Source organism: Balaenoptera ricei, chromosome 11 (genome assembly GCF_028023285.1).
Source record: "Balaenoptera ricei isolate mBalRic1 chromosome 11, mBalRic1.hap2, whole genome shotgun sequence".
In the NCBI taxonomy this organism is placed as follows: domain Eukaryota; kingdom Metazoa; phylum Chordata; class Mammalia; order Artiodactyla; family Balaenopteridae; genus Balaenoptera; species Balaenoptera ricei.
In genome coordinates, this window is record NC_082649.1 from 8,214,355 (window position 1) to 8,332,473 (window position 118,119).

Genomic DNA, 118,119 nt, shown 5'->3' on the forward strand with positions numbered 1-118,119 from the left:
ACTATGGAGAACAGTATGGAGTTACCTTAAAAAACTAAAAATAGAGTTACCATATGATCCAGCAATTCCACTTCTGAGCATATATGAAGAAAAGATAAAAACTTTAATTTGAAAAGATCCATGCACTCAAATGTTCATACCAGCACTATTAATAATAGCCAAGACATGGAAGCAACCTACATGTCCATCAACAGAGGAATGGATAAAGAAGATGTGGTACATATATACAATGGAATATTACTCGGCCATAAAAAAGAATAAAATATTCCCATTTGCAGCAACAGGGATGGACCTAGAGATTATCATACTAAGTGAAGTAAGTCAGACAGAAAAGACAAATATCATGTGATATTGCTTATATGTGGAATCTAAAATATGACACAGATGAACTTATTTACAAAACAGAAATAGACTCACGGACATAGAAAACAAATTTATGGTTACCAAAGGGCAAGGAGGGGAGGGATAAATTAGGAATTTGGGATTAACAGATATACACTACCATATGTAAAATAGATAAACAACAAGGGCCTACTGTATAACACAGGGAACTGTATTCAGTATCTTGGAATAACCTATAATGGAAAAGAATCTGAAAAAGAATATATATATATACACACATATATGTATAACTGAATCACACCTGAAACTAACACAACATTGTAAATCAACTATGCTTCAGTAAAAAAAAAATAGTATCCCTCTCATGAGGAATAGTCGATATGAGTTTTAAATGATTTATTGTATATAAAGGGCATAGAACAGTGCCTGGCACATTTACAAATATTCCATATCATTCAATACATTCATAGCTTGGGCATCAGGAGAAAAATACAATATGCATTATTTTAATATTTAATCATTCTCTGGATTACTATATCCCACTTTTTTTCTGTCAGATTTGTCCTCAGCATTACTGAGGTATCACTGAGATACAATAAACTGCCCATACATGTACAAGTGAAAAATTTTGACACATTAATATATCTGTAAAGCCATCAGTACAATCAAAATACTGAACACATCCATTAGGCCCGCAAAGTTTTCTTGTGTCTCTTTATAATTCCTCTCTTTTTTGCTTCCTGTTCCCGGGAAACTACTGATTTGCTCTGTTACCGTAGATTAGTTTGTGTTTTCTAGATATTTCTATGAATGGAATCATATAGTAAGTACTTTCTTTTTGGGGGGTGTGGCCTCTTTCACCATGACTATTCTGAGGTTCGTCCATGTTGTTGCCTGTATAGATAGTTCATTCCCTTTTATCTTGAAAAGTATTCCATTATATGGCTATATGATAACTTTTTAATCCATTCCTCTGTTTATGAACATTTGTATTATTTTGTTATTTATTATTTTACTATTATTATGTTTTGCTGTTGCAGATAAAGATGCCCTGAACAGCCATGCCCAAGACTATATATGAACACACGCTTTGATTTCTCTTGAGTAAACACCATTGGTCCTCATTATTCACCGATTCTATATTTGCAAATTCGTCTACTTTCTACAATGTGTAACCCCCAAATCAATACTTGTGGTCATAGGCCCACATGTGCAGAGCAGCAAAAAATCCTGAGTCGCCAGACTTGTATGTTCCCAGCTGAGGTTGAACAAGACGATGCTCTGCCTTCTTTTTTTTTTTTTAAACATCTTTATTGGAGTATAATTGCTTTACAATGGTGTGTTAGTTTCTGCTTTATAACAAAGTGAATCAGTTATACATATTGCTCTGCCTTCTTGATTCTGCTCTAAGACAGATGAGCTGAGAGTGGAGATGGGGGCGGCAGGGTGGCTCCGCGCCATCAAAGAACTCCAGCTCTGGGGCCAGTCGAGGGGGCTTGAATCCCCACTCAGGCTCCTATCAGTGGGGCGGCCTCAGCCAAGTCATCCAACATGACAGAACTTCTGTCTGGGTGGGTTTCGGTCCTAGGCAACCACGTGATTCCTAAGACCCTCACCAGCTGGGCTGGGACTCTGGCTCTAGGAGTCCTTCCTTCCTGTTATCACAGACCTCTGGTGTTATACTGGCCTTGCTCTTGTGGATTACGTATTGGAGGTAGTGGTTACCAGGGGCTGGGTGGGGAGGGGATATGGGAGTTGTCGTTCAATGGGTAGAGAATTTTCGTTATGCAAGATGAGAAAGTTCTGGAGTTCTGCTGACAATATGCATATAGTTAACACTACTGTACTGCACACTTCAAGGTGGTTACGACGGCAACGTTTATGTTATATGCTTGTATGCCACAATAAAATTTTTTAAAAAATGCTTTAACAAGTCTTCAGTGCCAGTGCTTAGGGGTAGAATATGAATTTTCCAGGTTTCAGATCTCGGTATCAGACACCAGAAGGGGATTCTGTGTTAAATTTTCCTGGGTCAGCATGTGCCCCTGATTAAAAACTACTCTTCCATTCAGCTAATTTGACAGAAATGCAAGAATGTGTCAAATATGGAAGGACAGGAGTAGGGGGCTTGGGGGGGAAGAGGGGTGAAAATATCAGCAATGGCCTTCATAGTGGGGACAATGGGTAAGTGCTTGGAAATACGCTGATGTATTGGGTTAACTCTTGTTTTTACGAGAGATAATCTACTTACAGTAGATAACTAAGGATTTAGAGGACAGTCATAAATACAAATGTTATTAGAATTAGATGCCCTTAACAAGAGTTTTGAATAAACCTGTCAGTTTTGGTCGCAAAGTTTCCAAAATTGTCTTTGTTTGGCTTTGGATGTATTTACCTACTCCTGCTAAGACTAGCCCGAATACTGTATAAAAAAATATATAAAATAAAATTCAAAACTTAAAAAAAAAAAAAAAAGACTAGCCAGAATAAGTGTTATCACACTGGACTTCAAAGTGCAAATATGTTATCAGCCTCTTTTAAAAGCACAAATATTATCTTTAGCTTAGGTTTCTAAGGGTAGAAACTGAACTGAAGACCAATCTCATGAAGTTAAGATAACCTTGTGTAATCTGTCCTTCAGTTGAATAGGCATACAGAAGCACTTGTAAAATGTTGTTTCCTGAAATCTTTATCGAAAGGAAGGAAACATTTTTGGAAGCAGCGCGTTGCGCTGGATCAGCCCTGACCAGCTGCCCCTCCTGGCTGTGGGGCTCAAGGCTGTCTGACGTACAGCAAATTGCTTTCCTTCTCTGAATGGCATCCTGCTTTCCTCTGTAAAATGACAGCAGGTGACGAGATGACCTCTAAGCTTCTTCCCAGTTCTGTCACTGGACAGTTCTCTTATGTGACCATTTAACTTTCCTGGGAAAAAAAAAAAGTGAGAATTAAAAATTTGATACTCAAATTACATGAGAAGAATTAAAATGAAAAGATTTGATTTTGATGTGAGTGTGCCTAGGACATTGGGGAAATTTTTATTTTTAGGACTGATATCTAATTCTGCAAATGAATAATAGAAGTGATGGCATACAACCCCTGGTGCATCCTACTGCCTTCATATGCTCTACAGGCTGCTCAGCTGTCCCTGCTGGAACATTCCAAAGAATCCCCAAGAGTACTCCGTGCTCCGGACCTTGCTTGCTTTTCTTCCATCTAATCTAACCTGTCTCTTGTCCCATTTTTTCAGAACCTTCGTTAAATGTCATTGTTTCCAATGACTTTTTTTTTCTGTCTGCGCCACGCAGCATGCGGGATCTTAGTTCTCCCAACCAGGGATCGAACCACCCGTGTCGCCGGCATTGGGAGCGTGGAGTCATAACCACTGGCCTGCCAGGGAAGTCCCCCAATGACGTAATGAGATGTGTAGAAGTTGTTGCTATGGCGTTTTTCTGGAATAACTCACCAAAACAATTTGCTTGCTTATGAGACATCTTAAATGTCCTCATGGAAACCGCGGCTGGCTGGTTGGGTTGGGACCTTGACGTCTGGGAAGTTCTTTGGGGTCGCTCAAATGCCATGTTGAGCCCTCCTCCTTATGTTTTCAAAGACATGTTCTTCCCTCCGAGTTGCTCCCAGTCTATTGGGGGAATAAAATGCTCTATTGGCACAAAAATTCTCCCTTCCTGCCATGCACAAGATTTTCCACCTTGGCAAGCTATGCTTGCTGTACAGGGCCAGTGTGTGGCAGCACCACGTTTTGCCAGAGTTTGAGAAACAGTGGAGTCAGGCAAAGCAGCGCGCTCTGAATTTCCAGTTCACTAGAGGTGCAGGTGAGCCTCTAAAAGTGACCGTCTGCAGCTCAGTAGTTAGCAGTTTTAGTAGTCAGCAGCTTTCTATGTGCCAAAGTCTGAGCAAATTGCATTCCACTTATTAACCCATATTCATCCGCCAAACAACCTTACTGGTATTTTCTTTATTTGACAGATGACAAAACTGAAACAGAAAAGTAAAGCCCCTTGCCCAAGCTCATACCACTAGGAGCCAGCAAAACCAAGATCTAAACCCACCCAAGTCTCTCTCTCTTTTTTTTTTATAACTTTTTTTAAGCGAGCATTATACATTTTTATTGTTTTTTTTATTTTTTATTTTTTTGAATTTTACTTTATTTATTTTTTATACAGCAGGTTCTTATTAGTCATCCATTTTATACACATCAGTGTATACATGTCAATCCCAATCGCCATCCCCACCCCCCTGCCGCTTTTCCCCCTTGGTGTCCATACATTTGTTCTCTACATCTGTGCCTCTATTTCTGCCCTGCAAACCGGTCCACCTGTACCATTTTTCTAGGTTCCACATATATGCGTTAATATACGATATTTGTTTTCCTCTTTCTGACTTACTTTACTCTGTATGACAGTCTCTAGATCCATCCAGGTCTCTACAAATGACCCAATTTCATTCCATTTTACGGCTGAGTAATATTCCATTGTATATATGTACCACATCTTCTTTATCTATTCGTCTGTCAATGGGCATTCAGGTTGCTTCCATGACCTGCCTATTGTAAATAGTGCTGCAATGAACATTGGGGTGCATGTGTCTTTTTGAATTATGGTTTTCTCTGGGTATATGCCTAGTAGTGGGATTGCTGGGTCATATGGTAATTCTATTTTTAGTTTTTTGAGGAACCTCCAAACTGTTCTCCATGGTGGCTGTATCAATTTACATTTCCACCAATAGTGCAAGAGGGTTCCCTTTTCTCCACACCCTCTCCAGCATTTATTGTTTCTAGATTTCCAAGTCTCTCTTTAAAGCCCATGCTCTGCTACCAAATAGGATGTCATTCTAGCATTCGTGAGGAAATCTAGAAAATACAGGAAAAAGTGGTAAAGTTGTACCAAGTCCACAGTAGTCATCTTGGTGTGGTGAAAATATACTGGTTAGCAGAGACATCAGTAATTATAGGGGAGGGATCAAGAAATCTTTTCTCTCAAGAGCCAAAGAGTAAATATTCTAGTCTTGGGTGGCCAGATGGTTTCTGTTACAACTGGTCAGCTCTGCTGTTGCCATGGGAAAGCAGCTATGGACAATCTGTAAACCAATGGCTATGTTCCAATGGCATTGTATTTATGGACACTGAAATTTGAATTTCATGTATCATGAAATATTCTTTTTCTTCAAATTTCCTTTCAGCCATTCAAAAATGTACAACAATTCTTAGCTCACAGGCTGTACAGAAACATGTGGCAGGTGGATTGGCCCTCACCCATGATGCCCATTGTAGTTTTGTCCACCCCTGGTATAGAGGGAAGAAAAATGACTAAACTTAATTTAATGATGACCACCTAACATGAGCAAGGTGCCTAAAACCCAGTGATGAGTAGAGAGAAATCGCTCTCCATAAGCTAGTGGTGGGGCAAACAGACAAGCAAAGAGAGGGGCACCAAGTCCTAGTAGAACAGGTGGAAGGGCTCCTAACCCAGACTTGGGAGGGCAGGGAAAGGGTGCCACACGGGGGGCCTGATCGACGGGAGGAACTCGTCAAGAAAAAGGGGGGAGCAAATATTCCAGGTACAATATTCTCGACCCTATTAAGGTTGAGGCCTCATGCTACCATGAACTCATTATTGACCCTCAGGCAAGTCAGTGCATGTGTGGGCTTCAATCTCCTCTTGTGCAAAGTGGGTATAACGTCCATGCTCACCTCCCAGGTTGTCAGTGAGAAAATGGAGCCAAAAGGGTGATAGAACATCAGTGACAGTTCATTTTCAAGATGCTCCATTTGTGACTTGAGCGAGCTGGTCTGAAAAAACTGCAAGATGCCTTCCAATCCCGCATCTCTGAATTCTTGATTTTTATCTTTAGGTAAAGAGAAACCCTGCTCTTCAGCAATTCTGGGAGCTGTCAACATTAATATCAGTCACTGCTGGTGGTGACCTGCCTCACAACAACTGATATGGTCCCAAGTTGAAGAAATATACCGTCCCTTGTGGTCAAACATTATGTCGGTGATGGTGATGGTGATGGTGTCCCTCTCTGGGGTAAAAGGGCTGTAAGACGGACACACGTTCTACCCTCCCCCCCGCCCTGGGGGAACACCCTGAGTCGGCAGCCGTGACAGATTTGTTAGGGTCTTAACTTGAGATTGACCTGGACCAAGGTACCTAACACTGCTCAGCTCTTGCTCCGTTGGCCCCAGTGGCTCATGTTCTCAGATCCATTCAATCCCTTCATCGTTAGAGAAGAACTTCAGCTTGTGGTTGATCCACTGTCCCTTAAGTGAGTGGCAGTATTTCTCTTCTTGCTCAAAATAAGAAGTGGGAGTAGATTCCCCAGCAGTCGGGGGATGGACCTGCAGACTGACTTCAACAATGATATGAAGTGACAAACACAGAAGAGATGGTAGGAAACATGAAGCTGAAGGTACTCAAGTTTGTTGTAGGTCTTATAGCCATTTCTATAACTCTTTTGTTTCTCTATACCAACAATTTAGTCCTGCCAAAATACCTGCCAGTGGGGAAAATCTCAAACTCTTCAGTGCTTGCAGAAGTCTGTGACATGATTATAACAGGAAAGAAAATCTTGGATGGAAATATACCAATGACACCACTGACACCACTGAGAAACATAACTTGCCAACAGTACTTGACCCAGAATCACTACATAATGAAACCTCTGTCCAAAGATGAAGCTGAGTTCCCTTTGGCATATGTCATGGTCATCCACAAAGACTTTGATACATTTGAGAGGCTTTTCAGGGCTATTTACATGCCTCAAAATGTCTACTGTGTTCATGTGGATGAGAAAGCCACCTCTGCTTTCAAGGATTCGGTAGGAAGGCTGCTGAGCTGCTTCGCAAATGCCTTTCTGGCTTCCAAGAGGGAGTCTGTGGTCTACGCAGGACTTTCCAGGCTCCAGGCTGACCTGAATTGCCTGCAAGACCTCATAGGCTCGGAGGTTCCATGGAAGTACACCATCAACACCTGCGGGCAAGATTTCCCCCTGAAAACCAACAGGGAGATCGTTCAGTATATAAAAGGATTTAAAGGGAAAAACATCACCCCAGGGGTGCTGCCTCCTCCTCATATTATCAGAAGGACCAGATATATGCACTTGGAGCAGAAATACCAATTGTTTTCCTTCATGCTGTGGACTTGGATAAGAAAAATGTCTCCTCCCCATAATCTCACCATTTACTTTGGCTCCAGCTATGTAGCCCTTACAAGAGAATTTGCTAATTTTGTTCTCCAAGACCAGAGGGCCATTGATTTACTTGGGTGGTCAAAGGACACCTACTCTCCTGATGAACATTTCTGGGTGACACTTAACAGGATTCCAGGTATGCGGAACTTGATTTCCATTCTACATAAAGTCTGGAAGCATTGTGTGTGTGTGTGTGTGTGTGTGTGTATTTTACACTTTGAAAATATCTTCAATTGCATTATATATATTCACCTATGTTTCCAGCTTTATGGACACCCTGTAGACTGTTTTGTGTGTCTGTTTCAATGGAATTCATATAACGTAAATTACAGTTCTTACATTTCAGTTCTAAGGCTCTGTCTTTGTGACTCTGAAGGACAAGCCTTTCGGAGTGGGACTCAAGGTAAACAGAACTTTGCACTTCCACATTCTGGCTTTTGTTATTCTGCTTTTATTTTTTTTTTTTAGTGTTTTTTTTAATATTTATTTATTTATTTGGTTGCGCCAGGTCTTAGCTGCGGCAGGCAGGCTCCTTAGTTGCGGCTCCAGGTCTCCTTAGTTGCGGCTCCAGGTCTCCTTAGTTGTGGCATGTGAACTCTTAGTTGCAGCATGCATGTGGGATCTAGTTCTCTGACCAGGGATTGAACCCGGGCCCCCTGCATTGGGAGCATGGAGTCTTATCAACTGCGCCACTAGGGAAGTCCCCTGTTATTCTGCTTTTAAACACCAGAGTTAACTCCATTAACTGTCTCTACCTTAAAGAGAAGGAGAGGATTCACACTAGTATGCTTCCAGGCAACTTTATCCTCCTGGGAATGGAGAGAGCGGTAGGAAGGGGCCGATTTGCTGGAAAACTACTGGAGGGAGGAGGTTGGAAGGAGATGGTTTTCTGGAAACATTACCTCAGCTTTTTAATTGAAGTATAGTTGATTTACAATGTTGTGTTAGCTTCTGGTGAATGGCAAAGTGATTCAATTATATATATTCTTTTTCAGATTCTTTTCCATTACAGTTTATTACAAGATATTAAATATAGTTCCCTGTGCTATGCAGTAGGAGCTTGTTGTTTATCTATTTTATCTATAGCAGTTGGTATCTGTTAATCTCAGACTCCTAATTTATCTGTCCCCTTCCTTTCCCCTTGGTAACCATAAGTTTTTGTCTGTGAGTCTATTTCTGTTTTGTAAATAAGTTCACTTGTATCACTTTTTAGATTCCACATATGTGATATCATATGATATTTGTCTTTCTCTGTATGACTTACTTCACTTAGTATGATAATCTCTAGATCCATCCTTTTTGCTGCAAGTGGCATTATTTCATTCTTTTCTATGGCTGAGTAGTATTCCATTGTATATATGTAACCACATGTTCTTTATCCATTTATCGGTTATTTAAAATAAATTTATTATTTATTTATTATTTATTTTTGGCTGCATCAGGTCTTCATTGCTGCTAGCGGCTTTCTCTAGTTGTGGCGAGCAGGGGCTACTCTTCATTGCAGTGCATGGGCTTCTCATTGCAGTGGCTTCTGTTGTTGTGGAGCTCGGGCTCTAGGCATGTGGGCCTCAGTAGTTGTGGCTCACGGGCTCTAGAGCACAGGCTCAGTAGTTGTGGCGAACGGGCTTAGTTGCTCCACAGCATGTGGGATCTTCCCGGACCAGGGCTCGAACCCATGTCCCCTGCATTGGCAGGCAGATTCCCAACCACTGCACCACCAGGGAAGCCCTCCATTTATGTGTTGATGGACATTTAGGTTGCTTCCATGTCTTGGTTATTGTAAATAGTGCTGCTATGAACACTGGGGTGCATGTATCTTTTCAAATCAGAGTTTTTGTCTTTTCTGGATATATGCCCAGGAGTGGGATTGTAGGATCATATGGTAACTCTATTTTTAGTTTTTTAAGGAACCTCCATACTGTTTTCCACAATGACTGTACCAATTTACATTCCCACCAACAGTGTAGGAGGGATCCCTTTTCTCCACACCCTCTCTAGCATTTATTATTTGTAGACTTTTTTTAATGATGACCATTCTGACTGGTGAGAGGTGATACCTCATTGTAGTTTTGATTTGCATTCTCTAGTAATTAGCAATGTTGAGCATCTTTCCATGTGCCTACTAGCCATCTGTATATCTTCTCTGGAGAAATGCCTATTTAGGTCTTCTGTCCATTTTTTGATTGGGTAGTTTGTTTTTTTGTTATTGAGTTGTATGAGCGGTTTGTATATTTTGGAAATTAAGCCCTTGGGACTTCCCTGGTGGTCCAGTGGTTAAGACTCCACGCTCCCAGTGCAGGGGACCTGGGTTTGATCCCTGGTCAGGGAACTAGATGCCAAATGCCACAACTAAAGATCTGGTGCCACCAAATTAATTAATTAATTATTTTTAAAAAAAGGGAAATTAAGCCCTTGTTGGTCACATCATTTGCAAATATTTTCTCCCAGTTCGTAGGTTGTCTTTTTGTTTTGTTTATGGTTTCCTTTGCTGTACAAAAGCTTATAAATTTGATTAAGAAACATTACCTCTATTTAATCCCCAGTAGCATTTTAAGATCTAGTAATTTTGTACTCATTTAGGCTACACTTATGTTTTATATTTCCAGAATCTAGCACAGTGCCTGCATAAACTAAGTGCACAAAAAATGTTTGTGAATGAATGAATGAATCATTTGACTGGGGTACATGAGATTTCTATTTCTAAAGGTTTTTCAAAGCATAGCACTTATTAGTATGTTGTTTCATTATGTGATATACTTACTGGTGATCATGAATTTTCATGTCTTGTTAAGTCATTAGTATCCATGCATATCTTAGTTACAACTTTTAATTTCTTACTAAAGGACAATGTTTCTAATTAATGGTTTGCATTATGTTCCTCAGTTCCCTTCAGTCAAAGGGAAAATGTTTCCAGAATTTAACAAAGTACTTGGCACCGTCTGGCATTTAAAATGTGCTTTATTTGATTAGTCACTCCACACAACATTCCTGTGAGAAATGAACTTCATTCGATAATATGCAAAACTGATAATGAAGCCCTGGACCAGTTAGAAAAGTGATGAGGGGGGCTTCCCTGACGGTCCAGTGGTTAAGACTCTGTGCTTCCACTGCAGGGGGCGCAGGTTGGATCCCTGGTCGGGGAACTAAGATGCCACATGCCTCGAGCCATGGCCAAAAAAAAAGAAAAATTTTGAAAGGTGATGAGGTCATTCTGCAAGTAGTTTCTATGAAAATCCATCTTCCAGAATTAAAGACTGATCTACTAAGTAAATTCAGGTTTTGCCAAACACACAGCTATTTTTGTGTCTTCCATACTTTTTCAGTCTGGGCTGTTGATGGTCATCTGTTGTAAAGAAGGTCTTTCCCCATCCAGCTGGCCAAATAGAGAGTAGGCATCGAGTTCCTCGTAGACTGTGAGCTTTGAGAAGAAATGGGGATACTGCAATCCAGCACCCGGGGATCCAAAAGAATAGGGGATCCATTTCTTGGAACTCTGTTCTGATTGAACAGCATATTGCAACCGGAAGGAGGGGGCTAGAGTCTTGCAGCACATAATTCTCTGTGATCAGAAGCTCAAGGTCTCCCCTGGCTGGGAACACTCGCTGTAGCAGTGACCATGAGTTCCTGTAACTTCAAACTCAAATCAAGGACTCTGTGGGGAGCAGAGTGGAGGAAGGAAAGAGCAGAAGTCTAGAAAGGTGAAGAGCTCAGTTGGCACTGGGATTGGACCCTTGTTTTACCTTCTCCTCGTGACACCCAACCTCCCAAATCCAGCCAAAACTCAAACCTGAGGCCTTTCTGAGCAGAAACATGTTAGACTGTGAAAACCTCTGAGGTTCTTGGGTTCAGCCTCCTCCTGTTAGCCTTTGGCATTGAAAGCCGAGGGTTGTCAGGTATCCTTTCAAGGGCAAGTGCAGCTGGAAAGGGCTTTGGAGGCACAGAGTCTACTTAACGCTGAAGTACTCTTCATCTGTCAGCTCTCTGCCTCAGCTTTGTGTTGCCCCAATGATATCTAGTTGACTGTTTTGAAAAGAACCAGTTTTTTTTTGCACTTTCCTACCATTCTATTTGCAGTGATTTTATGTTAAAGGATTGCAACCCTCCTCATTTCCTCTCTTCACTCTTTTCTTCCCAATGGCTTTCCCTCAAGGTATGAAATTAGCTCTGATGTCTCTGGCAAGCCCCCAGCTGGGTGCTTTCTGTATATTACTTCTGGAAACCTCCAGCTGCACCAGGAGGTCGATGTTGGAAAAAACTCAGGCTCAGAGGTGTGGGTGACGTGGCTGGGAGGAAGCCCCCATTGGGGACCCCGAGTAAGAACAGGGGTTGTTTTCTCAAATTCACCCCAGAGGAAGCTGTGAGGTGTGAAATCAAATCACTGCTTCAAGGGCTCCCGGCTGTCAAGAGTGGCTTTGGCCCAACTGGAGACCTTCTGACACACAATCCAGGCTCTCTCTCACCACCCTCCTGGGCTATTTTAAGTCCTGTTGCTTCCAGCTATTTCCTGTGGCTAAAAACAAAAACAAACAAACAAACAAAAAACAGTGATGATGAGAAAACAGGGTACAGAATTTAACATAGTAAGTACATAAATAAAAAGAGAAAGAAGATGGAGGGAGAAGAGAGCCTGGGCAGAGAGAAAGAGCTGGAGGCGTCCAAAAAGACAAAATGTCACGTGCACTTAAAACCAATTTAACCCAAGCTGCTCTTTCTCTGTGACCTCCGTGGACGCTGAGAAAGTTTCCATTTGGTTTCCCTGGTTTTTCACTTGGGCACAGAGGTGATGTCATGATGAAATGAATACTTGAAAAGTGCTTTGGGTACCACGTGGCCCCAAGAATAAGACAAGCGTGATGCACAGTGTACCCACATCGGTAGAAATGGAACCCTTTTCTTCTGCTCCCTTTCTACAGTCAGTTGCTGAGATTAAACTCTAAGCGCAGTTTTCTTAGTGGAATAAAAATTAGTTTATGTCCTGGAGTGAGAATGTATAAGAGTGTACGTTATATAGAAATAAGCAAGCATAGGTTGAATTCTGGGACATCAATGAGCACCTCACCACTTACAGAGCGGCCAAGCCACAAGTCTGTGTTGGTTGCCAACTTCTTCAGGATTCTATCCTACCCGATCACTGCCTCCAACTTAGAATTTGGGGTATTAATTTTGACCTAATGTTCAAGCTGGGATAAAGGAGCATGCTTTAGAATTTGGGGTATTAATTTTGATCTAATGTTCAAGCTGGGGTAAAGGAGCACGTCTTTTTTTGTTTGGTCACTCGTTACCATCCCCTTCTACTATTTTGCACAAATGGCAAGAGCGTTGTACCCAGAATTTAGAAGAATGATGAGTGGTATATTGCAAAAGGTCCTCAGGAAAGTCAGGAGGGTCCGGAGAACCAGTGTTTCTCACATGACCACCGGGAGAGTAAACATCAGACAGCACTGGGGTGATGCACAAAAAAAGATTGATACTAATTCCTGTAAAAAAATGGCTAGTATTGCCAAAATCAAAAGACCCTTGAAGCATTTCAGGTGAGGTGCAATTAAGGACCCCACTGCAGCAAAGTGCCGACTTGCAAACGTTCTTTACCCTGTAACTTTAAACTCAGGGAGCTGTAAATTCAGGGCAGAACAGGCAAATTATTAGAGGTGCTTTTATGCATGAAATCTCTGGAGGGATGGAATTGTGTCAAGAATGAGGAGATAGCTGAAATCAACAAAGGAAGAGTTGATGTAATCATCTGAATATATTAGGAGAAAAAGTTGTAAAAATTATTCAACTAGTTTAGAAAGCATAATTAGGCATTGATGCCGCCATTTATTTATTTTATAATTTATTTTTTCAAAGTATTTATTTATTTGTTTGTTTGCACTAGGTCTTAGTTGCAGCAGGCGGGCTCCTTAGTTGCAGCATGCGAACTCTTAGTTGTGGCATGCATGTGGGATCTGGTTCCGTGACCAGGGATTGAACCCAGGCCCCCTGCATTGGGAGCGTGGAGTCTTAACCACTGCGCCACCAGGGAAGTCCTGAGGCCTCCATTTATTCATCCCTATAGCTGATTTCGTTTCATGTGGGCAGTGGCTGCCTAGAGAGATATTACAAATAAAACAAAAATTAACAAAATTTTAGTCATCATTTTAGAAAAGATTGCTCTCGTATGACTACTGTATTGAAGAAATGATTTGTTCCAAAGAATTCTAGGTAGACACATGAAAGATAGTTATGTAAATAGATATTTGAGTTGTTTGAATTCATTTTGGGTCCTACAGACCAGTCTGTATTCACTTGAATCATATTGTATGTTGAATCTGATTCCTAAAACAAGTGAAGTCTGACCCCTTGGCTCTGGAAAGCTTCCCTAAGTCCTTTCTAATCATCACTTCCTATGCTCCTGAAGATCATGAAACAGAGCTGGCAACCATCTCGTTAATGCATTAGCTTTCAGGTGGGGTGGGAAAACAACAACAACAAATAATAACTCCAGTCTTGTGTTCTAAGGTAATGGTTGTGAAGACGATGTCCAGTGAAAACTGAGTAGCACGATGGAAAATGTTATGCTCTGACAGGAAGTGCAAAACGCAGGATGCAAACTTGCATCTCCCACGTTCTTGGTAAAATCAGAATGTGTGTATCTATGGACAAGAGGGAAATAAGAGCACAGGACATGAAAGCACTGTGTTCACAAACTATCTGTAATATTATGTTGTCTTTATAATTAAGCTGTGTTGGAAAAACTAGGTACTTTGAACGTCCGCACATCCACAGATACAAATAGAGATCACAGATGACAAAATATAAATCACAAGTGTAGGAATCTCACAGTAAGGTGATCAGGGAAACAGGGAATGCAAAATACAGCACTTGATCGATAAGTATTTGATTGCCTAGTATGTGCAGACAGTGATGGGAGCCAGAAACAGATGAGCCACCTGTGAGCCCAGCGCTGACAGCCCCTCCACGTGTGTGTACAGTGTGCTTTCACCCCCGTGCAGCTGATTACCAAATAAAACAAAACTGTCCAGAGTTATCCTAGATGTATACTACTTGGCATGGGCTCACAGAGGGAGGAGTAGGGAACACTAAGAAGATTTCAAAGGAGAGATGGTAACTGTGTCATTTCCTTGAAGTGAGTGTTGGGGGGAGGGGCTTTTGTTTATTCTTCTCTCCCAGCCCTGATCTCACGGGCTGCAGGTTGAGATGGCTTGAAGAGAGCGCGGAAACCTAACCACTAGATCACGAGGGCCAGCAGGCTTGAAACAGGACCTCAGTCCTTGTCTTCTCTGAAGAAAGAATTCAGCACAGAGACAAAAGGTAGTGAAGCAGGTAAAGCGTTTATTAGAAGAAAAGTATGTGCAGAAAAACATGCAGGCAGGCTCAGAGGGAGAGTCACGCTTTGGGGGTGGCAGGAATTACTCATATGGGGGCAGTTTTATGGGTTCCCTCTGGCCAATCATCTTGCTTTGTCTTGCTTCGTGCCCAGACTGGGTCTGACTCAGGGCCCTGCCAATGTGCCTGCACATCTTTTAGCCAAGATGGATTCCAGCACGAGGGTCTCTGGGAGGTTGGCAGGACATATTACGGGCTAGCGCCCCCTCCCGTTTTTTGTTTTTGTTTTTTGTTTTTTTGGCTGCACCACACAGCATGTGGGATCTTAGTTCCCCAACCTGGGATCGAACCCGTGCCCCCTGCAGTGGGAGCGTGGAGCCCTAACCACTGGACTGCCAGGGAAGTCCCACCCCCTTCCTTTTTTGACCCCCGAGAAAACTTTCTGCACATGTGTAGTCAGGGAGGTCTCCTTGACCTCAAGAGTGAAGAATGTGGTTGTCTTATCTTTCTACTCAAGCAGAGCGTAGCTCCTCTCTGCTACTGCCTGTTTTTTTTTTTTTGGCTGTATTGGGTCTTTGTTGCTGTGCGCAGGCTTTCTCTAGTTGTGGCGAGCAGAGGCTACTCTTCATTGTGGTGTATGTGCTTCTCATTGCGGTGGCTTCTCTTGTTGTGGAGCACAGGCTCTAGGCGCATGGGCTTCAGTAGTTGTGGCATGTGGGCTCAGTAGTTGTGGCTCGCAGGCACTAAAGCTCAGGCTCAGTAGCCGTGGCATGTGGGATCTTCCTGGACCAGGGCTCGAACCCGTGTCCCCTGCATTGGCAGGCGGATTCTCAACCACTGCGCCACCAGGGAAGCCCCTCTGCTCCTGCCTTTATTTTACCCTGAAGCACCAGCATCTCAGCCTGGGGCCCAGCTATCTTCTATCTCCGCCTCATTCATTGCTGGGCAGGCCATGAACCCTTGATGCGCTTTCTCACTGTATTCTCACAACTGACCTATGAAGGTGATAAAATTATTCTCATGTTTTAAAGATAGGGAAACGGAATGGTTTATATATATGAATCTAAGAGTTTGGAATGGTTTATATATATGAATCTAAGAGCCTCTCTCCTTAAGTTCTAAAACATCCCAAACTGAGATGATTCTTCTCTCCTGCCTCTCCAGGCTTCAGGCTGGTCTCCCTGCATCCTACCTGGGCTAGGGTGAAATAAACTTGACATTCGCTAACTTCAGCTTTAGCAATTTGGGGGTTACAATGGGCTTTCAGTTTTGGGGGGGGGTGGGTATTTTTTTTTTTCATTAGCCTTTATTCATCATAGTGTAGCAAGTTAGGTGGGGAGGTTCGCTTGCTAATGTGCCTTTTTAAGGACCTTACCTCGTAGCAGAGAAAATTAAGTGCTGGAAAGAATGGCTCAACAGCTAGTCATATGCCGTGCTTTAATAGCATAACCAGCCAATATGGAGAGGGGGGCGTGTGTGGAAAAAGGCAGGGTTAAGTGATTAATTTTTAAGCACTAAATATTTATTGACAGAATATCTCTCCAGGCAGTGTTCACATGCTTAGAACCCACGCTTTTAACTTGGCAGTGCTGTTTAAGCAAACAAACTCAGTCAGTTGAACACAATGATTAACAGGAAGCTGGAGCTGACACAGTTGCCAACCTTTTGGCCAGGAGAGGAGGCTGGGGTTAAAGTCTTAGAGCAATGGCTTTCAGAATAGTCAGTTCACCCCTTGGCGATTTTCCTGTAGGGAAACGTGGACACATTGGAGTCAAAACCTCCCTGAGGCAACTTGTTTTTATGTAGAAAACAGGTTGCAGGAAGGGGGCGTGGGGACTGAGCAAAGCAAATCCCAAAGAGTTACTTCAGAAACGTGAGGAGGAAAGGTGGAAATGCAGTGCGGTGGCAAACGAGGAGAAAAGGAAGACAGAAGAAAAGGACAAGCGTGCTCAACTGGAAGGTTACAGAACAGCCGATCAGAACTGCACCTACCAAAAGGATGGTTATGGATTCTGGTGAAAATGTAAGTTAACTCTACCTATGCTCTGATCAGATCCCAGGAGACATTTTACTCATTTCCTGGTTTTGAATGATGGGCTCTTGGAAGCAGTGTCTTTTTTGTGTGTCTCTGGTCACTGCTCTGATTTTTGTGTTTGTTTACAATAATGAGTTATGGGAGAATAAAAATTTCCTGGGAGCATCTCTGTCCAATGCTTCGCTATTAGCAGAAGTCTGTCGTCAGATTTTTAAGGGGAAGGTTTTTTACCCAACAGAGAATGCATTGAAAACTACCCTCAGTGAACCTACCTGTTACGAGTACATAGCTCAAAGTCACTACATAACAGAAGCACTCTCTGAAGAAGAGGCCGGCTTCCCTTTGGCTTACATGATGGCCATCCACAAAGATTTTGGCACTTTTGAGAGACTCTTCAGGGCAATTTACATGCCCCAAAATGTCTACTGTGTTCACGTGGATAAAAAGGCAACAGATACATTTAAAGATGCAGTGAAGCAATTACTGAGCTGCTTCCCAAATGCTTTTCTGGCTTCCAAGATGGAGCCCGTGGTCTACGGTGGGATTTCCAGGCTCCAGGCTGACCTGAACTGCATCAAAGATCTTGCAGGCTCTGAGGTTCCGTGGAAATATGCCATCAACACCTGTGGGCAAGATTTCCCCCTGAAAACCAACAGGGAGATAGTTCAGTATCTGAAAGGATTTAAAAGGAAAAACATCACCCCAGGGGTGCTGCCTCCCGATCATGCTATTGGAAGGACTAAATATGTCCACCAAGAACTATTGAGCAAAAAAAATTCCTACATGATTAAAACCGCGAAACTGAAAACTCCGCCTCCTCACAACATGACCATTTACTTTGGCACTGCCTACGTGGCCCTCACGAGGGAATTCGCTAATTTTGTCCTCCAAGACCAGCAGGTACTTGACTTTCTGTCCTGGTCCAAGGACACCTACAGTCCTGATGAACATTTCTGGGTCACACTCAATAGGATTCCTGGTATGTATGTCTCTTAACTTTTGTTTTTATGAATAAACATTGCGTGGCCAATACTGAATGAACCACTGAAAAATAGTAAAAAAAATTAACATTTTTAAAGATCTTTACAGTTTCAACTATTCATTAAAAAAATCTTTACAGCAGCTCTGCTCACAGAGCTGAGCTCATCTCCATTTTACAGATGAAGAAACTGAGGCATAGTGATTAAGGCAGAGGCAGAGACCGACTATCTGACTTGACTTTGCTGACATACCAAGCTACCTTTCTGAGCCCATAGACCCACTTCGAATATGTGCTGTAGTCTTGAGACATGGCAAGGAACTGAGGAACACTGACTGGCAAATGAAAGATTAAACACAATTCTCCTTTAAATGTGATGGTATTTAAAATCAGGCATAAATATGATAAATTAAATTTGAGCGGCAATTTGAACACTTAAATAATACCTTTGCCCCTATTGAAGCTCCAGTAGCTAAATTCAGATCATTTCAAAATGAGAGCAAGATACAACTTTAACAATTTTCATTTGCAAGTTCTTTCCTGGAACTGAGTCCGAAATTTAGAGCATCTTAAAGATTCCTAGACCAGTGCCTTTATTTTATAGACAATGAAACCAGTGTGGTTATATGATGTGCTCAAATTACCCTGCTAGTAAGCAAACATGCCAACTATAAACCAGGTTGCCTAAGCCTAATGTTCCTTTAAGGTGATTTTCAATTCGGTCTCAGTTGTTCCTAAACTAACTCCACATTTCCTTGGTCCAAGTTCCAAATGACTCGAATAATCTCCAGTTGTTTACAGTGAACTAATTCAGTTCTGCTAGTTCAATTTGAAATAAAAATTCAGATTCACAGTTCAAAGGAAAACTAACTTGAATCAACATGAGCATCAAGGTCATGGTTTCTTGAGATTAGTGGTTCAACCCTGGATACATATTACAGTCGCCTGGAGCTTTTAAAAATACATTTCCTGATTTCCTGGGTAGATGTGGACTTCAGTATTTGTTCAGCCTCCAGGAAATTCTCAGGAACAGCCAGGGCTGTGAACCATCGTGGATGCTTGTTTTTGATGTTTGTATACAAAGCTTCCTAGACTTAGAATGCTTTTTTTTTTTTTTAATTAATTTATTTATTTTTTTCCTTGGTAATACTTGGCAAAATTGTGAAAACAGAAAAATCCACTGGGGAAAAAGTAGTTGCAAAAGAAACAACATACAGCCAGGTTAATATCTTTAACACATAAATACATCTCACAAATAGGAAAAAGGAACACATCAGATTAACCATGACATGTAGAAATACATATGCTAAACAATCATATACAAATGCTCACCACCAATACAAATTAAAATAAATGATTACAATTCTTTACTTCTCAAATTGGTGTTAAAAAAAAAAGAAACCTAACTCCAGGATGGGCAATGAGTGTTCTGATACAGACCACTAGAAAAGTATAAACCTGCACAGTCTTTCTGAAGGACAATTTGGCACATATATATCAAACGGCTTTGAAAATGTTCCTATCCTTTTACTTAATTTTACTCCTAGGGATTTAGTCTTAAAAAATAAACAGAGATAGGGAAAAGATTAATTTAAAAGTATTTTCATAAAAAAAAAGTATTTTCATCATAGTGTCACTTATAATATCAAAAAAAGAAAAATATTCTAAAATCCTAGTAATAGAGGATTGGTGCAGGCATAAAATCAAAGGAAATACAGCTACTTAGAAGGCAGCTGTGATAGAATGCTTTTTAAATCTGTGGTTTTCCCAAAGCGGGAAGGGGTAATGTCCTAGTGATGAAAGAAATCAGGACAGGACTTCCCTGGTGGCGCAGTGGTTAAAAATCCGCCTGCCAATGTAGGAGACACGGGTTCGACCCCTGGTGCGGGAGGATCCCACATGCCGCGGAGCAACTAAGCCCGTGCGCCACAACTATTGAGCCTGCGCTCTAGAGCCCGCGAGCCACAACTACCGAAGCCCGCGTGCCTAGAGCCCGTGCTCCGCAACAAGAGAAGCCACGGCAATGAGAAGCCCACACACCACAATAAAGACCCAACACAGCCAAAAATAAATAAATAAATATAACTGTTAAAAAAGAAATCAGGACAAGGACCTACTGTATAGCACAGAGAACTATACTCAATATCTTGTGATAACCTATAATGGAAAAGAATCTGAAAAAAAGATATATATATGTGTATATATATATGAATCACTTTGCTGTACACTTGAAACTAACATTGTAAATCAACTATATTTCAATAAAAATTTTTATTTTTTATTACTTTTTTAATTAAAAAAATATAAAATGACCTCTTTTGGCAGAGATCATGGTCAAAAAAGAAATCAGGGCTCAAGAAACTGAAGTGGGGAGTCATGACCATTAAGCTGTTTATATGGGATCGTAGTACCCAGAATGAGGGAGGTAAAAGCTCCTCTTCTCACTTTTGTGTTGCTTGGACCACATATGTATTGACCATTCAGGTCTGGGCACCAACCTGTAAAGGGAGACATTGACAAAGCAGATTCCAAAGAGAGTAGCCAAGAAGGTTAAAAGGCCAGACCCCATTTTTTAAAGAAGGGACCAAGACAAACAAAAAGGATATTCAATCTGCAAAAGACTTGAAAAGGTATCACTGCCTTCACATAATTAAAACGTTTGCCCAGGAGACAGAAATTGAACCAATGCTGTAGTTTTGGAAGAAGAATCCAGGGTCAGTGGTGGGAGATATAAGAACCCACGGATCTGGGATTAGAATGGGTAGCTTCCTCAGTGGTGAACAAGCCCAAGGGATATTCGGAAGCAGAGGCTGAAGAAACCCTGTCAAGGAACTCAATTATCAAGTGTTGGACAAGATGGCCGGTGAGTCTCTTCCACTCTGAAGTTCGTGATACTAACTAATGATTCTAATCTATTTATTGAACACAAGGGTTGAGTTCTCAACATGATTTCTCTATTGGAACTAGATTTTTACACCTCTGGTAAATACCAGCAATTACAGATCAGCAAAACAATGGAAAACAAATGGACTGCTCCATGCATTTCAAAAACTTAAAAGAGTGAGCCCTTAAAACTGTTTCTGTGTTATGGGTATGGAGGACCCTTGTTAGAGGCCTGTGGCCCTTCACTGGTCCAGCCAACTCTTGCAGGACCTGAGCTGGGCCTGAGTGCAGGGCTTAGTCATGAGGAGGTAAGGGAATCAGAAACTTAGGTGGCTGTCTTGTTTAACTGTTCCTCCTGCTATGTGAAAATCTGGGTCATTTCTGTTTTGAGGGTCATTCTTTGCTGATGTATGATGTTCGTTGTTTGTTTTGGACATTTTAAGATTGCTCTAGTTGATTGCAGTGATTGGGGGCTTATCAGGATTCTCAAAGGAGTAATAGGACAGAAGAAAAAAGATCTCACGGTTGAAACGGCCTCATGGGGAACTAGAACACCACCTGAGAGAAATACAGTGTGAGCCACCTGTGTAATTTTAGATCTTTTGTGGCTACGTTAAAGAAACAAAAATTAACAGGTCAAATGCATTGAAATCATGTATTTTATTTAACCCAATACACCCCAAATATCAGTTGTGCCCGTGGCTACTGTAGTCGACAGAGCAGGCCGTCGGGTGTCCTCCATGCTCCGGGGAGAATGGGCAGCCAGCAGTGGTGCCGTCCGAGCCACACGGAGAAGTCGGCCGTGCTCATGTGTCAGCACCTTCATTCTGCTTCTTTTTCCTTATATGAAAGTCTTACCTCTGCTTCAGAGTTTTCGCTTGCTTGTGGGCCCACGGCTTCTACTTTCAATGCCTTCCCCTCGTGTCTCCAGCCAGATTCTGGGCTGTTCCGTTGATGGCAATTCCTCTGTCTCCTTCAGATATTTATTCCCAGAGAGGCTGGCTGTGGGTCGTGTCGTCACTGCACAACGAGCATCCCTTTTCTCATTCCGGGCCACTTCCTGGGCTGTGGCTGACCTCTGTGTAGACGCGCTGCCCTCCGTTGAGGCCCCAGACCATTCGGGTCAGGTGTGGCCAGGGTAGCAGTGTCAAAACGCAAAACAAAATGTGCTCTCCTAATACATAGTAAGGCCCTTCGGCTATGGCAGGTCCTCTGGAAGCCTCTTGGAAGATGAGAATTCCTGGGTGGTCCACTCAAGAGAAGGGGCCTTGAAAGATACTGCCCAACAGACTTCACCAGCTGTTGTGAAATGAGGGTTCCTGCCCTCCCCACTTCTCCTCCCTCCATCTTTCCCCCACTTTCCCCCCAACTCTCTCCTCCCCAGTTCCATTCATTAATCCCGTCTACAACAAGATGGCCACATTTTAGTTTCTCATCTGACTCAGCTGTGGCTGACTTCCAACTGGAGAAAAGATCCTTTTAGCGGCCAGACGTTCAAGTTCACTGCCTCCTACTTCCCTTATGAGTTATGCATCATGTGCCCCTCCAGGCTGCATAGCTCTGCCTGTGACAGGGGCTTTCGGTGGGCATGCTTCATTCATCATGTGGTCCGTGGATTTAAAGATTTCAAAACTGACCAATGGTTTCTGCCCCACTTGCTACAAAGGAATATTTCTGATATGATTCAGTGGGAGATTATTTCAAATTCATATTAATGAATGAATGAGAAAAGAGCCTTTCCTCCTTTCTCATTCTGAAAAAATCTCCGAAAAAAAAAAATCTGAGAGCAGGTTTTGTTGGAGATGGGAGAAAAAAGGAATGCCAAGATATCTGATGGGGAAGGAATAGAGAGAAAAGAAGAAAATTGGAGATCGTGGGCTTGGAAGACAGATTCTACTTGCTTCTCATTTTTTCCCTCCAGGAACCAGCCTATGGACCAGCCCTTCTCGTATTCTCTGTCTTGTATGTACCCATGTGCCCTTGAAAGGGGAGGCTTGTTGAGTTTCTGCTATAGAGTCCATACTGGCCGGACTCTCTGTCATTATTGGAGGCTGGCTAGTTGCTTTAGTCCCTTTTATACGTACAGATGCAGTGCTGAGGTGCCGAATGCTGGAACCTTGAGAGGAGCGAGGAAGAACAGATCTAAATAAAGCTGCTTCTGGGAACTCATAGTCGTGGCCCCAGGGATTTGGCTGGGATCTTGCTATGTCCAGAGGGAATTTATGTTTCTCAAACACATTATGCTCACAGAGCTTCCAGGATCACTGGGTGTATGGGCAGACTTGCAGGGGAAGGAAATTTGGGGGATAAGTTTTACTATTAGCTTGAACAATCTCTGTTTTTGTATCTGCTAGAAATACTGACTTTTGTCAACTGCATAGGAAAGGAAATCAGTGAGTTGGGATATCTGTGAGTTCTTTTTCAAGGAAATACCATCTCTCCTCAAAACGATTAAAAATAGAACTACCATACGATCCAGCAATCCCACTGCTGGATATTTATCCGAAGAAAACAAAAATGCTAATTCAAAAACGTGTATCAGTATATACCCCTATGTTCATTTCTGCATTATTTAGTACAGCCAAGATATGGAAACAACCTAAGTGCCCATCGACAGATGAATGGATAAAGAAGATGTGGTATACACACATGCACACGCACACACACACAGGAATATTACTCAGCCATAAAGAAGAATGAAATCTTGCCATTTGTGACAACATGGGTGGACCTAGAGTATTATGCTAAGTGAAATAAGTCAAAGAAAGAAAAAACAACAAAACAGAGTTGTAGATACAGAGAACAAACAGGTGGTTGCCAGAGGGGAGGAGGTTGGGGGGTGGAGAGAAATATGTGAGGGAGATTAAGAGGTACAAACTTCCAGTTGCAAGATAAATGAGTCACGGGTATGAAACGTACAGCATGGGGAACAGAGTCAATAACACTGTAATATCTTTGGGTGGTGACAGATGGTAACCAGACTTATTGTGGAGAGTATTTTGAAATGTGTAGAAATAGCAAATTACTGTGCTGTGGAACAGGAAGTAACATAGGTCAATTATACTTCAAAAACAAACAAACTCATAGTAAAAGAGATCAGATCTGTGGTTACATGGGGGTGGAAATTGGATGAAGGCAGTCAAAAGATACAAACTTCCATTTATAAGATAAATATGGGATGTAATGTACATCATAATTAATATCATGAACACTGCTGTATGTTCTATATGAAAGTTCTTAGAGTAAATCCTAAGCGTTCTCATCACAAGGAAAAAGTATTTTTTCTTTTTCTTTTGTATCTATGTGATGGATATTCACTAAACTTATTGTGGTCATGATTTCGTGATGTATATAAGTCGAATTATTATGCCATATGCCTTACACTTACACAGTGCTGTGTGTCAATTCTATCTCAATAAAGACTTTTAAAATATCAAATTAATATTAAAATTTCATTAATTTAATGAAAAAATTATTAATACTTCATATTCAGAAATAACATTTCTTCCTATGGTGACCTATCTTAATTTCATACTAAGGAAGCTAAAAGGAGATTGAAGATAAAAAAAAAAAAAAATAGGAATTAGGCCCAACTGAACTAAGATCACTGGTCACCAGTTGAATGCATTTCAGGTTTAAGCAACTGTAGAGTGTTTTTGACAAATGATCTAAATAAAGATCTGTTTACTCTGCAGCATCAGACAGCGGCTCCCAATTTGCTGGTGGGATTTAAAAGCAGTCCTGGCTCTGCCACCTGCAGTCTGTATAACTTTGGACAAGATGCTTAATTTCTCTGAGCCTGATTCGTCATCAAAATATCTCCTTGTCAGGGGACTTCCCTGGTGGCACAGTGGATAAGACTCTGTGCTCCCATCGCAGGGGGCCCAGGTTCGATCCCTGGTCAGGGAACTAGATCCCATATGCATGCCACAACTAAGAGTTCGCATGCCACAACTAAGGAGCCCGCCTGCTGCAACCAAGACCCAGAGCAACCAAATAAATAAATAAATAAAATTTTAAAAAATCTCCTTGTCAGACTGTGGGAAGGATTAGACACTACACAAATTGTCCCCGGTCCATTGTAGGAACTCATTAAATGTTCAAAGAGAGGGGGAGCAGATGAACTTCTTTGATGTGGATTTTTGAAGTTTTAGTGTTACAATTTTAAAATTTCTGTGTGCGATCAAAAAAGAAAAAAGAAAAAAGAGAGAAGAAGAACATTTGGTTTTGAAGGTACAGGGATAATTTTTTGCTAGAAACTGGATATGTGGCCCACAGGGGTTACCCCTCAGCTGTTGCTTTTCTTAGCAACATCACATGCGTAGAGCCTTAAGTGGCTGGTTTCTCTTTCCTCTTATTAGGAAGCAGCATTCTGTGATGAGTTGAGAGCCTCTTAACTCTGCCAGGCTTCTGTCATCCTAACAGTCTAGAAGACAAATGGTCTGCAGGCCCTTGCTCATGCTGTTCCCTTGTTCTGGAACGCTCTTTACTTCTGCTGCTCACCCTGGTTTGTTCTCCAGATCTAGCTGAGATGTCACCTGCTTCCTCAGAGAAGCGTCTCTGCTCCTTTCCCTCCCGCAGAAGCAGGACTCCCACTTTACTCCTCCTTCGCTCATAGAGCCACTTCCATCGCACCTTAACTGTGTGCATGGGTCCTGGTCGCCCTCAGCCCCGCTTCCCTGCCTCACCCCCCACCTCCTGTACCCCAAAAGTGAGAACGTGAACTGGATGATTGCCACCAGGACCTAGACTTCTGGCTTGGCCACAAGCTGAATTGGCCAAAGCAGACTGTTGAATGAGGAGCCAATGAATGGGAGAGAAAAGAGTGCGATTCTGCTTCTATCCTTTTTTAAAAAATTTTTTAAATTAATTAATTAATTAATTAATTTTTGGCTGCACTGGGTCTTCGTTGCTGTGCGCGGGCTTTCTCTAGTTGCAGCGAGTGGGGGCTACTCTTCGTTGCGGTGCGCAGGCTTCTCATTGCAGTGGCTTCCCTTGTTGTGGAGCACGGGCTCTAGGCGCGCGGGCTTCAGTAGCTGTGGCATGTGGGCTCAGTAGTTGTGGCTCGCGGGCTCTAGAGCGCAGGCTCAGTAGTTGCGGTGCACGGGCCTAGTTGCTCCGCGGCATGTGGGATCTTCCCAGAGCAGGGCTCGAACCCGTGTGCCCTGCATTGGCAGGCGGATTCTTAACCACTGCGCCACCAGGGAAGCCCTCTGCTTCTCTTAAACACGATATTTTCTCCAGATGAAGGAAATTCTCCTGCAGTTTTGCAGAAAGTTTATTTTGTTATTTTCCGTTCTAATTCAGCTTCTAAGCAGTCCCCGGGGGCAGGAATCCTGCCCCCTACTTCCTTTTCCAAAGGGCAGGCATCCTTACCACCTATGTTAAATCCATCAGAAAACTTTGGGAGTGTGGGTGGGTCTGCAGGAGTTAGGGGCCATCTGATCGCTGAGGTCAGCATACATCACCCTCTTCATGCATTTGGGGGATTGAAGCTGTCTTTGTTCAGGGCTAGAAAAGTAAAATCAACAATTAAGGGAATTTGCCAGTCACTTTGACCCTGAGAAGCTCTGATTTAAAATATTCAGAAAATGTAAAGTGCTTTATTTTGCTACCACTTGAATTCCATGTATTATTGCTAAACAGACCGCTTGGCCTTTCAGCCAGTTTTCCCCCTAGGCCTCTCTTTGCCTAGAGAAATCCGATTATGTTTGAGGGCCCAGCTGAACTGTACTGAGCTCTGTGAAATCTCTGACCTCGCACCATCCTCAGGCAGAGTTTGCCCTCTGTGCTCTTTTTTCCTCCCTGGTAGCCCTTATTTTCTTCTGAGGGTTTATTGCTGTTTCAGTATCTCTGGAGACCCGACAGAGTGCAGAGTCGTGGAGAGACAGAGTGAGATTTCTATCTTTGTGAGCCTCAAGTCACACACAGTGCTGGGCGTCAGACTGAATTTGATTCCCCTATGTTGCTACTATAAAATAAGCGTGGTGTTGAGACAGTTTAAAAGAATGACAGAGCCCTTGAGGACACGACAGAAACTGGTTAGAACCAACTAAGCCCAAGATGGTGGAAGATTCGGCTTCCAGTGGACCTTGAGCCTCATTGTAATGCATCAGCTAAATGACACACCCACAGGCGCCATGACAGTTGCAAGACCAACTGTAAAAGGCCGAAAAATGGGTGGTGACCCAATGCCTGGAAATATCTGCCCCTTCCCCAAAATAGTTGGAATAATCCTCCCGCTCATTAGCCTATGAAATTACCCATCCCATTAAAATTAACAACCCCTTACCCTGGGGCCTCTCGCCTTTTGAGATGGCCCACACTCTATCTATGGAGTGTGTATCTCTTTGAAAAAATCTGCTTTCACTCTACTTTGGCTCGCTCTTGAATTCCTTCCTGCACGAAGCCAAGGTCCCTCACTTGGCAGCCCGTCCCAGGGACTCGCCTGAGGCCCCGGGATGTGACCGTCCTCTCACGTCCCATTTTTTTTTCCTGCTTTCATGCAAACCCAAATGTCTTCTACTGCTCAAATCACTGAGAGCTGACAATCAATCCAGGTCTAGTCACTACAAAAGGAGGCAGGTACATCACCATCACATGAGTTCTTTTCAATCTCAGGCACTGGACAGACTTCCTTTTTTCCTCTACGTTTACAGCTTTATTGAGGTATAATTTACACCCCACAGAATTGAGGTATGTAATTCAGGTATATAATTCACATACCGTAAAACACCTGTTTCAAGTACACAAGTCAATGATTTTTAGTATATTTACAGGTTCACTGCCATGACCCCAATTTAATTTAGAATACTTTTATCACCTGCAAAAGAAACCTCACACCCATTTTCAACCCTCTGTTTCCTGTCTTTATAGATTTGCCTTTTCTGGACATTTCATATAAATCAAGCCATATATATGTTTTTTCATGTCTAGCTCCTTCCACTTAATGTAATGATTTTGAGGTTCATCCAGGTTGTAGCATGAATCAGTACTTCACTTCTTTGTACAGATGACTACCATTCTGTTATGTGGGTAGATCACATTTTGTTTATCCGTTCATCTGTTGTCAAACTTTTGGGTTGTTTCTACTCCTTGGCCATTATGAATAATGCTGCTGTCAACATTCCTGGGCAAGTCCTTGTATAGACACATGTTTTCATTTCTCCTGGGTAGATTCTAAAAGTAAAATTGCTGGTCCAGGGACTTCCCTGTTGGTCCAGTGGTTAAGACTCTGTGCTTCCACTGCAGGGGGCATGGGCTCGATCCCTGGTCAAGGAACTAAGATCCCACATGCTTGCCAAAAAATTTAAAAAAATTGTTGGTCCATATGGTAACTCTATGTTTAACATTTTGAGGAACTGCCAAGCTGGTTTCCAAAGCAGGTGCACCATTTTGCATTCCCACTAGCAGTGTATGAGAGTTCCAATTTCTTCACATCCTTGCCAACACTCATTATTGCCTGTCTTTTTATTTTACCCATTCTAGTGGGTGTGCCGTGATATCTCCTGTGGTTCGGTTTGCATTTCCCTAATGAGCAATGATGTGGAACATCTTTTCATGTGCTTCTTGGCCTTTGGTCTATCTTCTTGGAAGAAGACTAAGGGCCTTTTGGACATTGTTTCTTTGAACCTTGGTATTGTTCCAATCTCTGTTTTGTAGATGAGGAAGCTGAGGTATGGAGAGTTTGTGTTACCTTCCCAAAGACGCCCAACTCATAAGTGCCAAAGACACTTGAATTTGTTTTGAAGACTGGACAGATTAAAAGATGAAATTGTTCAACATTGAATTAAGGACAAACTGCATGGCTAAAAAGTTAATTCAGGTTTCCTCATCCTGAATCCTTTGACTAAGCAATTAGCTAAGACACTTAAAACATAAAGCAACCCATTTAATCAAGATAATGTCCTAATATGTAGTTACTGAAATTTGACCGTTTTCTGTGGTTTTATGCAAACCATAATTCCTCCTCCTTTGAAGAATCAAATGGCTACAATTCCCCCCGGTCTAAAAAACCTTATTTGCTCTCTCCAGCCTATGACCTTTTTCTCCCAGCTCTTTAACAGTGAGATGAAGGGTTTGTGCTGGAGTCCCAGTTACTGTTTTTGTGGCTTTTACTTTTTGTTTCTTCCATTTCACAAGATTTGCCCCTTGGCCGCGGTCTGCATTTGTATGTGTGTGCATTGGTCTGTGTTAACTATATTTGACCACCTAGAAACTTAGGAGGGGGTTGTTTAAATGCACACCACTTTGCTGCTTCAAATACTATTTCTTGTGTTACCAAGCTTGACAAATTTAGGGCAGGGTCTGACAGAGTTTCGCAAGCATTTGTTTTTATCTCTGAGGATTGATAAATGTGTCTCTCTAGTTTTCTCCTTATTAGGAATGAAGTGAACTTCAAATTCCTATAATCTTTGCAATCCTAACTGACCTCCTTCTAACCATGGTGAAAAATCATAACAATTTTTATAGAAGGTAAATCAGCCACCCTGGTAGAATTTTCCATTCGAATACTAAGCTGTGTGCAGCTGTTTTTAGCTGCTCTTTGTGACTTTACAGGGCTCAGCCCTGTAAAGTCACAAGGCTTCGGTCTTGTCAATCAGGCAAAAGCTAGGTGTGGGGAGGCTTTCTAGCTTCAAAGCCTTAAAAGGGAAGGTTAAGATAGGAGGGGAAATGAAATTAAGGACAAGGCAGGATTGGGAATAAAATTAATTGCAACAGGGCTTCCCTGGTGGCGTAGTGGTTAAGAATCCGCCTGCCAATGCAAGGGACACAGGTTCGAGCCCTGGTCCGGGAAGGTCCCACATGCCGCGGAGCAACTAAGCCCGTGAGCCACAACTACTGAGCCCGCGCAGCTAGAGCCTGTGCACCACAACTACTGAAGCCCGTGCACCTAGAGCCTGTGCTCCACAACAAGAGAAGCCACTGCAATGAGAAGCACGCGCACCACAAGGAAGAGCAGCCTCCGCTCGCCGCAACTAGAGAAAGCCTGCGCGCAGCAACGAAGACCCAACGCAGCCTAAAATAAATAAATAAATAAATAAACATTACACACACACAAATTAATTGCAACAATAGGTCACTACTGACAAGACGTGGGGCCTGAGAATAGAAATGTGGAGTTGTCCTGAAGGTCCCAGGGCCCTGCACAGCCTTATTCTGAGTGCAGCTACAAACAGCTCCATCTTTTCCCAAAGTGTACGGAGTGCTTTAGGTTTGTTCCCAAGCTGCTTCCTGTAATGGCAGCCTCTTTCCTTGTTATACTTTCTGTGCATTGCTGAGCTTCTCAGCTGTGTCTGTGCATGCTGATCTCCTGGGCGAGGCTACAAATTGGCTACGTAGTGATCCTGGCAGCATGTATGGCACACAAGGCCCACGGCAGCTGGGGACCCTTGTCCAGACACCTGTGGATGATAGAACTTTGTTCTTTTTTTTTTTTTATGGTTGCCAGACAACTTACTGTTTTCTATGTGCCCTGGTGTGAAAACTGTTGAAAAGTTGCTTCCTTAATATACCACCCTACATTAAAAACCAGATTTCAAAAACTCAGAGGGGCAAAGTTTCTATTTGGTTAGAAAAAGTGGGGAAGAGCAGACTCTGGTCATGATCTTTAGGTAGAATTGTTGTCCTGTGTTGATTCTGTAGACTGGGGCTATTTCCACATCCTAGACAGCTCCAACACTGGCACTGTTTTGTTGATGCAGGTAATATAAATTTTGTCTAAAGAAGAAATTCTACAGAACAAATGTTTTCTCAAGGAGACAGCAGAAAGACTTAATACTGATGCTTCATTTGGCTGTCATTTAATACCTCTCAGACATCCTCTGAGGGAGGTAGATATTATTATCTCCAATTTGTGGATGAGAAAACCAAGGCTATCCAAGGTAACATGCCTTAATCCAGGTTTGTATGACCCCTAATTCATGATCAGTCTAATCCATCAGGCTGCCTTTTAGGAGTTCTGTGGCTTAAGTAATGTACTTAATGAAAATACTATTCCTTGAATATCTAGGAAATGTTTGAAGAGCTTAATGAGTTTTCAACCTTTTATTTTAAACTAATTTCAAAATTACTATACTTATAATACTTATATACTTATTAGAATAGTATAAAGAGCTCTCCTATACCCTTCACTTACGCTCCCCAACCCATAACATTCCACCATATTTGCCTTATTCCTTTCTTCCTCTCTCTCTCTCTCATTTATGCTTTTCCTGAACCATTTGCAAATTACCTCTTACTATTTCAAAGAGTATTTCCTAACAACAGAGGCTCTCTTGTATAGTATCCTACCATAATACAACTATCAAGTGCTACAGCATTACTCTTTAATCCACAGGCCCTATTCCAGTATTACCAGTTGTATTAATAATGTCCTTCATAAATCTAAGACCTGAGTAAGGATCTCGAGCTACACTTAGCTGTCATATCTCTTTAGGCTCCTCCAGTTTAGAACTATTTCTCAGTCTGTCTGTGTCTTTCAAGATCTTATAAATTTGGAAGAGTGCAGGTCTGATGTGTCCTCATGATTAGATTCAAGTTCTGCCTTTGGGCAAATATATCAGAGAAGTAACGCTGTGGAAGCATGAAATGTTGATTTGTTCTGATGGTGGTGATTTCTTTAATATTTATTTTATTTATTTATTTATTTATTTATTTATTTATTTTGGCTGCGCCGGATCTTAGTTGAGGTATGTGGACTTTTTTTTTTTTTTTTTTTTAATTTATTTTTGGCTGTGTTGGGTCTTTGTTGCTGCGCGCAGGCTTTCTCTAGTTGCGGCGAGAGGGGGCTACTCTTCGTTGCGGTGCACGGGCTTCTCATTGCAGTGGCTTCTCTTGTTGTGGAGCACCGGCTTTAGGCACAAGGGCTTCAGTAGTTGTGGCTCACGGGCTCTAGAGCACAGGCTCAGTAGTTAACCACTGCGCCACCAGGGAAGTCCCCATGTGGACTTCTTAGTTGTGGCATGCATGTGGGGTCTAGTTCCCCGATCAGGGATCAAACCCGGGTCCCCTGCATTGGGAGCACAGAGTCTTACCCACTGGACCACCAAGGAAGTCCCTATAGCGGTGATGTTAACTTTGACCCTTGGTTAAAATAGTGTTTGCCAATGTCTCATCTCTAAAGTAAATTCCTAAGTATTTTGAATTGATTACTAATAACTGATATATATTTTTCAGGAGAAACTTTGAAACTATGTAGATATCCTGTTCTTCAAACGTTCACACCCCAGTTATATCATCCACTGATGGTTCTTTTTTTTTTTTAAACATCTTTATTGGAGTATAATTGCTTTACAATGGTGTGTTAGTTACTGCTTTATAACAAAGTGAATCAGTTATACAAATACATATGTTCCCATATCTCTTCCCTCTTGCATCTCCCTCCCTCCCACCCTCCCTATCCCACCCCTCTAGGTAGTCACAAAGCACACTGATGGTTCTTGCCAGACTCTATTACTCTGTGAGTTGCCAAATCCCTGCTTCTATATTGATTTGCTGGCTTTCATCTATAATGTCGAGCTTTCTCTTCTCTCCATGTGTTTGTTTGTTTATTTATATTCCCATGGACATGGATTCCCATTTTATTCAATGGGTTATAATCCATTACTAGTTTTACTTATTTTGCTATTCAGAGTGTTCCAGACTTGACCAGTGGGGACCCCTTCAAGTTGGCTTCTTCAACACACCCCCGTCATTCTTCGAGCACTTCCTTACTTTCTGGGACAAGTAGACCTTCCAAGCTAATCTTGTACTTAACCTGCCCCAGCTTTGGAGTCAGCCATTTTCTCCAAAGAACCCTCGTTCTATTTAGTAGAGATTGGTATTTAGAAACCAAGATCTGGTCACGCAAGGGTATTATGACTTCTGTGCCCTTTCAGGGGTCGGAGCTAGAATAAGATTATATATGTACGTGTATACACAATGTCTATATACACATGTGACACACACATACACACTCACACACGTGCATTCTATAACACATACTCCAGGAACTTCCCTGGCGGTCCAGAGGTTAAGACTCCACGCTTCCACTGCAGGGGCCATGGGTTCGATCCCTGGTTGGGGAACTAAGATCCTGCAAGCCCCGTGGCACAGCCAAAAATAAATAAATAAACAGTCATACCTTATTTAAAAAATTAAAAAAAATAAAACACATACTCCAACTCATTCGCACATTATCTCATACATTCACATACACATGCCTATCTATCCATCTATCTATTTATATGTTAAAAGCCATAGGGAATTCCCTGGTGGTCCAGTGGTTAGGAGTTGGCCCTTTCACTGCCATGGTCCAGGTTCAGTCCCGGGTCAGGGAACTAACATCCTGCAAACCACGTGGTGAGGCCAAAAAAAAAAAAAAATCCACAAATTCACACGATCTCCAATTCCAATCCAACAACAAAGGCTTTATTCCTTTGTTCTCTATTTCCTTCCCCAGCAGTGAGGAACCTGGCTCCCATTAACCTCAGTATATTCACTTATTTTCTCCATCCCACTCTATGTAACTAGTCTTTCCCATAGTGCTTAGCTGAAGTCCTGGCTCTGGGACATGCTGGTCCCACCTCCACCAACTGTAGCCCCTGGGAAGAGAAGGAGCTCGGAATGAATTTTTATACCCTTATAAATCTGTTTTTATTGGGAAGCAGTTCAATATATAAATATATAAATTCAGAGTTCGGCTCTAATGCTACCTGACTTCTTGAGGTTGGGTAATATGCTGGACCTTTCTAAGTCTCACTTGCTTTTCTGTAAAATGGTGATAATAATTGTGCCTACTTCACAGAGGTGTTGTGAACGTTAAAGGATAATCTACATGACAACTGGTGAATCATTCTCTGCAGAAAGAGAAGAAATAAGGATGGTTCACAAGGGCTCTGTCCCTTGAGATTATTTCCAGGTGCCTGGTTAATTATTATCAGTTCAAGGATCTGGCCTGAGAAAGCCAGTTTGGCCCAGGGCCAGTTATTCCCCTGGATCAGGTCAAAACCTGCAGAAATGTGATCACCTGAAGAGGGAGCTAGAAAGGTGGAATTTGGAAGTCAATTACAATATGAACCGAAGGAAAAGATTTGTCCAGATGGTTTTCTGAGCCATAAAGAAGCTGGAAGGAAAGGAAAAGAAATTTCATAGTGCTTCAGGCCCAGGTGCATTCTCAGCACATGCTGATGGACTGAATGTGAGAGAAAGAAAAAGAATGCTGGAGAAAGAAAGTCACGTGTCTTAGTGAAAGTGAAAACGGCTCTCCTTATTTCTCATGGTTTGACTATGAAGCAGATCTGGGTGCTGACACCTAGACGTCCCTGAACCTGCCTGAAGGGTACAGGATGGCACAGTGTAGTACTAACAGCATGAGCTCTGGAGCAAAGCTGCTCACATTTGAGTCCTGGGTTAGCCTCTGCTAGCACAGTGACCCTGGGCTGGGAGGTCACTGGGAGACCAGTGACCTTCTGAGTTGAGACTCAGAATTTCCTCATTGAGCAAGTAGGGGTGAGAGCCCCTGATGCCAGCTACCAGCTGTGTCATTCACACTTCTTGGTACCCTGTGTTAACATACATTCTGCTTGTCCGTGCAGGTGCGCCCTCCATCCTTGTCTAATCTATAATTTTTTTTTTTTTTTTTTTTGGCCGCTCCGTGCAGCTCGTGGGATCTTAGTTCCCCGACCAGGGATTGAACCCGCACCCTCAGCAGTGAAAGCGTGGAGTCCTAACAACTAGACCGCCAGGGAATTCTCAGCCTTATCTAATGTAGATTATAAGTGCCTTAATGCTGGCACTGAGTTTTGTGTTGATGAGCACAGGGGTTTTTAATTCAGTTTTGACCTCCTGTTCTGTTTCCTCTTGACTCCCTTTCTGCTGGGCACTGCCCACTGGTAGGAAGGAGAGGTCGTCGGGTCATGGCTGAGGGTGGATGGTGTCAGGAGCCAGAGTGGAAACAGCCTTGGTCTGCTTAGGGAAGAAGACGTGGGCTCTGGTATGTGGTCCTGCAGAGTATTTGATTAGAGGTGGTAACCATAAATACTAGTTATTCCAGAAAGACACCTGGGAGACTCCGCTGGAAGAATATTTCTGGGAGAAGGACTTTGACTCATTATTTATTCATTCATTCATTCATTTCTGGCGAGATTATATAACATAGAAAGTGCACATATCGTTAGGGTTCAAAATGATGCAGTTTCACAAACTAGACACACCCACGCAACCAGCATCAAGACACAGAAATAACCAGCAAACCACTTCCTACCTTGATGTCTGACAGCAGAGATACTTTTACCTGTTTTTGTCCTTTATAGAAATGGAAATATACAGCATGCACTTTTTCTGGCTGCCTTTTTTTTTGCTCAATGTTATGTTTGTGAGATTCCCTTTGTGGTTGTCGCAGGCAGTTCTACTGATGCATTCTCGTTGCTGTGCAGAGAGAAGGACGTGTGCGCGGTTGGGGAGCGGGGATGATTTTGCCCCCCAGGGAACGTTTGGTGATATCTGGAGACGTTACTGGTTGTCACAACTTGGGGAGAGGGGGCAAGGGGTGCTACTGCATCTAGTGAGTAGAGGCCAGGGTTGCTTCTAAACATCCTACGGTGCACAGGACGCCCCCCCCCCCCCCACAAGGCATATTCAGCCCAAAATGCCAGTAGTGCCAAGGTAGAGAAAGCCTGCTGTAAAACAACCGTTGGTGGGCATTTGGGTCTATTATGAACACGCCTGCAGTGAATGTTGAACTATGCGTCCTTTGACAAACGTGTACGCAAACACCTGGGGAGGGAATTGCCGGGGGAGAGGATATGTCTGTGCTCAGCCTGAGTAGATACTGCCAGTTTTCCAGAGTGGTCCCAATTCACGCTTCCACCAGGAATGCACGCATGTTCTGGTTGCTCTGTGTCTGCACCGATATACGGTCTTTTCTGACTTTTTCTCATTTTTAAAAAAAGTTTGTATCCTTCTCCTGCACCCTCCTCCGTTTCAGCTTATGGCACACTAGATACTCAAAACATCACTGTTTGTCGGTAAATAGTCCTAATCTATATTTTGTGAAAGACTGGGATTATGCACAGGTGTGCACACTGTATACAGTAAATTAGAAAATGCATTTGGGTCAGGATGACCTGCAACTAGGGTTTCTCTTATTTAAATAAAAGCAACTAGCACCTTTCTATATATCCATTTTCTGCCATTTTTCCTAAAAGTACCAATTAACTTTCCACAGGAAACCTTATTCAAGGAATCAGATTATCCACCATTTGAATTCATATTTATTAAGTATTTCCAAATTATACAGTATTGTTTATCCTGAAATATTGGTTGTTTTGTTTTGTTTAGAGTATATTGTTTAGTCCTAGGGAAATAGATCAGGTGGGGTCATTGAGGAAAAAAAAAATCATAGAATTTTGGCATCTGATCCGTTGGTTCTCAAACTTTTCGTCTCAAGACTTTGTTAGAAATGGAAATGATTAAATTCCACCTAAAACTAACTGATGTCTTGCGGCAGGGGCCCTGCAACCTGTATTTTAACGACCCCTCCATGTAATGAGATGTCCAACAGAAGTTTGCAAACTTTTGACCTAGACTATCCTTAACCTCAAGTCACAGGCACACCAGTTTGGCTTTTGGAAACAAGTGTTTTGCTGAAACAATGAGTCAGTTCTTCCAAGGTTAAGTAATTAATTTCCACAGGTAAATTCAGTGGTAAGTTTCATCCTGAAATGTTAATTGGTTGTGACTTTTGTGGGATGATTGATTGTTCATTTTCTAAGCCCCCCAATTTCAGGCTGTTCATAGTACTAATGGCTACATTTCTGCTACTAAAAGGTTGCCTCCTAGCTGCACAGGCTTTGACATTTGCCTCTGGGGATTTGTGTAGAGTGTCTTTTGCAAATATTTGCTTAGCATCCTTTAGCATGCAGGAATTGTTTCCATGACACCTTTGCTCCATCAAAATCAGATGCAGATCACTTCAGCTCACACTACCATGATATGATCTGGTACGACCGCCTCATGGACCTGCCACCTAGGCCTTGAAAATTCTGTGTGTTAAACTTCTTACCCACTCTGAGATGAGAATTTGAAATCATGCTTTGCGTCTGTGATCTAGACAGCAACTTCTCCTATTGCTAATTAGATGAACGGGATAGAAAATAAAATGATTGGGTCCCAGGAGAAGGTGGATCTTCCCCGGTGAACTCCCTTGGAGGACTCCTCAATTATGGGAGAATTGTTGTTTTAGTGAAAGATGTGCTTCGGAAATATCTTCTTCTTCCCTTTAGCGTCATAATCATCATAGATAGATAGATAGATAGATAGATAGATAGATAGATATAGACAAATAAATAAAAGGTTTCATTTACAAACCATCTAGCCACCCAGAACAGAATAACTTAACCGGTTGTCCAAAGTGGATTAGATTATCACCCTTCTTTACTTTCTTGGGAAATACTCTTAGTTCCAGGGGAAAAAAATAAATCCCTATAGGGACTTCTTTGGTGGCACAGTGGATACGACTCCGCGCTCCCAATGCAGGGCACCCAGGTTCGATCCCACATGCATGCCGCAACTAAGAGTTTGCATGCCACAACTGAGGAGCCCGCGTGCCACAACTAAGACCCAGTGCAACCAAATAAATAAATAAATATAAAAAATAATAATAATAAAATAAATCCCTATATTTTATAATTAAGGAATGAATCCCTGAGTCATTTGACCTGCTTCAGTAACAATGCAAACCACACAAAAATGACCTTCCAAAGGACAGCCATCAGTGAGACCAAGAAATGATACCATCTCACCTCATTTACCTAACCTTTTCTGCCGATATAACTTCGCCTCTCCATGCCACGCCAACAAAAACTTCATCAGACCCAGTCCTTCTGGTGCCCTTTTCACTATTTTAACATGATAAATCTAGCTTTTGCTCAAGCCTGTGTTTCCTCAGTTTCTTTCTCAGCTCCAGGATAGCAGTTAATTGAGAATGGAAAAACAAGTCCCAGAACAATTATGAAAGTATAATGAAGTTTGCATTAGTACATGCAATTAAACCAAGGAAAGATGCGTGAGGAATTATGAACAGAATTCAGTGCTGATGTGGTACATTTATAGTTAGGTCTTTGTACAGGCGTGTGCTAGGGGGAAGAGAGAAAAAAGCGCTATTTGTACCGTAAAATCACTCCTCCAGATAGCTAGAAATCGGCTTACAAGAAAAAAATCATGGGGACTTCCCTGGCGGTCCAGTGGTTAGGACTCTGCGCTTCCACTGCAGGGGCACAGGTTCAAGCCCTGGTCAGGGAACTAAGACCCCCACCTGCTGCATGGTGTGGCCAAAAAGAAAAAGGAAAAACATCATGGATGGCTCTCCTAGCCTATGCTGTTCTAACATATAAATTAAAAGTGGGCAAACATGGGTTTCAACATTCCTTCTTCCATAGCTGAAAATTGCACTTTCAAATGCCCAGATGACTCTGGACCCATTCACGAGCGTTGAACACACCGTGTGCCAGGCCCTGGTTGAGCGAGTGAGCTGTGGGAGGGAAACAGGGGGCAAAAGTCCTTACTCTCACCCTCTAAACATGCCTGGTACTTTGAGGCTGTAGTTCACTGATCGGAAGGTTTTTATCTGCTGCCACGTCAAAGAAGTTCTAGATTTACAACCCTCCCTGGGAAATTTCTCCACACTGGGCTTTCTTGTTTTTGTGTTCTTGATCACTCTTGTCATTTCTCCAACTGGAATGCCTTCTCGGTGTCTGCGTCTCACCACCGGAAGCCCTTTCTAACCACCCTGCCTCCAAGGAAACTGTTTCTCCTCTCTGAGTTCCTGTCACATTTGGTGGACATCCTCTTGCTTGGAACCGAGCCACAGTCTTTCCTGTTTTGTTGGTTATCTTTTCAGCTGTATGTATTTTGAATCCTAGTGAAGGTATGCGCTCCTACAGGATAGGGGCCATACCTCCTACTTCCTGGGTTCCATCACTGCTGCTTAGCGGTTCACCTTACAACACACTGAACTGTAGCTCATTTTAAAAAGCTGCAAGGGACCAGGGAGAACATCCTTTATAAAGAGGAAGCGAGTAGGGGCCTAAGAGCACATAATCGGCTAAAGGTAGAAAAGCGACCAGAACCCAGGCTTCCTCGTTTTTGCACCATGCCCCGTTAGTAATCGTGGGCGTTAATGACACACAAGACAAAGCACGTCTTGCATGGTTTCCTCCAGAAATTTGATTAAAAGTTGTGTTTTTTTGTGTTTTGTTTTTTTTTTTTAAATCATTAGAGCTTCTTTTTTTTTTTAAGTTTAATTTTTATTTATGTATTTATTTATTTATGGCTCTGTTGGGTCTTCGTTTCTGTGCGAGGGCTTTCTCTAGTTGCGGCGAGCGGGGGCCACTCCTCATCGCGGTGCGCGGGCCTCTCACTATCGCGGCCTCTCTTGTTGCGGAGCACAGGGTCCAGACGCGCAGGCTCAGTAACTGTGGCTCACGGGCCCAGTTGCTCCGCGGCATGTGGGATCTTCCCGGACCAGGGCTCGAACCCGTGTCCCCTGCATTAGCAGGCAGATTCTCAACCACTGCGCCACCAGGGAAGCCCCTGGTTTTTTTTAAATGTCATTTAATCTATCCGGTCAATCAATCTGGTCAGAGTTTTTGTTTGTCAGAAGAAAAGATACCCGTTGCTCTGTTCCCAATTCCAGTTAAAAGAACATTTATCCACGAGCACCTGGAACCATGGGGGATGTGGACTCCATTCCTTCATTCATTCAACACATTTAAAAATAAATAAATGACATAAATAAGGCAACATACGTATTTCTCATGACTAGTTTGAAGGAGTGGAAAAATAATAATACAAAGTAGACTTTCTACTAATTCCCAGTCCATTAATTCCTTAGTGACCTTGGGACTTTAAATCTTTTCCCTATCTTTATTTCTTTATTTAAGAAAAAACTCAAACAATGCAGTATCTGATGTCCTGTGAATATCTACAGGAGTAAAGCCTCGACTGTAAGAGCCTTCGAATGGTTTCTAGGAAATGTAGTTAACTGAGGCATAAGTAGCACATTTACCTCCTAGTTTAAGAGGCTTTACTTACGTGTAATACTACTGCTATTATTATCATTGACGTGTGCCTCATGCATTTGCCGGCTGATGTGTACTTTCCACCATGATTTATTTCGCTCTTGTTCCTCCTCCAGTTGGCACTTGTTGCCCGGGAGCCCCTTGACCTAACATCTTAGGTGGTGCTCCTTTGGCAACAAGGTAAAGTCCAAGTTTTTCAGCACAACATGCAAGGTCTTTTATGACATTTTACTTACGACCAGCTGCTGCCTGCCTCAAGGGTGTGCCTTAGCTTGGCAGGCAGCGGACTTCACGTGATTCTCCCTCAACTCATCCCCCTGTAGGTCTTCCCAGAGTCAGGCAAGTGCTACCTTGCCCCTTCCTACAGAAAGCCTAGGGGTGCTGAGGCTTGCCTTTCCCCCTTTGATTATTTCTTTATTTCACTGAGATTCCGAGTCTTCCAGTATTTCACAAAAAGAATACCCTCTTCATTTTGGAGCTGTGCTCTAGATAGCGTCATAATTGGAAAAATTCTTTTTTTTTTAAGTTGAAGTATAGTTGGTTTACAATGTTTCATGTGTACAGCAAAGTGATTCAGTTATACATAAACATATATTTATCTATTCTTTTTCAGACTCTTTTCCATTATAGGTTATTACAAGATATTGAATATAGTTCCCTGTGCTGTACAGTAGGTCCCTGTTGATTATCTATATATTAGTGTGTATAGGTTAATTCCCAAATTCCTAATTTATCCCTCCCCCCTCCTTTCCCCTTTGATAACCATAAGTTTGTTTTCTTTGTCTGTGAGTCTATTTCTGTTTTGTAAATAAGTTCATTTGTATCCTTTTTTCTTTAGATTTCACATATAAGTGATATCGTATGATATATGTCTTTGTCTGACTTACTTCACTTAGTACGATAATCTCTAGGTCCATCCACATTGCTGCAAGTGGTACTATTTCATTCTTTTTTATGGCACAGTACTATGCCAGTGTGTGTGTGTTTGTGTGTGTATACCACATCTTCCTTATCCATTCATCTGTCAATGGACATGTAGGTTGCTTCCATGTATGTCTTGGCTATTGTAAATAGTGCTACTATGAACATTGGGGTACATGTACCTTTTCAAATGAGAGGTTTTGTCTTTTCCAGATATCTGCCCAGCAGTGGGGTTACAGGATCATATGGTAACTCTATTTTTAGTTTTTTAAGAAACTTGCGTACTGTTCTCCACAGTGGCTGCACCAGTTTACATTCCCACCATCAGTGTAGGAGGTTTCCCGGAAAAATTATTAAATGATGTAAAAAACAATAAAGGCTTCTGAATGGAAGAAAAAGCAAGCTTTTAAGGTGGCCCCGGAGAGGGTAAACACGTCTAGCCTGATTAGTTGTCTAGTTCGGGAATAACTGCTTCCAAAGTGAGCCAAAGGTGCGTCAGTCTTGTCCTGGCCTGCAGTCACGGCAGGTAGGGAAGGCTGAGCGGCTCAGTCTCAGCAGCAAAACAAATGCCTGCTGTCTGTGCTGGAAAAGCAGGTCACATGGCCTATTAGGAAGGAAAGGGAACAGGTAAGGCCTTCCCCTCTTACAACAAGTGGTTTTTCAAAAAATTCTCCTGTAGACATTTTTCAATACCCAAGGACAGCCAAAAGGGCAGACAGGAAAAAGAGCCACATTTTCAACACTCAAACAGTGCTGTTTTAAATAACGGACTGAATACCAAACAAGTAGGATGAAAGTTCCTAATCTGGCTAATGTCTGTATTTCTCAATATAGTAACATTATTGATGTCAGTGCCCTAAGCCTGGAACACTAGGAATTGCAGAACTCCTAGTGAATGGGAAGACTGAAATAGCATTAGAAGCTACTCAGCTCTTTCTAAAGCTTTTGGATTCCCAAAATAGAGAAGAATTTAGAAGACTACTGTATTTCATGGCTGCTGCAGCACATCCTTCCGAATTTAAATTACAGAAAGAAAGTGACAACCGAATGGCTGTGAAAAGGATATTCTCAAAAGCTATTGTTGACAATAAAAATTTATCCAAAGGCAAAACTGATCTTCTGGTACTCTTTTTAATGGATCATCAAAAAGATGTTTTTAAGGTTTTAAGATTCCTGGAACTCTACATAAAATTGTCAGTGTTAAGCTCATGGACATTCAGAAGGGAAGAGATCCAAACAGAGACACAGGATATATTTATTGCCAGAGAATTGATCAAAGTGATTATTCTGACCATACAAGGAAGACAACCAAGGATGAGCTAATGAATTTACTAAAAAATATTGATGAGGATTCAAAACTTTCTGCCAAAGAGAAGAAAAAATTGCTAGCTCAGTTCTATAAATGTCACCCAGACATCTTTATTGAGTATTTTGGGGACTGAGTGTTCCAGTGTCTGTCTATAACTTGCGTATTTTAAGAATAAATTATGTATCCTAAAGATCCAATCACATTGTAATATTGGATGTTCTTCTAAATATGAAACTGTACTTAATAAAACTTTTTTGTATAAAAAGGACCCAGGGTCGCCCTTTCCTCCAGCCTCCGACCACCCTCCAACCTTCGGAGTCAGCCACTCATCTATCCTCGGTCACCGGGACCAGCCAACGCCATTTTTTGAGCCGAACTCCTTATTACCGATCAACTATGAGCTCCCAGATTCGTCAGAATTATTCCACCGAGGTGGAGGCCGCCGTCAACCGCCTGGTCAACATGCATCTGCGGGCCTCCTACACCTACCTCTCTCTGGGCTTCTATTTCGACCGCGACGATGTGGCTCTGGAGGGCATGGGCCACTTTTTCCGCGAATTGGCCGAAGAGAAGCACGAGAGTGCCGAACGTCTCTTGAAAATGCAAAACCAACGCGGCGGCCGCGCCCTCTTCCAGGACGTGCAGAAGCCATCTCAAGATGAGTGGGGTGAAACCCAGGACGCTATGGAAGCTGCCATTAACATGAAGAAGAACCTGAACCAGGCCCTTCTGGATCTGCATGCCCTGGGTTCTGCCTGGACAGACCCCCACCTCTGCGACTTCCTGGAGAGCCTCTTCCTAGATGAGGAGGTGAAACTCATCAAGAAGATGGGTGACCACCTGACCAACCTCCGCAGGCTGGCTGGTCCCCAGGCTGGGCGAGTATCTCTTTGAAAGGCTCACCCTCAAGCACGACTAGGAGCTTCCGGAGCCCAGTGGCCTTTGAGGAACCCCTCTGGTGTCAGGGCTTCTGCTGAAGCCCCTCTCTGCAGCCACTAGGCAGCTTTTTAACCACCCTGGAGCCCTCTCCCAAGCCTTGGACCAAATGGAAACAATAAAGCTTTTTGCAGCAAAAAAAAAAAATGGGAAAATGGTTGCAGCACCAGTGACAAGACAATTCATTCAACAGCCAATAGACATTGACAGGCCTGGATGTGCCAGGTGCTGTGCATACAAAAAAGCCCTTCCCTCTTGGAGCTTAGGTTCTGGAGCACGACGAGGGAGGGGTAGGAGGGATGGAGAGAAGGAGACAGATGCAAGGTATTGCAGAATTTGAATCTCCAGGACTTGATGATCAGTGGGTCAGGAAGAGGGAGAACTTAGAGACTGAGCCTAGGTGACAAGGAGAAGAGTAAGGCCCCTCAAGGCTGCGACAGAGGAGAAAGGGCAGGTTTGAGGGGGAAGGAAATGAGTCTGCTTTTGGATGTGATCAGTAAACAGAACAAGTAGCTATGAAGCAAAAACTCCACAAAATCAACATGACTTTACATTACATTACATTGCAATGACCCACCTCCCCAATCCCATGAAAAGTCAGACTAGGTTTCCTAGGAAATTCTCCTGCCATTAGAGGTTAAAATTGTATTGACTATTGGGACTTCCCTGGCAGTCCAGTGGTTAAAACTCTGTGCTTCCGATGCAGGGGGCACTTGTTCCATCCCTGGTCGGACAGATCCCACATGTCTTTTAGAATTTCACATCTATGCATTCAGTTTCTTCCTGGAAAACTCAAATTGGGATTGCCAACAAAGTCCCAAATTCAAGATAATCCAAAATTGAGCTTATTATCTTGACCTAAAAAGCCCAACTCCTCTACTCCCAACTTGTCAAGTCCTTTCAACTAAAACCCCAGGCATCCTCTTGGACCACTCAACCAGTCAGTAACCAAACTCTGTTGATTCTTCTTCCTTCTTTTTTTCTTGGTCTGTTATCCTTCTCCTTTCTGTGTTTCTACTGCCTCAGTTGGAGCTCTTGCTATTGCTGGTTATGAACGTTATCTTTTAATGATTTCTCCATCTCCACTCTTGCCATTCCACCTTGCAATTTCTTCACATCTGCTAAGTCAACTTGCTAAAGTCATACCTGAACATGGTATTTCCCACTTAGAGTCAGCAGCTCCCCTCTGTCAAGTAAAATTCCTGATCATGACATACCGGGATCTTCCATATCCAAGCCTCATCTCATGCCCTGTCTTTCCCAGTACGCTCATCTTCAAAACTTGCATTTTCAGTCAGTTGGCTTTTCTTATTTCCCCCCCAAATGTGGAGTGCTCTTCCTGATAGCGCCTGTGTTTCTGCTGTTTCATTTACTTATCTTTTATGTCTCAGCTCAATCAGTATCCTCTTTTGAAGACCTCACTACTCTTTGAGTCCCTTCACATCCCCAGGAGAACTGAGGAGGAGGAAGTGGTGGTGGTAATAACCAGTATATATTATATTTCAGGCTTACTATGTGATAAGCACTGTTCTAAGTGCCTTATTCATATTAAACCACACAAAAACTACCTATGAAGTAGGCACTGTTATATTTCTATCTTGTTGATGAGGAAACTGAGGCACAGAGAGATGAAGCAACCTGCCTGTGGACTCGGAAGCAATAGGCAATGACGTGTGATTTGACCTTAGAGAGTCTGGCTCTTGGATCTGTGCTCTCCGGCACCACACCTTACAGTGTGTCAATCATTTGATCAGTCTTTTCTTGGGTATCATTGTACTTTGGACATTTTTATTCTTGTACTTCAAATATTTCAGTGCACTGGGTTTTCTGTCTTATTTCCCCAACTATACCAAAGTTTCCGTGAAGGCTGGAGTAATTCTTACTCATATATGGTCCTAAACTCAGTAGGCACAGAGTGTTGGTAAGGTCAGAAAGGAGTGGAAAGAATGTTTGGTGTAGTATATGGATAAACAAATGAGTCATATATTTCTCTCAGACACTTTAAAACTGTTATTCCACCTCGTGATCACAGTAGCAGTGTTTTTGATTGAATCGTGTCTTTCGGAAAGAGATCTTCCCGCATTTTGCAGAATCTGAAACTTAAGAACAGGTGATTTATTCAGGACGCATAACCCAGGTTCCCTCACTGTATATGTTTCCTTATTAAATACAAATCAGTCTACGGAAAGACATATATGGATGTATGCAAAATTAATACATGCAAAGTTAATCTTAGTTCTATAGCCCTCTGGTGTCAGGGCTTCTGCCTGAAGCCCCTCTCTGCAGCCACTAGGCAGCTTTTTAACCACCCTGGAGCCCTCTCCCAAGCCTTGGACCAAATGGAAACAATAAAGCTTTTAGCAGCAAAAAAAAAAAAAAAAAGGGAAAATGGTTGCAGCACCAGTGACAAGACAATTCATTCAACAGCCAATAGACATTGACAGGCCTGGATGTGCCAGGCGCTGTGCATACAAAAATGCCCTTCCCTCTTGGAGCTTAGGGCCCAGGCTCCTCATCCGGCTTCCACTGAAAGAGCGCTGCCAGCTCCCCTACTTCCCCCACCAAGGCCAGGAGGAGGTTCCGAGGTTGGTGGAACTGGTCCCAGTCTCGTTCAGCAGCAAACTCGGCATGGAGGCGGCGGATGTCCTCGAGCGTTGGTTCCGAGCTGAACCGTAAATCTGAACCCCTTTGTTGTTGGCCAGTTGGAAATATTAATGTAAACAGACTCTGTTGGCCTCATTGTCATGTATCTGAACACTTTGTCAAACTGCAAATATTTAAAATATTTTAATATTCACTCTAAGCCAAAAAGTCTTTGCCAAACTAGATACAGAAATTACTCTCTGTTGTCTTGAAATAGGATAGACTATAACCTGATATTTAAAGGTATTATTTGGGAAAAAAAGAAGCTAGGGATTGAATTTTCCGTTATCATTCATTGTCTTGTCATTTACCATTATCATTCATTATCATATCATTTTCAGAGTCATTCTCTTTGCTCCATGGGAACACTAAGAATTAGATTGATCTGCTCTGTCCAGATAAGGGCTCCATTTACTTTCTTCCACTTTGCATAAAAAGCCAAAGGTGGGTTCTATGTAGAGTTTATTCGTGATGGGTCTTAGAGAATGAGGAGAATTTAGTAAGGGAGAGAGAAAAATAATGTACCAGCTGGAATAATGAAAAATGGGAGCAATAAAAGCTAGAATGAAAACCTACCGTGGTTCAGGAGGTGATGTGTCATTCAGCTGAAGTGCAGGGTGCCTTGAATCAAGGGGGCTTAGCATTGGTTTTCCTACCTCTGCTGAAAACAAGGAATAAGCATATTGTTCTATTAATTTCATTAATAGCAGGGTAGAGACTTTTCAAAAGGGAGGAGAGAAAGGGCATTAAAGGACATTTTTTCTTCATGCGGGGGTGGGTGGGTGCTCAGTCTCCAAGAGTGAGTTACTGCTACAGGATGGAGGCTCAGAGGGGTTACGTTCACTTCAAAGGGAGGTGACACGGGAAGGCATGAAGTAGTTGTATGGGTATGTTAGAAGCCATCATAAATAAAATATGTTGATCTGTATTAAAAAAAAGCTGGTCGGAAAAATAAAAGGTTGAAGATGAGAACCTTGTAAGTTAAAGAGCTTCATGCTCTTCAGCCAAAACTCTGCTGTTTACAAATAGGGGAAAACAACATTCGTTTCCTAGGTGATTTGACAGGCTTAACCGGGCAGGTATAAAGCACTTCTCTGAGTATTAGATGATGTTCTCTGGGTAGTGAAAACCTGAACGCACTCTAGGTGCCCTTATCCGAACATCACTTGTGCCAGGATTCGAGTGCTTTCCGGTGAAGTTTTAAGGTCTCATCTAAATCAGGGGATGTAGCTTGGCATTTGTTCATTGGACCCCAACATCCTGTTACCAAATCAAACTCAGGGCCTCTCGCCGGCGGGCAGTAAGGCCAATCTAATGACACCGGGTTGTGGTGAAGGAAAGTGCAGCATTTATTGTAAAGATGCCAATACAAAGAGGATGGGTGGCTCATGTTCTAAAACCCCGACGGTTTTGGGGGGAGTATTTAATGGGCAAAATTTGGGCTGAGGGCTACAGGGCTTGTGACTTTGTTCTGACCGGCTGGTGGCGAGGTAGCAGGGCGGCGCTCCAGGGATCTTGGGCTCAGCCTGAAGTTACCATCCTCCACCTGGGTGGAGGCCTTAGTTCCCGCAGAAGAACTCAAAGATATTGTTGTGTGTATCCCTTGAGGAGGAACCAGGACGCTGCCCCAAGGCTGCAGTATTGTTTCTAGGCTGTTCCTCCCTTGTTTCTGCATCCCCTCCCTTCCCTGATTAGCAACTGTTTGAATCTGCCCTTTGAAGCTCAGGGGACGTCCAGGAGCCTGAAGGAAGCCTATTTCCTACAAACAAGAAACGGGGGGCACGGAAAGAATTTGTACCAGGGAGGACCCCACAGGGTCCTGCTCCGTTTCAATCCTTACGATAAGCACCACGGTGGGAGGAGAGGGGCTGTCACGAGGTAATCTCAAAGTCACAGGACCCAGAGCCCTGCACTTTCAGATCCCCTAGGACTGGAACCCCGCTAAGCTCTTGTTTTAGAAAAGAGAGGGCCGGGGACTTCCCTGGCGGTCCAGGGCTGAAGACTCCGCACTTCCACTGCAGGGGCTTCGGGTTCAATCCGCGGTCCAGGAACTGGGATCCCGCATGCCTCGCGGCAGGGCCAAAAAAAGAAAAAGCAAAAGAGTAGGGCGGGGCTAGAAAGCATTACAAAAGAGCCCGGTGGGTGAGGTTTTTTTTTTTAATTTTCCATCTCGTCACTTCAGTCAGTTTTTCACTAAAGCGGCATGTTTGAGAACGGAGGCAACATTATACCCCGTGGAGCGTGGTCGAAGAGTCGAGGGACCAGGCTGTGGATCATTGCCATGAGCAACAAGGCGGGGCGAGTGCCGCAGCCTGTCGGATGACTAGCAGGAAACGGCACGCCTGCCAGAACGCATCATTTCAACTTTCGTTCTTACTGTATTAATGCCCTGAATGACAGTAACAAGAGGGGGGCAAAAAGCCCTCCGGAAATGAAGGAAAAGAGATCTGAGAAACTAAATCTGCAGGGGAAAAGGAGACTAAAACCAGAGTTTTAGTGAAACAGCTAGCCGTTGGGAGCTGGGAGCCAGAGGGAGGGAAAAAGGCTGGGCTTAAGCAACCTGCTACCGGGATGTAGACAAAGGCGGTTTGAAAGGCAGAGGACGAGGCGGGCTCAGTAGCTACTCTCAGCATGGGGAGTGCGCCAGCCGCTGGATTCCCGGGATGAAACCGAATGAATTCACCGTGTCTCCTTCAGTGCACGAATTACTGGAGTATGCACCAAAATAAGAACTCAGAGAAAAAAGTAAGTTTGGGAGAGGACTTAGATTTTGACGGTCTTTGAAATCTCCTCTTGGAGGCATGCCTTCATTGATGCGTTACCTCTTTATAGTTTCTGTCTCTTGTGTAATCATTTTTATCATGTTCTACGTGTTCAATTTTGGGGGCGAGCAAGGCTTCCAGAGGCTAAATAACTCGGACACTTCGATGCTGAGTCAAGTTTGCATATCCTTTATCAATGGCAAAACACCTTTCCTCTGGAGAAACAAACTCATGATCTATGAGACGTCCTCTTGCAAGGAATACTTGACTCAAAGCCACTACATCACGGCGCCGTTATCTAAAGAAGAAGCTGAATTTCCTTTGGCATATATCATGGTCATCCATCACAATTTCGACACCTTTGCAAGGCTCTTCAGAGCTATTTACATGCCTCAGAATATCTACTGTGTTCACGTGGATGAGAAAGCGACAGTTGAATTTAAAGATGCAGTGAAGCAATTACTGAGCTGCTTCCCAAATGCTTTTCTGGCTTCCAAGATGGAACCCGTGGTCTACGGTGGGATTTCCAGGCTCCAGGCTGACCTGCACTGCATCAAAGATCTTGCAGCCTTGGACGTTCCGTGGAAGTACGCCATCAACACCTGTGGGCAAGATTTCCCCCTGAAAACCAACAGGGAGATAGTTCAGTATCTGAAAGGATTTAAAGGGAAAAACATCACCCCAGGGGTGCTGCCTCCAGCTCACGCAGTTGGGCGGACTAAATATGTCCACCGAGAGCACCTGGGCAAAGAGCTTTCCTATGTGATAAGAACCACAGCATTGAAACGGCCTGCTCCCCACAATCTCACCATTTACTTTGGTTCTGCCTATGTTGCCCTGTCAAGAGAGTTTACCAACTTTGTTCTCCATGACCCACGGGCTCTTGACTTGCTCCAGTGGTCCAAAGACACCTTCAGTCCGGATGAACATTTCTGGGTGACGCTCAATAGGATTCCAGGTATGTGGGATTTCCTATTTCACGTGAAGGCAACGTGCCATCCTTGAAAGGGCTTTTCGAGAGCCAGCTCCTTTTTATTAGAAGATGAAAACTGAAATATATAGTTTTCTCCTGCATCCTTTATAAACTCTAAACATCTAAAGAATGACGTTCTTTAGAATACAGTATTCTAACCAAGCCAAATAATACCTTTTAGTGGTATTGCTTTGCAGTTCATTGTGTTCTTTTGCATTCATCATCTTATTAAATCTTTAACCACAATCGGTATTATTGTTCTCCATCCCCACTGGTGTTCTTTCTTTCCCCCAAATTTGTCAGACTTGCTGTAACCCCAGGGCCATTGCCTTGGCCACTCCCCTGCCTAGCCCCAGACCTTCACAGGCTCCCTCTTATCAGCCAGAGGTCATCAGCTCAGAGAAGCTGAGCTGACCACCCCACCTTTTTCCTTCAAAGAGTTTATTATCATCTGGAATGTCCTATCTACTTACTTGAATGGATTTGTTCTTGCCCTCCTCTGTATTAGCTCCGTGAAGTTGGGTCATTTTCTATCTTGTTAACTGCTGTATCCTCCATGCATAGAACACATAGTACATGCTCAATAAAAATGAATGGATGAATGACTGGCAAAGCATGAGACTTTACTATGGCACCACAGCTGTCTCCCTAAGACCCAGTGAGCAAAGAAATATTTAGACTCATGCATGTACTATATCACAGGTGTAAAGTTTTAAAAATACATATATTTTAACTTCAGATAAATAATGAGATTCCAGGAGAAGCTCCTTCCTTTCTCATCAAAACAGTTCTACCTGTACTAACGGACCAGATCAATTATTTTTAAAACTGTATAAAACATGATAGGATTTCTTCTGAAGGAAACAGCATGCTTTGGACCCAATGAAAAATACAAAATGGATCTCTGATGAACTCGACAGCATTATTATAGCAAGAGAAAAGCAATCATTGTTCTGGTTTTTGGGGGGTTGCCAAGTTGGAAACACTGGTAGGTGCTCTCAGGCTGCAGGGTGGGGCCTGCTGGGCGATAAACATGCCAGCATTCTCTGGAAAATACCGTGTTTGGTCTCTGAATCCCAGGGTGACTGGCCTGGTGAACAGGGCTTGCTCTCGAACTGTGCAAGCTCTCTTTCTTGACCTCCCTCTTCCTATGGCCATCTTTTCACCTTTTATCTGTTGTTTCCATCATTGGCATCTAATCGGTGAGCATTAGGTAATTAGAGGCTGATTTTCATATTTAAACATTTATTCCCTTTCTATTTTCACTATTCCCTTAGGATTTATAAAGATTTGATACTAGCCTTGTGGTTCCATAGTATCATACTAAAATGAAGGCAGTTCATAACTTCACAAAAGCCTGAATTGTCGTTTCTTAATAAAAGAAAAACATGGGTTTGCGTTAGTGTTAAATGTCTGTTTGGTTTGCAGAAGGATGGTCAGTCTTATCAATGTCAAATCAATTTAACAAAATCGAGGAAAAATAATCTCTTACCCCCCATTTTTTTTTCTTTACCCCCTTCTCCTTTCCAGCCCTGGTGAAATAGACAAGGCGGGAGAAGAGACCATTTTTGCTGTAGGTTTGTGGGGTGACTCGCTGGCTTCTACCCTCTCTCAGCGACAGTAGGACCCCATATAAATAGCCTCTTGTAATCTCCAATCTCCCCAGCTACAAACTAAGGGCCCCAGGAGGCAAGATCCTTTTTGTTCCTACATATGCCTTTCTTTGCAGAGGACACAATACCCAGAACCACATAAACACCTAGCATGCAGCTGTCGAGAATTTGTAGAAAGGCCAAAATGCTTTTATTTATAAATAAATAAATAAATAAAGTGAGACTCAATACAAAGTATATTCATAGAGGTGAGTCTAGACTCCATCAATCTTGTTGCCCCTTAGCCTTGGCAAATGCCTTTCATTACCCCTGTAGGAAATCGGAGATGAGAGCTGTGCTAAGGGAACCTCAGTGGTCTGATTCTGCAAGGGATGTTTTTCAGGATAACGTGACGTTTCCTAGGGTCTTGCCTCCTTCCTCTCTTACATTCCAGATGGCATCCTGGTTCAGGGAGCAAGCAGGAAGATATCCTGCTTGTAGGTGGGCCCTTCCTGAATTACAAGTGATTTAAAGAAAACAAGCCATCACATGCTCTAGCCCCAGTGATGGACCACCCCATCTTCAAAGGCGATGCAAAATTCAGTCACATGCTCCAGTCCCTCCAGCGGTTGGTTTTCCACTTGAGCGTTCTTTGTGATTTAGGATTTGGTGCATGAATCTGGTTCTTTATTACCAGACAACCTTTTACCATATCACGTCTTCTGTTTTCAGTGTTCATGTTTTAAGGGGAAAAGTCCTTCGGTAAATACAGCGGAAACATTTTCGCAAATGCGCAAGTTCAGATGGTGCCGTTCCTTGCCTCCCTCAAAGTTTCCTTCTGTTTTTATCCTAAACATCCTAAATTTAAGTGTTTGTGTTAGAAAGACCCTGCACAGCCATATCAGGCTCCCTGAAACACCCACAAGAGGACTGAGGCCAAGAACATGATTAGTACCCTGTTACTAGATGATATCAGACAACAAAATGCGAATAGTTTAAAATTAGTGAGACTCGGGATTTCCTTGGCGGTCCGGTGGATAGGACTCCGTGCTTCCACTGCAGGAGGTGCGGGTTTGATCCCTGATTGGGGAAGTGAGATCCCACATGCCGCGCTGCACGGCAAATAAATAAATAAAGTGAGACTCAATAGAAAGTATACTCACAGAGGTAAGACTAAATCACATATCTTCACACTGTTTTGTTTTGTTTTGTTTTCATGTTGTCTTTCTATTGAGAAAATGCCTTCTCTCTTGGTTTTCAACACTTAAGTTTTTTCCAAACTGCATTAGAATTAGAAATGGTGCCGGGCCATGTTCCTTGGGGGCCCCAGTCTCACATCCTTCTTCAGGGAAGGCCAGAAAGAGTGGTTTTCATTCCATCCTGTGTGGCTGTGTACAGATGGATTGTCTAGATTTCTCCCTTCTGGCCATGTTCTCAAAGGAAACCCTTCGGGAGCACAAATTTCTCTCACTCATCCTATAGCGCTTGAGGGTTACGGTTAGGGTCAGCATGAGGCTCTGTCATATGCACGCTGTACGAATTCTGGTGCACGCTGAGGTTTTCTAACTTCTCCAATCTTTGTAATCGCTGCTGTATGTCACCTTAAGAAAAGCTCATTTCCTCTAGGTTTTCTGGTTATTCCCATAGCATGTTCTTTGGCCTCCCTGCCCCAGGGCGGAGTGCCAGAGACCATTGAGATGTTTGGCTTTAAGTCTTGTGGAATTGTTGAGGATCTGCAGAAGGCTGTGCTGGTCTAGTTTTTTCACTGTCCGCTTCCGTGGCTCACTTGTCTTCTGGTCCCACTTTACAGTGGGTCTGTCTCTAATGAAAAGGCAAAACTGCTCCAGGCTTTGACTTCAGCTACTTTCTTCCCCTCACTGCCTAAGCGTGTTCTTTTGGAGTTTTGCTCATGCGTTTCTCTGACCTTTCTCATGCCATGAGGTTTTTGTTCCCTAAGAATGTTTTCATTTGCCTCTTCTTTTTTCCATTTTGTATACTTCTTTTTTTTTTTTTTCCGGAGCCCCTTTGTCAAATAAATTACCTCAACTTCAGAAGGGACCACATGATCACATTTCCTCGTGTTTCAATGCTAAAAATAGCTTGTTTCCTACTTTGATTTCTTTTGCTTTTTTAACTTTGTGCCTTATATGTGGACATTCTTTGGGCATGTGTTATGACTCTTTGAGTTGCATGTGACAGAAACACAACTCAAAGTTGCTTAAACAGACCCCAGAACTTACTGGGTCATAGAATTGAGGTGCCCAAGGAGGGCCTCTGAGTAAAGCTGGATCAAGGCTTGGAACGGTATATGTGGGACTCTTTGTCTCTGTGATGTGACCAACCGTCCCTGTGTGCCCAGGTCTGAGGGGGGTCTTGGGCATAGGACCTTCTACGCTAAAGCCAGGGAAGTCCCAGTTTGGTCTGAACTGGTCACTCTGTCTGTCTGTCTGTCTGTCTCTGGGTTGACTTTATTCAGTTTGGTCCTCCCCACATGGTGTCAGAGAGGCTCAGAAGTAGCTCCAGCTGCTGGCTTCTCACAGCTGGCACTCCTGAGAGAAAAGAAAGGTTTTTTTCCTCATAGTTCCAGCAACAGCTCAGGGAAGTCGTCAGATTGGTCCTGCTTGGTCCAAATCCCTATCCCTAAACAAACCAGGGGCAGGAAGAATGCTGACCAGCCTCTCTTGGGTCACTTTTTCACCCTAGAGCTAAAAGTTCAGGGCAAGCTATGGTGAAGGATGGTTCTTTTCGCCGTGATGCCTGCCAGACAAAAGCACACGCCCACTGCAAGGTGGTTCCGCGTCCTGCAGGCAGGGGGGTTTTCAGTGAGCATCTCCACCTGGATTAGAAGGAGAAGATTTAATGAGATATACAGTTTTCAGCACTTGGGCAATTATAACTTGGAGAAGACTAATTAAATTACCATTGTGGAAAAGGCATGATCTCAATAAGCATACTTCTCTTCCCTCATAAAAACATTTTATTTATTTATTTTTTTAAAATAAATTTATTTATTTTTTTAAAATAAATTTTTTTTAAATAAATTTTTTTTTTTAATTATTAGCACCTTTAATTAATTAATTATTTATTTATTTATTTTGGCTGTGTTGCCTCTTCATTGCTCTGCACGGGCTTTCTCTAGTTGCAGTGAGCAGGGGCTACTCTTCCTTGTGGTGCGCGGGCTTCTCACTGCGGTGGCTTCTCTTGTTGCGGAGCACGGGCTCTAGGCGCACAGGCTTCAGTAGTTGTGGCTCGTGGGCTCTAGAGCGCAGGCTCAGTAGTTGTAGCGCACGGTCTTAGTTGCTCCGCGGCATGTGGGATCTTCCTGGACCAGGGCTCGAACCCATGTCCCCTGCATTGTCAGGCAGACTCTTAACCACTGCACCACCAGGGAAGTCCATCATAAAAACATTTTAAATAAAATTATATTTTGTTTATATTTATAGATATAAATAATAAGTATATCAATAAATAATTTAATTATTTAATATAAATTTGATAATTTTATACAAATATATCTTTATATTTCTTTTTAATAATAATTATTATATTTGGATAGTACTTAGTTTGCAAAGGAACTTCTAACACATTATCTCCTTTAATTCTTATAAGAATTCTATTAAGGGGAGGACAGTTGTTCCCATTTTGCAGACGAGAAATTTAAGATTAAAATAAGTGGCTTGTCCAAAGACAAATATTGCATATACCTAGCAAGAAATAAGAATGAAAAGAGGGAATTCCCTGGCTGTCCAGTGGTTAGGACTCGGCACTTTCACTGCCAGGGCCCAGGTTCGATCCCTGTTCAGAGAACTGAGATCCCGCAAGCCTAGCGGCGCAGCCAAAGAAAAAAGAAAAAAAAAAAAAGAATGAAAAGAAACATCTACAGGGAAGTAGGGGGAAGCAGAGGTAAGATTTATGTGGTAAGCTTAGATTAAATTGAACCTAGTTTTATGAATTCTTCATTTGATTATTGCAATAACAGCAAGTGTTCAGAAGATGAAACTTAGCTAATTCTAAGTCTCATTAAGCTTGGGGAATGATTATATAATTGGACCCACCCAGGAATTTTCTCTCTTGTTCCTTATGTCATCTGGATACTTAGCCCATTTTCCTGAAAACGTTGGCTTTTCCGTGCGAGCGGAAGGTACAGAAAAGATCAGGAGAGTAATGTTTACTGAACATCTGCCCATGGGTCTGCATTATCTCAGTTTAATCGTCACAAGAATCCTGTTGGGTCAGTATCTAAATTCACATTTTACACGTGTGAGGATGGGATCAGAGGGGCTGAGTGACGTGTCCTGCTCCAAAAGCCGGAAGCACAGTAAAGGAGAGAGTGCGTGCAACGGGGACCTGGAATTCTACACGCTCAGAACTCAACCCATGCTCGCCTTTGTGTGCCCCTCAATCAACAGCGCCCTCTGTTAGCTTAGACCTGCCGGCCGGCTGCTCTCTCCTCAGTTCTCACCACCCCCATCCCTCCAGCCCTGGAGCTTGGTTTCCAGAGTCGAGAGAACCAGGTTGGAATCCTAGCTCCTCCATCGCCAGCCTTGTGACCCGACGACTGGAAAGCCCAGTCTTAGAGTAGCCATGCAGCATAGATGTTAAAAGCTGGACCCTGGAGCCAGACTGCCTGAATTTGAATCTCTGCTCTGCCATTTACAAGCTTTGTGACTCTGGACAAGTTACCTAAATGTGGGAGCCTCCGTTTCTCCATCTATAAAATGGGAGAAATAATGATATTTACATCAAATCTGTGAGACTTAGATGAGTTTGACCAGTGCCCAGCACATATTTTGAGTGTTAGTTTTTATTGTTTTTACTGTTATTATCATTATCATTCTCTTCATCTGTAAAATGGATATTCATTCAATAAATTTATTTTATTTTATTTTTTATTGAAATATAGTTGCTTTACAATGATTCAGATATATATATATACATATATACGTATATATATGAATATATATCTATATATATTCTTTTTCAGATTATTTACCCTTATATGTTATTACAAAATATTGAGTATAGTTCCCTGGGCTATACAGTAGGTCCTTGTTGGTTATCTACTTTATATATAGTAGTGTGTCTATGTTAATCTCAAACTCCTAATTTATCCCTCCCCCTACCCCAATAAATATTTACTGAGCACTTAGACACTGTGCTGGGTACTGAGAAATAATAGTGAATAAGTATATAATAGTGAATAAGACAAATAAGGCCCCTACTCTCATGGAGTATTCTAGAAGGAGGAGACAGGCAATAAAAAGTAGACAGATAAGATAATTAGAGATTCTAAGTGCTATGAAGGAAACAAGCAGGCTGACGCAGGAAGGGACCTACTTCTTAGTGAAAGTAGCACATGAACTGCACCTCCAAAATGAGAACAAGCCATTGGAACAAGAAGGAGGTTCCAGGCAGAGGGATGAGAGATTGCAAAGGCCCTGAGGTGAGCAAGGGCTCCATGTGTTCAGGAGCCAGAAAAGCAGCCAAGGGGGCGGGGGTGAGGGCTGGACCTGGCATGACGTGGGCGAGGCCCTCATGTGATGGTCACGGGGATGCCTTGACCTGGCAGCACCCGGTTCATAGGGTTGTGGGCAGAAGACGCAAGGGGATGTGTGCAAGGGCTCGGCTCCTGCCAGGTACAGGGTAAACGGTTAGTGAATGGGATCTGGCTGTTGGCCTCCTTTCCATGGCTGGTGCTGCCATCCCTCTCTCTCTTCCTCTCTCTCCTACAATAGCCTAATTTCTTTCTAACTACTTTCCCTGATGCCATTCTTAGCCTGCTTTAATCCATCCTCCATAGTGACAGAAAGACCTCGATAAAAATGCACGTCGGTCTCATGATCATGTCTCTCTCCTTCTTAGAAACCTCCTGTGCAGCCCCGCCACATACAGCCTCACGTCCTAGCCCCTTTGCTGGAACGGAGCTCATTGCAGCGTGGCCCCTTGACCTCTGCAGCGCCTTCTCGCCCTATGCTCTGCCCCCCCATCCCATACTGCACACCAGCTGTACCAGACAACTCGTGGGTCCCAAATGTGCCACTTTCAGCCTCCCTGCCTCGACGCATGCCAGCTCCCCTCCAGAATGCTCTAGAACGCTCTTCCTCCCTCTCCCTCCTCTGATTGGCACGGGCATTTCTTTGAAGATTCAGCTTAGAGTCATATTCTCTAAAGAGCCTTTCCTAATTCTCGCTCCTGTGGACTCCATCCCCCTGTGTCACATTGTACTACTGTTAGTCTTGCAATGCTGTGTTTGTGCTCCTAGTGGCTTCTAGACTGACCTGCAAGGGTAGCACCAGCACCTGCTAATTTCTTCTTCCTCGTTCCTAGCACAACGCCTGGCACAGGAGCAATGGAGCCCTGGCTCCTCGGTGTTATTTCACTTGCACAAACTCAACTGTATTCTCTCTCTCTCACACACACACACGTACACACATGCACACTCACAGTGTGTGTAAGTCTAAATGGCCATCCCTCTGCCGCCCTCCATTCCGCCCAATGAGTCTGGGGTCCACAGTGAGCATGAGGTGGATTCTGCATTCCCACGATGGGTCTTGGTTCCCATGCTCACGGATCTTAAAGATACAGTGTGCGTCTCATGACATAGCTCCTCAGCTCAAATTAACTTCTTCATCTGGTGCTCATAAGAAGAAACCACCATCTGGGCCAAGATGAAAAGGAAAATTGTCAGCATTGGAATTATGGAGAGAATCCGTGTCAACTTAATATTCTCAAAGGATTTCTCCAGATGAATTTTGACTGTATGCTGTCTTCCCTGTACATTTTGGCTTTGTAACCTAATCTCCCAGTAGGATGTATACTATACCTTCTCTAAATGTTTGTTGGATTTATTGATTGGATAGTAATTGGCAAAGTATGGGCACAAATTCAGATCATCCTATTTCTAATCTAGTGTTCTGCCCCCATCCTCAATGCAATGTATAGAATCGCTCTTTTTTTAAAAAAATTAATTTATTTATTTATTTTTGGCTGCGTTGGGTCTTCGTTGCTTAACATGGGCTTTCTCTAGTTGCGGTGAATGAGGGCTACTCTTCGTTGCGGTGCGCAGGCTTCTCATTGCGGTGGCTTCTCTTATTGCGGAGCACGGGCTCTAGGCGCACGGGCTTCAGTAGTTGCGGCTCGCAGGCTCTAGAGAGCAGGGTCAGCATAGTTGTGGCGTACGGGCTTAGTTGTTCCACGTATAGGATCTTCCTGAACCAGGGCTCGAACCCGTGTACCGTGCATTGGCAGGCGGATTCTTAACCACTGTGCCACTAGGGAAGTCCCTAGAATCACTCTTTTCTAAAAGTTGTTTGTACTCAGAAAAGGCAGATAGGGTAAAAGTGCCACGAAGAGATGATTGTCTGAAGCCAGCAGTCTTGGGACAATACTTTGTCACAGAACTTTGAGCAATAACTTCAACATTAGGAAAAAGCTATCATGTGTTGCCAAAAGTGTTAAAGGGCAATGCTTTTATAATCCCTCTTTGGAAACTTATATTTAAATGGATTCTGTTCTTTTCATTTCTTGGTTACCAACTACTGAATTGAGACTTGGGTAACAGCTGATTTTAGAGCCACTATTCTCAGTGAAATGCAGAACTAGCGAGAGGGAAGTTTTCAGTAAACAACCCCCGTGAGTCTTTTCCCCAATTTGCTTTTTGGCTCTTGCTGTTCTCTCTCCCTTGGTGATCTCACTGGCCTCCAGGCTCATCACCGTTCCTGTCCTGATGAATCATGACCCTGCCTCGTGCTCCCAGGCCCTCTCTGCGTTCCTCCCAGGCCTTCGGGCATCTCTTCCTGAGGGTCCCACTGGCACCTGCTCAGGTGCCCCCGCTTCCATTGCCCTACTCCCCAGAAACCCCCTTCTCCAGAGCCTCTGGGACAGGCACTGCTGTCCTCCATGTCAGCCGACGTCTCCTCTTCCAGCCCCCCACACCTAATCAGCGCATTCTGTACATTGTGTGTGTGATAGGTTTCCAGTGAGTATCACCGATCGGTTCCGTCATTACTGCTCTAACTCCAGCCCATCCTGCCAATCTCTCAAGTAGATTGTTAGACCCATCCATGTGGTCTCTCTGGCCCAAGTCGCCCTCTTCAAAACATTCTAACCCTCGACATATTTTTCTTCTAAGAATAACTTCTCAATTCCAAAAGCTTCAGTGACATTTTTCAATAGCTTATTGAATTATTCAATACACACATCTCAACGTGGCACGTTGGATGTTGGATGGTTGCATATCCCTGTTGAAAATCACATCGATATCACTGATTAATCAATTCCCACGGCTGCCTTCCCTGAAAGGAACACTCCAGAAAAACCACGCCTAGTATTCCTGCTTTTGGTACTTTTTTTCTTGTCAGTCTCCTTCCTTGGGTCATTCTCCTCTGTTTCTCCTATTTAAGTAATGGCCTGAATAGGTCTGCATCCAATGCATTGTCATTTAGGGAGTGTTCCCTGATTTTTTTTTTTTTTTTCTCTATTGTACATTTTGTAAACCTTTGTTGTAACTCCTTTTTTTTTTTGGCTGGACCGCCAGGGAAGTCCCAGTTGTAACTCTTTTATGCCATTCTATAATCTTCTTTGAACTATAATTATGAATGTGGATATCATATTACCCTGACAACTGTTATCTCTTCAGGGTCTTTTACATTTTTGGCAGCTCAACATAGGGCACATCCAGTGGGATAAGAATAAATATTTTCTGAACTGGAAATAACTGAAATAACATTTAATATGCCCCTCAGCACTGCTGCCGACTCAGCTGCAAATCACCCCCTCCACCGCCCCCTTCACCACCACTACACACACACACACACACACACACACACACACACAGCCTAGATTCCTTTACCAAATCTTAATAGGTCAGCTTCAGACAGCATCTTCCAGCATGTTCAGTTTTTCTGGGAATTTTCCTGAAGTCCTTTCTGCCCCTAGTCAACAGCAATGGCACTGTTCTCTCTCTCTCTGTTTTTCCAAAGCGTCTTGCTCATCTTGGGAATGCTTCTCAATGCCAAGTTCATCCTGGGGGCAGCACCAGCTCAAGCCAGACTGTGCTTCAATCCAAGGCCCACCATCTGTGAGCTTAACCAATGGGCACCTAACTCTGCACCAAAGAAGTAAAAATAACAGCCTAACATCAGAGGACCCTATTTTAAAGACCAGATCTGGGTTTTTACAGGGCTGCTGCTCTGATGGCAGTAACCCATCATTTGGTGAAGCAAATGGCCCTGCTAAGATTTTTAGTGATTTTTCTCTGGGTCTTGGAGTGGGCAATTTGCAGTCTTAGAAAGCTACATCCAAAGCAACAGTTATAGGGAATTTCCTGCGCTGTGCGGCCAAAAAAATAAAAAAGGAACCCACTAAGCAGCAGTTACTTTTCTAACTGACCTTTTCTCTTTTTTTTCATATTCATTACTTGTATATTCATCATTACATCATTACTGATTGCTTGACTTTATTTAGATCAAGAATGATATGAGGGCTTCCCTGGTGGCGCAGTGGTTGAGAATCTGCCTGCCAATGCAGGGGGCACAGGTTCGAGCCCTGATCTGGGAAGATCCCACATGCCGCGGAGCAACTAGGCCTGCGAGCCACAACTACTGAGCCTGCGCGTCTGGAGCTTGTGCTCCGCAACAAGAGAGGCCGCGATAGTGAGAGGCCCGCGCACCGCGATGAAGAGTAGCCCCCGCTTGCCGCAACTACAGAAAGCCCTCGCACAGAAACAAAGACCCAACACAGCCATAAATAAATAAATAAATAAATAAAGGAGTTCCTTTAAAAAAAAACAAAACAAAACAAAAAAAAAAACGGCATTATTAGGTTAAAAAAAAAAAAAAGAATGATATGAAAGCACGCTGACTGAACTTAAGGTAAAGAAAGCAAACATTCTGAGAGCCATTTTTTTACATGAACACGGATTATACCATTTAATGCAGACCCAAGGCCATGCAGTTTTTGCAGGTAGATTTTACTTCCATTCAGACTCTTTTCATGTAGATCATAAAAATACAATACAGTGTGATGAGCCCAATTCAAAAATTACATACTGCAGCCCATATTAACACTGACAGTTCCTAATAGAGGAAAAGAAAATTGAATTTTCTTTTTTTATTTTTGGCTGTGTTGGGTCATCATTGCTGCATGTGGGCTTTCTCTAGCTGCCGCGAGCAGGGGCTGCTGTTCGTTGCGGTGCGAGGGCTTCTCATTGCGGTGGCTTCTCTTGTTGCGGAGCTCGGGCTCTAGGCGCATGGGCTTCAGTAGTTGTGGCATGCGGGCTCAGTAGTTGTGGCTCGCAGGATCAGTAGCTTTGGCTCGCGGTCTCAGTAGTTGTGGCTCGCGGGCTCAGTAGCTTTGGCTTGCGAGCTCAGTAGTTGTGGCACACGGGCTCAGTAGCTGTGGCTCACGGGCTCTAGAGAGCAGATGCAGTAGTTGCGGTGCACGGGCTTAGTTGCTCCGCGGCATGTGGGATCTTCCCGGCCAGGGCTCGAACCCACGTCCCCTGCATTGGCAGGAGGATTCTTAACCACTGCGCCACCAAGGAAGTCCCAAAAATTAAATTTTCTTGACCTAACTAACCAGTTCTTAATGTGGTTTCTCAACGCCTGTCTTTCATTCTCTGATCTGAATAGTACGTGACATTCTTTCTTGACATGCTTTTGGACAAAGCCATGAGTAGAAGAAGTTTTTTCCCAAATGTGTTTACCTTTTTTGAAAATTGAGATATAATTAAGACAAAATAGTGTATCAGTTTCAGGTGTACAACACAATGAGTTAATGTTTGTATATCCTGTGGAATGGTTACCATAGCAGGTCTAGCTGACATCCATTGCCACGCACGGTTGCAATTTTCTTTGCCTTGTGATGAGAACTGTTAAGATCTACTCTCTTAACAACTTTCAAAGATACAGTAACATATTATTGACTACAGTCACCATGCTGTATGTTGCATCCCTATGACTCAGTTATTTCATAACTGGAGGTCTGTACCTTTTGACCCCCTTCCTCCATTTTGCCTAACCCACCCCTGCCTCTGGCAACCACCAATCTGTTCTCTGTACCTATGGGGAGGGGGTTGTTTTTTTAGATTCACATGTGAGTGAGATCATACCATATTTATCTTTCTCTGTCTGACTTATTTCACTTAATGCCCTTGAGGTCCATCCGTGTTGTCATAAATGGCAAGATTTCCCTCTTTTTTTATGGCTGAATGTATATGTGTGTGTGCGTGAATGTGTGTTCCCATTTCCTTCGGATAAATTCCCAGAAGTGGAATTGATGGATCATACGGTAGTTCTGCGTTTAATTTTTTGAGGAACCTCCATGCTGTTTTCCACAGTGGCTTTACCAATTTACATTCCCAGTAACAAGGCACAAGGGTTCCCTTTTCTCCACACCCTCGCTGACACTTTTTATTTCTTGTCTTTTTGATAAGAGCCATTCTAACAGGTGTGAGGTGATATCTCATTATGGTTTTAATTTGCATTTCCCTGATCATTAGTGATGTTGAACACCTTTTCATGTACCTGTAGGCTGTCTGTATGCCTTCTTTGGAAAAATGTCTATTCAGTTCCTCTGCCCATTTTTTAATTGGATTGTTTGGTTTTTTGCTATTAAGTTGTATGAGTTTTTTAATATATTTTTGATATTAACCTCTTATCAGATATATGGTTTTCAAATATTTTCTCCCATTCTTAGGCTATCTTTTCATTTTGTTGATGGTTTCCTTTGCTGTGCAGAAGGTTTTTAGTTCAATGTAATCCCACTTGTTTTTGCTTTTTTGCTTTTTTTTTAAATTTTAAAAATTTATTTATTTATTGGCTGCGTTGGGTCTTCGTTGCTGCGCACGGGCTTTCTCTAGTTGCGGCGAGCGGGGGCTACTCTTGGTTGCGGTGCACGGGCTTCTCATTGCGGTGGCTTCTCTTGTTGCGGAGCACAGGCTCTAGGTGTGTGGGCTTCAGGAGTTGTGGCTCGTGGTCACTAGAGCGCAGGCTTGGTAGTTGTGGCTCATGGGCTTAGTTGCTCTGTGGCATGTGGGATCTTCCTGGACCAGGGCTTGAACCCATGTCCCCTGCATTGGGAGGCGGATTCTCAACCACTGCACCACCAGGGAAACCCTATTTTTGTTTTTTGCTTGTGCTTGTGCTTTTGGTGTCAGATCCAAAAAGTCATCACCAAGACCAATGTCAAGGAGCTTACCCCCCTACGTTTCTTTCTAGGAGTTCTATGGTTTCAAGTCTCACGTTCGGGAATTCCCTGGCGGTCCAGTGGTTAGGACTCCACGCTTTCACTGCCGAGGGCCCGGGTTCAGTCCCTGGTCAGGGAACTAAGATCCCACAAACCGCATGGCACAGCCAGGAAAAAAAAAAAGTCTCACGTTCAAGTCTTTAATCCTTTTTGAGTTATTTTTTGTATATGGTGTAAGATAGGGGTCCAGTTTCATTCTTTTGCGTGTGGCTGTCCAGTTTTCCCAGCACCATTTATTGAAGAGACTGTCCTTTCTTTCCAAATATATTTACTTTGTATCCACTTTAATGCCATGTTTTCAGAGAATAGATGATTGGAGGTTGTACTTTCAAAGCCTTTACCCTTGAGCTCTGTACTTACTTCCATGATATTCATTCCCCCATAATCTTTCTCTTCAGCCAGATTTAAAAGATCAGAACTTAACTGTGAAAATATCGGAGGATAAAACTGCGATCTTTCCTAAGCAAGCTGAAGATACTAAGATCATCCTAAAGGAGTTAGCTTCCTGCCATGATCAGCCCCCTCTTCTAGATATTTCCTCATCAGGCACCCCCTTTCCTAGCCCCAATCCTCACATAATTTCTCCTTCATCGAAAATCTGTAATTCTGCCCTCAGTTCAAGTTGGAGCTACTTCTTTGAGCTCCTTGGGGTTCTACAGAAAAAAGGCCCTCCTGCCTAGGACTCCAAATGCCCTCCCATGTCCCTTATGAAAACTGCCCACCCCAGACCCTGAAGTCCCGGCTAGGTGTCGGGTGGTCTCCTGGAGAAGCTGAACAATTCCCCGTCTGGTTTCTCCTCCCTCGGGACCTTGGTCTGTCTAAACTAACTGCTCCCCACCCCACTTCGAAGAAAGCCTTCTTGATTTCTCTCTGGTCAGTTGTGCTATCACATTTTCAACTTTCTCCTGCACTTAATCTAAGCAAAACTCCCTAAAGCAGTTTTCCTGTAAAAATAGCCTCCTCTTTATTCTGTGCAGAATCTAGAAATATCACAACATTTAGAGCTGAAAGGAGCCTTAGGGAACATCTTTAGTTCCTAAAGTTGTACAAATATGGAAATTGAGAGTCAGAGAGCTCAAATGGCTAGTTGACTACACTGTTCCGTAAAATGAGTTAACATTTGCTCGCTTCATTGCCCATTTATTACAAATGTTAATAAAAGCATTTCCGTTCATAAGACCACATATTTTTCTATTAATTCCTTCTTTACAGAAAGAAGATGTGTCAAGTCATATGTGGTGTGGAGGGAGGGGATTTTAGATATAGCTAACACTGTAATAACAGTTATTTTCCTTTTAGGCTCTCCCTTCATTGTGTACGTTGCTACTAACACATTCTTATAACCACTGGGGAACATCTGTGTAGTTAGAATGGTTTAAGTGTATTCTTTTAGGTTCACTATAAAGTTACCCCACAAATGTACATCATTTCGTCCTCATGCCTCAGTGGTTCAGGGATATGTTTGGAAGGGTCATGTAGAGTTTTTCTGCGCTACAATTTGCAGACTTTTTATGACCTGCATGCACCTCTCACCCAGATCAATGGTTTCAGCATTTCCTCTCCTTCCATACTGATCAGTTATTGAACATCCTCTAGTTGGTATATCTTTCAGTAGTGAGGGCTTAGGACCGATGGTATCTAGGATAACCAATCCATCCTGGTTTGCCCAGGACTTTCTCAGTTTTAGCACTAAAAAAATCCCATGTCCTGGGAAATCCCTCAGTCCCAGGCAAACTGGACAGTTGGTCACCCTAAGTACTGCTCTTACACATTCCTGCTCCTCTTTCCAACGCCCAAGGCATCTCGGGACCGAGAATTAGTGCCCTAGATATTTATGTTCCACAGAACAGCACTGATCATTTACTGGAAGAAGAAGAAAAAAAAAGATAACTGAAACTACTCCGTTATGTAGGTTACAACATATTTAAGACACACTGAAGGGTAGTAATCAAAACTACACTATCAGACCTGAGACCCCTAACCAAAGCAGACCAGGACTGAGCCTACCCTATTTATAACAGTTTTCCCATCGTTTTTGAAGGGAAAGGATCAAGTTTAAGGATGTCATTTAAAGGGATGGATTGGTAAATACAAAATTTGAATCTAAAGCCACTTTAACCAGTGGGAGAATCAAATGCAAAGATTTTCTTCAGTTCAGTACAAACACAGAACATATCTTGGAGGCAAATTTTTTCCAGGTTTAATTTCTAGGAAAGCAGAAGAAACATCTGCTTTGGGGGATTTATCCCAGCACTCTGCCCTAACAAACTGTCTAAACTCAAGTAGATGACAGGTTCTATGGGAAAGAAGCTAGTATGATAGTGGATTGAATAAACTGAAAACAAGTCAAGAATTTAATTGGGCTATTAAAATTATTTGTTGGAGGAAACCACTGCCTATCTCTATTTTAAGACTTTCGTTTTCTTTGAGTATCTTCAAAATACAGATCTCTGGTAGCAGCTGAATGATAAAATATTGTCTCTTAGCAGAAACATCTCCTTGCAACTTCAACTTTCAAAATTATGGGGGTGGAGGAGTTTGGCAGTACTTGGTATGAGAAGGGTACCAGAAGAATATCCCAGATTTGGAAAGATGTGGGACATGCAAGGTCTTCTCCTTAAGAATTTGCCATCTTTTTTCTCAGAGCACACATTTGGAAACAGAAAAGTTGTATAGAAAGACAAAGAGTCACCAATTCTGTCCCTTGAGATTTAACAGAATGTAGCCAAAGGTAAAATTTGTGTGTGTTTGTTTTTTGCTTTTGTTTTTGCTTTTGCTCGGACAACTGGAATTAAGTCTGGGCAGTTAACCACAAGAGGGAAACAAATTTGCTACCCAAAGGAGGCTGCTAGGGACGTAGGAAAAAGCAGTGTGATCTTGGAAGAATGAGGTGAAGCTGGGGTGACGGTATGCGGAATAGCATAGTAAAATACAGAAGGCTTCTTAGCCAGATTTACTTTCATAGACCTTCTATGACGCTTTTAAAAAAATTGGGACACTAAGGCACAGTGATCCCAAGAAACTTTCTTAAGGTCACATAGTAAACAACAGAGCCCGATTTAAACCCTGTTCCAAAGCCTTGGTCTTCGCCAGCATGCTCTATCACAACCCTTTTGCAGGGTGCACCAGCTCGCTGGGTCTCTGAAGAACAGGTTCAAGAGACTGCAGGTGGGAATGAAGGGCAGTTCCCTTACTCTGGGGTGTAGGGAGAGGGCTGAAGGGGCTGGCGCTGCCTTGATGGCTCCCACCTGTACTTTGGGGTCTTTTAGGTGAAGAATGACCCATCAAGCACTACTGTTCTGCTTCACTGAAGGTACCTAGGAAGGTGGGTGGGTGCTTCAGTTTCTATATGAACCAAGTTTGGCAACAGAGAGAGATTCTGTAAGTTTTGTTGAGTACGCCTTCTGTGCAAGGCATTGCTCTAAGCTCTTTTTATGTACAAATCTATTTAAATCCCTTTGGAACACCATGAGATCAGTGTTCCTAATATATTTGTTTTACAGAAGAAGGGAAACCGAGGCATATAGCCCAGCGCTCTGTACTATAACCCCGCGCTCTGTACTATAACCCCAACAGGGTATGCAAAGGGGTTCATGCAGGTACAAGGATGACCAACATTACCATTTTCCCTCATTTCACATTTCTTCCTCTGGAAAGTGATTGCAAAGACTCTCTGATATTACAAAATTTAGGCCTGGAGGAACTTGATTATTATCTAGAAAAGAAATCAGCCAGTGACATACAGCCTGGGGGCTAAATCTGGCCTATTTTTGTACTGGCCACAAGCTAAGAATGATCTTACATTTTTAAATGGTTGTAAAAAAAATAAAAGAAATTATTTTATGACATGAAAATAATAAGAAATTGAGATATTGGTGTCCATGAATAAAGTTTTAGCAGGACACAACCTCATACGGTTATGGCTACTTTCAGAACTTTCAGAACACAGTCATAGAGTTGAGTGGTTGCCTCAGAAACCAAAGGGCTCTCAAGCCTGAAATATTTACTACCTGGCCCTTTACAGAAAAAGCACTGACGTCTGATATAGAAGCATGTGGTAGACATATTTGCCTAACATTTTTTTCAGAAAAAGTTTCATCAGAATTGTGAGTTTCCTAGATAATTTAAAGGCTGCCCTTTTGTGTACAAAATGGTTAATAAAAAAACCAACAACAACTATTTGAATAAACATATTTCAGAAATTCCTTTTTAAATAGACTATGCAAAATATATGTACAAGAATATATTAAGAAATTTATATTTCACTGAGCGTTCGTACTCTGCTTGTTTTCAACCCCAAAGCACTGGGTTGGCCTTCACAGTTTTCAAGCCCTTTCATTAACTTATTTGATAATTTTAAATACTAGAGGTATTGATCTATAGTAATAAAATGGTCATGGGTCTGTACAAATGCCAGTCATTCTTTAATTGAATGATCTTGCACTGTTTTTGGAGTTTTTCTTTTCTTTTTTCTTTTTTAATTGAAGTATAGTTGATTTCCAGTATTATGTTAGTTTCAGGTGTACAGCAAAGTGACTCAGTTAAATGTGTGTGTGTGTATATATATATATATATATAATTTTATTTTTAGACTATTTTTCATTATAGGTTATTACAAGGCATTGAATATAGTTCCCTGTGCTATACAGTAAATCCTTGTTGTTTATTTTATATATAGTAGTCTGTATCTGTTAATCCCATACTCCTAATTTATCTCCCCCCTTTCCCCTTTGGTAACCATAAGTTTGTTTTCTATGTCTGTGAGTCTGTTTCTGTTTTGTATATAGATTCATTTGTGGTAATTTTTAGATTCCACATGTAAGTGATATCATATTTGTCTTTGTCTGACTTACTTCACTTAGTATGCTATTCTCTTAAGTCCATTCATGTTGCTGCAAATGGCAATGTTTCATCCTTTTTTATGGCTAAGTAATATTCTATTGTGTGTGTGTATATATATATATATATATATATATACCACATCTTCTTAAGCCAATCGTCTGTTGATGGGTACTTGGGTTGTGTCCATGTCTTGGCTATTGTAAATAGTGCTGCTGTGAACATTGGGGTGCATGTATCTTTTCAAATTCAAGTTTTCATCTTTTCTGGATATATGCCCGGGAGTGGGATTGCTAGATCATTTGGTAGCTCTGTTTTTAGTTTTTAATGGAAACTTTGGGAGTTTTTCTCAAACCTACTTCACTCTTGAGCGTATCACTTATTGCTGACAAAAGGGTGCCCAATCTACCAGTTCTATATTCCTCTTCTAATTTGTGATTTCTTATCTGCTTAGATCTGAGAAAGTTTGTTAAGATTGTGTCTAAACTAAAAGTGAATAAGCTAAGCCTCAAGAGAGCTTCAAATACAGGAGCTTTGATGCTTAAACCAAAGATGATAAACTGCATCCTGGGGGCCAATGCAGTCTTCAGGGTGCATATGTGTGCATGCACGCGTGTCTTAAAAATTTGTTAATTACTTGATAACATTTAAAGAGTTTGGAAATTTTTTTAAATAAAATTCAGATTTCTCCTTCCTCTTCAAATATCTGAGGAGCTGGCAGCACTTGCCCCATGACCCCACGTTATTCAGGGCTGACTTTGAGAGGGAGGTGCTTGCTTTAGGTGGGGCAAGCACCTTAAGGCTCTTTACCACCATCTGCACCCTCCCTCAATGTCCACAGCACTGTGGCCAAGTGTTTGCTGCCGCTCGTGAACTCACTAGCCCTGTTTTTCTTGCCCTCCACCAGCTTCACCAACTTTTTTCACTTACTTTTCTCGCTTACCTGCCTGTACACATTTGAGTGTGTGAATCCAGCCTACCATGTGTGATCATTATTTTGGTTGCTGGGAGACCTTTTCTTGTTTACTTTCTGGGTCTCGCTTCTGGCCAGTGTTTGAGGTTGTCAGAAGGACATCACCAAAGCCTTCGATGGGAAGCAGGATGGTGTAACCTTGGGAGAGATGAGACGGCCCAGCAAAAAGCATTGCCTTGATTCAATAGCCAGTAATTGTGCCGAAAGAAGCAATCAGAGGTAAAGGAGAGCTATAAGGACTTGGGAACAGGTCAGGCCCAGACTGTAGCCCTGCCCTTACAGGAAGTCATTCACGTTTGCCTCTGAGAGACCAGCGGGGGTAAAGACACAGCCCAAATGAGGTTAATGAGAACGAAAGTGACTGTAAAGGAAAAAATATCCCACCGTGTTCTCCAGAAGCCCCCCTCCCCCCCCCCCCCCCCATAGCCTAGCCTTTTGTTTTAAGGTTTGAGCCAAGCTAATTATGTGTTGTTAGTGGCTGTCCTTGTTCTGTCTCCTTGATTGTGACAGTAAAGGTTATCCTGGGGGCAGAGAGAGGCAGGGAGTGATACAAAATGTCCACTTGACGACTGTTTTCAATATGTTAAGCCAACTAGAGTGAAGAGAGCAGAAATCCTGTCCTGGTTGGAAGTTAATAGCTTAGCCTGCCCAATTATTTGCTGGAAGAAACTTCCTTTTCAGTTGCCACAGATACCGGGCCAAACAAACCTACAGCTGGGCCAACCGCTAAAAAAGGCATCGCATTCTAATCTCTGGCTGTTCATCTAAATCACTGTAAATAAGGCAGAACAGACTAGAGAAGGGGTTTGGGATCCTGCTATTTTGAGCTGTTAATCACATTGTACCCCCTTCTCATTTGCAACCTGCTTTGACTAAATCATGATGAAAGATTTGTTGAGTTCGCTTTGCATTGGCATTGGATCAGAGCTCCACCTTGTAGGATCAAGGGTCGAGACAAAAGGAGGGGGCAAACCAACAGAACCTGCAATGAGAGCCCTTTGCGCCCACTTCCCTCTGCCTCTCCTCCCAAGTCCTGCTGATTCCTGCAATTTACTTCGCAGAAAAGGGTGTGGGTCTAGTAAGAACGAAGGGAACTGAAGCTATCAAAGCAGACTATTCAGTGCTTCCCTTCATGAACCCACATTTCTACGATCCCCCACCCCAGGGGGGTGAATGAAGATAATGATGGGGAAGGAAAAGAGTGAAATTTAACCTTCATTCTTTTAGAGTGGCAATAAATCAACCCATCCGAAAGCCTTAAGAATGTAAATGTTTTTCTTTTCCATTACTAAGAACAGAAATCAAAATATCAGTTCCTTAACAGGGTCAGAAATGTTGGATGTTTTTCGAAAGGGAAACAATAACAACAATAATTGCTAATGCTTATTGAACATATACGAACAGATACATAAACCCTGAACAAGAGTTATCTCACTTAATGTTCTTAACAACCACGTGATATAGGAACCACTGTTATTTCCCATCTTGCATACAAAGAACCTGATGCTTAGAGAGGTTAAGTAACTACCCTGCTCCTATAGCTGGTCAGTGACCAGCTGGGATTTGAAGCTAATTAGACTGGCTCCAGTATCTGGACCAGGGAGCTGCAGAATTAAGGCTCTGGCTTCTATCTGGCTGAATGACTTTGAAAAAATTATTTGTCTGGGTCTTAGTTTGCTCATCTGTGAAATACAGAGTTGTGTTAGGTGATCTTTAAGATCCCTGCCAACTCTTTGGGCCTATCTCCAAATCAGTATCTGTCATGTTGACCGAAAACAAATCGCACAACCTAAAAATTGAGAATTATGTTTTATTCGGTGGACATTCTGAGGACTCCAAGCCTGGGACAGCTCCGAAGAGGTCAGGGAGGAACCAGGATACACAGGAGTTTTTGCAACAAAGACCAGGGAGTTGGACGATCAAAACATTACTGTTAATTAAAGAAAACCAGGCCTCTCAAGTAAATGAATTTAGCGCTTTCCTATGTATGCGAAGATGCAAAAGTTTGGGCTCATCGAAATCATTCCTTTGATATGTACCTCAGCTCTCTGGGGCCAGTATCCTGTGCTTTCTCATCCTGAGTCTCCTCAGGGTGCACCACTGGGGGTGGCTGCAATGGCAGGCATCCTGTTTCCATCTTGAGTTCCCTCAGGGCTCACCATCAGGGGCGGCTGTCATGTGATGGCTTGATGGCTGCAACATCCTTTGTTTACTGATAGGGCAGGCAACATTTTTCATTCTCAGTCACATCCATGCTACTGTTGTCATTCATTAGTCCAGAGCTGTAGGACATGAAGGGGTGGTGTGGGACGGGAAGGGACACAGGGAGATTGCTGCGTTACACACCAATGTCTTCCTAACAGAAGCAGCTGCTTCAGTTGCTGCGTCATGCCCAGACAGGTAGGATAGTTGGGTTGACTGTGGGAGTGAGATGGGAGCAGGGCCACTCTTAGCTCCTGTGGCTGCCAGAGTCGATCTCTTAGTTGGGCCAGTAACTTTCCTCCAGAAGCATCCTTACCACGGGCATTAGTCTGCAACCCACTCCATGTTTGCTGAGCACAGGAGGCACCTGGCACAGGTGACCTAGGAGAAAGCATCTGCAATGTGACCAGACCTGCTGGGCTTCTCTTCCTGGCGCCCCTGAATTACACTGACGGATACTTCCAGGAATTTTGCGGCAGCCCTGGAAGCCTTTGTTCTTTCTTCAGAGTAAGGAAGTGGGAGAGGGGGTCGGGTAGAAAGGAGAATCTTTTGAGTTCTATGAAACGACCTCTAATCTTAAGATGTCAGGCTTTTAAAGAGACCCAGTGGCTAGTCACTCCACATATGGTAGATAATACTGTGTCAACAGCTCAAGTTATCTGAAGCTCTGTGTGAAATGGGAACCAACTCTTGCTCTCTAGGAACAATTGGTATCACCTTTCTCCCAGGGAGGCAAACTAAGGTGTGTTTATTTCGTTTATGCCTCCACACCCACCCTTTAATGTCAAAAGTCACTAGATTCCTTCTACCCTCATCCCATGCCCCCAAGAGTGTCATTCTTATTTCCCTCTACTCACAGCCTGCACAGACATATATGTGCTATGTAACATCATCAGAAATTGTCTGATTTAATTCAGGGAACACCTACCTCTCCATCAGACTTTTTTTTTTTTCCTCGCCTCTGATAATCTTCTACTTAGGCATGTTGCAAGGGCATTTTTCCTTATCTGTGTCTATATATGCCCAGACATAGGGATAACACTGAAAGGAAAAGAAGTGGCAGAGAAACAGGAAGAGAAATAAACCCCTAGGAGCAGCAGTCCAAAGGCTGTGGTTTCCAAGGACTGCTAGCAGGTAGCGGGGCTAATCAGAAAAATGAGAACCACTTAATTCGAAAAGGAAGGGGAAAGCCTGAGAGGAGAAGGGAGATCAGATCGGAATAGATTGGATGGAGGGGGTGGGGTAAAGCCAGAGAAACAGCCTGGGTGAAAGGAGCCGTCATTCCAGCCCAGAACGCAATTTACTAAGATCCACTGGCGTCTTGTATGCAAATGAGAAGGGCTTCCCGGAGGCTGGGCTGAGCCAGACGCGTTCTGCTAGCAGCCGGGATTCAGCACCGAGGACTGAAGACCAGTGCGCGTTAAGAAGTATCTCTGGCCATCACCAAGAGAGGATGGACGCCACCCAGAAGCAGAGAATAAATGAGGATTAAAGGACCCGGGAAAAGGAAGCCCTCTTGAGAAACTGTTGAAATTCAAGATTGGCAAAGGAGGTTCAATTCAACCTCTTCACACTTGTGGTTTCAGGAACCGATGGTTTCTCAATCCCTGGAGAGAGACTCCTTCCCCCGGGAAGTGAAAATAATGAGCTTTTGGAGGTATTGCTTTTTTGCTTTCACGGTGGTCAGTGTGGTTATTTTTGTGATACTTTACAATAGCCAGTTAAGCCAGCCAAAAAGTTACGGGAAGCTGAATAGTTCCAATGAAAGGGATTTTAGGATACATGCCTGTAATTACGCCTTAGAAGATAAGTCATCCTTTTTGTGGGAAAAGACACTGACATCACCTGTGGGAAGTGTCCCTTGCAAGGACTACCTGATCCAGAATCACTACATCACGAGCCCCCTGTCGAAAGAAGAAGCTGTGTTCCCTTTGGCATATGTCATGGTCGTCCATAAGGACTTCGATACTTTCGAAAGACTCTTCAGGGCTGTCTATATGCCCCACAACGTCTACTGCGTTCATGTGGATGAGAAAGCCACAACTCAGTTTAAGAAATCTGTGTGGCAGCTACTGAGTTGCTTCCAGAATGCTTTTCTTGCTTCAAAGGTAGAGCCTGTGGTCTACGCAGGAATTTCCAGGCTCCAGGCTGACCTGCACTGCATCAAAGATCTTGCAGCCTTGGACGTTCCGTGGAAGTACGCCATCAACACCTGTGGGCAAGATTTCCCCCTGAAAACCAACAGGGAGATCGTTCAGTATCTGAAAGGATTTAAAGGGAAAAACATTACCCCGGGGGTCCTGCCTCCCAATCATGCAATAAAGCGGACTAAATATGTCCACCGAGAGCACTTAGGCAGAGGTGGCTCTTTTGTGAAAAATACTAATATTTTGAAAACCTCCCCTCCACATCAGCTGACCATCTACTTTGGCACTGCCTATGTGGCCCTTACCAGAGAGTTTGTCAAGTTTGTCTTCCAAGACCAAAGGGCCATTGATCTGCTACACTGGTCCAAAGATACCTATTCTCCTGATGAACATTTCTGGGTGACACTTAATAGGATCCCAGGTAGGTACAAATTTCCATTCCCATTTTTTCTTATCCATACTCAATTGAGTTTGCTAACATTCAGCTGCTCTTTGAAATTATTTGGAAAAAAAATAAATAAATGCTTAGAAAGCTATTAGTCTGCTTGCTTTTCAGTGACAGTTTGGTGACAGCTCTACTGTCTTATAACTGTGCTATATAGAGATGGAATAAATATGCCGGGTTCCCGGAGTTCCGGCAAAACTACCTTTGAAGGTGTAGCACATGGTTCCCGACCTTTGGCTCAGTGTTTTTTCTTTAAATTGAGGTATAATTGACATACAGTAGCTCAGTCTTTGGAATGAATGTCTTTCGTAGTCCTTGATAAGCACAGCTATAACATAATGAGACTGATTTTGAATAAGCATTCTAGAATTTATGAGTTGAAATAGGTAGTGTTTCTTTCAGAGGCTGTTACACAGTATTACACTGATGCTCAAAGTTCACGGGGCTGTTTTCAGAATCTCTGACTCCTCTTCGGATGTTTCCAGATTATCCCTGTGGCTTAAACGTTTCTAGTCTTAGGCCTGAACAGGTGTCCAGGTCTCAACCGACTGGGTCCAGTAAATCTAGTCTGATATTTTATTGCCTGGAAGAATGGGTAACAATGAGTTGAAACATACGAGAGAGATTCTAGCTGGAGTTGACCCCAAGTCAGTTCTCAATTTTTTTTTTTTTTTTTTTTAATAGGGAGCATTTTCTTTTTTCTTTTTTTTTTTTTAAATTTTATTTACTTATTTTATTTATGGCTGCGTTGGGTCTTCGTTTCTGTGCGAGGGCTTTCTCTAGTTGTGGCAAGCGGGGGCCACTCTTCATCGCGGCCTCTCTTGTTGCGGAGCACAGGCTCCAGACGCGCAGGCCCAGCAATTGTGGCTCACGGGCCCAGCCGCTCCGCGGCATGTGGGATCTTCCCAGACCAGGGCTCGAACCCGTGTCCCCTGCATTGGCAGGCAGATTCTCAACCACTGTGCCACCAGGGAAGCCCCAGTTCTCAATTTTTAAGTCCCATTTTCTTATTAGAAATTTGCATTTGCAGCCTCTTGTTTTTATATACTGTGAAGTCTTTCCCGTTGTTCATGATAATTTGGGGCCAAGGTATGAGAGGCATGCAGGCAGAAAACAGCACCAAATCCCCTTTTTGATTTAGGACTGGGTTTCTTTTCAAAATTCTGTTTTCCATATGTTGTCCAGGAAGACCTGTGTGACCCATAGGGCCTCTTCCTAGTGATGTCTAATGCACCGGTATCTACTTTTGTACCAGCGCGGGTGTGGGCGTCAGCTCTGTGGGGAGGTGACCCCGTGTCTGCCATGCTTGAAATACCTCCCAGCTCTTGTCTGTAGCATCGTTATTGTTGACACATATGGGTGCTACCTTCACACCTGAAAGTAGACTCAGAGCAATTATTAGGTGGCTCAATGACTCAGCAGCCCTAAGTCTAGAATGATGGTTATAGAAACCTACTTAGAGAAGGGCAGGAAAAGGAACTGCAAGGTGGCTGGGGACAGAGGCATGCAGTTAATTTCAGACGATACTAGATTAACAGTTCACAAAAACTTGCAGGAGGGGGCGTGAATCAACATTTATCACAGTGAAGCGAGCATCCGAATTATTCACAAAAAACCATTTCACACACGTGTAAACATACTGTACGTGGCATCTGACACTGTTCTTGTAAATACAGTTTGTGCCAGGTGTGTTACGCTCTACATCATCTCTTTGAATGATGAGAAAGCCTCATTGCTATCCTCGCGGACAGAGGAGGAAAATGAGGCTTAGAGACAGTGAAGTATGCGCTTGTATCACACAGCTTGTCCAAGGCAAAGCTGGGATCTGATTCTGGATTCGTGTGGCCTGAAGTCTGAAGTGTTCTCTTGCACCAGGAAAAGGAATAGTCGTTTTTTCTTTCCTGCGTAGCTAAAGCAAATTCCATGCAGAACTCCAGAAAGGTAAAAAAAAGGTGAGGTTGGGGAAAAAGTGCAGAGGGCAATGGAAGTAAGCCCCACCTGACCACTCTAAGCTGGAAATAAGGTTAGCAGGGATATGGGTGTGTGTGTGTGTGTGTGTGTGTATTTGTGTTTTGGAATCATAGGAAGTGGTCCTGCTGGAACCAATTGCCACACCCCACCCAGGCTTCTGTGCCTGCTTCCCCCAGGCCCCATCCAAAACAGGCTTTGGTCTGGCTCTCCCTTCTCTGAGCCAGTGGAAGTGGAAAGCGTTCCTCAGGTAATGTGCTCACAGAGGCTGGCGGGCGAGGAGCAGGCAGGCTGAATTTGAACCTAATCACTGTTACGATAACAAAAGAAAATCAAGTATCTTGAGGACGTTATCTTCCTACAGAATAGAAAAGAAGTCTTCAGAAAAATAATAGAACATTCTGACATGTCTATTTTCAGCGCTCAACACATATTTATTTAGCCCTGCTAAATAAATTTAGCGTGGTACCCGGCACTATTCTGTACACTGTGGGTGGCTCTGGAAGCAGATGGCTATGACCTTATGGAATTTAAGTTTGGAGATTTGAGTGGTTGAGTATTAAGTGTAGTGACTCTTTCGTATATGGGGCTAATTTTAGTATGTTGAGCTAATTTTCCCCCGCTCGAACCCCTCAAAATGTTGTGGGTTTTTTTTTTTTTTTGGTTTTTGAATATCTGTCCCTATTTTAAAAACGTTTTTTAAAAGCTTTTTTAAAAAAAAACAGGAAATCTATTCATGAGTTTCAACATTTTAAAATTTTATACTCCATCAGCTGCTGGTTTTAATGCTTCCTTATATTCTTCCAGAGATATTTTATTAAGTTTATAGACAATAAAACTAATTAAGCATCATGTGTGGAAAACAGCATATGTACTTTTTTTTTTTTTTAAGTTCACCACAAAAATACACAAAAAGAAAAATGGTCCTTATTTTAGGCACTCTATTGTCTGTAAGTGAGAAACAAAAGACTGCAAGATGTATTCTTTGTTTAAATAGATCATAGGCAGACATTCAGGAAGCTAATTTTCATTTAAAAGCTCAACTATTTTTTTTTTAAATTTTGAAGCATTTTTAAATCTAGGTGCAAGGAATTTTATGGGACAAAGGCGCCGGGGAGCTTTGCTTCCGGAGTCAAGGGATGGTGGCAGTACAGAATTCTCAGATAGGCTGGTAGAATACCTGTCGTTCCCTTGCTTAAAGCTTTTCAGTGACTTTTCCTTATCTTGAGGCTCAAGTTGAAGGTCTTTTTTTTTTTGTGGCCGCACCCCGCAGCCTGCGGGATCTTAGTTCCCCGACCAGGGATCGAACCCCCACCGCCACCCCTACCCCGCTTTCGGCAGTGAAAGCGCAGAATCGTCACCAACCACTAGACAGCCAGGGAACTCCCAAATGCAGCATAACCTCTGTGACTCGACTTCCCCTCCTCCCCTGCCCCATCTCTCTACTCTCATTTCTTCTTCCCTGACACCTCATACTTCATGTTCCGGCACCTACTTGGTCCTGCACACTTCTGCGATTTTCACTTAAGTTTTTTCTGGTGGCTTTTTATGATGTCTTCTCTGGGCCACCCTTCCTATCTTCTCTATCTGACTAATCCCATTCATCCTTTGTAACCCACCTTGGATGTCACCTCCTTCAGAAGCCATCCCTGATAACCCACCTCCCACATGGTTGGTACTCCAGCTCTGGGTTCTCCTATACTCCCTGACACTGCTACCAGCATTGAATTATAATTACCTGCTAAGTGAAAATTTCCCCTGCCCTTCCTCCTCATTGTTTGGGTTCCTTAAGGGTGAGAAATGTGACATCCATTTTTATCTTCCCAGTCACTCCCCCGACACTGCGACCTATCACTGTGCCTGACTTGAAGATACTGGGTACAGTGCTGGATGCTTGTGGGTTGGGTCTGGGGAGGGGCTGGTTGGTGATGAGAAGATCAGAGGGTGGTGTCCCCTACCTGGGGTGGGTAGGGTGGAGGTCATTTTTGACAGAATTAGAGAAACAGTGGGTAAGTTACTGATTGAAGGTCCAATTCCATAATAGCTAGGCCAACAAATGATACCAGTAAAGATAAAGATATCCAATACCTTGTAGAATTAGCAAAGAGTTCCAGTTGGAATGTTAAGAGGGCAGAATCCTTCCTTAGAAAATCTGGTTCCCAGGTAGCCAACCTGGAAACAGGTTGGCCCATCATGCCGTCAATTCTGATGGCCAGAGAAAGCAGTGGTACCCTATGTGGACGCCTCCAGTTAGTTTCTGTCTTACCTGCACCTGGTTTGAGATTCTCCCACAACTTGGCACTTACCCAACCCTGCTGTTTGTCCCATTCCTGGCCTACTCTCGGTTCCTGCGGTGGGCTGCTTCTGCTTGAATTTGACCTAGAGTGCCCCTTAGCTACTGGCTTGGGAAAAAAAACGTGAGCTAAGGAAATGAAAGGTTAAGGAAAGATAACAAAAGAAAGAAACTTGAGAAACATTTCTCCAGGTGTAGCTCTCAGCAAATGTAAACACTGAGTTATTTGGAAGGTATGTGTTTATGGAAAGGTTACCAGGGGCTTAAATCTGGGTGGGGCTGGACCAGCCCCAGGCTTTTTCAAAGTATGCATTGTGTTCTCTGTACATCAGCCTAAATTTAGAGTTCAGGTTCTAGCACCACAAAGGATGCATTCAGTTACGCTGATTTTACCAGTGACAAAGAATTATGACCATTGATGGGCTGGTAGAATCATGTTTTAATGAACATCATTAGAACATTCAGGTTTATAATAAAGTTATTATTGGGGGGGCCGGATGATAATCCACACTGGCACTTATTGTGTCGATATGGAGATAAATTCAGATTGAAGGAGAAATTACACAAAACAGACACTTCCTTGGGTTCCTATCCATTGAACAGAGTTTTTGAATGACATCATTTTTGTATGGCCAGATAACATTAAATACACATAATAAATTTGGACATGATTTTCAAAATATTGTATTAGTGATGTGGGCTCGTTTGGCTTCTTTTGCCTCCTTGGTAAGTGCTCTAGGCAGTTCTTGGGGCAGTAATTTGGGTGAGGTCATAGGGCAAGGTTTATAATCTACAAGGTATCCTGGCTCTTGAGAACCTAGATGCCATGCTCCTTGTAGAGAAACCATAGGCAGGTTACAGAGTATTTACTTAATTAAACTATACTGAAGCTAGAGCTATTTGAAAGCTCATTTATAATGCCTCTGGACCTTGGCTGTGCTGTATAATACTTGGATCGTCTTCTTCATTGGGGAATCTGTGCCCAAATATTTTTTGCCCCTGCTACCCTGTGAAGGAAATAATCTGGAAATACTGCTCTTAATTAGCATTTAACCCCTAATCCCTAGAACAACATTATGCAAGACAAGAAAATTTGGATTATAGTATATGTGCACATTTAATTAAGTACAAATACCAATACAATTGGTAAATATCCAGTAAGCTGAACTTAGCATGAATTTAATTCTTGCAGAAAGGATTAATGTATTGATAGGTACTGCTTTAGAACTGGCAAGGCCATTTTTCCAGCTTTCATTCCACCTCCAGTTATTTTCTACCAACTGTCTGAAACTAATCTTTTCTAGAAGCATCAAGGTTTTACTTTTTTTTTTAACAAAGCATAGTATTGCATTTCAATGACTCTTTTTTTTTTTTGGCCACACCATGCTGCATGTGGGATCTTAGATCCCCAACCAGGACTTGAACCTGTGCCCCCCGCAGTGGAAGCGTGGAGTCCTAACCACTGGACTGCCAGGGAATTCCCTCAATGATTCTTTGAAACAGTAAAAATATTAGTTGCATATCAAAGTCATAATAGATATATAATCAGTGTCTCCATGATTTCGTTATCATCTGTATCTCTGCTTTCTCTGAACCACGGCAACAGAATCTCCTGATATCCCCCCTGGAGTCCACATGATACTATGAAAAGGCTTTGGAACCAGATAAGTGTAGTTTAAGTCTTGGCTCCCATTACCTGCTAACTATGTGATTCTGGTCTTAGTCTACGCTGAGTCTCAGTTTACCCATCTGTGATGATGGAAATAATAAATAGTATTTAGTTTCAGGAGAAGTTATGAATATTAAATAAGATAATGTATGTAGTGCAGTGGTTACCAGACAGAGCATGCTTTAGAATCCACTGTAGGGCCTGTTAAAACACAGATTGCTGGGCCCCAGCCCCAGGGTTTCTGATTCAGCAGGACAGAAGCAGGCCCCAGAATTTGTAGTTCTAACAAGTTACCAGGGGATAACCTTGCTAGAAGTCCACCTTGAGAACCGCTGGCACAGACCATCTTTTACAGATTGGCACATTCACAGATTTGCAGCAAATGATGGTTCCGTTTATTTCCATCTCCTTAACTGAGAAAAAAGGCAGCCGCTCGTACAAACGAAAGTGAATTTGTATAAGGCAAAGCTTTACAGTGTTGGTTGCTTATGGAGGGTACTGTTAAAGTGCTGTGCAAATGACTGATGCTTGGGAAGGACTCGTATTGAAGAAATATCCCGGGCTTTGGAGTGAGACAAACCTGATGATGAACTTTGGCTCTGCCCTTATTAGCTTTGTGACCTTGTGCACCCGAACCTTAAGCTCCTCATCTGAGCAGTCACAATAAGATAGCTACTAAGTAAAATTGTTTTGAGAATTGAATGAAAATATTGGGAGTAAAGTGAGAGGTGAAGTGTTTTTCTAGTTATTAATATGGTCTAGAATTCCTAAACCCAAGAGATTCTCAAGGAAGGTGTTAAATAAAACCCATTTAAATGTCTTTTCATACAAAAGGACGTCTGCATCATGGCTCCACAACCATGTAAAACTAGATGTAAATACACCCAAAGAGGAATAGGAGGAAGTATAAGAAAATTTAAGCAGTTTAACATGTTGGGATGAGTACTTATTTTTTATAATTTTGATTTCCCTTAATGTTATTGGTGTAAATTCTGAGTACTGAAAAACCTCACTTGGGTTTTACAATAATACTGTGAAGTATGTTCTCATATCCATGAAAAGAGTGTTTCCTTAAAAATGCAAAGGACGAGTGTCTTCAGGACTCTATTTTTGAGATCACATCACATGAAAGGAGCAGGAGTTGGGATTAATAGGATTGTTTTATTTTCTTAAACCTTACCATGTACAGATATCTGTTTGGAATAAATGTAATTTCTTGGAAAAGGAAATCAACATAGCCAAGACTTGAAAGAAATTAGAGAGTTTTTTCACAATCATTCTGTACAGGTTTCTGCTGACTCAACCACATCCTTCCCATTTCAATGTTCAGCTTCCTCGATGTTAAAACAAATGTCGCCCCTCCTAGCTACTTACAGAGGGATAATTTTAAAACTCTATTATGAAATTTACAAACACACAACAGAATGGAGAATGATACAGTAATCCTCATGTGCCCAGCAGCCAGTTTCAACAACCATCAACATACTACACACACTAAAAGCAAGAAAACTTAAAATGTATGACATCACTGAGTTGACTCTAATTTTCAGAAATGAGTAACTTCCTTTTTTTCAAAAGAAATGCAAAATTCCAATATTCCAGGCTAAGGCTTTCTATATATCCCATAACAACGATTTGCTGCAAAGTGAAAACCTTTTTAACCCAAATTTTCGGACATATTATATCAACCATACTGAGTTTTCTTCTTCCTTTTTTATTTTTATTTATTTATTTTGGCCACACTGCACAGCTTGTAGGATCTTAGTTCCCTGACCAGGGATTGAACCCGGGCCCCGGCCGTGAAAGCTCCGAGTCCTAACCACTGGACTGCCAAGGAATTCCCTCTTCTTCCTTTTTTAAATGGACAAAACTGAATCTATAAGCACAAGTTCTTCAAGCATTAGAGGCAATAATGCTTGTTAAGATGTTCATTTTCTTGGCCTTCCTCTTCCTGCAGGGAACGTGAGAGGAGTGTTGTTACTAAGAGTAAGACTTGATTAGTGTGCAGTGTTTAGAGGTACTTTTTTCCATCTCTTCTAGCGTCTGAATATTCTGCTTCCTCTATATAGGAAAAAACAAAAGACAAATTGACAGTCTTATTATTTTATGAGTCCCCTGTATGTTTGACTTTGGAATTGACTTGAAGATATTTTGCCAAATTTCAGCCAAATCTTAATGTATTTACTGTTACCAGATGTTCTCATGGGCCTCTGTTGGGTTCAATCGCCTTGTTAATTTTTTATGTATATAATGTAATCTGAGATTGAAGGTTTCTCTGGTCTTACAGGGCAGTGTGGAGGGAAGAAAATGGACTCTGGCCTCCTGGCCTTGTCAGCTAACAGCTTGTCTGACACTGGACAAACTGTTAACCAACCTTGGCCTCAATTAGTTTGGGTTTTAGGACTTAAAGTTTAGAAGGAATTTCTAGCTCCAGCCACTGGACCCTGTAAGAGGGGCCAGTGACCTAGATATTAGATATGCACACGACAAAATTATTTTCTAGGTTCTAGGCTCTGCCCTTAATTAGCTGTTTGACCTTGGGCATGTCACTTAACCTCTCTGGGCCTCAGCTTCCCCCTCTGTAAAATGAGGAATTTGAGCTAGGTAGTGAGAAGGTGCCCATTGAATGTCACTTTGGTGATAGGTTTTCTTTTTCTTCTTTTTTTTTGTAAGTGGATGATTCTGGAAGGAGTAGAAACTCAGAATGCCTACTTCAAAATAACAAAATGATTTTGTGAAGTGGATGAGTAATTTCATACTAGAGTTGGAAAGGATAATCTCATCATTTAAGATTAGAGAAACCAAGCCCAGGAAGGTGAAGTGATTTCTTTGGGTCACATGATTTAGCAGCTGATCTGAGTCACGAAGGTGGGACTTGTAAGTCATAATAAAATAGACTTTATATATTTAGTGCTTCTCACAATTTCTCTCTGAAATACCCTAGGTTCTGGAGGAAAAGGGCAGTAAGTACATTTTGGTATGTATGTTGTCTAATACTGAACGATGGGTTTTAATGACAGGATTCCATAAAAAGTGTTCAGAATTCATTTTTTAAAAGATAGTGAATATTACTATTTCTCAAATGAAAAATTCTCTGGGTATACTACAAAATAGAATTTTTAAATTTATCCATTTACCATGAAGGAGATCCATTCTATTATACATTGTTGCTAAATCTGAAACAGCCCTCCTTTTTGTTTTTAAATTTATAGGCAGTAAAATTCATTCTTTTTGGTGTCCAGTCCCTTGCGTTTTGGCGTTGGCATAGAGTCGTGCATTCACTACCACGATCGAGAACAATCCCATCACCTCCAAAAATTCCCTCACGGTGCTTCTTGTAATCAACCCCTGCCCCCAATCCAAACCCTTGGCAAATCCTGACCTGTTCTCCATCCCTATGGTTTTGCCTTTTCCAGAATGTGGTAAAAATGGAATCATAGAATATGATGCCTTTGGGGTCTGGAAAAGCAGCTTCTTATTCTTCCTTTCTTTTACTGTAATGACTTCATTTTGCATGTTCCAAGGTGAATATAATGGTTTCTTATAGATCCTCTGGCAGGTATCTGTTGAGTGTTGGTTCCATTTGGCAAACTTTTCTTTTCCCATGTTATATATTTATTTATTATTTTCTGTAAATAATAGAAATAAAAAATAAATAATAGTTTGACCTCTTATTATTTAAAAAAAAAAAGTAGGGTCATTTTTAGTAATACTATTCATTTGGGGTGATAAAGTAAATACAGAGAATTTCCTGGTGGTCCAGTGGTTAGGACTCTGCGATCTCATTCCTGAGGGCCTGGGTTCAATCCCTGGCTGGGGAACTAAGATCCCACAAGCTGTACAGTGCAGCCAAAAAAAAAAGTAAATACAGCATGTAGTTATATCATTATTCAGCTTGAATCTGGTATGCTTTTGTTACCTTTGATTTGACAGTATCTGTGATTCAGAATAAATAATAGGAACATCGTGAAGTTAATTGGAGAAGGGGGGCAAGGAACTGAAGGGGCCAACATTTCTTTGAAGTCTCATGTTTTGTTTTACAAATTTATGTAAATATCACATTCCCACCTACTCTATAACTTTCTTAAACGTTTCATTGAAATATAATATTATACATACAGAAAACCGCACATATCAGAATTGAAATCACTGAATTTTCAAACTGATCCTCACCTGAGTAACCAGAACAAAAACCCACGTTAGGGCTTCCCTGGTGGCGCAGTGGTTGAGAATCCGCCTGCCAATGCAGGGGACACGGGTTCGAGCCCTGGTCTGGGAAGATCCCACATGCAGCGGAGCAGCTGGGCCCGTGAGCCACAACTACTGAGCCTGCGCGTCTGGAGCCTGTGCTCCGCAACAAGAGAGGCCGCGATAGTGAGAGGCCCGCGCACCGTGATGAAGAGTGGCCCCCGCTTGCCACAGCTAGAGAAAGCCCTCGCACAGAAATGAAGACCCAACACAGCCATAAATAAAAAAAAAAAAAAAAAATTAATTAATTAATAAAATTAAAAAAAAAATTGGATTGGCCAAAATTTGCCTTTGGTTTAAAAAAAAAAAAAAAAAAACCCACGTTACTACAAGTACTCCAGGAACCCCGCTCTGCTCCCTTCCAGAAGTGATGATCATCTCGACCCCCTCAATCAGGTCTGCTGCTTTTGTGTCGTCCTAGGGCTTCTAATTGTAGCCTAGTGCTTTTCATGCAAATGTTCAGGTTAAATAGATGTTTCAAGAAGAAATGCTTGGGCTGTAGTGTGACTTCCTGTGTTTCTAAAAACTGCTGGAAACTCCATGGGGTCGGGGGTGAGGGGTAGGGGTGGGGTGGGAGACCCACATACACCAGGCACATCCTAGGACACTTGCTCCCATGTTTCTTCTCTTTTTAAAGTTTTTTTTCCCTTTTTTTAAAAGATGTTTCTCACATTTGCAGAAGAGTATAAACAGAAGGGCTTCTGCTGCTCTGTATAAAAGATTAGGCTTGTTATAGATAGGCACTTAGTTCCCAGAATTAGCAACCTATATATATATATACCCCAGTGCATGCAGCAACAAGTGGAATTTACCACTGACCTTCAAATCCTTTGGACCTGTCTTGGGTTGTCAACGGGGGTTAAAATTAGACAAGAGTCCTAAGCAATGGTGATTTTTATTTGGCTGCTTTTACATGGAATTGGAGGGAATGTTTTATAACTTGGGAGTGAATTCTTTTTTTTTTTAATTTTTGGCTGCGTTGTGTCTTCGTTGCTGTGTGCAGGCTTTCTCTGGTTCCGGCGAGCAGGGGCTTCTCTTCGTTGCGGTGCACGGGCTTCTCATTGCGGTGGCTTCTCTTGTTGTGGAGCACGGGCTCTAGGCGCGCGGGCTTCAGTAGTTGTGGCACACGGGCTTAGTTGCTCCGCGGCATGTGAGATCTTCGTGGACCAGGGCTCAAACCTTTGTCCCCTGCATTGGCAGGCGGATTCTTAACCACTGCGCCACCAGGGAAGTCCGGGAGTGAATTCTTGATTTACATCCAACTGGGTGTAACCTGGCACCTTGTTTTGAAGGTGAGGAGGTCACTGCGTGCAGGGCAAGATGAAAATTTGTCTAATGGATTCATTAAGGACCTTTTGCCCAGGCAGGAAACACAGCAGTACTGGGCATGTTGTGTTCTATTGATTCCTATAAGGAACGACCCGGCCATGAAATTGCTTTGCGTAATGTAGTGAGAAGGGCAATCAATACTGTAGATACTTTTATTTGAAACAGTCACGTAAAATCTAGGAAATGCCGCTTCAAATGCATATACCTAATTTAAGCTATGAACAAACACATCTAAACAAATAGATCACAGAGAAAACTTATTACTTGATGTTCACATGATGCAAATAACAAAAGCTTAGGTCCTAAGGAAACAGGTTTTTGGACTGATAAACCTATAAAAGTGGTAAACATGTACATAACGTATGCCCAAACTCATTTAAGGAAACTCAACCCATACATCTTAATGGTAAAGGCCACTTGTAAAACGTTATTTGCCATCTATATTTGGTATAGTTTAATCAACTAGTTAACAGCTATGTCATAGTCTTAAGGTGACATGGAAGTATTTATCTGTACAAAAAATGCTTTATGAAATGATGTTTTCTTAATGATGGTTACTTGTAAATGTAAGATTTTGTAGTGTTTTGGGTCTTTTTTTTTACTTTCATTTTTGTTCTGTGTACTTTTATGAGTCATTTGAATCCATTTGAGTAAAGTGTTCGATTTTTCACAAATTATAGAATAATATTTTTAAGAAAAAAAAAAGTAAAGATTCATACGGTAAATGCGCCAGGATGCTTAACACTATCTAATTTGGGGGAGTGGGGAAAAAAAATTGGTCTCTTCTCTGAACTTTTCTGTATTTTTGAAATCTTCAAAACTTACAAATAAAGTTGCTTTATTTGGTGAAAAATAAAATCTCTCCTTACCAAGGCATAATGTTTGGTGTTTTAGAAGCTGAAAAGTATTATCCCTATAAAGGGATGCTCAATGAAATAGTCTTTGAAAAGCAGGGATTCTCAACCATGGTATATTACACACTTCACGACAACTCCATGAGGTGTAGGGACTGTTTTGATCCTTGTTTACAGTTAGGGAAACCCAGGAACAGAGAGGTTAGGTAACCTGTCAGTGGTCCCACAGTTACTCATTGGCCAAGCAGGCACTTGAACCCAGGCAATATAGTTTCAGAGTCTCTCCTTTTAATTACTATATTAAATTGCCTCTCAAATAAGAATTTACAAAGAACTTCCTTAAGACAAATTTCAGTACATTAAACTGTCAAAGGGTATGCACGTTTTTTAAGGATTTTGGTACAAAGTGTCATACTGCTTTTCCAAAAATTGGTCCAGTTTGTACTCCCCCTGGCAGTTCTGAAACCCCTATTTCCCTACACCCTCTCCAGCACTGGGTATTAACATTTTGTAAATCTTTGCCAGTGTGCTACATATAAAATGAGGAGAGGGGCAGGGAAAATATAGGAAATCTATGTACCTTCCACTCAGTTTTGCTGTGAACCTAAAGCTGCTCTAAAAAAAAAAAAAAAGTCTACTAAAAAATTATTTTTTTAGGAGAAGAGGCTATTTTAGGATTTAAACTTTACTAACTTTAGTTTCTAACAAGTATGAGCTTGTTTTCTTTTTTCTTTTTTTAAAAACTGAGACATAATTGACATACAACGTTAGTTTCGGGTGTACAACATAATGATATTTGTACATACTGTGAAGTGATGATCACAATAAGTCTAGTTAATATCTGTCACCACCACCATAGTTACACATTTTTCTTTCCTTATGATGAGAACTTTTAAGATTCTCTCCTAGCAACTTCCAAATATGCAGTACAGTATTAATAACTACAGTCACCATGCGGTACATTACAGCCCCATGACTTACTTTGAGCTTGTTTTCTTAGATATTTGCATAAGCCAGGGTATAAAGAACTACGTGAAATGGAAGACCGATTTGGGAATTCCCAAAAGGATGGCAGGACAGCTGGGTGCGTGGATAGTGATGAAAGATGACGTGGGCAGCGTTGAGAGGTGAGGTGTGGAAACCCAGTGTTTCAGACTACACGTCGACAGGGCCAGGCAGACAATGTGAGCCAGTGAAGCAAGGTGGGCAGCAGGGCAGCAGGAGAGCTCCAGGCTGGATAAAGTTCTAGTGAATTGTGGGCAAGGGACTGACAGTCCAGACTTTCAGGGGAAATCTTATTTATTTTTTTCCCACTGTTCTACCCCTCTTCTATGGGGGTCAAACCAAACAGGCCTCCTACCAATCAGATGTGGTTTCTGGGCTGCCCATCTGCTATGTGTAGTCTGGGGACATAACTGCAAAAATCCTTTTGTGCCATGGTCAGCATTTTGGTATCTCCCTGGCGTGAATGTGACCTAGAGCAGTGAACTGCTGGACCCAGCCAGGTTCATGGTTCTGAAGAGCTAGCTGGGGAATTGATTAGTGACAGTCTGAAGCAAAAGAAAAAAGTGCCAGTTTATACTCAAGTTTTTGAGGGAAGAGATAACTTTAAACTGGGTCCCGGGAAGCGGAAGCAGCAATGTAAAACGAGAAATGGGGTGAGGAGTCAGAATTCTAGTAAGAGGTGGAATGGACACCAGCAGAAGGGGTTTGGGATGGTAAGTCTGAATTTGCTTTCTTTTGTCGGAGGGTGAGTGGTTGGTGGATAGGCATCTCAAAGTGGCTTGAAGAAGCAGACACAGGGCAAACGGTTCAAAGTGATCCCGCATCCCCCAAATAGGAAGGTAATAGGGTCAACGCTAATTATAGAAAAAGCCATTTGCTGGTATTGCCAACAAATTGGGCAGACTGGAGGCAGAGAGACTGGTTTGTAGGCAATTGAAATAGTCTTGGTGAGCGAAGATGTCAAGCACCTGAACTAGGGCAGCGCCCGCAAAGGAAAATGATGCTATGAAAAGCCAGGTAAGGCTTGAAGAACGGCCGGTAGATTAGAAATCAGTTGGGACTCAACTGAAAACCAGTTCGTTGTTAACTGGACTTATGGTGGTGATCATTTTGCAATATATACAAGTATCAAATCATTATACTGTACACCTGAAACTAATATAATGTTATATGGCAATTATACCTCTATTTATAAAGAAAAAAGAAACTCTGAGACTAGAACCCAACAGTCTTTATTTTAAGCACTCCAGAAAGTTTTGATATATTCTGAAGTTTGAAAACATGACTTCAAATTCTGTCTTTCTTCCTTTCTTCCTCTTCTTCCTTCTTTCCTTCCCTTTTTGCTCAACAATGTCCAGAGTATTTGCTAGTTATCTGGCCACTTGTCTGAGGATGGATCTATCTATCAAAGACATTATGGTATTTCTGGAATGCCTGATAAAAGTCTGACATGAGAGTACTTCCCTCCTGTTCACGCCAGAAGTCAGCCCTGCCTGACACAGCTCCCCCATCGGATACTCTTACCACTCAGAGTGAATGGTTTGCCAACCAACAGTGGGCAGACGCTACAATGTGAGTTTTTTCTTCCAGGTGCTTTCATGAACCTTGCAATAAAAGGCCACTCCTTTAACTGTGGCCACTCAGTCTCAAACTTTCATGAGACATCATCATCATGAATTTGCTAATTGTCTCATAGTTGACTCACAAAACTTCACAGTCTCAAGAAAACAGAATAACTTGAGGAAAGTTACAGAGAGAAAAGAATAATCAGGGTTCCTGAAACAGTACTAGAGAAATAATGACACAGAACAGTGCATATAAATGAACCCAATTGCTCTTCATTTCAGTATTTCTTTTCTACATTGAATTAGCATAATTTTGCACTAAAGACAAGCAAATCAGATGAAAGGAAACTTATTTCGCTTTGGCATATTAAAAATACAACGTGTACCCACACAGACCAAACTCTTCAAAAAAGTACAGAGAGAAGATGCTGAAAGACAAATTATTTATCCAAGTTTATTCTCAGAGAGCTAGAGTTCAGAAACTTGCTCTGTGCCCCTGGAAGCAATACTTTGTAGAAGAGAAATCGTTCTTAAAGTTTGATTTTTTAAAATTCTTTTCATTCTCTGTTAACATAATTGCAGGGCAGCCACGGGAGGGGTGAAGCTCTGGGTCCTTCTCAGATCCTCAAGCCATTTTTACCTCCAAACAATGACTGTGGGGTTGCTTCCTAGGCAACACTTTGAGCTCATCACACTCTCCCCATCAGTCAAGACCCGTCTCAAATTCTACCCGTCTACTTTTTTTTTTTTTTAATATTTATTTATTTGGCTGCGCCGGGTCTTAGTTGCAGCACGCGGATCTAGTTCCCTGACCAGGGATCAAACCTGGGCCCCCTGCATTGGGAGCGCGGAGTCCTAACCACTGGACCACTGGAGAAGTCCCTACCCATCTACCTTTTGGTTTTCTTTTTTTTTAATTTATTTAATTTATTTATTTATTTTTGGCTGTGTTGGGTCTTTGTTGCTGTGCACCGACTCTCTCTGGTTGCAGCGAGCGGGGGCTACTCTTCGTTGCGGTGCGCAGGCTTCTCATTGCGGTGGCTTCTCTTGTTGTGGAGCATGGGCTCTAGGCCCGTGGGCTTCCATAGTTGTGGCATGTGGGCTCAGTAGTTGTGGCTCACGGGCTCTAGAGCGCAGGCTCAGTAGTTGTGGTGCACGGGCTTAGTTGCTCCCCGGCATGTGGGATCTTCCCAGACCAGGGCTCAAAACCTGGTGTCCCCTGCATTGGCAGGCGGATTCTTAACCACTGTGCCACCAGGGAAGCCCCATAGTAGATGTTTTTACGGGAGTAAAAGGAGCAACTGGACGTTGACACAAGTAATGGGATCAGTAGCTTTGGGGTTTCCATGTATGTTTTAACCTAAGACAGATTGAACTACTTACTGAATAGTGGGCACACTGTATATTCAGGCTATTCAATCTTTCACTTGCCATTATCTCCTCAAAATAATAACCAAGGGATACCTACAAAGTATTCGAATAGGGCTGTCACCAGAGTCTTGCTGAGTGTTTGATCTCTCCTTAAACTAGTTGTGCAAGGCAGGACCGATGTGGAGAATCGATGATTGGTGGCCACCTAGGCAGTTGCTGTAGGGCAAACTGAAATGGGTTGGCCCTTGCTAAGAGGGTAAAAGAAATATTTTTCAATACTGAGAAGTAGGACGTTATTATACCTTCAAATATGGTGGCCTACTGGGAAGCCAAGGTAGCAACCGGACCTGTCTGGTCCACACACAGCTAAGCGGTCCTCACCATCAGCACTAAAGCCTAAGGCGATGGCACATCCCTTGCGTGCCACACTCATCCATTCCTTTAACGTTGATCGGTATCTCCAAATGCTGAGCCAAATGCTGTGAAGTCAAAGGCACCGTGACAACTGGCCCTCCACTCAACTCAGCTTTTCCCAGCAACAGGTGGGCTGATTGTCTTCAAGGAGGTGATCTCGAGGTCCAGATGCATAAACAGTTGACCCTTGAACAACACAGAGGTCAGGGGGGCAGACTCCCGAAAATCCGAGTATAACTTATAGTTGGCCCTCTGTATCCAGGTTTCCTGTGTGTCTGAGTTTCCTCTGTATCTGAGGTTCCCCTGTATCCGAGGTTACTCTGAATCCAAGGTTCTGCATCCATGGATTCAACCAACTTCCTATTGCAAAAGACTGTAGTATTTACTACTGAAAAAAAATCCACATATGAGTGGACCCTCGCAGTTCAAACCCATGTTGTTCAGGGGTCAACTATATTCTCAGCAGAGGGCACTAGGATGTAAGTACCAGATTCCTTCATAAGAGCAGAATTTGAGTGAGAATAGGAGGATGAGAAGCTACCTGGAAACTTGATGAAGGCTGAGGGGAGGACTTCCAGGAGAGGAGGAAATGAAGCTGAGTCCTTGGCAGTGTCGACTATAGCCCAGGCTTGTTGTGCACAGGAATCTTTTGGGGACCTTGTGAAGATGCTGATTCTGGTGCAGGAGGTCTGGGTGGGGCCCGAGATGCTACATTTCTAACAAACTTCCAGGTGATATTGAAGCTCTCCAAGAACCACATTTCAGAAGCAAGGGTCTATACCCATTCCTGCTGGATATGGCTGTGCCTCACGGGTTCTTTGCAAAAAAACCAAAAACCAACAACAAAAAAAACCAAAGTAGAATTCAACGTTGTCTGTGTTTGTCCCTCTCCCTACCTCTGCTCTTACAAGTGTAATTTTTTTTTAAATTTTATTTATTTATTTATGGCTGTGTTGGGTCTTCATTTCCGTGTAAGGGCTTTCTCTAGTTGCGGCAAGTAGGGGCCATTCTTCATCGCGGTGTGTGGGCCTCTCACTATCGCGGCCTCTCTTGTTGCAGAGCACAGGCTCCAGACGCGCAGGCTCAGTAATTGTGGCTCATGGGCCTAGTCGCTCCGCGGCATGTGGGATCTTCCCAGACCAGGGCTCGAACCCGTGTCCCCTGCATTGGCAGGCAGATTCTCAACCACTGCGCCACCAGGGAAGCCCCACAAGTGTAATTTTTAAAGCACAACATGAATAGTATTTAAACAAACATTTTTGAGATTTGTCATCAAATAGTATAGAAGTTGAGGTTTGTAATTTTATTAGCAGGAGGTTAATAGGTGTTATGCGTGGGGTTTTTTTTGTTTTGTTTTTTGTGTTTTTTCTTGGCCACGCCATGCAGCTTGTGGGATCTTAGTTCCCGGACCAGGGATTGAACCTGGGCCCTCAGCAGTGAAAGCGCTGAGTCCTAACCACTGGACCACTGGGGAACTCCCTATGTGTTTATTTTAATGACAACAGTCATTAATTATAAATGTCATGGTCTTATCTCTAGAATATGGAATGTGTTTCAGAATAAGAGTCAGTTTGTGATGATCAATATTAATGAGAATGAAAGGGAAGAAAAATATTTTGTCCTTTTAAAAATGCAGTCCTTCAGAGGAGGTTAAGGGACCTTTTGTCATGGCAATGTTTTATTCATACTTTTCTGCTATAGTTTTTTAATCAAAATAGACACAAAAATCACGTCAGCTAATCTTGCTGACATGAGTCAATATACCAGATTATCTCTTGCTTTCCAAACTGCCCTCTCCCCACCCCCTAACTTAACCAAGGCGAGTTTTATTCTAAATTCTTTTAAAATGTGTGCTAAGAACAAAATAAAGAAGCTTCTTTTTGGATAGGCAAGCAGTAAAGTAACTTTTAAAGTATTAAATGCAAACTAAAACAATAGGAAGAAATATCGCTTAATAAAGAGTGTTTTTCTTGAGTACTCCACATTTATAAACAAAATTTTCAAGTTTGGCAGCAAGAAAAGAAGAATCTTGCCTGATAGAGAGCCCTTAGGGGTGACGACTCATGCTATTTTCAGAAAAGGCTGTGCAAAATTTAATTTTAGCTGGGAGACCTTAGTACGATACTTGATCTAAATCCTCATATATTATTATGTGACATGAGGGCAAAAGAACAAAGCTTTTTTTCTGTCTGAAAATGCACATTTTCATTAATGTTTTTAAAGAGGAAAAAAAATTTATAACTAATTTTTATTGGAGTGTGGTTGCTTTACAATGTTGTGTTAGCCTCCACTGCACAAAAAAATGTATCAGCCATACGCATACAGATATCCCCTCCCTTCTGGACTTCCCTCCCATTTAGGTTACCACAGTGCACTAGGTGAGTTCCCCTGTGTTATACAGCATGTTCCCATCAGTTGTGCATTTTATACATAGTAACAACAATGTATGTGTGTCAATCCCAGTCTCCCAACTCCTCCCATGCCACCCCTTTCCCCCTTGGTATCCATACCTTTGTCCTTAACAAATGTGCTTTTTTTTTTTTTGGCTGCATTGGGTCTTCATTGCTGTGCATGGGCTTTTCTCTAGTTGCAATGAGCTGGGGCTTCTCTTCGTTGCGGTGTGCGGGCTTCTCACTGCGGTGGCTTCTCTTGTTGCAGAGCACGGGCTCTAGGCGCGCAGGCTTCAGTAGCTGTGGCTTGCGGGCTCTAGAGCGCAGGCTCAGTAGCTGTGGCACACGGGCTTAGTTGCTCCCCGGCATGTGGGATCTTCCCAGACCGGGGCTCGAACCTGTGTCCCCTGCACTGGCAGGCGGATCCTTAACCACTGCGCCACCAGGGAAGTCCTACTCTATGTGATTAAATGGACCCTTCAATCTCTGTGACCCATCCAAAATTTATTGCGATGGAGAGGGTTATTGGAGATAGCACAGTGTTTCTCAAACAGGGAAATTTTGCACCACCAGGGGACATTCGGCAGTCTGAAAAATATCTGAAGATATTTTTGATTGTCACAATTGGGGGGATGGGTATTACTGGCATCAGGTGGGTGGAGTCCAGAGATGCTGCTAAACACCACACAATGCAAAGGAAGATTCTACAACAAGGAGTTGTCCAGCTTACATTGTCGATAGTGCCAACATGGAAAAGCCCTGGTTTAGCAAAATGGCAGCCTAATGCCCTCCTCTCCTCTCCCTTTTAAAGGCTTTTTACAGTTCAAAGGTGAGTTAAATATTAATTGATAATGCATCAGCAAGTAAACTTTTGGTCAAAAGAACAACTGAAAGAAATAGAGAAGATGGGTAGATCAGTGCACACCAGTCTAGGAAAAACTCAAAGCTCAAAACCCATTGCTTGGGCTTCCCTGGTGGCACAGTGGTTGAGAATCCACCTGCCAATGCAGGGGACATGGGTTCGAGCCCTGGTCTGGGAAGATCCCACATGCCACGGAGCAACTAAGCCTGTGTGCCACAACTACTGAGCCTGTGCTCTAGAGCCCGCGAGCCACAGCTACTGAGCCCACGTGCTGCAACTACTGAAGCCCGCATGCCTAGAGCCGGTGCTCTGCAACAAGAGAAGCCACTGCAATGAGAAGCCTGCACACTGCAGTGAAGAGTAGCCCCCGCTCACCTCAACTAGAGAAAGCCCGCGTGCAGCAACGAAGACCCAACACAGCCAAAAATAAATAAATTTAAAAAAAAAACAAAAACCATTGCTTGGGGGCTCATCATCTTTATTGGATGATCAGGAATTGTGTCTTGTTAATTATACTCTCCCTTACTGCCCAGCACAGTGGTTGGCAACACCAAATGCTCAACAAGAACTTTAACATATAAAAAGGATATTGTGTTAAAAGATTGCTTGAGTTCCATATGTCTAATATTGCAAACTTCATATAGGAGCGACCCTGGAATCTCTCTCACTTATTAGCACTAAGGACATAGAGTGGCCTGTTTCCTGAGCTTTCACTTTAAGATAGATGTTATCTGGGAAGTCCTAAAAATTTTTGATAATAGCACTATTTACAATAGCCAAGACATGGAAGCAACCTAAATGTTCATCGACAGAGGAATGGGTAAAGAAGACTTGCTTGGTACATATATACAATGGAATATTACTTAGCCATAAAAAAGAATGAAATAATGCCATTTGCAGCAACATGAGTGGAGTTAGAGATTATCATACTAAGTGAAGCAAGTCAGACAGAGAAAGACAAATATCATATGATATCACTTATATGTGGAATCTAATTTTAAAAATGTACAAATGAACTTATTTACAAAACAGAAACAGACTCACAGATCTCAAAATTAAACTTATGGTTACCAAAGGGGAAACATGGGGGGAAGTGATAAATTAGGAGACTGAGATTAACGTACACACACTACTATATATTAAATAACTAATAAGGACCTACTGTATGTCACAGGGAATTCTACTCCATATTCTGTAATAACCTATATGGGGAAAGAATCTGAAAAAGAATGGAAATATATATCTGATTCACTTTGCTGTACCTGAAACTAACACAACATTGTAAATCAACTATACTCCAAAAAAATTTTTTTAAAAAGTAAATTTGTTTATTTTTTTAAAATAATATTTATTATTATTATTATTATCATTATTGGCTGCATTGGGTCTTCTTTGCTGCACGCGGGCTTTCTCTAGTTGTGGCGAGCAGGGGCTACTCTTCGTTGCTGTGCGCGGGCTTCTCATTGCGGTGGCTTCTCTTGTTGTGGAGTACAGGTTCAAGGCGCACAGGCTTCAGTAGTTGTGGCACAGGGGCTCAGTAGTTGTGGTGCATGGGCTTAGTTGCTCTGTGGAATGTGGGATCTTCCCGGGCCGGGTCTCAAACCCGTGTCTCCTGCATTGGCAGGTGGATTCTTAACCACTGAACCACCAGGGAAGTCCCTTAAAAAGTAAATTTAATTAAAAGGCATTGAGACCAAAAATCTCCATCTTCTTCATCTGCATTATGTTTTCATGCAATGGCATTTCTTGCAGGCTTGGGCACAAATTATGAAAAAAAAAATAGATTGTTTTTACTGGTGGCAAGGGTAGATCCATAACTACCAACTATTCGCACCACAAGCCTGTGGGGTTTTGTACCAATGATGAAAAATCTGAAATGAAAGATAATATACTGGGAGAAAATAAGCATGACGTGGAAGCTTAACTGATGAAATTGACACCTTTCTCTCTTGGTTCTTATTTTGCTTTTCTTCTTTATCAACATTGCAGGTGTTCCTGGCTCCATGCCAAACGCATCGTGGGCCGGGAACCTCAGAGCTGTAAAGTGGTTTGACATGGAAGATAAACACGGAGGCTGCCACGGTGAGGCATTCATTTGAAACTGTGAGGCCACACTGCTTGTTGGTGTTGGCATGAAGGTTGTGGAATACAGGGGTTCTCACAGAGAGCCCTGCTGGTTCGTTTAGACCAATCTGTGAATTATTATTATTATTTTTTTAAATATCTTTATTGGAGTATAATTGCTTTACAATGGTGTGTTAGTTTCTGCTTTATAACAAAGTGAATCAGTTATACATATACATATGTTCCCATATCTCTTCCCTCTTGCATCTCCCTCCCTCCCACCCTCCCCATCCCACCCCTCTAGGTGGTCACAAAGCACCAAGCTGATCTCCCTGTGCTATGCGGCTGCTTCCCACTAGCTAGCTATTTTACATTTGGTAGTGTATATATGTCCATGACACTCTCTCACCCTGTCACATCTCACCCCTCCCCCTCCCCATATCCTCAAGTCCATGCTCTAGTAGATCTGTGTCTTTATTCCCATCTTGCCACTAGGTTCTTCATGACCTTTTTTTTTTTTCCCTTAGATTCCATATATATGTGTTAGCATACTGTATTTGTTTTTCTCTTTCTGACTTACTTCACTCTGTATGACAGACTCTAACTCCATCCACCTCATTACAAATACCTCCATTTCATTTCTTTTTATGGCTGAGTAATATTCCATTGTATATATGTGCCACATCTTCTTTATCCATTCATCCGATGATGGACACTTAGGTTGCTTCCATGTCCTGGCTATTGTAAATAGAGCTGCAATGAACATTTTGGTACATGACTCTTTTTGAACTATAGTTTTCTCAGGGTATATGCCCAGTAGTGGGATTGCTGGGTCATATGGTAGTTCTATTTGTAGTTTTTTAAGGAACCTCCATACTGTTCTCCATAGTGGCTGTATCAATTTACATTCCCACCAACAGTGCAAGAGTGTTCCCTTTCCTCCACACCCTCTCCAGCATTTATTGTTTCTAGATTTTTTGATGATGGCCATTCTGACCGGTGTGAGATGATATCTCATTGTAGTTTTGATTTGCATTTCTCTAATGATTAATGATGTTGAGCATTCTTTCATGTGTTAGACCAATCTGTGAATTATTAAACAGAGTAGCAAGAGGCTTCAAGACACCATCTTTGAAAAGTAAATCTAGGTATCTTAAAGACATTCTCCAGCTTATAATTACCTAGGGAGATGTAGAGGTAGGTTCAAATTATAATGGTGCTTTCTTCTCGCTAGTTTCTGCCTTTTCCTTATTATTCGTTCCTCTTTCTAATCCTTTGGGCGTGCAGCGGTTAGGAGGAGAAAGTGGTCAGGATGAGAAGTGACGTCACGTTCTTACCACTGACCCCCTTCCCTCACGTCAGCCTCTGCTCGCCCCACAGATGGGTTTCCAGGTGGCTTGGAGGTGTTTGCTACAGCTCTGGCATGATGGCAGGTGACAGCAACAAGAGAGGTTTCCCCCCCAAATGGATAAGAACGAGAAAACAAGTAGTTTTCATTTCTACAGAACCTTGTAAAGAAGGCCTTTTATCAGTCCTGGTTTATGTTCAAACTCTTGCCTGGTACAGGGTGGGCATGTGTATTTGTTGACTAGGATTCTCATAACAAAGTACCATAGACTTGAGTGTTTTAAACCACAGAAATTTGTTTCCTCACAGTTCTGGAGTCTGGAAGTCCGAGATCAACGTGTCAGCAGGTTTGGTTTCTTCTGAGGCCTCTCTTTGGCTTGTAGATGGCCGTCTTCTCCCTGTGTCCTCACATGACTTACCCTCTGTGTGTGTCTCTGTCCTAATCTCTTCTTATAAGGACACCAGTCATATTGGATTAGGGCTCATTCACATGACCTCATTTTAACTTAATTACTTCTTTAAAGGCCCTACATCTAACACAGTTACAGTCTGAGGCGCTGGAAGGTTAGGACTTCAAGATATGAATCTGGGGGAAATACAATTCAGCCCATAAGAACAGGCAATAAATATATATACAGTGAATGAGTGATTGAGCGAATGGATGAGTGAATGAATAGGAAGTTTTGCCCCGTTATCCCCATGGTAACAAAGTTTGGCCTCCTCCCCTCTTGCACTCAGTCTACGGCTCTATCCTCAGCCCATCTTATCTACGCCTAACATTTCAGATGAAAACCTCCAAGCTGCTGCTTCTCTACATCTCTCCATTACGCTCACCCTCCTTCCGGCGTCTATCTCTCGGGGGTCCCCTTCCATTATAGATGGCAGCATCTTTACCTCAATCAGCCCGCACATTCCCCGGAGGACAGCTCATTGCCGCCTGCCTGCATTCGCATCGTGGCCTGCCCTCCTAGTGGGGGGAGGAGGATGGAGAGGAGGGTACTTTGCTGTTTGATCTCCTGGGTCTTCCTTAGAAGATGGACCATCTCCATCAGTCCAGGGTCCCAATATTTGGGAGAGGTTGCCTTCTCCACTTGCTTCTATGACCCCTATCACCTTCCCTTTAGAACCACTGTGGTCATCCTTTGATCTGCTTCTCCACCTCTTCTCCAGCTGTGGACTCCAACATCCACAGCAGGGACCCACGTGATGTGATTCCTTTGCAGCTCTCGCCCTCCCCACCCCCGCCGAAGCTCCTGTCCACTGTGTTTCAGCCACACCCACAACCCACCCAAGTAGAGCTTTACCTTCAGTCTCCTTGTCATCACCTGTATCCGGGACCTACCTCAGGAGAGATGGTATAGACAAGTCAGGTTTGCATTTTTATAGGGACCTTTACTGATCACGTGACAGGTAGGGGCCATGAAAATAGCCCCTAGCCAGGAACCTACACAGGGTGCGATGTTTGGGTAGCCCACGCCCCTTTCAAACAAATGTCTCATTTTTTCTTCTCTTAGTATCTGTTATGCCATCTGAAAGCCTTACAGCGTTCATAGCATAAAAAATGTTTGTCCCCAGACCACTATACAGGGAAAAGAAAAAGACATAGTCCAGAGGAAATAAAACATTATGCCAAACGAGCAAGTCAGTAATACAATCTGGACCTTTTCCCCTTGGCTGTGAGGAATAGGATTTGTTCCAAACCTGTGAGTGTACCCACTTTACAAACTCTCTCAGCATTTCAAATCACAGAGTACCATTCTAAACCTGTGGTCTTGAACTTGGAGCTCCCATCTCTGATTACAGTCTCTTTGTCAGCCTATTAGTCTCCTTCACCAACTTACATATTATATATTTTACTGCCTTTCTCCCCAGAACAGAATAGAAGCCCCAACAGGGCTGGGATTTTTGACCAATTTGTTCATTGCTGTATCCCCACATCTGAAATATGTTGTTGTTGTTTTAAATGTGTTTGCTTTTTTAAAATTGGAATTTCCAGAGGTTCGACTTTCCTCCTCCTACTAGTTTCTTTCTGAGGACCCCTTGTCCAGCCTCTGTACTGTATCAGCTGTTGTGTGCTGTTCTTGCTAACATTATAGGTTCCCTTGCCATTTGATCCTACAAGGCTGATTCCTACACATAATCATTACCGTCGTCTGCTGTTTGCCATTTGTGGTTCCTGAAGCAGGACATTGCTGAAGAATGTCACAGAACTGCCCTAAATTCACCCACTGTCTACCTTCAGCTAGACCCTCTGGCTGCCTACTTATTCTTTTATTTACGTCACTATTGTCCTGGTACTCTTCCCGGTGTACACCTTTTGAGCTTTTCTGCCCACCTTTAAGCTCCCAATCTTATGTTAAAACAGCCTTTCTACTCTCAAAAGGGGATCATTTTAACTTTAGGAAGAACTTTGAAGACATTTGATTAAAATCTCCTTATCAATTCCTTTGTCATGTCATCCCTTTCTGCCATCTTAGAGCATTTTAGACCCATTCTCTCATTGGTGCTTCCTGTTTCAAGAGGAAAAGTTACCTATCCTCACAACCAGGGTCGCCATCTGGTCTCAGTTGTGTGTGGATCCCCCTAAGTTATCCCATTGCTCTCTTGCATTCTCAGTGTCTCCCTCTCTGCTGGTTCTTTTCCTAAGCAAAGGTGTACTTACTGCCTCTATCCTGAAGACCAAGCTATCTAGGCACCCTCTACTTGATCCAGCCTGAAATCTTCTCTCCTGTTCACTGCCATTTCTTAAGCATGGGTGTGCTGCCCACGTACCGAGTTCTTCCCACCCACTACCCGGTTATTCTTTAACTTCCTTAAACTCTGGCTTTTTTCTCCAGTGATTTTCTCTGTCTACTGAACTTCCTTCCAGCCACATTGAGTTAATCACCAAGTCCTGTCAGTCCTTCTGTGCTCTGCCTCTAATAGCCTTCTTTTCCACTCATGGCAACCATTAACTTTGAACAAACTCTCTGGTTTACACAATTACTGTAGTCTCTTGATTGGTTCCTAATGCACCCTGCAAAGCTCTGCAAAATTAATCTTGCTAAAATCTATTTCATCATTTGATTCTTCTATTCAAAAAAATTCTCAAGGGACTTCCCTGGTGGCACAGTGGTTAAGAATCCACCTGCCAGTGCAGGGGACACAGGTTCGAGCCCTGGTCCAGGAAGATCCCACATGCCGCGGAGCAACTAGGCCCGTGCACCGCAACTACTGAGCCTGAACTCTAGAGCCCACAAGCCACAACTACTGAAGCCCGCATGCAACAAATACTGAAGACTGCGCTCCTAGAACCCGTGCTCTGCAACAAGAGAAGCCACTGCAATGAGAAGCCCACGCACCACAACGAAGAGTAGCCCCTGTTTGCCGCAACTAGAGAAAGCCCGCGCGCAGCAATGAAGGCCCAACACAGCCAAAAATAAATTTAAAAAAAAAACCAACTTCTCCAGCCCTTTCATAAGAAAGGGATAAAAAGACCCAACCCTTTATGGGATAAAAGAGGCCCAACTTTCATCTATTTTAAGTCAGTCAACCATAGTAGTTCTACCATATGCAAACAAACACTGGAAAGAGTACCAGCTTCCTACAACTTCCTTGTTTTTAACCTGTTCCCCAACAAACTCTATTCTAGCAGAAAATTCTCATCTCTACATTTTCCAGAGGTGTTTTCCCGCCTGATGCTTTCCCATCCATCCCCCTGATGCTTCCCAATTCTACCCACCCATGAACTCTCCACTCATCCTTCTCTACCCTTTTATTCACCAACTATTACTTTAACACCTAATATTTACCAGGCACTGTTCCAGATGCAGGGGACACAGAAGTGAACACAATGGTCCCAAATTCCAGCTCTTCAGGAGCTTACATTCTAGTCTGGGGAGAAAGACAGTAAACAAACAAACACGTTTGTTGGTAATAAGTGCCACAAGGAAAATGAATCAGGGAAGAAGGGAAGGAGGTCAGAGACAGCCTCATGAGAAGATGACCTTGAAGCAGAGACCTGGGTGGTGCCCGAGGGAGCCTTGAGGCTGTCTGGTAGAAGGACGTGGTCCAGGGAAGAAAGAGCAAACACGGATGGATGCCTGGGGGTGCTTGGGACCAGCAAGGAGGCCAGTGTGGCTGATGTGAATGTGGAAGGGCTGTTAAAGGTTATAACTGAATGAGTAAGTGGTGGGGGGTGAGTCCGGGTGATGAGGGGCCAGACTCTGAGGAGTCTTGAATGCCATTGGGAGGAATTTGGCTTTTACTGCAAATGAGATGAAAAGCCACTAGAGGGTTTTGAGCAGCAGAGACATCTTCTGCTTACATTTAAAACAATCAATCTGGCTGTTGTGCTGGGAATGTACTAACAGGCAAAAATGGAGGCGCTGGAAACCAGTTATTGTAACAATTCAGACAGGAAGATGGAGGCGGCTTGGACTAGGATGCAGGTGGTGAAAAGTGGTCAAATTCTATTAGTATTTTGAAGGTTGAGCTGACAGGATTGCTACCAGATTGGATGTGGGGTGTGAAAATAAGGGGGAGAAGTGCCCAGGGCACTGAAGAATAGACTTGCTGTGGATTACGATGGGGAAGACTTGGAGAGGATTAAGGACTTCAGACCTGACCTATGGGTGAGGTTTATTACTCCCCTAAGAGGAGAGATAAAGCAGGCACTTGGCTAGACCAGGCTGGAGCTCAGAGAAGAGGCCTGACCAATACAGCCCATAAAGACTTCTCCCATGTCTACACTTCTAGAACTTCTCATCCATGAAATCCAAAGTTCATGATATAGTCCGTGAACGGCCTTGTGATGCCTGTTGTGTTACTTCTTTGTATTATTTAACTCTCATTTTCTTCAAATGCATGTTTGTACCTCTTTCTCCCCATAGAAAGTTTAACTTCCTCATGGGCTGGGCCAGCACAGCGCTGTTTCATCACAATCGCGTAGCCCTTGACACAGTGCTAGACACACAGCAGTCAGGCCATAACCCTACCATTTTGCAAGCTCACTACCCCGACTCAAAAAGGTCATGAAGAACCTAGTGGCAAGATGGGAATAAAGACACAGACCTACTAGAGAATGGACTTGAGGATATGGGGAGGGGGAAGGGAAAGCTGGGACGAAGTGAGAGAGTGGCATGGACATATATACACTACCAAATGTAAAATAGCTAGCTAGTGGGAAGCAGCCGCATAGCACAGGGAGATCAGCTCGGTGCTTTGTGACCACCTAGAGGGGTGGGATAGGGAGGGTGGGAGGGAGGGAGATGCAAGAGGGAAGAGATATGGGAACATATGTGTATGTATAAATGATTCACTTTGTTATAAAGCAGAAACTAACACACCATTGTAAAGTAATTATACTCCAATAAAGATGTAAAAAAAAAAAAAAACAAAAAAAAAACCAAGCCTGTTTTCACTGTTTCTTGTTCTCTTCCTTTACAGGCCACTATGTCCATGGCATTTGTATCTATGGAAACGGAGACTTAAAGTGGTTGATTAATTCGTCAAGCCTCTTTGCTAACAAGTTTGAGCTCACTACGTACCCCCTTACTGTGGAATGCCTAGAGCTGAGGCTTAGAGAAAGAACCCTAAATCAGAGTGAAATTGCAATACAGCCCAGCTGGTATTTTTGATCCACTGCCACTCACGACTGAAGGGGACTCACAGCTGGAAAGGAGAGCTTTTCTTTGTGAGAAAAACTTGGCCTGGGTTATATGAACAGTCTCAGGGCCAAGGTTATGGCTTCAGGACCTGACTACGTTATTACATGTTAAAATATTCTCTGGACACCGTGAAAGAAATATGCTGTCAGGATGGTTGCACAGGGTGATGTTGGCGCTTTGGCCTCTCTGGCAGTTTCTTGAGGCTCACCTCTGTATCAGGCTAATGTTCTGATCAGTGATAAATTAAACTGTCCTCAGATCTTTGCATCCGATCCTCATCATATACAAATGTTCTAATGAAAAGGAGAATTGTGGATAATACTATTTAGGAAAAAAAGAACTGGGTTTCTTTGAAGAAGGAATCTTTTATAACAGATCTCTAGCCACACATTGATGGATATCCCCTGCTCTTTGCTTACCTGCACGTAGGCATAGAAATCGCTTTTTCGGTAACTGACCAATCTCCTTTACAACCTGAGCTCCTAGAACTGAGAACTAGATCTTCTTCCTGAGTTTCAACAGTAGCATTTTCAAGTTTCCTGTGTCTAAAGTTCTGTATAGAATTTAAAGCCATTCACAAGAGACAGAATTTAAGACAGCAGTCACTGCCTGCTGCTTCAGTAAAAGGCCCCCGGGGGGGAATCAGTTTCTTGAATATTTGTCAGAATATACTCTGATCCCTCTTTCTTGTTTTCCATTGAGAACATGGAAAAGTTCTTGAAGCATGAAGAATTTCTAGAAGAGAGGTGCTATTGCATGGGTGTAGCCTCAAGCCTTGAATATCTCAGAGTAAATCACTTTCCTTTATTGCCACTACTCTCCACCCCGACCAAAGTGATCTTATCTGCAAAATGGAGACCAAATTCTTTCCCGTAAGCCTTTAAGGAGTCCATAGTGTTCTCTGGGTAGCTTTGCAATGCCTGGGGGTCATAGGAGTGCCTGGATTTTTAAAAGCTTTCAAATGTGTGTGAGCCTTTGGTCACTTATCCTTCCTCCCATTCATGTATCCAATTCATTCATTCAGCATCTGGTCAATAAGTATTTCTTGAGTGTTTATTACACACCAGACACGTGCAGAGACAAAGAGGAGAAGTAAGTCAGAAGCCTTTTTCACTCTAAAAGTCCTGGCAATAACGTCAACGTTGGAAAGGCTGCCCTAGAGAATCTCACAGGGTGGTTGTATTTTAACACCTTCATGTGCGGGGTTGTAGACTGTGGTATCAGGCCCAGGATATCAGAAATTACAAAGTGAGGTCTAAATGAGAGATTATTCCCAAGAGAGAAGGGAAGGAGGAGACGGAAGCCACAGCCGATTGTGTTCTAGGTGTTCTGCTTGCTCCTTTAGGTCTCATGGCCTTCAAATCTCACAACGCTCTTGGGAAGCTCACATGATTACCCCCATTTTGCAGATGAAGTGAGTGAGGCCTAGAGAGGTTTTTAGTCAGCATTAGGAAACAAGTTCTCTGTCTGAGAATCGGGATTGTCTTATTGGTCTCCTTTGTTCATTTCCTGAGGTGGAACATTTAGAGAAGGTGAAGTAAAGCCATATTTAGCATCCCAGAATGGTCTCAGTGTTAATATTGAGAAAACGTCCTGTCACGTCAGAAAAATGTGAAGTCTACTCTTATATTCCATCCAGTTGCTTGATATTTATTTATTCTAATGAAAAACAGTAACTACAATTAATGATACATTTAATCCACGCAATGTTATTTTTTTCTGTAATTGTGCCTGTTGAATGTTAATCATATTTAATGACTTTGAATTTAATGACTTCTAGTGACTTTGAAGTAAAGCCTTCTTTTTTCCTGCTACCGAAAAAAAAAATGGAACTGTAGTGGTTGATGAAGAGTCAAGGCATAGGGAACACACCCAGAGCTAAAGGCAGAATCTGAAGATCACCTTTTTTTTTCAACTAATTTACATGACACCACTTGAGAAGAAGGGTTGCTTTACACTGGATCTTTCTCTTGTAGAACAAGAAATCTTTTGCAATAGAAGATGTTTACATGTCCGTTGTTGGTCATTTCTTCTATGTCTTAAGTACTTTAATATTGGGAGAGTGTAGTGTTTGGACTAGTGGGTTTCTGCTAGCCCTTGGAGATGCCCTGAAAACTTTGTTTTCAATGATGTTCCATGTTGTTTTCTTGGAAATAAATTAATATATTGTTTTCCACCTTTGGGGCTATTGTGTATTTTTATTTGATCGGCATTTGAAGATAATTCTCCTAACATTTTCTAAAAAATACAAATAAATACATTCATACACACGCACATACTTGTCTAAAAATGCCCATCCACTGAAAAATAATTAAGCTTTTCCTCTGTGGAGTGCTGGGGAGAATAATTGGGAATGATAGAGAAGAGAATATAATGGAAGATCAATTTCATTTAAATTGGGTACAACCATTTTAAAATCTGAGGCAGGAAGAAGTTAGCCTTCTACTATTGCCTCCTTTATTTTTTAAAAATCAAGGTACAATTTAGGAAAAAGACATGTTAATATTATCATAATTATTCGATTGTCAAATGCCAAAGTTTTTGAGCAGCCTCTCAGTGCTAAGTTTGGCTAAACAAATTTTGCCTCTAACAGACACATGGAAAATGACAGAAATACTGAGGAAAATAACTCATTTAAACAACATCTGATGCACCATTTTTTTTAATGCAAAATGTTTAAAAACTAAAGTGAAAAACATTTCAAACTACAAAAACAATAAAAATATATGTTCAGTTCTATCTCTGGGAGGGCGGCTGAGGCGGCGGCAGCGGTCGGGATGCCGGCTGAGGGGGCGCTGAGGCGTGAGCTGTGGTGGCGCTGGGCGCCCCTCGCTCCTCGGCCTCTGGGGGCCATGGGCTCCGAGAAAAAATATATATATATATATGTTCATAAAAATAGAAAGAATACATAAATCAACTATACTTCAATAAAAATTTTTTTAAAATATGATAAAATCAAGTTCATAGGTAAAAAAAAATAGAAAGAATACAGAAGAATATAGAATAAAAAGTGAATTCCTTTCTCCAGAAGTAATCACTTGATTGGTGTATATTCTTAAGTGTCTTTTCAGTGCAGTGATATCCTATGGCAGTGCTGTCCAAAAGAATTTCTGCAATGATGAAAATGTTCTGTATCTACACTGTCCAAGATAGTAACCACTCAATTTAGCCACTGGGCACTTGAAATGTGGCCAGTGTGACTGAGGAAATGTTACTTATTTTTAGCCACATGTGACTAGTGGTTATTGTACTACACAGTTCTATAGTTCTACATCAGTTATATACACGTGCTTGTGTATACAATGGAAATATACACAAAGACACATGTACTGACTTTTTTTTAATGAGTTGATTATAGAGATGTATAATAGAAATTACATCTTTTTGCAACTTGCTTTTCTGGGCCCTTTAAAAATAAACTTTTACTTTTAGTATAGTCTTAATTTTACAGAAAAATTACAGATAATACTGAGTTCCCATATAACATAATCAACATATAACATTAGTATAATACATTTGGCACAATTAATGAGCCAATATTGATACATTATCACTATTACCTAATATTCATACTTTATGTAGATTTCCTTAATTTTTACCTAATATTCTTTTTTTGTTCCAGGATCTTATCCAAGTGCCACATTAGGTTTAGGTATGTTTCTACAGTCTCCTCAGGGCTGTGACTGTTTCTCAGGCTTTTCTTGTTTTGATGACCTTGACAATCTTGAAGGGTGCTGGTTGGAGATTTTGCAAAATGCCCCCCACCCATTGGTTTTGGCTGATGTTTTTCTCATGGTTAGATTGAATTTGGTTGGGGGTTTGGAGGAGGAAGACCACAGAGGTAAAGTAACATTTTCATCACATGATATGAAGGGTACACACTATCAACTTAGCTTATCACAGCTGATGCTGGCCTTGGTCACCCGGCTTAAGTAGTGTTTGTCAGGTTTCTCCACCATAAAGTGACTCTTTTTCCCTTTTTCCATACAACACTCTTTGGAAGGAAGTCATTATTCCAAGCCCATACATAAAGAATGGGAGTGGGGCTTCCCTGGTGGTGCAGTGGTTGAGAATCTGCCTGCCAATGCAGGGGACACGGGTTCGAGCCCTGCTCTGGGAAGATCCCACATGCCACAGAGCAACTAGGCCCGTGAGCCACAACTACTGAGCCTGCGCGTCTGGAGCCTGTGCTCCGCAACAGGAGGGGCCGCGATAGTGAGAGGCCCGCGCACCGCGATGAAGGGTGGCCCCAGCTTGCCGCAACTAGAGAAAGCCCTCGCACAGAAACGAAGACCCAACACAGCCAAATAAATAAATAAATAATAAAGCACGTGTTTTTTTTAAAAAAAAATAAATAAAACATTTGATCTTGATCCTGTCCGTGGCTTTTATTAAACTTTTTAATTATTTCTAATAGTTTCTCAATGTGTTACACCTTGCATTTTCTAGTGCTAATCTATAAATAGCAGTTTTGCTGCAATGAGGTATCACCTTACACTGGTCAGAACGGCCATCATCAAAAAAGTCTACAAATAATAATTGCTGGCGAGGGTGTGGAGAAAAGGGAACCCTCCTACACTGTTGGTAGGAATGTAAACTGGCTCAGCCACTATGGAAAATATTATAGAAGCTCCTCAAAAATCTAAAAATTGGGACTTCCCTGGTGGCACAGTGGTTAAGAATCCGTCTGCCAATGCAGGGGACACGGGTTCGGCCCTGGTCCGGGAAGATCCCACATGCCATGGAGCAATGAAACCCATACATCACAACTACTGAGCCTGTGCTCTACAGCCCGTGAGCCACAACTACTGAAGCCCGCGTGCCACAACTACTGAAGCCCATGCACCTAGATCCCATGCTCCGCAACAAGAGAAGCCACCGCAATGAGAAGCCCATGCACCACAACGAAGAGTAGCTCCCACTCGCTGCAACTAGAGAAAGCCTTCGCACAGCAACGAAGACACAACGCAGCCAATAAATAAATAAATAAAATTTAAAAATAAATAAATAAAATAAAAATAGAGTTACCATATGATCCAGCAACCCCACTCTTGGGCATATATCCAGAAAAGATGAAAACCCTAATTTGAAAAGATAAATGCACCCCAATGTTCATAATAGCACTATTTACAATAGTCAAGACATGGAAGCAACCTAAATGCCCATCAACAGATGAAAGAATAAAAAAGATGTGGTATATGTATACAATGGAATATTACTCAACAATAAAAAAAGAACAAAATATTCCCATTTGCAACAACATGAATGAATCTTGAGATTATCATACTGAGTAAGTCCAACAGAGAAAGACAAATATCATATGATATCACTTATCTGTGGAATCTAAAAATTAATACAACTGAGTTTATTTACAAGACAGAAACAGACTCACAGACGTGGAAAACAAATTTATGGTTACCAGAGGGGAAAGAGGGGGAGAGGGATAAATAAGGAGGAATTAACAAATACATAACAATATATATAAAATAGATAAACAACAAGATTTTCTGTATAGCACAGGGAACTGTATCCAATACCTTGTAATAAACAATAAAGGAAAAGAATCTGAAAAAATAAAAAATTCTTTAAAATAAATAACAGTTTTACCTTTTCCTTCTTTTTCTTGTCTTCTGACACGCAGAAATTTGCAAAACAATTTTAAATGGTAGCAGTGTTAGCAGCTGTTCTTGAGTTGTTCCCAACATTAAAAAGCATGTTTAACTCTGGTACATGATGTTGGAGGTTTGAAGTAGATTTCTGGTAGATGTCCTTTATTGAGTTAAGAATCAGAATACCTGAAAATAAGTATAAATAAAATTATATTATGAGTCTAATTTTTTTTAAGACCCCAGTTGCTATCTCTTTTTAGTTGCTTAATGGAATTATGAGTGACTTTGGTTTAAAAAATTTTTTTCTTTGCACATATTACTTCAAAAGATAAGAAGGAAAGGTCACCACTGTTAATCTTTTTACACAGTAAGAATTTAGGATAGCAGGAACTTCCCTGGTGGCCCAGTGGTTAAAACTCCGTGCTCTCAATGCAGGGGGCCTGGGTCTGATCCCTGGTCAGGGAACTAGATCCCACATGCCGCAACTAAAGACCCCACATGCAGCAACAAAGATCCCTCGTGCCACAACTAAGACCCGGCGCAGCCAAATAAATAAATAAATAATAATTTAAAAAAAGAATTTAGGATAGCAGTCTATGCAGAGCAGTCTATGCCAAGTGGGAAACGGGAGCAGAGATTCACTTGAACAGACTAAGCAAATAACTGGAGTTTGGGAAGACTAATGCCAGAACTAGAAGTTTCCTGTTGTGACTACTCCCTCTTCTGGTCAGGATGGCTAAGGGCTTAAAAGGTCAAGCCAATGGAAAGACACTGGAGGTCAACCTCCCGGGGTCAAGTTCTGACCTCGGAAAGAAGACTAACAGTGATATCTCTGAAAGGAGGAGAGTAAGAGGTGCCGCTGACCACGCTCACTTTTCCGCGAGGAACGCCTACAAGCTTTGAAAGTGGTGGGCTTCCGTGGTGTTTGCCGGGAAGATTAACTTTGGTGAGTCCTTGAGAGCCAGCCCAGGAGGCCTGCCCGACCTCTTGGGAAGGATACTGGGGGCTGAATGGTCCCAAACAAAAGGGTTCTTATGAAAAGAAGGCAAAATTCAGAAACCAATGGCCAGCATCATGTGTCAAACTGTAAAAGTGAATCTCAGGCGTGTGATAGGAGCTGAGGCTGTTAGGAGAAATAGTTGAAAAAGTTAGTGCAAGGTGAAAGTGAATTATTTATGAACTTCAAGCCATTTATTTCTATTAAAGTGAATTAATTATTAGTGAGCTTCAGGGCATCAGCTGTACACAAGGCAACAATGGAAGGTTTTCAATGGCTTTCTTTTTTTTTTTTTAATTTTTATTTATTTATTTATTTTATTTTGGCTGTGTTGGGTCTTCGTTTCTGTGCGAGGGCTTTCTCCAGTTGTGGCAAGCGGGGGCCACTCTTCATCGCGGTGCGCGGGCCTCTCACTATCGCGGCCCCTCTTGTTGCAGAGCACAGGCTCCAGACGCGTAGGCCCAGTAATTGTGGCTCACGGGCCTAGTTGCTCTGTGGCATGTGGGATCTTCCCAGACCAGGGCTCGAACCCATGTCCCCTGCATTGGCAGGCAGATTCTCAACCACTGCGCCACCAGGGAAGCCCCCTCGATGGCTTTCTAAAAGGTTTTATTTTAAAATAACTTTAGACTGCAGAGAAAACCAAAGTTCAATGATCTAAACCAGTTTTGTCTGGTTTTTAATTCTATGCTGGCTGTGTGTTGAGAGTCGGAGCCAGGTGACTTTCACCTTTGCACAGGACAGACCAGATGGGTAAGGTGAGTCCCAGTAACGTGTAGTGCCATCACATTAAACCAAATGACAGCAAGGGACTGGTCTCAAATGATATTTACAGATGAAACTTGCACTATGAAAAGGAAAATTCTGTACATTCTCTATTCTAGACTATGGAAATGGATAAAAGAAAAGGATGGGGGAGGAGAGCAAATCCATAATCACACCACTAAGAAAATGGTGGGGAAGAAAGCAGGGGTAGGGCAGTTAAAATGTGTCCTGCGTCTGACAGATCACTGGTTGGGAAACTCTAGATTCATTTTCTTAGGATTTTACTAAATAGGTGTAATGGGTCGTGAAGAGCAAGGAGGAAAAGCACTGATTACTGACAGGTCCGCACATTGAAACTCTGGTGCTTAACACCTTTTGTGATCCCCTGCCACATACCTCTGAGCAGGTGAGGCATGATAACTCCATGATTAGCATTCCATGGTGGCTTTCACAGAGAACTCAGCAGGAAGTACCCAAATTAGACTTTCCAATTGCATGGCTGTGTATCACAGATGACCCAGTGGAAGAATGATGGTTTAAAAAATAACCACAGTAATAACATGAGATTCTTTGGGGATAACAGCTACAAAAAGCAACAGAGTGACTTAAATACATGACAGGCTGGTAGAGAAATACTTGAAAATCTAGGAAATTTACTAAAACACTGATGTTGTAGTCATTACCATACATGGAAATTTTCCTACCTGGATATGTGATCAAGAAATTTTTCTAAGGGATGGTGGGAATCTGGGCAAATGCCATTTGAAAAACTTCCACAGTATAAAATGGGGGTAAAGAAATGTTGTTGTGTTTTCATAGGATTTTTTTGAGCAGGAAGCTTCCACTTATTCCTCTCTATATTTAACAAATGCACTGTGCCAGTTTCAGGTTCTGGGTATACAGCCGTGTATTAAGACTGGCAGATCCTTTATATCGTAGTTGAAGGGATAGAAAAATTACAAAAATATATGAACAAACAAGATAATTTTAGATAGTGATTAATTGTTACTGTGAAGAAAATAAAACAGGCTGAAGTGACAGAGGTCAACAGATGTGGAGATAGTGGGTTTCCCCTAGGTTAGGTTGTCAGGCAAGACCTCTCCATCGAGGGAAGATTTTGAGACTACAGTTTTGCTCTCTGCAATTGATCACAAAGACTGTAGTTGGATGTTGAGACTTGCCTTTACCAATGTATTTCTTGGCTTTGTTGAAAATCCAGCGAGTCAAGAGATCCTTGAAGAAAAAGTTGGTTCCCGTGCTTGGGCAGTGAAAGTATGTCTGCAACATAGTGTAGCACCAGAAATTAGGGTAGTGCTCAGAGAATAATGAGAACATATAAAAAGGCACAGAAGTCACCTTGAAGAGGCTCCTGCTGGCTAATCTGGGACACTTTGAGCATCCAAATAAATATGATAGTAATAGGTTGTAATTCAATAACTAAGAGTCCATAAATCCATACATGCATATATACATACATATATACACACCTAAATGGAAGAGAAGGGAAAGCTCTTATAGTAAAAGACCAACTAATAAATACAGAAGGAATAATGGAGTTAGGAAATCATGAATGGTTGCTGTAACTAATGAGTGAAAGTCTGACAAGGAACAGAATACTTACATAGTTTCAAAATATCTCCCCATAGATTACTTATTAATTTTAAGCATTCAGTTGTAACTTTACAGTGAAAAAAAAGCCTAAACACATCATCTAATCAAGTGATCAAAGTTATATCACTGGGAATTCCCTGGTGGTCCAGTGGTTAGGACGCTGCCCTTCCATTGCAGGGGACACAGGTTCGATCCCTAGTCAGGGAACTAACATCCTGCAAGTGGTGCTGCACAGCGGGGGGTTGGGGGGGGAGTTACATTGGGATATAAATTACATAAAAAGTTACATAACACTGGGACAGATTGACTCATGTCAATCTGATAGAAAGCACTGAGGACATAACATCACTTTAGTGGTGTCCCTAAACTGAACAAACTGAATTTGTACTCATGAGAAAACATCAAACAAACCCAAATTGATCAACATTGTAGAAAATAACTAGCATGGTCCTAGATTAAAGGAGATTAATGAGAAATGAAAATCAATGCAACACATGATCCTGGATTAGATCCTAAACTGGAGGTATAAGGAAAGCTATAAAGGACATTACTGGGAAAATAGAAAAAAAAATAGTATACCGATTATGGATTAGATAATACTATTGTGTCAATTTAAAATTTCCTGATTATACAAAAAAATTCTTTTTACTGAGGAAGTACCAAGGTGTTTAGAGTGTAAGGTAGCATGATGTCTCCAACATACTCTCAAATGGTTCAAAATATGTACACGGCACATACACACAGAATAGTAAAGCAAATGGAACATATACAAACAACTGGTGGATCTTGTACTATTACTTCAGCTTTTCTGTAAGTATGAAAATATATTAACATGAAAAGTTACCAAAAAGCCAACCAACTAGCAAAACAAAAAACACCCAAAACCTCATTTGCTTAAGCTTCATCTTGGTGATATGACTGAAGTCATCATTTCTGAAGGAACTCTGACCTTCATGGCACAGCTGTATAAGGTGGAACTGAGCTCCTATTAACTTGTACCCCTGGACATGGTGGTACCACAAGCCAAGTTCCAAGTATAATCCTCTCTGCCCTTTGAGTACAGCAGAAACCTTATTTATCCTTCATAATCAACACTTATCAATCTAGTCAAAACCATGACCTTTCTAGGATCAGCTTGTAAATTTCTTTCTTTTTTTTAATGTATGCCTCTTTTTTTTATAAAGTCTTAATCATGGTAACTTTATTTTTAATTAATTAATTAATTTATTTATTTATTTATTTATTTTTGGCTGTGTTGGGTCTTCATTGCTGTGCGCGGGCTTTCTCTAGTTACAGCGAGCGGGAGCTACTCTTTGTTGCCGTGCGTGGGCTTCTCATTGCAGTGGCTTCTCTTGTTGCGGAGCATGGGCTCTAGGCGCATGGGCTTCAGTAGTTGTGGCACGCAGGCTCAGTAGTTGTGGCACACGGGCTTAGTTGCTCCGTGGCATGTGGGATCTTCCCAGACCAGGGCTCAAACTCATGTCCCCTGCATTGGCAGGTGGATTCTTAACCACTGAGCCACCAGGGAAGTCCCTCCGCTTGTAAATTTCTGATAAGAATCCGCTGGGATTCTTTGGAAGACATCAGTAAAGTGCTTAGTAATCTCCTTTCATGGATGATATGCAAAAGCCACAAGGAGAATGAGAACTAGAAATTCTAACTTTGATGAGACTAGAAGAAATTGAAACTCTAAACCACAAAGTATGCAGAAGGGTTTCCAAAGCAGCAAAGATGGAATACTGTTGCATGTGAGAGGAAGCAGACAGGAGATGTGTATTTCTACAAATCTCCAAAAGAGCCAGCAAAGAAGATTTCTCCAAGGTGAGGAGACATTCTCAGAGGTATAAAACCAAAAAGCCTTCTCTTTTTTACACTAATGAGTCCAAGGTGCCTGGACAGGCAATAAGAATGTCTATGAACCTGGTTTGGTTCCAGAGAGACAAAGGAGATGAGGCTAAATGAGAAAACTCACAGATAAGCTGAATTTATAGCTACCTACCAAAAAACCTACTGCAAACACATTATTCTTTTTTTTTTTTTATCTTTATTGGAGTATAATTGCTTTACAATGTTGTGTTAGTTTCTGCTGTACAACAAAGTGAATCAGCTATAAGTATACATATATCCCCATATCCTCTCCCTCTTGAGTCTCCCTCCCACCCTCCCTATCCCACCCCTCTAGGTGGTCACAAAGCACCGAGCTGATCTCCCTGTGCTATGCAGCAGCTTCCCACTAGCTAGTTATTTTATGTTTGGTAGTGTATATATGTCAGTGCTACTCTCTCAGTTCATCCCAGCTTCCCTTTTCCCCCACTGAGTCCTCAAGTCCGTTTTCTATCTCTGCATCTTTATTCCTGCCCTGTCACTAGGTTCATCAGTACCTTTTTTTTAGATTCCATATATGTGCATTAGCATATGGTATTTTTCTCTCTCTGACTTATTTCACTCTGTATGACAGACTCCAGGTCCATCTACCTCATTACAAATAACTCAGTTTCATTCCTTTTTATGGCTGAGTAATATTCCATTGTATATATGTGCCATGTCTTCTGTATCCATTCACCTGTCGATGGACATTTAGGTTGCTTCCATGTCCTGGCTATTGTAAATAGTGCTACAATGAACATTGTGGTACATGTACCTTTGTGAATTATGGTTTTCTTAGGGTATATGCCCAGTAGTGGGATTGCTGGGTCATGTGGTAGTTCTATTTTTAGTCACATTATTCTTTTTATTTTTATTTTTTTATTTTTAATTTTTTTTGAAAACACATTATTCTTAAGGGTGGAATCTCAGAAGGATTTCCTTTAAAGTCTGTAATACGGATGTCCACTACCAATCCTATATTCAACATTTTCAGTGAAATTGTAGTCACCTGAATAAGGTAAGAAAAAGAAAAAACTTGTATAAGAATTGGAAAATAAATTAATTTGCCATTATTTTCAGACAGTGTGATTGTCTAGAAGGTTAATAAGCTAAGAGCCTATAGGAAAGCTACTAGAATTAGTAAATAAAATCAGTTGGTTGCTGAATATAAGGTCATTACATATAAGTGAATGGTGTTTATATACACCAGCAAAGAATATTTCAAACAATAATAAAGACCCATAAATTATTAAGGGTAAATCTAACAAAAGATGGACAGACTTTAACATATAAATTTATAAATTTTATAAAAGACTTAAAAATGGAGTGCTATAACAACTACTGAAGCCTGCGTGCCTAGAGCCCACGCTCTAAAACAATAGAAGCCACCACAATGAGAAGCCCGTGCACCGCAACGAAGAGTAGCTCCCACTCGCTGCAACTAGAGAAAGCCCACGTGCAGCAACGAAGACCTAATGCAGCCAAAAATAAATAAATAAATTTATTTTTAAAAGGAAATAATTATTTTAAAAAATGGAGTGCTCTACTATTTTCATGGATTGAAAGATTCAATATTTTAATTGAATTAAATAATTACCTCCCAATAAATTTATAAATTCCATGCAGTTCCAATAAATATCACTGCAGAATTCTTTTTTTTTGAAATTTCCACATTCATTTTATAATCTATATTTAGTCTTTCAAGTTAGAATGTCCAAAGGTTACAAAATAAGAGAAAAAGTTAATATAATTGTATCATTCAAGGAATAAATTTGAAGTAGCCATCTACTACAGAGACCATCTCATAAACTTACATACACACAATGTACCTCGCACTGACAGGTTTACTGTAGTGGCCTTGTTGCTAAACTCTGGGTACACATTTGTTAAGGACAAAAAATTCTTAGAGGTGAATAATAGCAAATAGTGATATGGTCATAAACAACTTCAGATAAACTATAGAGGTTTTCACTGCAGAATTCTTAACAGGATTTTACAAGCTGATCCTAGTACTAATTGGCAAGTATAAGGACCCAAAACTACATGTCTCTATAGTTTTACTTCAGTTTTCTTTTGTTTATTAACTGTTTTCTTAGGTGGTAGTGCTTCTCTTTATTGAATTGGGGGTTTCTCTTTCATGTTTCAGTTTTCTTCAATTGTTTTTGATATTTATTGGTATGTCCCAGCCATTTACACCAAGAACCAGCAACCATTTTCTACGAAAGGCCTGAAAATAAATATTTTAGGTTTTGCCGGCCACGTATGGACTCTGTCATATGTTCTTTGTTTTTGTGGGGTTTTTTGGGGTTTTTTCGTTTTTGTTTTTAACACTTTGAATGTAGAAATGTAAAATGTAAAAACCATAGTCAGCTTGCAGGAAATACAAAGCAGGCCACAGGCTGAATTGGCTATCCTTGCTCTGAGTCTACACTCCTTCCTGTTGCTTCATGAAAGTGGAGGATGAGAGAGAGGACTGACTTATCAGATTTCTCAAGATTCAGTTTTCCAACCACTGTCCAAGGTTGGTGCACGGAGAATGCCACTGTGTGACAAAGTCTCACTGGTCCTTGGCAAAATGAGAAGAAAAGAAGAGCAAGTTTTTCATAAAGCTTGATTTCTAAAATTTAAAGAACTGGTCTTTCTTTGAAATTAACTCTTTCCTCTTTTGTTTGCATATTAAGATGCCATATTTAAAAATGAAACGATGGGGTCTTCCCTGGTGGCACAGGGGTTAAGGGTCCGCCTGCCAATGCAGGAGACATGGGTTCAAGCCTTGGTCCGGGAGGATGCCACATGCCGCGGAGCAACTAGGTCCGTGAGCCACAACTACTAAACCCATGAGTCACAACTCCTGAGCCCACGTGCCACAGCTACTGAAACCCATGCGCCTAGAGCCTGTGCTCTGTGGCAAGAGAAGCCACTGCAATGAGAAGCCCACGCACCGCAATGAATAGTAGCCCCCGCTCACCACAACTAGAGAAAGTCCGTGTACAGCAAGGAAGACCCAACGCAGCCAAAAATAAATAAATAAATAAAATTAAAAATAAAAGAAAAATAAGAGAATGGGGGAGTTCCCTGGTAGTCTAGTTTTTAGGATTCAGCGCTTTCCTGCCGTGGCCGGGGTGCAAAACCTGGTCAGGGAACTGAGATCCCACAAGCCCTGCGGTGCGGCCAAAAATTAAAAATAAAAAAATAAAAAATAAAAATAAATGAAATGACGGGAACAGGTGATGGAAGTCGTTTAAGTGGTGAAGCAAAAAGTTGGCCATCGTACGTAGATCTCACTTTTTAAAAAAATTTCTAATCCATCAAATCGAGATGTCTGGGAGAACAATTTCTCTCGGCCATTGCTCTTTTTAAAAGTGTTTCTTAACCATCTGTGAAGAAAAGCCAGTTTTCTCCCGCTGGTCAGTGGTGGAGTGATATCTTTGTAAAAGAGAATGAAATGCATTATTAGAAAAATAAAATGGCGCTTGGATGTTGCACCGTCAAGAGTGCTGTCAGAGTTTCCAAACCCACACAGTTTCTGCATTGATCTTGCTGCAGACTGGTGAGCGGTTGGTGGACCAGCGCCGGTTTGCAGGACACACTCCCAGTGCACTAAGTGTCTCATTTAAAACATGATGCTCTTTCAACACCAGGTCCTGTAAAGGTGTGATGGGCAAGGGGGTTCTCTGGTCCCATCCAAGTGGGAGATGTCCAGAGCCTTTCATCTTGTAATATGCAGTATTTCTTGAACTTATTTTGGCCACAGAATCACCACTCCCGTTTTTGGTAGTTCATCTATTTAATATCTTTTCTTGTAACTCTAGTGTTCCGTAGATCCCAGTTTGGGAAACAGTATGTCTGCCTGATACTTAGAGGAGATAATCGATGTCCCCTCCCTCGTGCCAGCTTTCCATGTGGAACTCTGAGATGAGCCACAATGAGTATGCGGATGTGTTGGTGTGCCCACACCTCTTCCCGTGATTCGCTTTATCAAGAAGCAAAATTAATCCAGTATTTTCCTCTCCCTACGCCAAGTGACATCACTTCATTTCTGTTACCTTCACCCGCTGTTCCCATAAAAACGCCTGAGCCTTGCTACCTTTCACTTTTTCTCTAATCAGCTCAAGCAGCCCCTTCCTAGAGTCATTTTCTCTCATCCTTTACTGCTGTGCCCCGTGAATTCACCATTGGGTTGTCAGGTAAAGCCGTCTTTATCCTTTAAATTCTTCCTTCACACCATTACCAAGTCTTCTTTTAAAGCCACAGATCTAACCATGCCATGCCACCGCTTATAACGATTCCCTGCCATCTAGGTAAAGAGTTCTTTTGACAAACAGAAGCATCCATGTCCCCTTCCAGCCCTGTGCCTTCCACCCTGAATCATCCCCCCACCGCCACTGTGTGGTCAGAGCCCAGGAGCCTTTCAGGTCTGTATG

General features: G+C 42.3%; 3 protein-coding genes across 5 annotated transcripts; all 3 read left to right on the forward strand.

Annotated features, from left to right (window-relative positions):
* The first annotated feature begins 6,744 nt into the window (after positions 1-6,744).
* Positions 6,745-105,025, forward strand: LOC132374326 (N-acetyllactosaminide beta-1,6-N-acetylglucosaminyl-transferase). Of its 3 annotated transcripts, none has more exons than XM_059937908.1 (3): positions 6,745-7,684; positions 95,778-95,870; positions 102,627-105,025. In XM_059937908.1, exons 1-3 carry the CDS (start codon positions 6,745-6,747, stop codon positions 102,815-102,817), a joined length of 1,224 nt encoding a protein of 407 aa, XP_059793891.1. In that variant the 3' UTR covers positions 102,818-105,025. The 3 variants fall into 3 exon arrangements, with proteins under 3 accessions (XP_059793891.1, XP_059793892.1, XP_059793890.1); XM_059937909.1 differs by lacking the exon at positions 6,745-7,684 and adding an exon at positions 46,601-49,361; XM_059937907.1 differs by lacking the exon at positions 6,745-7,684 and adding an exon at positions 72,285-73,796.
* On the forward strand, positions 16,540-42,432 carry LOC132374327 (N-acetyllactosaminide beta-1,6-N-acetylglucosaminyl-transferase-like). The gene is made up of 2 exons (XM_059937910.1): positions 16,540-17,888; positions 42,329-42,432. Exons 1-2 carry the CDS (start codon positions 16,964-16,966, stop codon positions 42,430-42,432), a joined length of 1,029 nt encoding a protein of 342 aa, XP_059793893.1. The 5' UTR covers positions 16,540-16,963.
* LOC132374328 (ferritin light chain-like) lies at positions 42,459-42,971 on the forward strand. Its single transcript, XM_059937912.1, has one exon. It carries the CDS (start codon positions 42,459-42,461, stop codon positions 42,954-42,956), a length of 498 nt encoding a protein of 165 aa, XP_059793895.1. The 3' UTR covers positions 42,957-42,971.
* Positions 105,026-118,119: the final 13,094 nt, after the last annotated feature.

Coding starts and splice junctions, on each gene's coding strand:
- LOC132374327 (XM_059937910.1), top strand. CDS start 16,964: ATGATGGGCTCTTGGAAGCAGTGTCTTTTTTGTGTGTCTCTGGTCACT. Junction 17,889..42,328: donor CACACTCAATAGGATTCCTG/GTATGTATGTCT, acceptor TTGTATAAAAAG/GACCCAGGGTCGCCCTTTCC.
- LOC132374326 (XM_059937907.1), top strand. CDS start 72,821: ATGGTTTCTCAATCCCTGGAGAGAGACTCCTTCCCCCGGGAAGTGAAA. Junction 73,797..95,777: donor GACACTTAATAGGATCCCAG/GTAGGTACAAAT, acceptor TCAACATTGCAG/GTGTTCCTGGCTCCATGCCA. Junction 95,871..102,626: donor TAAACACGGAGGCTGCCACG/GTGAGGCATTCA, acceptor CTTCCTTTACAG/GCCACTATGTCCATGGCATT.
- LOC132374328 (XM_059937912.1), top strand. CDS start 42,459: ATGAGCTCCCAGATTCGTCAGAATTATTCCACCGAGGTGGAGGCCGCC.